This window comes from Ricinus communis, chromosome 2, assembly GCF_019578655.1.
Source record: "Ricinus communis isolate WT05 ecotype wild-type chromosome 2, ASM1957865v1, whole genome shotgun sequence".
Classification (NCBI taxonomy): Eukaryota; Viridiplantae; Streptophyta; class Magnoliopsida; order Malpighiales; family Euphorbiaceae; genus Ricinus; species Ricinus communis.
The window spans coordinates 8,797,463-8,911,815 of record NC_063257.1 but is presented as its reverse complement, the minus strand read 5'-3'; the positions used below and the strand labels follow the sequence as shown (position 1 = coordinate 8,911,815).

The 114,353-nt window shown below is 29.0% G+C and overlaps 10 protein-coding genes and 1 long non-coding RNA gene across 25 annotated transcripts; 5 read left to right on the top strand and 6 right to left on the bottom strand.

The window, feature by feature from the left end:
• Positions 1-16,245: 16,245 nt before the first annotated feature.
• LOC8283190 (protein NRT1/ PTR FAMILY 8.2) lies at positions 16,246-26,292 on the top strand. Of its 4 annotated transcripts, none has more exons than XM_025158285.2 (4): positions 16,246-16,960; positions 17,046-17,212; positions 21,668-22,134; positions 25,135-26,292. In XM_025158285.2, exons 1-4 carry the CDS (start codon positions 16,864-16,866, stop codon positions 25,964-25,966), a joined length of 1,563 nt encoding a protein of 520 aa, XP_025014053.1. In that variant the 5' UTR covers positions 16,246-16,863; the 3' UTR covers positions 25,967-26,292. The 4 variants fall into 4 exon arrangements, with proteins under 4 accessions (XP_025014053.1, XP_002524323.2, XP_048226487.1 ...); XM_002524277.4 differs by having other exon boundaries at positions 16,248-16,960; positions 17,046-17,260; XM_048370530.1 differs by lacking the exon at positions 16,246-16,960 and adding an exon at positions 18,684-18,802 and having other exon boundaries at positions 17,123-17,260.
• Positions 26,293-29,142: 2,850 nt separating this feature from the next.
• LOC8283187 (peroxidase 12) lies at positions 29,143-30,962 on the bottom strand. The gene is made up of 3 exons (XM_002524274.4): positions 30,678-30,962; positions 30,075-30,269; positions 29,143-29,970 (listed from the first exon to the last, which is right to left on the bottom strand). Exons 1-3 carry the CDS (start codon positions 30,921-30,923, stop codon positions 29,350-29,352), a joined length of 1,062 nt encoding a protein of 353 aa, XP_002524320.1. The 5' UTR covers positions 30,924-30,962; the 3' UTR covers positions 29,143-29,349.
• A 4,721-nt stretch (positions 30,963-35,683) lies between these two features.
• LOC8283184 (cyclic pyranopterin monophosphate synthase, mitochondrial) lies at positions 35,684-41,328 on the bottom strand. Of its 10 annotated transcripts, none has more exons than XM_048370861.1 (7): positions 40,902-41,328; positions 39,881-39,953; positions 39,473-39,607; positions 38,642-38,773; positions 37,400-38,422; positions 36,358-37,228; positions 35,684-36,132 (listed from the first exon to the last, which is right to left on the bottom strand). In XM_048370861.1, exons 4-5 carry the CDS (start codon positions 38,741-38,743, stop codon positions 37,718-37,720), a joined length of 807 nt encoding a protein of 268 aa, XP_048226818.1. In that variant the 5' UTR covers positions 38,744-38,773; positions 39,473-39,607; positions 39,881-39,953; positions 40,902-41,328; the 3' UTR covers positions 35,684-36,132; positions 36,358-37,228; positions 37,400-37,717. The 10 variants fall into 10 exon arrangements, with proteins under 10 accessions (XP_048226818.1, XP_048226817.1, XP_015577974.1 ...); XM_048370860.1 differs by lacking the exon at positions 39,473-39,607 and having other exon boundaries at positions 37,400-37,528; positions 37,667-38,422; XM_015722488.3 differs by having other exon boundaries at positions 39,881-41,328.
• Positions 41,329-42,773: 1,445 nt separating this feature from the next.
• Positions 42,774-48,085, bottom strand: LOC8283183 (peroxidase 12). Its single transcript, XM_048370515.1, has 3 exons — positions 47,775-48,085; positions 47,374-47,568; positions 42,774-43,653 (listed from the first exon to the last, which is right to left on the bottom strand). The coding sequence occupies exons 1-3, from the start codon at positions 48,027-48,029 to the stop codon at positions 43,033-43,035; spliced, it is 1,071 nt and encodes a 356-aa protein (XP_048226472.1). The 5' UTR covers positions 48,030-48,085; the 3' UTR covers positions 42,774-43,032.
• A 6,648-nt stretch (positions 48,086-54,733) lies between these two features.
• Positions 54,734-61,663, top strand: LOC8283181 (protein S-acyltransferase 8). The gene is made up of 5 exons (XM_015722489.3): positions 54,734-55,190; positions 57,975-58,160; positions 59,141-59,446; positions 59,588-59,821; positions 60,754-61,663. The coding sequence occupies exons 1-5, from the start codon at positions 55,152-55,154 to the stop codon at positions 61,258-61,260; spliced, it is 1,272 nt and encodes a 423-aa protein (XP_015577975.1). The 5' UTR covers positions 54,734-55,151; the 3' UTR covers positions 61,261-61,663.
• Positions 61,664-61,815: 152 nt separating this feature from the next.
• Positions 61,816-63,274, top strand: LOC8283180 (cell wall / vacuolar inhibitor of fructosidase 2). The gene has a single exon (XM_002524267.2). It carries the CDS (start codon positions 62,515-62,517, stop codon positions 63,061-63,063), a length of 549 nt encoding a protein of 182 aa, XP_002524313.1. The 5' UTR covers positions 61,816-62,514; the 3' UTR covers positions 63,064-63,274.
• A 2,157-nt stretch (positions 63,275-65,431) lies between these two features.
• On the top strand, positions 65,432-66,662 carry LOC8283179. The gene has a single exon (XM_002524266.3). The coding sequence runs from the start codon at positions 65,941-65,943 to the stop codon at positions 66,493-66,495; it is 555 nt and encodes a 184-aa protein (XP_002524312.2). The 5' UTR covers positions 65,432-65,940; the 3' UTR covers positions 66,496-66,662.
• A 13,239-nt stretch (positions 66,663-79,901) lies between these two features.
• On the bottom strand, positions 79,902-82,234 carry LOC8283177 (ethylene-responsive transcription factor ABR1). Its single transcript, XM_002524264.4, has 2 exons — positions 81,556-82,234; positions 79,902-81,049 (listed from the first exon to the last, which is right to left on the bottom strand). The coding sequence occupies exons 1-2, from the start codon at positions 82,082-82,084 to the stop codon at positions 80,232-80,234; spliced, it is 1,347 nt and encodes a 448-aa protein (XP_002524310.1). The 5' UTR covers positions 82,085-82,234; the 3' UTR covers positions 79,902-80,231.
• LOC125369190 lies at positions 82,141-82,601 on the top strand. Its single transcript, XR_007214808.1, has 2 exons — positions 82,141-82,281; positions 82,435-82,601. It is a non-coding gene; the product is annotated as an uncharacterized LOC125369190 (long non-coding RNA).
• Positions 82,602-99,446: 16,845 nt separating this feature from the next.
• Positions 99,447-107,424, bottom strand: LOC8283227 (ribonucleoside-diphosphate reductase large subunit). 3 transcript variants are annotated; one of them, XR_007214862.1, is made up of 18 exons: positions 106,889-107,424; positions 106,617-106,678; positions 106,425-106,512; positions 105,879-106,142; positions 105,510-105,750; positions 105,330-105,406; positions 104,999-105,169; positions 104,809-104,901; positions 104,591-104,740; positions 104,411-104,497; positions 104,027-104,191; positions 103,801-103,920; positions 103,087-103,289; positions 102,865-103,014; positions 102,625-102,782; positions 102,151-102,237; positions 101,753-101,865; positions 99,447-99,846 (listed from the first exon to the last, which is right to left on the bottom strand). XR_007214862.1 is itself a non-coding variant. In XM_025158302.2 (17 exons), exons 1-17 carry the CDS (start codon positions 107,114-107,116, stop codon positions 101,767-101,769), a joined length of 2,436 nt encoding a protein of 811 aa, XP_025014070.2. In that variant the 5' UTR covers positions 107,117-107,423; the 3' UTR covers positions 101,346-101,766. The 3 variants fall into 3 exon arrangements, 2 of the variants coding, with proteins under 2 accessions (XP_025014070.2, XP_025014071.2); XM_025158302.2 differs by lacking the exon at positions 99,447-99,846 and having other exon boundaries at positions 101,346-101,868; positions 102,625-102,772; positions 106,889-107,423; XM_025158303.2 differs by lacking the exon at positions 99,447-99,846 and having other exon boundaries at positions 101,346-101,865; positions 102,625-102,772; positions 106,889-107,422.
• Positions 107,425-111,511: 4,087 nt separating this feature from the next.
• LOC8283176 (protein SLOW WALKER 1) lies at positions 111,512-113,453 on the bottom strand. The gene has a single exon (XM_002524262.3). It carries the CDS (start codon positions 113,313-113,315, stop codon positions 111,738-111,740), a length of 1,578 nt encoding a protein of 525 aa, XP_002524308.1. The 5' UTR covers positions 113,316-113,453; the 3' UTR covers positions 111,512-111,737.
• Positions 113,454-114,353: the final 900 nt, after the last annotated feature.

Sequence of the window (114,353 nt, the reverse complement as noted above, 5' to 3'; positions counted from 1 at the left end):
AAGTTAATATAATAATATATAGGATAAACTTTAAAAATTATTATATGGTTTGACACTTTCATATTCGATGTCAAAAATATTTTATGTATCAAATGAGTAACATGTATTTTATTTTTTAACTGTTTCAAGTACATATATTTTTCTCTCTTTTTATATTATAAATATTAATAAAAATATAAATTTTTAATTGAAATAATACTTTTAAGTAATTTACTCTTACTAAATATTTTATAATTATAATAAATTATTAAAATATATGTATTTTTTGATTTTAATCAAAATTGAAAGACAACTTTTTAAATAAATCTTTTATATATTTATAAATCTTTTAATGCATCACATGTTTCTATTAGTTATTAAATTATGCCATAGTAAAATTTCAATTTAATAACACCTAAAAATATATGAAAATGGATAAAACATAAATATATACCTAATAAAATGGTATTCCTAACAAAAAAATATTTATGTTTCTCAAATTTAAGTGCAAAAGTCATTGAAATCTTGATATAATTTGTGTCAAATGGGCACTTTCCATGTGCATCTCATGGTATAGACAGAGAAAGAATCTCAATCTAAAAATGAATTGAATGATTGTAGTATATATTCACAAAGTTGTCAAACTTAGGCACTTGAAAATCCAAAATCCACTATTTTAGATTTTCTTGTTAGGGGCCATTCAAACATATATAGGCCTATAAAGGTAATACAATTTTCATGCAAAAAGACAATACAAGTAGAATAGAACTAAGTTCACTTCTCTTGGAAAAGATCCTAGCTGTCTTGCTCCATTTGCTGTCACTTAGGCAAACATTATTATGGCACTTGTGGCATGAGAAGCATTCTTTGCCTTTTGCAATTGGCATGCATTTTGACATCAACACCACTAATTGATGGCTTTTTAGTTCTAGGAATTAATACACCTTATATTTCTAAACAAGTCATTAATTGATTACTTTATTTATTTGCAAGAATAAAGGATAAAACAATAATATTCCAATGTCATCTAGAAAAATAAAAAAATTGACCATTTTCCTTGTGCAATTTTGTAGTCTTTCACTAAATCTTCCTTACCATATATTAGGGGTTAGCATTACTAATTTTCTTTTGAATAAACTGACTTCTATAAGTGATATTTAATCATCTAGACTTACAAAGTCACAATTTGATTCATTCACTTTAGAATTTTTAATTAAATTAACTTATTTAATAGCATGATTTTTATTAATAACTAATATATATTCAATTCCATTCATTCATAAAGGCTCATTTTCTTGAAATTTAGACTCTGTTATTTATATGAAATGGATTCTTACTCCCTTCCAAAACCTGGTTTCTTCGGATGTTAAGCACCCTAGTTAATATATTTCTTTTTCTCAAAAAAAAAAAAAAAGAAAAATCATTTATTCATATATCATAAATGAATAATTGAAAAGAAAAAAAAATATTACAAATATATGATATTCAATAATTTGAAAATAATATCTTAAAAAATTAAGTATGAATAATTTCTTCATGGATGAAAAATCAAGATACCTCTATTTTTAAATTTCTTTTTTAACTTAGTCACATAAAATTAATTATGTCAAAACTTAAGGTTCCTTATTATTCTTGAAATTATCTGATATCATATTTATTGAAATTAATTCTTCATTTCTTTTCTAAGTTGATTTTGATGTTGGTGTATACAAAAATCAACTCATATAATGCATACAATTAAGAAATTATAAGGTTAAAGCACATGTTAGTGGAATATCTCGGAAGTTCACTTAATTAATACTCCATTAGTCCAATTTTGAGGCCATTTTTTCTTTTTAGTCCGTACAAAAATATAGTTTACTTTTCCTTTTTAGTTGCTAATTTAATGATTAAATGTGTACAATTTTTTTATTATTATTTAACATTAATATCAACAAGTATAAATAATTTTTATATATTTGACTTTCAAATTATAAATGTACTAAACTTAATGTTTTAAATAATGATATTAATTTTAAAAATACTGAATTTCTTAATCCTTATACAAACTGAAAATGACCTATCAAAATTGGAAAGAGGGTGATAGGTCCAAATTATATATAGTTATAGTTATATATATATATATATATATATATATATATATATATATATATATATATATAATTTGGTGAAAATATGTGTTTATACCTCATTTAAATTTAATTATCTAATTTCAGATAATATTAACTAAAAAAGAGAAAACTATAGAGCAAAATATTCAGAAAGAGCTTAATAACACATAGACTGACTATTTATTGCGCCGGCTGAAAATTACTATTCACCTAAGTGCATTTTAGATTTTTATATTTTTAAGAATTTATATTAGTTATTTATTTATTGATAAGTAGAAAAGATGATAATGTATTGATAGTGTGCATTTTATGCATACTAATTATCATATTTTCTTGGATATTATTGAAGTATTTATGCTTAATTATGGATTTTAAATGTGATTATTGATTTTCATGTTAGGATGCAACATGAAGCTGAAAGGATGATATTTGATGAGTTTTCATAGATTTTGATGCTTTGGAGAATTTTGGATAAAATGGAGAAAAGATGGCAGAAGATCACTTCAGTTAGAGCGTGCCCACGGCATATTCTAGAAATCCGAATTTGTGAAAAGAAGCTTAAAGTGATACTATTTGTCATGTGACTTTTTAATTTGTTTTTGGAAATGTTTATTTACTAAAAACCCCTCACAACTTAAGGTTATTTTAGGAATTCTTAGGGACCAAGTTTTCCTATAAAAAAAAAAATGAAAAGAGACAAAGGGAGTTTTTTTAGGTTTTGGAGAAAAGGGGGCTGCAAACTAGTTTTCTTCCTATCATCCATTGTTTTCCTTCTTTGCTTTATTTTTTCTATAACAATTATGTGTGGCTGAACTCTTTTCTTTTCAACTCAAGGTTAATTAAGGTTTGAATTCATATGGGTTGTGAGATTTAATTGTTCTTCATTATTTTCTCAAATCTATTAATATTCATGTATCTTCTATGTCTATTAGGAATTCTATTTTTGTTGATTGTGTAAAAAAGCCTATTACTCAATTATCAAGATAGTCTATGCCAAATTAAAATATTAAATCCGTAATTGTTTAATTATTCTAATGATTAGTGGTAGAATAACATACCCATGTTATGTGGATACATAATCTAGTCTAAATGAATTCATCTTATGTATTTGTTGACGAGGGTTGGGTTTCTCTAAATTGCATTGTTATTGGTAAATTAAATCTTGAAAGCTTTTCTAGGGTTGTTTATTCAATAAGAGAATTAATCAAATGGCTTCTATTGATTAACGAAAAATTAAGGAGAAATTAGGTTGTTAGAGCTTCTCAAAAACTATAACCAATTTATTAATGGATTTAGAAATTATATTTGCATCAATGATCAATTCAATGAATTAAAACTGAGATTATACCTTGGGTTGGAGTTTTCTCATATTGATTTATCTTCTCAAATTTTATTATTGCTTCTAATTGATTTCTAGTTTAATTTGTTTTGATTCCAAATTTAAAACTCCCTTAATTTTATTTGAATTTTGTTAAAGAAATAAATCTTACCAATCTCTGTAGATTCGACCCTACTTGTCATTATTTACAAGTTATTTTTATTTGAAGAGTAGGAACTTATTTTTGTTGGATTCAACACCCATCAAATTTTGACGCCGTTGCCGGGGATTAGTGTCACTTAATTTGATTTATTTCTTTTATGCTTCGTTCTTCTCATACAGAAAAATTTGAATTTGATCCTGAGATTGAGAAAACTGCAAAAAGAATAAGAAAGGAGACTAAAGAACGTCGTAAGAATTCCAAATCCTCTTCACCTTTTGCACCTCCAGAATTAGAAACAGATTTTGACTTAGTTGATTCTTTAAGTGATTCTGAATTAGAAGAAACCATGGAAAATCAAGGAAGAACTCTAAGGGAATTGGCAGCACCAAATGTAGATCAACAACCGCTTTGCATTCAATATCCCGATTTGGAAGTAGCCTTTGAGCTGAAATCAGGTTTGATACATTTATTACCTACTTTTTGCGGTCTTGAGAATGAAGATCCTTATAAGCACTTAAAAGAATTTCATGTGGTGTGTTCGAGCATGAGACCACAAGGGGTATCCGAAGAACAAATCAAAATGCGTGCATTTCCATTTTCATTAACCGATAGAGCTAAGGATTGGCTATTCTATTTGCCATCTAGTTCTATCACCACATGGACGGATATGGCAAGAGCATTCCTTGACAAGTTCTTTCCCGCCTCAAGAGCCGCAAGTATAAGGAGGGAAATATGTGGAATCAAGCAAAACAATGTAGAGACTCTCCATGAATATTGGGAACGGTTTAAAAAATTGTGCGCGAGTTGCCCTCAATATGGAATTACCGAACAATTTCTCATCCAATACTTTTATGAGAGATTGTTACCCATAGAGAGAGAAATGATAGATGCCGTTAGTAGAGGCGCTATAGTGAACAAAACTCCTCAAGCTGCTAGGGATTTGATCTCCATCATGGCTGCCAACTCTCAATAATTTGGCTTCGGTCAAGACTCAACACCAAGAAGAGTGAATGAGGTAAGTAGCAATTCTATCGAAACTCAATTGTCTAAACTAACCTCTCTTGTTCAACAATTGGCCTTAGGAAATGCACCAAAAGCCAGAGTTTGCAGAATTTGTACCGATCCAAGTCATCCAACCGACATGTGTCCAACACTTCAAGAGGACTCTAATGAGCAAGTCAACATGGTTGGAGGATTTCCAAACATGAAGTATGATCCCTATTCAAACACGTACAATCCAGGATATAGATATCATCCTAACCTTAGCTATAGATCAAGAAATCAAAATTTCCAAAACCCTCATCAAAATTTCTAACAAAGATCGGGAAATTTCAAACAATCACCTCCCGTAAAGCAAGGTATGTCTCTTGAAGATATTGTTAAAGAGCTTGCTAATAATACAAGTATTTTTCAACAGGAAACGAGAGCAAGCATTCAAAATTTAGAGGCTCAAGTAGGGTAATTGGCATCTTCATTGAGCAAATTAGAATCTCAAGGTAAATTGCCATCACAAACAATTGTCAATCCAAGGCACAATGCTAGTGCAATAACCTTGAGAAGCGGAAAAGAATTGAAAGAATTTGATGATGCAAAAAGGCATGGATAAGCCTTAGAAGAGGAGGTTGAGAAAGAAGTGGCGACTTCATCGCAAGAAATCGATCAATCTCAAGTACCCAACAACGAGAAACAAAAAGTATTAGTGACAAAACCTCCTTTTCCTGAAAGATTTGCCAAATCTAAGAAACAAGAAGAGGAAAAAGAGATATTTGAGACATTTCGCAAAATTGAGGTAAATATTCCTTTACTCAATGCAATTAAGCAAGTACCTCGTTATGCTAAATTTCTAAAAGAGTTCTGCACCAATATGAAAAACTTAGAAGGTATGAAAAAGATAAGTGTGGGTGAGAATGTTTCGGCTATTCTTCAAAGAAAGATACCTCCCAAGTGCAAGGATCTAGGTACATTTACTATCCCTTGTAAGATAGGCAGTGTTGAAATTAAGAGGGAGATGTGTGATTTAGGAGCCTCAATAAATGTCATGCCTCTTTCAATTTATGCATCTTTAAAATGTGATAAATTAAAAGAAACGGGTGTTGTTATACAACTTGCAGATAGATCGGTTGTGTATCCTGAGGGTGTCTTAGAGGATGTTTTAGTGCAAGTGAATGAATTGGTATTTCCTGCAGACTTTTATGTACTTGACATGGAAGAAGATAATTCTCCTAACTCAACGTCAATTTTGTTAGGAAGACCATTTCTTAAAACTTTAAAAACAAAAACTGATGTACATGATGGCACACTTAGCATGGAATTTGATAATGAGATCATAGAATTTAATATCTATGATGCCATGAGATATCCTAGTGATGTATCCTTAGTTTTTGTTTTAGATGCGATTGACACTCTAGCGCAGGGAACTTTTGAGTTGGAACATGAAGACAAGTTGCAAGTTTCACTCACCAACAACCTCAATCCAAAAGAACTTCTACGCCTTGAAGCACTTTATGTGATAGATTCGCCTCTATAAGACACCATTTTTGCATTGGATGCACTCAAGTTTGTGAGAAATAATGTTGCTTATATTGATTTATCTTATTCTCATAAAAAGCTTATTCCTTCTATCATATAGGCACCAAAGTTAGAATTGAAAGCTCTACCTAGCCATCTAAAGTATGTGTTTTTAGGAGAAAATGAATCCTTGCCGGTTATCATATCTAATAAACTCACTAGTTTGAAAGATGAGGTGTTGATTCGGGTACTTAGAGAGTACAAAGAAGCAATTAGGTGGACTATAGCTGATATCAAAGGATTGAGCCCCTCTTTGTGCATGCATAGAATACTTTTAGAAGAGGAGAGCAAGCCATCTAGAGAAGCCCAACGCCGATTAAACCCTCCTATAATGGAAGTGGTAAAGAAAGAAATTATGAAACTTCTTGATACAGGTATGATCTACCCAATTTCTGATAGCAAATGGGTAAGTCCAATTCAAGTTGTCCCAAAGAAAACAGGTATAACAGTTGTAGAGAATTCAGACGGTGAGTCAGTTCCAACCCGCATTCAAAATTGGTGGAGAGTTTGTATAGATTATAGAAAATTGAATACTTCAACTCGGAAAGATCATTTTCCTCTCCCATTTATTGATCAAACACTTGAGCGTTTAGCCGGTTGTTCTCACTTTTGTTGTCTTGATGGTCAATCAGGTTTTTACCAAGTTTCGGTGGCACCCGAAGACCAAGAAAAGACAACCTTCACTTGTCCATTTGGGACCTTTGCATATCGACGAATGCCGTTTGGTCTTTGTAATGCACCCGCAACCTTCCAAAGGTGTATGGTTAGTATATTTTCAGATTATGTAGAGAATATCATAGAAGTTTTTATGGATGATTTTACGATCTATGGTAATTCTTTTAATGAATGTTTAGCTAACCTTACTAAAATTCTTAAGCGGTGCATAGAAACAAACCTAATTTTAAATTATGAAAAGTGTCACTTCATGGTTGACCAAGTCTTATTCTAGGTCATGTTGTGTCATCTAGAGGAATTGAAGTTGATAAATCTAAGATAGATGTTATCAAATCCCTGCCTTACCCCGCTAGTGTGTGGGAAGTTCGTTCTTTTCTTGGTCATGCAGGATTCTATCGACGTTTTATCAAGGACTTTTTGAAAGTAGCTCAACCATTGTGTCGCTTACTACAAAAGGATGTTGAGTTTTGTACTCGATGAGTCATGCAAGGAGGCATTTGATAAATTGAAAGATGCGCTAACTTCAGCACCAATTATTCAACCACCAGATTGGACCCTTCCGTTTGAGATCATGTGCGACGCTAGCAACCATGCGGTGGGTGTCGTCCTTGGGAAAAGAGTAGGAAGAGCTCCACATGTCATTTACTACGCCTCAAGATCACTAGACAATGCACAATGCAACTATACAACAATGGAAAAAGAACTTTTAGGCATTGTTTTTGCTTTAGAGAAATTTCGCTCATATTTACTTGGAACTAACGTGATTGTTTACTCTAATCATGCAGCTCTCAAGTATTTGCTTTCCAAGAAGGATGCAAAGCCAAGGCTTATTCGTTGGATACTCTTACTACAAGAGTTCAACTTGAAAATAAAAGACAAGAAAGGAACAGAGAATTTGGTCGCGGATCACCTTAGTCGCTTAATCACAAATGAAGAGCCATTACCTTTGAAGGATAAATTTCTAGATGAGCACCTCTTTTCTATTCATAATTTTATTCCTTGGTTTGCCGATTTAGTTAACTACTTAGTCACTAGAATGCTACCAAATGATTTATCTAGGGCTCAAAAGGATCGAATTAAGAGTGATGCCAAATATTATCTATGGGATGATCCTTACTTGTGAAAATTTTGCTCTGATCAAATTATTAGAAGATGTGTGTCACAACATGAAGTTGCATCCATTCTAACATTTTGTCATTCATATGCATGTAGAGGGCACTTTGGCCCCAAAAGAACGGCTCGTAAGGTGTTAGAATGTGGATTATTTTGGTCCAATTTATTTCATGATTCATACATGTTTTGTAAAGCATGCGAAAATTGTCAAAAGACGGGAAACTTAGGACATAGAGACCAAATGCCCCTTACCTCCATTCTTATTTGTGAAATATTTAATGTTTGGGGCATAGATTTCATAGGCCCTTTTCCTCATTCTAATGGCAATATTTATATACTTCTTGCTGTGGATTATGTTTCAAAGTGGGTAGTGGCAAAAGCTACTCGGACTAATGATTCTAAAGTTGTTGTAGATTTTCTTAAGTCTCAGATTTTCTCAACATTTGGCACACCGAGAGCTTTGATTAGTGACTATGGCACTCATTTTTGCAATAGAGTGGTTGAAGCCTTATTGAAAAAGTACAATGTCACACACTGTACTTCTACAGCCTATCACCCGCAAACAAGTGGGCAAGCGGAAGTCTCCAATAGAGAAATCAAATCGATCCTTGAAAAATTTGTCAATCCTAATAGGAAAGATTGGAGTGCACGACTTGAAGATGCGCTATGGTCATATAGAACGACTTATAAGACCCCTATAGGTATATCCCCTTATCGTCTAATCTTTGGGAAGCCATGTCACCTCCCGGTCGAATTGGAATATAAAGCATATTGGGCTGTCAAGCAATGCAATATGGAGATGGATGAAGCTGGTTCACAAAGAAGATTGCAACTACAAGAGGTAGAAGAAATTCGTCTAGATGCATATAAGAATGCACGAAATTACAAAGAAAAGACAAAGAAATTTCATGATAATATGATTTCTAGAAAGAGCTTTTGTATCGGACAAAAAGTTATTCTCTACAATTCCAGACTCAAATTATTTCCAGGTAAGTTGCGTTCTAGATGGAGTGGTCCTTTTACTGTCACTAATGTTTTTTCTCATGGTGCAGTAGAAATTCAAAGCCAAGACACTGGAAAGATGTTCAAAGATAATGGTCAACGTCTACAACCTTTCTATGAGGAATTTCAACTTGATAATATTGCAGAAATTAACTTGGAGTGTCCAAGTTATACATAGCGTGCAGCCATGTCTGGCCGGAGACATTAAATAAAGGCGTTTTTTGGGAGGCAACCCAAATTTACTTTTTAGTTTGTTTTATTTTCTTGTCCTTTTGCAGTTTTATAGTTAATTTTCGTGCTTCCTTACTAAATTTTTTTTATGAGTTTTGGGGCAGAAAAGAACCATGTTTAGAGCGCGGGCACGCTACATTTCGAGTTAATATAAAGATAACAGAGTGTGCCCATGCTCTAACAGAGAAGATCTTCTGCTCCAAATTCTAAAGAATTGATAATATATATATATATATATATATTAATATAAAAAAATTTAATCACCAATTTTTATTTTTTCTTATCAAAATTTCTTTTACCCTAATATTTTCTGCGTACCACGCCTCCTCACTGACTCGCTAGAAGACCACCGGCCACGCAGAAGCGGCCAGCGTCGCCTAGCCTCGGCCGACCACTCGCATCGCGACGCCGCCTCCCCACCAACGCAGCGCAGTCTCGCCCAGCTCACACAGCTCCTCGCAGTCTCGTCCCAACCAGCCTCACCAGCAGCAGCGTGTTCTTCTCATTTGTCCTCCTTTTTTATAAAAAAAATCAATCCAATGGTTAAGAAAAAGACGGTTCATAAGCCAAAGCTAAAGGCAACTCTACAACAACCGCGCAAGGCCAAACCAAATGCTTCAAGCTCACGAGCACGAATTGGGAAAGGGATGCATATTTTGCCCCCATCCGAAACTGAATTGAAAGGAAATTTGATATTCAGTAAGCAAGTCCACAAAGAAAGGTATAAATTTTTCTTTCAGCAATCTATTCTTCCTTGCAAATATATTGATTGTTTGGCTTTAGAAAAATTGAATATTAAAGAAGATGTGGAGAAATACATTGATAATATTGGATGGCAAACATACTTTTCAATTAATTATCCATGTTATATTGAACTTGTGAGTGAGTTTTACACTACTTTTGAGTTTGACAAAAAAGTTGATATTAATTTGAACACTCCAGGTGTAGTGTATTTTAGGTTGTTGGGTAGGGATTTCAAACTCTCTATCACACAATTTAATCTTGCCTTTGGTTTTATCATGGATGATTATGCTAAAACTGATGAATATGCGAAGTCTGTTTGTGATTTTTTACCTGCATTTGAACCAGTTCCTTTGTATAAGCAAATGTCTATAGGTGTCAGATATAACCCTAGTAAGTCACAAGCTAGTTATCTACATGACCAAGCCTTGAAATATATTCATAGGTTTCTAGCTTTCACTTTTTCAGGAAGACAAGATAATTCTGGCATACTTTCAAAAACTGAGTTCTTTTTCTTGTGGTGCATGCAAAATGGAATTAAAGTGAACCTTGGATATTGGTTGGCTTCTCAATTTGACAATGTTATTGTGAAGAAGCGTCCTATGATTCTAGGTTCTTTGATTACTCAATTGGCTATACACACAAATTTGCTCGATATTGATAATAATTCATTGCATGTTGCTTGTGATATGCACCCTTCGGATATAAAATGCTTAATGAGTATGAGTTTAGTGTGGAAGAAGGAAGGTGTGCCTTGTTTTCAGTCTACAGGTCCTATCGCGAAGAACATTTCAAAGCGAAAACTCCGTCAGGATGAGAATGAGGAGGAGAATTTTATTTCCAACAATGTACCATCTCCTCCTGGATCATCCTCCCAAGGGCGATATACTGAACAACTCCAACGCCTTGAACAACGACAAATAGAAATGGAATTAAACTTGATGGCTTTCTTCAAGCACATGGGTTTTACTCCACCATATCCATCTCACTGCTAAACATTTTCGCTATGCCTAACATACTCAGGGAAGTTTCACCATTCCTATCTTTTATTTCCAATTTGATATGTTAGGCATTATATAAATACATTGGGGACAATGTATGAGATAAGTGTAGGGTGTTTATAGGCTGTTTTTGGGCATTGTACATGCATGTTAATTTTTTTTTTTAGTATTGTTCTATGATTATGACTTATGAATCCATGATTTTAAATTGCTGAGAATTGCTTGATTGAGTTAAAATATAAAAAGAGATTTGCATAAATGATTGAGTTTTTATGTGTTGCATTGTGAGTATTATTTTTATAATTGATTTGAATGAAAAAGTGCATAGAACTTAACACACAATCACTTTTTGTGAGCTTTTGAGCCTAAGAGCATCCATCACAATATGCTCCATATTTTTCTTGATTGTGTGATTGTCATGTGTAGATTGATTTTTTTAGAACTTGCTTTGTTATACATATTAGGTCACATTAATGGATTGAATGCATTAATATGATAAGGGCAATTTGGGATAACCAATTTGAACGTCTAAAAAAACCACCCTGACTTTACCCCTAGCGAACCGATATTGAGCGTTAAACCTTTTCTTTGTTTATTAATTCTCATTTAACCCATTATAGCCTTTTATTTCATTTTACCTCTTTTATAACCTAAGTTGAAGAATTTTGTGAATTTATATGCATGAAACTTTTGGATGATTATTAGGACTTCAAGTTGCAATTATATTGTGCTATTTCTCAAGTTCTGGAAGAAAACTAAATAAAGTCTTCTTCAAAGATAATTCAAAAAAAAAAGCGAGAAAGGAAAGAAAGTAGGAATTTAAAAAAAAAAACGAAAAGAAAAAGCGAAACAAGAAAAAAGGAATAAAAAGGAGTTCATGAGAAATATGTTGTGTGTCAGAATGTAACTTGAATTGAATATTATTATTCCTAAAGGTTAAGTTTCATGTATATATGTTTTTGTAAAAAAAATTTCAACTTATTCATAGTCAAATTCTCTTATTTCCTACCCATTACCTAAGCCTCATTACAACCTTATTAAGACCCTTTGATTTTTGCATTTGATTCATTGTTTAGTGGTGGAGGTTTGATATATAAGCAAGCTGATGGTAAAATTCTTTCTACGCATTGACTTGAGAGTTTATAATTATCCTAAAACACCTTGAGTGCATTGAGAGAAATCCTTGGGAGGGTGTTAAAGTTTTATTGCACTTTGATTTTGAACTTATTAAGGAAATTGATACTCATTTGTGTTTACTTGAAAAGACTCATTTGTGGATTGCATTTAAATGTGATTATTGATTTTCATGTTAGAAGAAACGCTTTGATGCAAAATGAAGCTGAAGGAATGATATTTGATGAGTTTTCATAGAGATTGATTCTTTGGAGAATTTTGGATAAAATGGAGAAAAGATGACAGAAGATCACTTCTGTTAGAGCGTGCCCACGGCATATTCCAGAAATCCGAATTTGTGAAAAGAAGCTTAAAGTGATACTATTTGCCATGTGACTTTTTAATTTTTTTTGGGAATGTTTATTTACTAAAAACCCTTCACAACTTAAGGTTATTTTAGGAATTCTTAAGGACCAAGTTTTTCTATAAAAAGAAAAAGATGAAAAGAGACAAAGTGAGTTTTTTTAGGTTTTGGAGAAAAGGGGGCTGCAAACTAGTTTTCTTCCTATCATCCATTATTTTCCTTCTTTGCTTTGTTTTCTCTACAACAATTATGTGTGGCTGAACTCTTTTCTTTCCAACTCAAGGTTAATTAAGGTTTGAATTCATATGGGTTGTGAGATTTAATTGTTCTTCATTATTTTCTCAAATCTATTAATACTCATGTATCTTTTATGTCTATTAGGAATTCTATTTTTGTTGATTGTGTAAAAAGGCCTATTACTCAATTATCAAGATATTCTATGCCAAATTAGAATATTAAATCCGTAATTGTTTAATTATTCTAATGATTAGTGGTAGAATAACATACCCATGTTATGTGGATACATGATCTAGTCTAAATGAATTCATCTTATGTATTTGTTGGCTAGGGTTGGGTTTCTCTAAATTGCATTGCTATTAGTAAATTAAATCTTGGAAGCTTTTCTAGGGTTGTTTATTCAATAAGAGAATTAATCAAATGGCTTCTATTGATTAACAAAAAACCAAGGAGAAATTAGGTTGTTAGAGCTTTTCAACAACTATAACCAATTTATTAATGGATTTGGAAATTATATTTGCATCAATGATCAATTCAATGAATTAAAACTGAGATTATACCTTGGGTTGGAGTTTTCTCATATTGATTTATCTTCTCAAATTTTATTATTGCTTCTAATTGATTTCTAGTTTAATTTGTTTTGATTCCAAATTTAAAACCCCCATAATTTTATTTGAATTTTGTTAAAGAAATAAATCTTACCAATCTCTGTGGATTCGACCTACTTGTCACTATTTACAAGTTATTTTTATTTGAAGAGTAGGAACTTATTTTTGTTGGATTCAACACCCATCATGTATCTTGAGATAGAGTTATCTTTGATGGAAGACTAGATCTAGATCTATCTGTCTTGAGGCTACTCTCTGTTGTACCTCTTCCATCTTCCATCTCCATCTTTTGTCTCTGCAATTCTTTATAGTTAGCCATTAAGCATTTTAGGGAAGTTTTTTTATCTTTAGTTCTTAGTTACACTTTGAAGATCAAGAGATCCTTGAGAATTGAAGATTGAAGATCAATCATCTCTGTCCTTAAAGAAATCTGGATCTTGAGAGAGCTTTTACTTTTTTATTACTTCGTTTTATGCTTAAATATTTAATCACCATGACACAAAATTAGAGATGTTAGGCTAAATTTTTTTCAAGTATTTATTCAAGTTTTTCTGCTTATGTATGAACTTTGTCATTTTATATTTAATGAAAAAAAATTTAATGCTCTATCTAAACAAATAAAAGAAAAATAACTACTAGAATTTGTTGATTTATCAATCAAAATTACTGAAAAAATTTGTTGATAAATTGGTTAAATTACTGATAAATTACCGGCAAAACTAGGAAAATGTATTTCCCAATTAATTACCAACAATTTTTTCAACAGTTTTCCTATAATATATTTAGCGATAAATATTTATCGTCGACAAACCTAGCGCCATTATAATATAGTGACAATTTTTCTACAATTTACCAACTAAATTTTACCAATATATAATTGTATAGCTAAAAATTTAGTTGATAGCATTAGGTAGCTGATAGCAGAAAGTTGATATCTGATAAATTAAATTGTTTAGTAAAAATTTAGTTGTTGTAATGAGAATATAATTTATTTTAATAATATTATTTTTAATAATATAAATTAATCAAAAATAGCTTATAATAATTAAAAATGTTATAATTAATTCTATTTAATTCAATTATATTTATTATTAAAAAATATTTATAAAAACTAATTTAAAAATAAAGGGTTAAAATTTAAATACCAATAATAGAAAAATTTCTAATTTTAGATATTATAATTATGAATATTATAATTATTTAATGTTTAAATATAATTTTAAAATAATAATTATTTATTATGAATTATAAAAAAACTAATTATATGATATTTTTAAAGTTATTATTAATAATTTTTAATAAAAATAATGTTGTTTAAATAAAAAATAAATTAAATAAATTATCAACTAATAAGAAAAAAACTTAAAATAGAGTTGATTGAATCAACAACTAATTAAGATTAAATGAGTTTCACTTGCTAATTTTTAAATCTTACCAAATAGATATGATGTAGTTGTAGTGAAAAACAACTATCAGTTGTACAAAACTTTTAAATCAAACGTCTTTTTAAATTTATAATTTTCTTTTGAAAGAGAGTGAGTTTTACTTGTTTTTTTAAGAAATTTGGAGGGATTGACCAGAATGCAAAATATTTTGATTAACTTGGCTAAAACTCAATTTTAAGGTAATTTAGACTTACCAGAAAATTCATAGGGCAAATTGCTACTTAAAGTTCCTCGATTTTTGTCGATCTTTTTAGTTTTTATTTTATTTTTGTCCTTCAAAAGCCATTTTTATTTATAAAGTAAAAAAAACTACAACATTTAAAATTAAGGGATTTCGAATTCAAAATCTCAACTTCCATTATTAAGTATATGACCACTGTACGAAAGCATAACTTTTTTTCAAAAGCCATTTCTTTTTACAAAATAAAGAATAAACTATCACATTTAAAGCAAAGAGATTTCGATCTTGATATCTCAATTCCCGTCATTAAGTATTAGATCACCAGACTAAAGCGTCATTTACCAATTGTAACTAATATACACGAAAAGAAAAAAAGAACTTGGAATAACATCAAGACTAATTGATAATCATCAACTTAAATCACATAGGAATTTGATTGTGAATAAATGCAAATAAATAAAATAAAATAAAGCAAAAGTGATTTAAGGCATTGATAGGGTTTGAGAATGGAAGTACACGAGTTAATTGATGGCTTTACTTTTAGAGAGAGAGAGAGTTGAGTGAAATAATTGCATTTGGGCTTTGTTCTTTTAAATTGAAGCTTTTTTGTTTCTTTTATTTTTTTCTATGATTATGATCTAAAGAGGAGTTAGCAAAGGCTAAGAAATGGCTAATAATAGCATGTGTTTTACTAGTGGCTTACTCTCGGATTGTGTAATTGTCATTTTTTTTATTAGAAATAAATGTAAGATGAGTTTAACAAAAAAAATTAATAAAATTATCAATATTTTATTATTATTTATCAGGATAATTACTTTATATTATCAATATTATACTAGTTATTCCTGATATTTAAAAAATATTTTTTTTTATTCTTTTATTTTATAACCCGTCAAAATTTTCATTAAACAACCATTAACTAGGTTTGGTTTTATACTGTTTGCCCCTTGATCTCTAGTATAATATACAAATTTTCCTTATAGTTTATTTATTATATTAAAATTTTCTTGTTTAATTTTTATATAAAAATCAATTTTTGTGTTTATACAAAAATAATTAATTAGTTTTCTTTAATTACTCTAATTCTTAGCATAATCAAATTCTAATAACATTTAAATATTTTTAAAGTACTTATATTAATTAAAATATTAAAAGTTCATAATTTAATTTTAAAATATTAAAATAAAATAGATAATGATTATTATTATTAATTTTATTACAGTAGAGTTATAACTTTGATAAGAAATTTGAAAATTAAATTATATTTGTTTATCAATTTGGATCCTTATTTATATTGACTTTCAAAATGCAATGAAATTTTAGTGCAATATATAAAAATATAGGAGATAAATATTATAAAACCAAACCTAATTAACGATTTTCTAATATAAGTTATAACGGAAGGGATTATTAGTGTAAAATTATAAAACAAAAATATGAAAAAATATATATATTAAATATCAGGAGGTAACTAGTATAATATAATAAAAAAAAAACACACATTGAGCGAATAGTAATTATCCCTTATTTATTAAATTTTGAGATAAATAATAATTTAAAATATTTTTAAGTAACTTTCTTAATAAAATTTTTAATATTTAAAAATATTCTTAATGCAATAAATATTAATAAAAAAAGTTTAACTTAGTTTATATCGATATTTATATTAAACTCATAAATAACTAATATATATTGATTAAGTTTTTTAATAATTAAGTATATATTTATATAGGAAAGTTCTTATATACACATGACAAATAGGAGAATGTGGTGTCACAATAGAGGCCACAGACTCTTTGGTGAAGCCGTCGGGTCAAATTGCCGATTTTGATAGATAGAAGGTACAACATTTCGGATTCCAAAAACTTTACTTTGATGTATCTAAGAACCCTCCATCTCTACTAAAAAAATAAAAAAAATAAAAAAAATGAAAAAAGAAGAATCATCTTAAGCAAACGAGTTCAGAAGAGAAAAAAGAAAAAGAAAAAATCAAATATAATAGTGAGCTCCAGGATGTTTGGCTTCACTTCTATCTCTGCCCTCAGACATGCAGCGATTAAATGGGCAAAATATTACGTCTACTTCACAAAGGCTGCCTTCTTCCTTTTAGGTATATCTTTGCTAATCTTTACTGTGAGCATACAGAATAATCTTCTTCCTTCTTGTCTTGACGGTGTTCAAAAATACAAAATCAGGTCTAGTTTTCGGACACGGATTAGTGAAAAATGCAGTCGTAGATTCTCTGATGATTTATATAGGAGAAGAAAACTGGGGACTTGCTAAATCTGCCGCTGCAGTTAACACTCAAGAAGCGATTGTAGCTATTCTTACTATAGTAAATGCTCACGTCGCTGATGCCTGGGTAGGTCGGTTCAAAATCGTCGTATACACCACAGCTTCTTATATCGCTGTAAGTATTAGATCCATCTTTTCTTTCATTAGCCTTATTTATTTATGTTCACACATTCTTATTTATTTATTCTAAGCCCAACCTTATGAAACATATTTGCTTTGTTTGAAGGTCTCAATGCAAAATGCAGTGCTAATACACAATCAACCATCCTGTTTCTAATCAAAGATACTCTATATAAAAATAATTTCTACTTAATAATTAAAAATTACTGTTTCAATTTGGACCAATTATAAATAAATAAAATTTATATTATAATAAATTATTAACTTTTTTAAGTATGATCTTAAAAGAAATCTTTTATACAGTAATAGTTATATATATAATTTTAAAAACTATATCTTATGCTATATTTTGTCTTACTATAATATTATTTTATCTTATTAATTTTAATTGTATAATATGATAAGATATTAACATATCTTATTTTTAGTTTATATTATGTCAGTTATAACATTAAGTATTAAATTTTTTTTTAAAAATAGTACTCTAATTTTCATAAAATCATAACCTCCAATCCAGATTGACCCGGTAATTGTATGAACAAACTTAGAGATTTTTTGAATATTTGAAATAAAATAAGTTAGAGATGTCAAGGATGATACCTGCATAACTCCTTGGATGCTCAAGTTAGTTTATCTAAGGGCTTAAGTAAAGTGTTCAGAAATGCATTACTTAATTGATTATATATATGCCTATTTATTATTTCCGGAAAGTTACTTATTTATTCTTGTTTTGAAGCTCCTTAGACAGAGAAGAGTGTATCAATATGCATTAATGAAAAATTATTAATACATATCATTACTAGTTAATGACAACTAGGTTAAAAAATGAAAAAAATCGATTTATATATAAAAAATCGATGGTTCGATTAATGGTAGGAATATATATATATTATAATTTTTAACATATATAGTATTAATGTATAATCATTATATTTATTATAATTATCAATTATGTGTAATGTTTATGTTTATTTAGTACTAAATTATATATAATATATTAATTAATAAATTATATTTTTAAAAAAGTTAAAATATAATTATTGTTTTGAATCTTTTTAGGAGATGAAAAAGAAGAAGGTCTGGAACTTAAAATCCATTCTGTGTTGAAATGCCTCTAGCCACTAAGCTACAGGCCTGGTAGCTTTGAAAAATAGTATATTAACTATATAACTATTGTTAATTTATTAAATAATTAAAAAAAGAGATATTATTCTAAAAGTTAGAAATTTTATTAAAAGAATTTAAAATATAATATAATTAAAAACTGAAAAATTCGGTTAACCATATATTTTATACTGATTACCAGTATTAACAGTTTAAATTTAAGATTAATAATTTTATAAGTCAATATATTATTATTAGAATTAGAAAAATAACTAGCAACTATTAAAGTGTGAAATTCTAATATTTTGCTCTAGGATACATAGGGGGCTTATTGACAAACGACAGTGACTGAAGCTGCACGTGATACTGACGATGAGTAAAAATTCAGATAGAAGTAGAAGTAACAATTGTCGGTGCCCTTCAACACAAAATGGTCAGATTCCTCTTCGGAAACTAGAAACTTAATGTTCTCTAGTTGTTGTTTTCTTAAAACAGCACTTCTATTTAGTTTCCTCTTTCAAATCATTTCTTGCAAGCAACACATCATCAACAATATAGACCAAGTGAGCAGTAAAATGAGAATCATGTGTCTTACTAAAAAGACAATGATCATGAAGAGAAAGTAAATCCAATATTTCATATATATATATGTATGTTCTAATGATATTAAAAATCTAAATAATTGTCTTGTTTATAAATTTGGTTCATTTTCTTAATTTTTATTTACATAGTTCGATTTAGCTAATTGATTGTAATTATAGCTAAATTAAAATTTCAGTCAAAATTGGATGCTATCCTCTTAATTCTATATACTAATCTCTTTTTTACTTTACTAATATTGGTTGCTTCTTAAAAAAATATATAAAATCACGACGAAAGTGAGGAAAGAAATGATTTCATCTTTCATTCTTCTTTTTATTCATAATTTTCATTTGTCATTCACTTTTCTATTAATTTATAATCTGATTTTGATAACTCGTGCATGATGTATAAATATATATGACAATGATGTGTAAATTATTGATAATGGCAAGTCACCCTATTTTGACCGAAATTTTAATTTAACTATAATTACAATCAATTAGCTAAATCGAACCATTTAAATCAAAATTAAAAGAATAAACCAAATTCGTAATTACACATAAAGATTTAGATTTTTAGTTTCATCATGCCTATATTTATTATATAAGCTTAATATTTTTTTAATCCTTGCCTTAAACTTTTAATTTCTGATCACATTATTCATCTTAGATAATGTTGTCAATAATATAATATCATATGATTTCTTTTAAAATAAGTATTGATAATAAATCTTGTTAATAATCCTTTATTCTTAAATCTCTGTGCAACTTTTTTATTTTCCTAAATGCTAGTATTCTTGTAGCTCAAAAAAAAATTCTAAAATCCTTTACCAGCTAATAATTAAATTCTGTCATGTAATTAATTTCGAACATATTAAGAAAATAAAAGGATATCGAGACTAAAACTATAATCTTTTTTAATATTACATATTTATGATTTTTTATTAATTAATTCAATAAAATCCTAATAGTGTTAGGACTTTAGTTAAAAGTTTCCTATTACTAAAAGCTTCCCTAGATAAATAAATACTTAATAAAATTCTAATAGAATTAGGACTTTAGCTAAAAGTTGTGTACTACTAAAATTATACTATAAATAAATAGATAGTTAACTCAATGACTATTACTGAGCCCTTTCTATCCATGTCTATTGTAATTAATTTAAATAATCTAATTAATAGAAACATAATAGAGTTAGCAAGGAGTTTTTTAGTCCTATTACTACAATTCTTAATCAATTATTAACTAGTTATTAACTCAATTAATAAAAGGTTACATTAACCGATTTTAATAGAAGAATATATAAGGATATCTTAGTAAATTTATTTTTCCTTCCTCTCTTTACACTTTTATATATGTTATGATACTTGTTGATAGCTAATTACCTAAAAACTTCCACATGAATTGTGATTTGGCTCAATCCTAAACTTACTCAAACCTAAATTAACCAAATGCAAAACCTCACCAAAATAACTCAACCTAAATTAACCAAGAAAACCTAATCCCTAATTGATCATTCTGTCAACTAAAAAATCCCCAAAAGATAGCTCTTTTTCCGTCGACCTCAAGGCCAAAACTAGGAAGGGCATGGCCCCCCAAAATTTTTGATAATTAGATTTTTACCCATAGAGTTTTAGGGATTTTTTAGGAAAATGTATTATTAACCACCCCTCTCCCAGAAAAACTTTTTATATTTTTATCTCAGCCCCTGTATTATTAATTAATTTTTATTTATTCCTTCTTAATTATTATATAAAACTTATAAAATCTTAAATTTTAATTTTACTCACCATACTCTTAATTTTTTTTTTCTTATATCTGTTTCTATATTTTACTTTAGCTTCATATACTTTGGAAAAAAAAAAATTAGCCCCCATTTGGTTGAGTTTTAGTTCTGCCTCTAGTCGAGCTAAAAGAAACTTATTAAAGGTTATTGTAATGGATTGGCATCATAGAGAAGATGAAGAATATGCTTCATTTTTTCTTTCTATTTGTCATCTTGTAGTAGCTAACTTTGAGTATTTTTCTATTCATATTCACCGTTTTGGTTTGCTGACTGATAATATTATATAAATGGTTATGTTGAGTTGCTCTGCGGATAGATCATCTAGAATTGAGTTGAATGCAATTGCAAAACTTAGCCTTAGAAATTTTGTGATTTTTTTAGTTGTTACCAAAGATGCAATTTGGTAAAGAGCTTAGAAACTTAGCTTTTGATATTGATTTACTCAAAATGGGGGTGAATGTGGGTGATAATAGAATTATGCATGTATATATAAAGTACTTAAATGAAGAAGAGAATGTAGGTAACGAGGAAGAGAGTATTATATTGTAAAAGTTTATGAGAATAATAGTGATGGGTGTTTAGTTTTAGTTTAGATTTGAATTAGTTTAGGTTTGAATTAAAACGATTAGGATTAAACTTTAAACACTTGTTACATAATTATCGGACAATTCAAACACGTCAACATTCTAATTATATTCACTATTTTAGTGCCTTTGCCACCTAAATAAAAGTTGAACGATCAAAATAAACTAGAAAATTTAAATAAAAGTTGAGCAATTAAAATAAAATGGATAAAAGATTAGTGACTAAAATAAAATATCATAAGGAATTTAAGTCGCTATTATGGTCTTTATCCCGAATATCACACCTATTTTTCCAAGTATAACACTTGCATGCGCAAGTGTCTGTAACTTTTCTTAATTGCGTATAGGGATTGGTGCTATTATATTTTTTCCAGAAGACAAAACTGCTACTTGTGTCACTGTTGCTCGTAGCATCGGGATTCGCCGGAAGAGAACCTACTTTCAGAGCTTTTTTTGCAGATCAATTCACCGGTCAGGATGAGAGTCAACTTGAGGCCCGTTCATCATTTTGGTGGTATGTGGTAAAGTTCGTAGGGGCTGCAATTTCTGTATTTTTAATAACTCAAAAATCTTGGAGAAGTACCTTTAAGATTTCAGCAATAGTGATGGGAGCAGCTTATTTATGGTTTTTGTTTGGCGCTCGGATGCGCTTGTACAATTGCCACGGGCCAACTACAAGTCCTGTCACTACTCTTTATAAAGTTTTCAAGGCAGCTATTCGTAAACGATGCCATGATTTTCCTGATACGCCTGATGGCTACTACATGAACCAAGGACGTGAAATACCACATTCTCCTTGCCATCCAATTCTAAGGTAACTCTGATTCTCTCTCTAATCTCATATTTATAGCCAGATATATATTAAATCCCAGCTAGCCTAGATTGGCTGGACCTAGGATTTTTATTAATCTAAAATATATATTTAAATATATAATCTACTTCTTCTTTTCTTAAAATCATAATTTTATCACTATTTTATCCGATACAATTGTTATTTTTAATTAAGATTATAATTTTATTCCTAATATATTTATAAATGATATATTCGAATTTTTTATTTAAAAATTTATCTATTATATGGGATAATAACTCCATTGGTACTAAAATTTTAGCCTGTATATCTAATTGGTATCAATATTTTAATTTCTTTTAGTATCAAAATTTTAATTTACATTACAAGAGACATTACTTACTAGAAATTCGTTCAATTCTTAATGACGTGGAGAGCGGAACTCCATGTCAGCATTCCACTCATCATTTACGTTATGTTTGATTTTAGATAAATTGCCTTATTGAAGTATAATTTTTCCGCTTATATCCAAATAGTATCAATTCTACAATTTATTTTTTTTTAGTACCACACTCATTATTTTTATTTCAATCAATGGTACCTGATGGAGACTCGCCTAAAGACGAATCCTTATGCGCGCCAATACTCGATAGCCCATCTAAATCACTAACATACTCAATACTCGATAGGTGAATCATCATTCCATACAACCATAAAACACTACTTAAAACCGAAATCCGATTCCTTATTGTCTTTAGGACCACTTTAGACACGAAAATAACTAACACTTTTTCTTATAAATATTCACTTATAACATCAATGAAAGATTAATGCTACCATAACCCTCAAATATTATTCCTTAAGCCCCTACTTAAAATGAATCACATTATTGTTATCTTATACTCTTGGTAACATCAGTACCCATTAGGATTTGGATAATTTTTTGCTGGTGTGCCAGCCGAAAGTTCATCTAAGTATGACACTACTAGCTAAAATACCAATTTGCCCCTTGAACTTAGAAGCATTGTCCAAGTTATTAGGTAAATTGGCCAGAAAATTAAAATATGAGCTAATGCCCTCTGACTCCAAGTTCAGGGGATAAATTGGCACTTTAACCTGACATTTATTAACATATCAATAAAATATTATTGGAATCCTAATAAGTACCTGTGAGCTCTTCGTAGGGTTTTTAAGTCTGGCCCCAAGTGATTTACGACTCGTCATTGTGTTGTAGAACCGTTCCTCGTACTAAGTTCATTTTGAAATGTCGTTCAATTGAAGGACCTAGACGACCACAATGATTATGTGATTATCCAAAAATTTGAGTTGCCACCTGAAATATCGGGACAAGTAGGAGAGCAAGGATGCAGATTTGTATACCGTACGGAGAGCCTAAGCTTTCTCCTTCTCAAAATCAGAGATTCTAGGTTCAAAAAGTTAAGTACAAATAGGAAAGATTATGAAGCGCCCCTATTCGCCTAGGCATGAGCCTAGCCTAGAGTAAACGAATCTTTGTCTAGCCTAATAACGTTACCTTAATCTAGTCTCTTCTACTCATTTTAAAGCACGTACCTTTTTTATCTTATGTAGCATGCAAGGTGAGCAAAGCAATACTAGCCAAAAGAAGAGATACAATGGCACCTCAACTAGTCCTAGCGTAGTGTACTTTGGTATCTTAGATTTTATCTTCGCATATGAAAGTGACCAAATTAGAGTCCGATTTTATTATCTAAATTTAGGTATCGGATTCATTTTATCTTAACATTTGAGGTGAACACAAGTATAAGGCACCAGAAGCTTACATTGATAAGCTTGATTCATTTTAAGCTGACATAGGAGGTAATCACATACAAAATGCTAGATTGGTTTAAATCCTTTAAATATACGACGTGAAACCTAATGCAATGAAAATAAACATCCATAGAAAATAGGATAGGAGAATAAAGAAAAACCATAAAAGGATTAAGGATAATAGAGTGCTTGAGAAAAATTAATTACAATCCTGGCTTTAAAAGCCTCAAAACTAGTTAATTCTAAAGGAACCACTTAGGGTTCCTAATCCAGGCTATCAAAACATGTCACTGTGAAAAATGAAAGTTAGTAAAGGGATCAAATTCTCATAAATTTGCAATTAAAGGAACAAACTATAAAAGATAAGGAATGCAAAAAAAGTTATAGGTAATATAAACTCAAAATAACACTGGACAACTGAAAACGACATCAAACGACAATGTATCGCCTAAAACGACATAGAAAACTAAATAAACAACATAAAATTAAGCCAAATGCGAGCTCAGCTAAACAATATCAAAAAAATTAACAAAACTGCCTCGTTTTAATAAAATAATGTGTTTTAGGGCCTGAGTAAGTTGGACTAGCACGAGTCAAGAGTGGACTCGCATGAGCTCAACTTACAAAGCTTAAAACAAATAAAAACTTCAACAAATACTCAAGAATCACATATTTAAATCAATACAAAATATACTGTAAATATATAAAATGATGGTTAAAACGAAAATGAGATGAAATTTAGGTTAGGCCCTCAATTGGCTACCTTTTAATCAAAAATAAAAAAATAATAATGGGTAGAAGAAGAAAAGATATGTAATCCAAATCCCTTTTATGTTTTTAATTCTCAAAGCCTTAAGAGATGAAATGGCAAGAGTTTTGTTTGATTTTTTTCTTTCTTTTTTTCTCTCTGTTTTCTTAAAGAAAATATGTATTAATTTCTAATACACAAAATGACTAACCCTTTTTCCTAGAAGAAAAATGGAGTTTTACATGTTCCAACACTAGGCCTTTTACACTTGGACAGCTGGGATTAATTTCCATTTTTTGGACCACCAGATGAGTGCCACCTCATTAATGAGGAGCCTCCCAGACACTTAGCCCACGCGACTCAAGTTGAGCCCGCCCTCAGCTCGCGCGACTTAGGCTGAGATTAGTCATTACAACGTTATTTAATTACACCAATCATTTTCCTTATCATTATAGCACTGTTTCACTGATTATATATAAGTGAAGGTGGATGGACAAAGCAGCTATCCAAACAAATGAAGCAGAAGTCGAAGGTAATTACCTCTGCCGAGCAGCAGAAGTGAAAAATGCAAAGCGCCTGTTGACAATGCTTCCATTGTGGATGACTTTTCTCATATACGGTATGGTACAGGCGGCAGGGAGTACTTTCTTTATTGAACAAAGCAATGGCATGGATGTCTACATTAACGATAACTTTGATTTCCCCATCACTGCTTTCTTTATCTTAGAGTCACTAACAAGAGACTTAACTTCATATCTAGTGAATTTTCTAATCTCAAAGATATGTAGAGTAGAAGGGAAACAACCTGCCCAGCTTGTGAAAATCAATGCTGGGATGTTCTTCTCCATTCTGTGTTGTATTGCTGCTTGGCAAGTTGAAGTTCACAGATTCAAGGTGGTGAAGGAGCATAATCTATTAAATTCAGAAGAAGATGATGATTATAAGATTCCCATGACTATCTTTTCGTTAGTTCCACAGTTCCTCCTGTTAGGAGTGATGACTGGACTTGCAGAAGATGGACTTAGCGAGTTCTATTGTAACCATGTAGATGAATCGATGAAGCAGTTTGATGAACCATTCAATGGCTTGCTGATTGGAGTTGGAAAAGTTTTCACCGTTTTCTTTATTCTAATAAGATCTACAAGTTGGTTTGGCGACACCATAAACCATAGTAGGTTGGATAAATACTTTAGGTGGCTAATGATACTCAGTTGTTGTAATCTATACTTCTGTGTTCTTGTTTCCTATGCATATGTGCGCTTACAAAGCCAACAGCATGATGAGAACATTCAAAATCAGTCGCTGGAACCACCGTAGCTACAAGGCACACAAAAGCAGGGGGGGCAGCAAGAACCACCACCACAGCAAGACGACAGGAAAATTATCAGGAGTGCCAGCAAGCGAAACTAGATTGATGTTCTTGAATAGATCAGTATGATAACATATAATATTCTTACTGGAGACCTTTTTGCTATGCGTTGGAATATTGTTTGGTTGGCATTTCCTTTGAGGGGCCAATATTTGTACACTGTAAACGATGGATGTAATGCATTATTATATAAATAGTGTGATAACGACTAATTCAATCATTATAAAATAAAAATAGAAGTCACTCATGGTTTATAAGAAAGATAAATATTTAATTACCTTTTTACATAATTATTCATATATTATATCATTATATTTATTATTATCCTTTTCATTGTTCTATATATATTAATTTATGAGACCTAAGAATTTTTCGATATGTAAAATTTTTATTTTATTGTGTACTATTTTTGACACATAGAATTCAAGGTTTTTTCTATTAATTTCTTGATTAATAAACTATATTCCTAATTAAACACTCATTCTAATCCTAAAAATTAATATATTATTAATAAGTTAGTTTTTTAATTAAATAATAATTATTTTAAAATATAATATATTAATTTTATTTTAATATTATATTAAATAACAAATTAGTTTTCTAATTAGATAATAATATTTTTAAATATTATATTTACTAATAAACTAATTTTTAATTAAAATAATTTTTAATTTTAAAAAATAGTAATATCAATTATATTGATAGTATTAATTTATATAATATTAGAGTTAATAAATAAATATTTTAAAAATAATTTATTAATAGTATTAATTTAAAGATAATATTAATAAATAAATATTTTATTAATACAATAATATAAATAAAATTCAAAAAATTAAAGACATTAGAATTAGTTAGTTTGCTATTATTTTAAAATTATTATAAATCAATATTAAATATTAAATAATTAATTAAATTATATTTATAAATTTAATTTTATAATCGAAATAATAATAACGGTCATGCAACACATGCATAGACGACCAATTTAACTAAAATTATACATCATATGCAGTTTACAGGACGGTTCCAATTTTAATAAATAATTATATATTTTCATTTTTTGTGACTTCAATCTAATTTCAATTTTTTCCCTTTCAATTGCTACAGTTTCGTGACTTCCTACGGCTTAATAAACCAACAAACTATGACTAAGGGTGATCAAACTAGTACTTAAAATAGAATTTTAATAATTACAATAAAATAAATTAAAATTAAGTAATTAAAATGAGATTAATATATTTATTTAAAATTCATAAAAAAACTCATATCATTTAAAAAAAGACATAAAATATAAAATTAAAAAAATTGATAAAATTAAAAAAATATTTTAATATTATAAAATGTATTGACTTACTAATATGAAATTTATTTAAAAATTATACACATTCAAAAAATCAGAATGCTGCGAAAATGTAAAAAACACATAAGTCGACATAATTATTAACCAATTTTACATTTTGCCGACGTGAAGAAGTGAATCTTGTACATTTTACTCCTTTTTAGGACGTAACCTATTATGTATCTTTTGTGTCATGGCCTAATAGGAATTTTAAGAAAATTATGGCTCTGGATAATGTGATTCAAGGGTATGAAAGATGACGTAGGTGGTTGAACTGAAGTTAAATATCGAAATGATAAAGATAATTAGAATTCCTTTTGATCACTCAATATCAACTTATTTTCATTGCTAAATCTCAATTTGAGTAATAGTTTGATCACATCAGAACCTTGTTGTTTATTAAGTTGAGTATTGATTGAGTAACCATATTGTTATTCAACTTGAAATTCAGTAACTAAAGTTTAAAAAAAAAAAAAAACATTAAGTTTAATTGACTAAAATGTAATAAATTATAAAATTAAACTAATTCGAAATTAAAGAAAAAAGTTAGAGAATAATATAAGTTATAATTCATTAATATTATCAAATATTACTGATTAGATTTTAAAAATAGTTAGTTAATTATTATATGCAATTGATAAATAATATTTTATATTTTTAGTAAATTTTTAGCTAACACATAGTAAAAGATCTTTTTAAGTATTCTTTTATTTGTTTTCTTTCTTAATTATATTTAGGTATATTTGATTTATTTTTTAATTTTATATGATTTTATAAACAATAAAATAGTCATGTCTCGAATTAATTAATTATAAATTTTACATTATAATTTTATATTTGATACTTAGTAAATTAATAGTTTTATTAAGCATTAACTTTTAAAATTTACTTTATTTTACACTAAATATTTATTATTCCATTATTTAAAAATTAAAAATTTTAATTATAGTTAATAGATTTTAATTTTTTATTATGTATTATAAAATATAATATTAAAAATAGTAAATGTTTATATATCATTTTTTTAATATTTATCCTTTTTAGCAATAAAATCACTTTTCAAGTTATGAATATATGTACTATATTATATGAATCTCAAACGTATATTTAATGAACTTATAATTTATTGACGATGAACCTGTTATTATTTAACATGTACTAATTTATTTTTTACACGAGCGGCATATTTAGTATTTATAAGGTCATATTCATTTTAGTCAGGTATATTAAATATAATTTTAGGTTTATTATTTACAAAATGTATATTCATTTATTATTAATATTAAATTTATTAAATATAAATTTTAATTTTATTATTATAAAATATATATTCATATATTATTAATTTCTAGATGCATACAAAGAAGAAAGTCTCTATAATGGGTTTCACCTAAGCATTATTTGAATGGACCGAAAGATTTAAAAGAACAAGAACCCTCTTGCAGATTTATTTCCTGTCGTCTCTAACAGACACAATAAATATTCTCTCGACTACTCTGCTATATTTTTCTTCTAGTACAATGAATCCTCTCAGGCAAATGCACTGAACAGGGGGCGGACCCTGTCAGCTCTAACTCAGGCCCAGTTCTGATTAAATCAAGCAAGCTTGGGAATTTTATATCTAGAACAACGCACGGTCCAGATGATTAGATTTCAATTTGTTGTTTAAATTTGATCACTTATTTAAAAATAAATTTCTTTGTATCTTATATTTATTTCGTATTTTTGGTTTTTCTTTTGTCTGAACTAAGACCATATGCCGTATCAATAAAACAGAAACAATTAGCCAAAGCAATAACATTTTGATATATAGGGCTAAACTTCTGATTAACAATTTGTTATCCAAAACTTATTTAGCAGACCCAACAGGGCCAACTAGTTTATTAGCAAGAAGCAGCATTCACAACATTAAGTTACCTCAAAAACAAGTCCTAAAATACACAGAACCAACATGCCTCAGCGTGTTCCTAGTTAATTAGCAGAACTTGTTTATCTCATCTCAGACGATGAACCCAATTCCTCTTCCGCGACAGACTCAATATATTTCTTCTTGGGATTAATGGCCGAGCAGTTAGCACGAATCTCCCCTTGGTTTCCTGTCAACACATCTAATTGCCCCATCTTGATCATGCCAATTATAAACTTCTCGAAGAACAGAGATTCGTTAATAGCAAAGCTAGTAACAATGCTCCTTGTCCTCTTGTCCGTGTACAAATCTTGATCCGAAGTAAACAGACCTTGACGGTTCATTAGATCAACATAGTACTTGTTGTCGAATTTGTTAGGAGACCTTATGTCCAAGAAGGTAGTGTTGGTGGTGTCTAGTTTGGGACAAGTTAGCTTGAGATTGTTAGCAAAAGTCTTGTCCATTGTAGGATCTTGACTCGGATAGAGACGCTCAGTGAAAGAAGTGCAGTGGCCAATGCCGATTGTGTGGCCACCTGAAAGGGCAACTGCATCGGTAGCATCCAGGCCTTTCCTGTCAAGCTTGGTGAGAATCTCAGTAACTTTGGCTGTTGGTCCTACAAGGTGTTCAAATGTTGCATTAATCTCTGCAAACTTTACACCGTCTCTCCTTCCCAGTGGGATGGCATACTCAGGGCCGCCCGTCTGCAGTTTCACAAGAAACTTGAATATTAGCAAATCATACTTACCCTAGTGCAGGAGTTTTTTCTTGAAAATAATTAACAGGTAACATTATTTTAATTAATCACCAGGACAACGGAGTCACGAGCAGCGATGGCAACAATGTCAGAGCAAGACACGACTCTGCCACACTCCTTGTGAAGACGTGCTCGAAGATCCTCGACGATTTTAAAAGCCTGTTTTCTTAAAGTCAAGTTAGGAAGTTCAGACTTCTCGCTGGGTCCACCTGCTGATCCATCAAGCAGCACCGACGAGTCACATCCCTATAATTCATCATGTATATCCATTAACAATACGGCAACTCACCAAGAATATAAAAGAAAAATTTATTGAGACAGCGACAAAAGCTATAGAAATAAAAATAAAAAGATTACATTTGCTGTTTCTTTTAACATGAATTTACTGTCATTATATGCTTAGCTACAGGTACCGTCAAGATAAAGTAAACAAGTAAAAGGCACAAGATAAATTGAAGCTAGCAATATCAAGAAACTGATATATATAGCATGCATTATGACCAAGAGCTAGAAGCTCATTTAAGTGTGTGTGCAAGTGCATGAGACTTTCTGTTTTGTAAAACACTCTGTAAGTTATAGAAATTATAAGAAATTCAGCAAGCACATGCAGGAACAAGAAAGGTAGAGAAAAGAAAGAAGAATAAGAATAGTTACCAGAACAAAGCAGTCATGGAAGTGGAGGCGAAGCAAGCCAGCAGCTTGGCCAACATCTTTCTTGAAGATTTTCTTGAGCTCACTTCTGATAATAGATTCGGCTTTGGGACAGCTAGTTTTGTAGAATGTCCATGACAGACCATTCTTGATGGGAGGTTTGGTTTGTGCTTCAATGGCAGAAAAGCAAGCAGCTAGTAAGAGACAGGATATCAAAAGGAGAGAAGTGAAAGAGTTAGCACTAGCCATGGTTGGTTCCTTGTGCTGTGAGGCTCTAGTGACAAAGATTAGGGCCTTTATTTATAGCCACATAATCTTTTTATTTTAAGCTCTTTAATTAGTTTTTGAAATTGTCAATTCTAAATTTTGTTAAACTAATGTTCCATTCAGACATGATTAAAAAAAATTGACTTTTGGGGAAAGACTTTTGCCAAGATGGGAAAAAATATCGATATTATACATTATCTAAAAGGCCACTTGTGAAAATATAATCTTAATGGGTAAAGACATTGAAATGAATAATTGTAATAAATGTGAATGTACTAGATAGCCAGGGATAAGCATAATTAAGGATGAGAAACAAAAATAGACAAATGAGAAGGTGACAAGAAAGTGCCACCTTCCCAAATATCTTTGTCAAACTTGGCACCCCAAGAGCAAGTTCATTGTTCCTAATAATGCACAAATTTGAAACCACCCTTATGGTCCTTGTGAAATTTCTTTCCCCTCCTCTCCTTTGATTTTACAGTAACAAAATTTATTAAAGTTAAGTCTGTAAAAGTTCCACAAAGCTATCATGCCTAATAGTTTAAAGAAATTCAAATCTGTATGATATTTGACAATTTCATCTATCTTTTTAATTTTAATAAAAATAACTCAAATTTATTGACAGTTTTAACTAATCTTCAATTTTGGTCAGAATAACATATAAGGTGATAGAGAATTTTGTCTGGGATTAGTTACACCAAACAAATAAATGATATATTAATTAGTTTTAAATAATAAAATATGTATCGATCATTTAATATTAAAATATAAAACATTCATACATATATGTATTTTTCTATTTATTATGGTGCATACGTTAAGTCTATAAGAATTTTTCATTAAATGATATGTAACTATTGAATTTATTCAATTTTGATAAAAATTTGAATATTTAGCAAAATTATTTATATATTTATTATTCAAAATAATTTTATCAAAATTAAGAAGATGGATAAAATTATCAATAGTTGCGTAGGTCTAGAATTTTTAATAAAACATTCAAATTCAATTGACCATATATTCATCCCAAATTAGTCAAAGCTGGCTACATAAGTTATTGTAGATATGTTACGTTTTGCATTTTAAAAATTAAATTTGTAGAATAATTTTTGTGTGATTAACATTTTCCTAAGATATTTTTTTACATATATATATTACTAGTATTATAAATTAGTATATAATATAATATTTATTTAAAATATTTAACTATTTTATAAGTATTTGTTATCGTACGGTAGAAACTCATGTATTATTATATATTTTATAAATTTAATGAATATTTAGACTTCAAATAAATTAATAAAGTATTGACAATCAACACATAACTAATATATCAATAAGATAAAATCAAAAGTATTATATATTTTTTATTTTTTATTTTTAATATTTGCTAAAATTTGTGTTGAGTTATTTAGACTCCATCTTAAGTATATTTATATTAAGAATTTCTTATAGGATTAGAAATACATATAAAATTATAATCGATAGAATTAAGGATTGGATTAAATTAAATATTTATTAATTCTTTTAGAATTAAAAAAAAAGATTGATTACTAGTTAATTCTATTAGAATTGAAAAATTAAAATAATTATATATAGAATTAGAATAAAATTGGTAAAAATATTTTATTCACTCCAAAATTCTCCATCATGATATATATATATATATATATATATATATATATATTATATATATATATATATATATATATATATATATATATATCTTAAAATTCGATTAAAAGAAATACTTAACCATTTTAAAAATAAATCTCATAATAACATATGTTTTCTATTTGAACATTTTATTTTGATTAAAAGAAAATCTTATCAGTTCAATGCTGCAATAAAGGAAACTCAAGTTACATGAGCTCTCTTAATCAAAGGATGGGAGGAAAGAAATGGAAAAGTATAAAAAGGGTGTTATAAAGAATTTGAATGATTGATAAGGAAAGATTTGTTTAAAATTTCCGTACATCATTCATTACTTTGTCTTCATTATATTTATGTGTACTTAACTATCATATATAAGATTTCGCATCTTAGTCCAATACAATCCGAATTTAAACAAATAACTTTGTGTATTATAACATTGATAAAGCAAGATTTAGTTTATTAACTATAAATTTACAGAGGAATCTCTGTAAAACAAAGCAGGGGGACAGCCACAGTCATCCAAATCTTTAATAATCAAGAAATCATTTTTCTAATTTCAACCCCACTTTCCCACATGCAGTAGGTATCACCTTTAGCAACAAAAGGAAAAGAATCAATTTGAGGATTGAATAATTTGAAGCCAACATGTAATTGTTTACATGTTAATTTCCAACTCTTTTCATTGTGCTTTTGGGAATGAAAACATAAATATGCTATGCATTTTTATCTTTTTCTTTTCTACCTTTTGAAAATTCAACAAGAACTTGAGCAGCCCATGTGCTCTTCAACAACACAAAAAGGCAAACATAATACCCATTTTAAAAGATACAGAAAATATCCCATGAAAAGATTCTTGAAAACTTGTACCTTTAGTTAAAGACTTGGGATGTGTTGGCCACGCTCTCCCTTCTCTTTGTAGGCCAATATTTAAACTCTTGAAAGAATTGACTCACAGCATAGGGTGTGGACGAGAGGTCTGCATCCCACTCTTATCGCTTGAGCTAACATAACAATGTACTTATCTTCCTACATTTCAACCATACGAATGTTGGATGGTTGCCTTTATTTATACATAATACGGATTCTCTTTGTTTACAACAAGTTATACGGAATTTGACGAGTTTTAACGCTTTTTTTTACTATTTATAAATTTTTAATCGAATAAACTTTTTATTTATACGATTAAATTGGTAAATGATGACTGTATTCTACTGATAGAATGAGTTAATAATGGTCAATTTGATAATTTACTGAAATTAATGATTTTATTTGTTTTTATCTTAAGTAAAAAGAATTTACTAAACATGATTTTATTTGTTTTTATCTATGGATTTTTTAGTCATTAGCCAACACCAAAAGTCTATCAGAAGTATTTCATGAAATTTTAAAATAAATAAATAAAATGTAGGTTCATATGTGGAAAACTTATAGTAGTTGGCAGTTCTAAATTAGGTGAGTCCATTATTTTAGCTGTTGTCTGTGTCAGCAACTTGTTAAGTTAAAGCCTTTAAAGGCATAAACGGTTTTGTCATGAATATCATTAATGAAGAAGAAACCTTCTTCTCCGATTTCATTAAATACATATTCACAAATTTCATAGCTTCTGCTTTTATTAATACAATGAAGAAAAGGACTCTTGAGTATATATATATATAATTAACATATAGTCAGAGATTAAAAATTATTAAATATTAAAATTTTTGATTTATTTAAGTCCAACTATCTAAAGAAAAAACTAAATTGGTTTTACAAAAACATATTAATTAATAAAGAATATTAATTTATTAAATTTTAAATGTAAAAAAGTTGACTGTATCTCAAAATAATTTTCATTGAAAAGCTTTTAACTTAATATAATGCATATGGGTTTTAACGAGACATTATTTTACATATTTCGTTATATAATTAATGAAACTCTTTTATCTCTAAAAAAAGGGTATAAGATTATATTGAAAGAAAACACATTTCTCATATATTATAATGTTAATTATTAGATTACTCATTTTTAGCACTAAACCTAATTAACCATTATTCTTAATTGAGTCTAGAGTAACCTTATATATATGGACAAGCAAGGTCTTTAATGTGATCAATCATCATGTCATTCAGGAATGGCCTGCACATTCTTGATTAGGTTATCAACTTTGACCATATCTTTTTTCAAATTCATTGATTTATTTCCCTTCTTCTTTTTTAGTTGTCAAAAAAGCAAGGGCCTCTTCTTTCTTTCTTTCTTTCTTTAGATAGATTTATGAAAGAAACTTCTTGGGGACAACAACTTTATGCAATGCAGTCCTTCTGATGGGGGGCTAATTGGATAAAGTGTTTTATTTCTACTTGAACAATTCATTAAGAACCTCTTTAAATATTATAATAATTCTCTTCCCATGTTGCCTGCAATAGCTCAGTGCTCCCAAATTTGATCTTCAATTATTGGAAAAGGACAAAGGGAGTAGACCACTTTAGGCAACAAAAAGAAAAATGCTAAATTGGGGATTTAATTTTACGTATCAGTTGGAATAGGATGGTAAGAAGGAATAGTATTTGAGAGATAATTTCTTTTTTGTTATTCTTGCAATCAATTAAAAAATAGACCCTTCTATTTATTTAAGCTTAAGGAAGCACACATTAGGAATCTATGAAGCATAAATAAATAAAACAAAATAGCATACTTAACAATCGGTTGTGGCTCAAGTTTTTGATGGGTTGCAATTTTTTAATTGTTTAGTGATGAGCCTTACTCAGACATGACTATAATATTGCTGACAATTTATAGATTAAATCATAATTATATTTAAGAACATGCATCATATAATCCAGTTTTCCAAATATATCATAATACTTTGATAGTATTTGGTATATGAATCTTTCAGCTTCTACAATTCTATCCAATGGTTCATGTGTGTGTCCTTTTCTATACTAATGGCTACAAATAATATAACTATTTAAAAAAAAAAAACTGAATCCAACGGTAGTTTTAAATAAGATGAGAATGGTATCATCCTACAAACTTTCTCATGCTCTTTTTTTAGAATATTGGGATACCATAATACCGGTAAGGCCAAAATAACAACTCTAAATACAAATACAAGAAAGAAAAATGAGATAAAACAAAGAACATTTGTTTTTACAGTTAATAAAAATTAACGGATGCCACCACTTAAAATAAAGAAGCCATCGTACTAAGCTTGCTGTCCAACAACCACTAAAAATTTGATTTGATTTTTCAGTTAATCAATTATAACTTGTGTTACCACTGCCTCCGATACAGTCCGGTAATTTTCACTCCCATCAGCTGCCACGACAACAACAGGAATCAAAGTTGTAGCCTGCAATAAACTTACAGTCACCAGCCGCCAACCATCTACGCCATTCTATTCCATTCTCCTCTTCAGGCTTCCTTTCTGATGATGGTGATGACGATGACAACGCTTGCTCATTAGCCATATCTGTGTCTGTCATGTTCTTGATAAGCTAAGACATTGCCACACAGACAGTGCACCTGCCTTTCATCGCCTAGAAAGAATTCATGGACCTAATAACACAAGAAAAAAAAAAAACAAAAACCAAAAGCAATGAGTATGAAAATGGGGACATAATTATTTATGCAATATCTCCTCAAATTCTTTGAGAAAATCGGTTGAATTTGGCTGGATCACTGTTTGCATTACTAGTATAATGCAAAGTAACAAACCTTTTGTACATCTCCAAAGTAACAATTTGCATTACTAGTATAATCACCAGGAGACAGGTGACTTACTTGTTTCAGAGAAGAACAAAAAGTCATCTACGAGAAAAGTCATCCCTAGGAAGAACAAGATCGTCTTCTTCAAATTGCAGCGACAGAGGCGGTGAAGAATTTGATTAGCCACCATTACGAATAACAAGATCATCTTCTCCATCATCTTCAAAGTATAATTCATCATTCCCATCTTCTCCAAGTTTTGATTAGCCATTGTCTTCAGATTGCAACAATCTCTTCTTTTTTCACTAAAAGGTCTCTTTTCTTTCAATCATTTTTTATAACAAGGAAGATAAGGTTCATTTGGAAGAACAAATAGAAAGACCACTAGGCCTTTGGTCTAATGGGAGAGCTCTATGGAGCTCGTGTGGGAGGTAAGAGGGTTCAAACCCCACTTCCCTCCTTTTCCCCATTATCAAAAGAAAGCAAGAGAAATTTTAGGTAAAGGACAAGATGAGGTGTGAGACCCACTTTATTTGCTAGGTCATAGATAATAAACTGTTTATTCGGTTTATCCTCAAGTGCATGGATTGAAGATTTTGATAATTTTGTGCCTTATTGCACTCAAAAATAGTTTAAATGCCAATGAGCGTCTCACAGAAAACATTAGGGGGCAAAAATGCACCTTTTCCTTATATAATTATAGGGAATGAGATTTCTATTACTGGCTATAGCCAATTATTACAAGACATTGTTGTACTTATGCTCCTAGCATTGACCAAATAAAAGTTATGGGGGCAGAATTAAATGCTCAAACCTATTAAGAAACTACTTCGTTATTTTTTGGTCCAAACAAACTACTCTATCAAAACAGAAGCACAAACACGAGCAATAAATGCACTCTTGCATGGTAGAACGCCACTGAAGTGATGATCGATTCCTGCAATTACTAAAACAAGTAATGGAAAACCATCAGTTAAATATCTTCTCATCAGAATCATTAAAATGAAGAAAAACAATCATGTTAAGACTACCACAGAAACCACAAGAAGATGATTTTACAGATCACAATTACAAAATAACAAATATGTAATAATCAAGGGAATCTAAAAATATGTACCATTCAACTGAATGTTGATAAACAATGGCTTGCTACTGTCGAATTGGCTTCTTCTACCACTCTTTCCATGTCAGATTTTCTAATTCGATTCTTCTATAGTCCATTAGGTATAAGATTCATAGAATGTCACTGTTTAACTTAAGTTAGTTTTAAATCAAATTAAGAGAAAAATGAGAACCTTCAAAAATATTTGATTTATTTGATGGCAAATATTTCATTCAACAATTAAACTCGTGAAATTAAGAAAAGGAGAACTTGCAATATAACCTCCACTTCATTTTGCCGCACTTTCATTTTACTCTTCTCTGAAAGAGGCCATTACTCCTTTAGTCCTCCATGCAATACTTGATCAGACTCTTTATCATTTTTGGTCGATGTACGCGTTGGTATGGTTGTGTTTCGATGCCAGTCCCCACTCTTCCCACCGGTTTTACGCTCAAGCCTTACATCTGTTATCTGGATTTCTTTAGAAGCAGCCTTGCACATGTCATACACCGTTAGGCCCGCAATGGAGACGGCAGTCAGTGCTTCCATTTCAACACCCGTTTTCCCGGAAGATGAAGCCTCGCCTTCAACTTCCACACTGTAATTGTCTGGATTCAGCATTAGATCCACACGTACATGACTTAGAATAATATTATGACAAAGTGGGATGAGGCTGCTTGTGTGCTTTGCTCCATTTATGCCAGCTATTTTGGCCACGGTAAGAACATCTCCTTTTGCCATTTGGTTGGCTAAAACCATATCAAAGACCTTCTTTCCCAGTAATACCTTGCAAGTAGCAATAGCAGTTCTCTTACTATTTTCTTTGGGAGACACATCCACCATTTGGGCTTCTCCTGAACTGCTAACATGCGTCAACCCAAATGCATTTTGATTCATAGAATCAGATATAGACTGGGAGTCTTGAGCCAAAACATCGTCACTAGGACTGACTTGTGGTTCTTGTAGCATATGATTGTTATTAAGTGAACCAGAAAACCCACCACCAGAAGGTGTTTCTCCAAATACAGATTCCATTTCCTAGAATAGAACAAGGATCAGAAGCATGTAATAAAAAAAACGAAGTGGATATTTGAATTTTGAATGAGATTTGCTAGTTTCTATTCTAACATATTCAAGAAGTCAGAATTAAGAAAGTTAACTAAAAACAAGTAATAAAGAGGAATTGATCTTGCTTTTGTTATTCATTAAACAAGAAACCGGCTCTTGTTCACGATTCAGATAATGATAGTATCTTACCTTATTCATCTCAGTGATAGCACTGGCAAGATCATGAGTATTTTTAGCAGAAAAGATGCTTCTTGAGTAAGGCAATGTGACTGCAGCTCGTCTAAGAAACATGGCAGAAAAAATCCAAAATGCGCCCTGTGGCTGGGAATTGGGGGGAAAATATTATACTCAAGTTTAAAGTCGTATTAGTGGGAAAAGAAAAGGAAAAGTTGCAAGAAAATGAAAAGATAAAAGCTTCAACGAATATAATCACAAGTGTAGTTGCTGCATTGTTTTTTTTAAACCATTCAGGTAAGGCTTTTACGAAATTGCATCCAATCCAAAGCAGGTGAGTCAAATGAGCTGGAGAGTCTTGCTCGGGCATTTTAACAAATATGTGATGGTCTCTAAGTGAACAACCAAACTTACTGCAAAAAGACTAGCGAGCATGTAAAAGTACAGCAGCAAGCGAAAGGAATAGCTAAGTATTCCTTTTGCACCTTTGAGGACTGGAATGTAGTTTGTGGACTCTGAGGTTTGATGTTAAGATTGCATTGCACCGAAAGAGTAAATCTAACAAATTCTTAAGGGTTTTAAACTTTGGAATTCGCCTAGGTGTTGCAAGTTGATTCAACTCCCTTAAATCTCACCATGATTCTCTAGCCAAACACCAAACTCATATCTATACTCCTTGAAACTATTTAAAGAATCTACTATGATTATACTGTCTCTCGATATAGACCTATCAACTTCAGATCTCAGTACTCTTAAGTTTTTCTCAGCAGGCAATATTGGCCTAACTCTGGTTATGATCAAGATAGGATAAAGCTTCATCAGTGATCCTAGTGGTTAATTAAAAACCTGATTCTTTGAGTGCTTCAGCTAATCAAACTGCAGCTGAGAATTTCCCACTGCAGGGCTGGCCACAGTTCACAACCAAAGACATGGTGTATTGTACCAAGGCACAGAGAACCTCTCTTCCCACGAAATTGCTCACTGGTTTCAAACATGAGGAAACTGCATCAACAAGGATTCTTGAACTCGGCTGAATATTAAGTTTCTATAATATCTATCTCCTACCCATGTATCTATGATTTCAGATTTATCCATCTAAAAGCTTAATCCTTTCAATAAAATAAGATTTGGATTAAAAATGAAACAAATTCGATGCAGCAGCAAATTAAGATGTTTGTTACTGCAAAACTAATGATAAAAGAAGAAGATTAAACAAATTGTGAACTAAAATCCACTTATTCAATAATTACTTACTTGATAGAGCAGCCGCAAGTGATGCATAAGCTTAAGCTTTAATGAGAGAGCAATCGTATTCTGCTAGCTTCTCCTAGGAAAGAGGGAAGATGAGATAAAACAAAGTTTGGAGTTTAACCCAAATTTAACTCATTGTTGAATTCACTTAAGAACCCTTCAGAAAATATAATATTTGTTTATCTTTTAAGTTTTCCAAGTTATGCATCAGGATAAAGCATGCATCGGAAACTATGTCTTATTATAGTTGCTTTTGTTTTCCAAGATTTAAAAAAAAAAAATCAAAAACTAAAAGTAAAATGTTTGCAAAAGGTGTCTCAACTCATAGTCATCAGTTACATGTATTTAGATATTAACAAGGTAGAAACTACACATACAAAACCCAACAGTAAAAATATTAAAATCACATCTCCAACAATCCTTGCTAAAAGGAAGAAGAAAAAGCATCATGAGAACTAATTTTATGCTCACAGCTCAATAACAATTAACAAAGCATTTGCTGAACTGTCTTTTAGAAAGAAAAAAAAAAAAAAACAAAAAGAAGCTCATCACAAAATTGAAAATCGCGCATGATTTCAACAAAAAAACTCCGTTCCTTGATTCAAACTCTCACTAGCCCTTAGCACCCAATAAATCAGACTCTGATTGCTTATCAAATGAAAATAAAAAATCACAAAAAACAAAACTTCTAAAAATAAAGTATTGAGCTTTAAAAGGCCAATCACTTACCAACTCGGAAAAAGGAAAAGAAAAAAGAAAGGAAAATAAATGCACCCATTGGAAAGCAATATAACAAACCCTCGAAATACCTAAAGCAGTGAACCACTAAACACAGGACAAAAATGAACACATTAGAGAACAATGAGGTTAAAAGAAATAGAACTAAAACAAACAAAACCCAAAAAAGACTCCAGAAATCTAAACAATACCCAGATGCTAAAATCCAAACTTTAACTAAGATTCAAAATAAAAACAATCAAAGCAGTTTAAAAAATAAAATAATAATAAAAAAGGCTCCTCTTACATTACTTCCTTTCCACACTTCATAAACGCGCTTAGCCATGAGAACAAGCCACACGCGCCGCTTCACTCCCTGCTATTATCTCTGTTCCAGTTACTACGCAGGCACGGAGTTGAAGATTTCAAACTTGCTGTTCAATTGAATTCAATCTCATTAAAAATAAAAAACCCAAAAACGAAATAAGAGAAAAAACAATAGTATAAATCAGTGGGTTTTGAAAGAGAGTGAGAGAAGAAAAAGGGGGCTTTCGGAGGTGGGTTTTTGGGGATTTTGAATTTGGTGAAAATTATTACACTGACTCAATGAATGAAAGAAGAGAGAGAAAGAGAAACGATCTGAGAGAGATGTCGGTTTTATGAGTTTCTTTTTTTGGAATTTAGGGACTTTGTGTTGTTGTGTGTTGGCTCACTGGGTGTGTGAGAAATGGAGAATGTTTCTCTCTCTCTCATTAATTCTTTTTATATAATTTATTATAAATTAATCTCTTTTTAAATGGCGCTAAAATTCACTAACATTTCTTCTATCTAATTGTATAGCTTTAAAATAATGAAAAACAAATAATTTAAAGAATCATTGAAATGGTAATCAAGGTCTTTTATTATTATATATCTTGAATTTAAATAATTTTATTATATTTTATAAATTTTAAATGATATAATAATAATATTAATAAATAATAATGATAGTAATAATAATTTTAATATTTTTGAATTTAATACTTTCAAATTATTACAAAATTTTACTATAAACGTCAATTATATTTTTAATTGTTACATAAAATAATTAAAAATAAATCTTATTATGTCCTATAAGTATTAAAAAATGGTTGATTTTATATATTTATACGTTTTGTTTGATAGTAAATATACATCTTTAACTTCAATAAAATTTTAAAAATGAGTTATTATTACATTGTTTTCATTTAATGATGATTTCCAAAATAAAATCCACGTAAACCATATAAGTATTATTATTGCATTATTCTCATTTGATAATGAAATAAAATCTCATGTTCAGGCAGAAAAAAAAAAAAGGAATCTGATGTAAATTTTTATAAGTATGTAATCACAATTTTATTTACAAAATGCAAAATATCATAATTTTATTTATTTTAATTTTTTCTTATATAATACCTCGTATAATATTTTATAAAATTATATATTAATTATAAAATAATAAGAGATCATTTAACAAAAAAATTATATCTTATAAAATGAGTAAGAATTGAGACAAATATAGATGGACTGTATAACATTTTTTTTTTAACTTTTATTTACCTAATGTAATATATAACACATTCATTAGTTTATTTTTTAAAAATTTGAAATTAAGAAATAATTTTATAAAAATATTATATACTATATTAAATGAACAATAATTAAAATAGATATTTATGAGATGTTTAATATTTTCTATTTAAAATAAATATCAATATATGTGTTTTGAATTTCCAATATATATTGGTTGAGTAATCCATTAATCTTTTATCATATATGAATATTGCAATTTATTAATTAATATATTCATTTGATTTGGGGAGGTAAAATATATCTATTTCTTAAATCCCCCCAAAAAAAAAACTCATGTTGATATCGATTTCATTTCATTTTAAGCTTTTTGGTTTAGATTTTTTTTTGCCAAAGCCTCCTTTTTAGGCTCTAAATCACAGTAGACGAATAATTTTATGTGTTTTATTATTATTTAGTTATTTATAAAAATAATCTATATCTCTATATCAAAAAAATTACAATTTATGGATTTATATTGATGATTTATCCTATTAATATTTTTTTAATTTCTCCAACATTTTTTCGCCCATGCAAGTAAAAATATTAGAAGTGTTAAGTCTTCTTTTAAACTCCACTCAAAAAAATCTGATGCACAATCCATTCTTTACATGAACGCCTGAGCTGGTACATTAAGATCAACCGAGTTTCTAACCTTATAATAAAAAATATACCGTCCAGAAATAGGTCAATATTATATTAGGACAAGCAACTTTTTCTTGTTTGGTTACTTCAAACAAGTAGTAACACAAACAGGTGAGAAAAACAGGAAATCCCAGCTACAATTCTGATACAGCCCATTCACTCGGGTTTAGTTATTATTTTTCAGCAATTACAGCACAAGTACTTCATCTCAATTCGGACAACGTCTCCAGATCCTCTTCCACCACAGTAACCAAGTATGTATTGTCCGAATTCCTCACCGAACAATTGGCACGAACTTCCCCTTGTGTACCTGTCAACACACTCAACTGCCCCATCTTGATCATTGAAAACACGAACTTTTCAAAGAACAGGGATTGATTAACAGCAAAGCTTTTAACAATGTCCCTTGTCCTTGTGTCCGTGTACAAATCTTGATCCGAGGTAAACAAACCTTGGCGATTCATGAGATCAACATAATACTTGTTGTCAAACCTATCAGGGGATCTAATATCCAACACTGTAGTATTAGTGTAGTTTGATGTAGGGCAAGTTCCCTTGAGGTCACTAGCAAAAGTTTTGTCCATTGTAGGATCTTGGGTTGGATACAATCGGTCTTCGAAAGAGGTACAATGGCTAATACCGATTGTATGGCCGCCGGATAGGGCTACAACGTCGGTGGCATTCAGGTTCTTGGTGGCTAGGGAAGTGAGGAGTGTGCTAGTGTTAGAACTGGGTGCTGGCAGGTTAGCCAAGGTTGCATTTCGCGTTGCGAAGGTTAGTCCATCTCGTCTTCCCAGTGGAATATCATAATCAGGGCCACCTGACTATAACATTACCAGGAAAAAAAAAACATTGCATAGGGAAAAAAAAACAAAAAGAATTAGCAACTATGCAATTTTGAAGAAACATTAGAACATCCTATTATATGCTAGAATTTACATTATATATACAAGAAATTTAACTTGTGGCAAACATAGTTATAAATATCTAATTTTCTTAAAAATAAATAAAATGGAAGAAATCAGAATATTCTAAAATATTTTAAGGAAATTTATATATATATATATATATATATATTGAGAGAGAGAGAGAGAGAGAGAGAGAGAGAAGAGAGAGAGAGGGGGGTGTTTTATACTTTACTAATAATTTATCTGTTTTCACTCGTAAGTAATGCCCAATGAGAGAAAAGTCGTCCATCTTGTGTGTACTTTGCACGAGTGACTATCTTTGCTCACAGTGCAACCATTTTCTTCTTTGTTTTACCTACTTTTATAGTGACCATCACAAGGTCATTCATTAAGGTAACTAACTAGTATGAGGTAGTTTGAAAATGACGTCTCTATAAATAACTGTGAGTGGCTATCAAGAGGGTTATTACTGTATAGGCATGTGTATGTCTCTGGAAAATGATAGCTATTAGCTAATTGACAATAGGATTCATAATTTATCATTTGATGGGGCTAAGTTGAAATATTATTTTCTAAATTTTATGGGATATAATTATAAGGTGCTTAATTTAGAAATTTGATGTATTAGTGAATAACCATATTAAAATGTTTAATAAAAATTTAAAAACTAATAGTTGATAACTGATTTAGTCTCAATCAGCCGTCGATTGTATCAGTTTTATTTTAGAATTTTTTTTTTATCTGATAACTAATTTGATTTTTTAGTTATTTGAATACTATTATTTTTATTAAAATTTACTAATAATAATTTATTTTAAATTGATTTTATATAATTAAGTTTTTATATTTTAAAATAAATAGTTATTAAATTAAAATTATTCTTAATTATTTAAATAATTATAATATTTAAAATTATGATATTTAAAATTAGCAAAATTTAAATTTAAATTTAAATTTTTAAAATAATTTTTATTAATATTTTTAATAATAAATACAATTGAACTAATAAAATTAATTATAAATTTTTTAGTTATTTTTATTAATTTATATCATTAAATATAATATAATAAAATAGAATATATTTAATAATAAATTATATATTTAATAGTCATTTAACAAATAATAATCACTGATAAGTTTATCGGCTATGCAGCTGAATTAAATAAGCCTTAATTCTTCAAAATCTGTTTTTATTTTAATTAAGCTAAATGGTCATGGATAAGAATTCAAATCACACCGACCGACAGAAAAGAAAGTTAGTTGGACTTTGGGTAAGGGCGCCAAGAGGTGTACCCAATTGTCCAGCCAATTGGGTTCTGGTGCTGGTGAAAATCAGCATGCCTGGCAGCCAACTGGTATATTACACTGCTTCTAAATTTTCTTTTCTCTTTTCTAAACAAAATCTGGCTATAAGTATTAATTGTTAGATTGGCATGCAAAAATTATTGAAGAAAGTACAAAATTTGAACTTATATTTTCGCCTTTTGATATAAAAGATGTTGTGTTTTTTTTTGTAATATTTTAGTATTTTGAGAATTAAAATATTAATAATTTAAATTTAAATTCATTAATATTATTAATTAAATAGTTGTTATTCATTTATTGCTAATTGGTTGTGATTTCACCGTTATTCTACTCCTTACTAATTTAACTTTCATCCAATACTAGGCATGTCAAATTTTATAGAGTTTAGAAAGAAAAATAAAAAAAATAATTTCATAATTTAATCTTTACTTTAATTTCAGTAAATTCTAATGAGTTCTAAATGATCTGATAAAATTAGAAAACTCTATATTTTATCATTTATCTGTAGAGAAATTTTTCAGATTCAGTCTACCATATCATTTATAGACTAAATTAATTATATAGTGATATGTGACTTTATTTATGTATATCTATTGAGGTCATTATTTTTGAATAATGGATAATTATAATTTCAAAAATGATCAGATGCCAGACTTTGAATGTTAGGCACAAAGTCTGAAGTGCTCCCATAGTTGACCTAATGCCCGTAAAACTTTCATGATATAATTAACCGTTGTTATTAAGAACGAGCTAATCGGATAAACTATTTTTTAATTTCAGTAAATAGAAGATATTCAAAGATTAGAGATATATTAGAATATTCTAATTAGGCGTGGACGCATCCTAATCATGTAATTTGGTCTTGAATCATATTCTTAATCAATCGATAATTTATTCATTGTGTAATTAGTTCCACCAAATTATAAATTAAATACAGGTTGTTGATCCAAATTATAATTAGAAATGAACTAAAATCCAGTTTTATGGAAAGCTTACGAAGGATGACTTACAATATCTCTACGTCAATTAAGGTAAATTAACATGATGATTAGTATTAGGATGTAAAGGCTTTCTTTTTCTTTCTTTTTTTTTTTAGAGTTATTTTCATTTTGGAATATTAGAAGGAATCACTTTGGGTAAAGTCAATTTTTGTTAAGACAGCAAATTGAAGCTGTCAAAAAGTGGGAAACAGGCAGCAAGACAATAAAGAGCCATATTGCAAAGCCTTCAATTGTCAATGTTCTTGATAATAAAGTCCTAAACGTGACAGACAATCCAAAGACTTGAAGTTCATCTACAAGATTTTTTTTCTTTTTTTTTTTCTAAAAAAAATTATTTAAAAAGTAATTTAATTAGTTTTGAATTTTACCCTAAATTACTAAGTCAAATATCTATTTTATATATATATATATTTAGAATTAATTTAGAACGTATCGGATAAAATTTTCATGACCGGCAAAATATTTCTTTAAAAGTTTTAATACAACTGCATATCCAAAATTTGAACTCAAAACTTTAATCAAATTAGAATATACTCTTACTTGTTAAACTAGAAAAGAATTTTTACCATCAGTTATGCGCTATTGAATTAATATTTATTTATTTATTAATTCATATAAAAGTTTTGTACTGTATACTATTAATATCTACTTGAAGAAAAAGGCATTGCAGTAGCACGCTTGTACCGCAAATATTTTGGGTACAAGTAACTGAGTTAATTAAAAGAAAATGCTAAAGGATCTCCACAAAGTAATATTCTCCTTAAAGATCATAGTCTAGTTATTAAAGTTTGATAATTTTAACTAAAATAACTTTAATTCGTGAGGTGAAACAGAGGTTGAGCACCAACATCAATAATTTCTTTTTTGACATTAGTACCCTCATTGATTTACGCTAGAGATTAGGTATAAACAGACTGATCAGTGCAAGTGAACAATTTAATGCATATATCAATTGGAAAAGGTGTAATAAGTCCTTTCAGTTTTAAAGGGTACACACTTGAATTTAATATACATCTCGGATTTTAAAGATGTAATTAAATTATTTTAAAAATTAAATATTTAATTATATTTTAGTAAATAATTTAAAACTTTATTTGTACCTTTTCCCTATCTAAATCTAATCATCACCGCAGCCCCGAGCCCAATTAGATTAGCAATTCATGGAATGCCTTCTAATTACAGCATATACTGTTATTCCATTCTCTTTTTAGAAGGAAATCATTTTGCAATAAGAAATGGCAAAAAAATTTGTTAAGGAAACTTCTTATATGTCTGCAATGAAATTAAGAAAAAGAAATTAAAATAAAAGGAGATGAGAGAAGTAACTTACCAGGGCAACAGAATCGCGAGCGGCAATAGCGACTATATCAGAACAAGAGACGATACGGCCGCACTCCTCATGCACCCGCTGGCGCAGGTCGTCGATGATCTTAAATGCCTGTTGCCGCAAGCTCAGATTGGGCGGCGCTTCCTGTTCGCTTGGTCCGCTTGCCGATCCATCAAGCAACACTGATCCGTCACATCCCTGTGTGTACGTACGTACGTACAATACAATTAATTAAGTCGTCAGATTATAAGCACAGCCATATATATATATAATGCTTGAATCTCAGAAGAACAATGGAAAGTTTAACGTCTTCATCATCAATTAAAGACAAAAACAAATTAAAGAGGTTAGTCACAATTAGAATATAGTTTAATAGCTAATTAACTGCATGATTAACTAATTACCTGAACAAAGCAGTCATGAAAGTGGAGACGAAGCAAGCCAGCAGCTTGGCCAATGTCATGCTTGAAGACTCGCTCGAGTTGCTTTCTGATGATTGATTCAAGTTTAGGGCAGGTAGACTTGTAAAATGTCCATGAAAGACCGTCTACTATAGGAGGATAGCTGTATGCTTTAGTGGCACCACAAGTGCAGGAAGAAGCTAAGAAAAGGAAAAAGATCGAAAGCAGGGAAGTAAAAGATTTTGCACAACTAGCCATGGCTCGGTTTGTTTTTTGGGTAATTATTTTGTCCAAGAGAATCGAGAATGAGTGTTTATTTATAGCCAAACACTCCTTTTCATTTTCTTCAGTAGTCTTTTAATGCATATTCTTTCTTTTTTCATTCCCCTGGAACATAATGTAAAATAATTAAATAAGAGAAAAAGAATGTTTGAGACGGATAAAAAGATTTTAAATCAATCGTTTGATAATCAAGAAATAGTCTAATCCATCATTTTTAAAAAAAAATATCACCCTCTAATATTTTTAAAATTTTGATAATTTTCAAAATTTATTATTTTAAAAAATAATAGAATATTATATTAAATTTTTATTTTAATATTATTATTCTTAGTAAATTTATATTATCTTAAAAAATCATACATAATTTTAAACAAAAAAATTGAACTATTAATTTCTTGTTCTTATATCTAATTCAAATGATGAAATTCTTAAGATTTATAAATTTTAGAATTTTTCGACTCAAATGAAGTTTAAAAAATTTCACTATTGAATTTATTAAAAATAATATAATAAAGAGAAAAGGAGAGAAAAAAAAAAAGAAAAAAAGACTATCAAGTCTCGTGGAATTTAAGAGCCAACAAGCATAAGACCGTAATTATTAATTATTTTCTTTATATTGCGACTAATCACCGAGAGTAATATATATTTCAAATATTTTATATTTAAAATAAAAAGTAATATAATTTTTAATTTCATAACTAGTTTTATATATTTTTCATCATATAATTCATATATAGCATCAAAAATTATTAAAATCAATTACCCGGTTCGTGTTTTGGAGGTTTTCGTGCGGTGGACACAAGTCTTGCTTTTCATATGAATACCCCCAAAACTATTTAATACCTTTAAATTGACCAACTTTTACAAGTCTTCCATATTACATTTTCACTTTCAGAATTACTTTTTAGGGTGAGAAGTTACTCGGAAAATAGAAGTGTAAAAGGAACATATAAAGGAAGAGACAAGGTCAAAAAGATATAAAGGTAATTAGGACTTATTGTTAACCAATAAAGCCAAGGTTAGGTGCATTTGGAAGCAAAATGACCCTTTTGATTAATTAAACTATGCCATCTATTATTAGGAAAGTTATTTTGTATATACCAAACTAATTAAAATGCAACTACAATTTACTTCAAATAGTGTATATATTTATCTATAAAATTTTAATCTTTTAAACTTCCATCATCCCCTTATTTTGAGGTTATATTCAAAATTCCAAAATCTTCCTAATTTAATATTGGCACCATATTGAAAGAAATCAAATAAAGACACAATCATTTATTATTGTTATTATTATACAAAAATCTATAAAAAGAAAAGAAAAAGAAATTTTTTGAACTTCATAGTGTTAAGAGTCACCCCATAACTCAAATTCATTGAAAAAAATAAACAAATTGTTTGGTTTATGGATTTTGTGCAGCTGATTATTTTTTATTAAAACTTATATTAATATTTTTAGTAAAATTTAAAAATTAGCGATTGAAACTATAGCTGATTTAGAGAGTATTTTGGTTTAGAAAGTGTGTTAGTTTAAAGATTTTGTACATATAATAATTATTTATCACTAAATAACTATATTTAAATATTTAGTAAAGACTTAAGAATCTAAAAACTGATTTAATGCTAATCAATTGTTGATTTTTGGAATTTTTAATTATTACATGATAATTAATTTAATTTTTTTTATTTGGATAATATTATTTTTATTATAATTGATTAATAATAATTTATTTTAAATTAATCTCATATAATTATTTTTTATAATTCATGATAAATATTTATACTTAATAATTAAATAATTGTAATATTTATTATAATATTTGAAACTAAAATTTTTCTATTAGTGAACTTAAATTTTAATCCTTATTTTAAAATTATCTTTAATAATAAATACATTTGAGCTAAATAAATTTAACTATAATATTTTTAATTATTATAAACTGTTTCTATTAATTTATATTACTAAAAATAATATAATAAAATAATATATATTTAAAAATAAATTATACACTCGATAATTATTTAATACAATAAATACTAATGAATTTTTTTATTTAATTTGTCTTTGAGTCACAGCTACTAATTGTAGAACTAAAGAGGCCAAAAATTACGGAGGACCTGGAAAAGTATAAGCTTTGAAACAATGAAATTGGGTGAAATCCAATAATAGTTGGTTGGGTGTTGCTGCCGGTAGAAATGACATAAGCTAGACTATATAGAAATTATTAAAACGGCACCGTCTCCATGATGGATATGTTTTCAACATCGCAACTCTTCAAAATATTTCTAACCTTAGAAAAGAGTTTTTATATTTATTCTTTTAGCAACTTTATAAAAACTTTAAAGAAACGTTTGAAAAGTTATGAAAACCTAGAAATTGTTTAAAAGTTTTGTGCACTTTTTCTTTTTATTATATATTTATTTATTTATTTGAAATTCCTATTTATAGAAGGGAATTGAATTCTTTTCTATTTAAATATGGTAATAAATGGTACTAACAATTGTTACAACCTCATTTTAATAAAAATAATTATATTGATTATTAACTGTACAATAAGAAAATTGGAAAAGAGGATAGGATAGATAAATTTTTAGATAGTATTTATATTAGTTAGTATTTAATAATGAGTGGTTAATAATAAAAAATTAATTAATATATATAATAATATTTAATAAATAATATTAGTATTAATATTTAATTTATTTATCGTGACAAGTGAGTCTAAGTAAGAATTTTTTGAAAAAAATATTAATTGACAATACAATTTATGTTGTGACAAGAAAATAATAAATAATGTGAGTTAACCATCATTTACTTCTAACCAAGGAAATTTATTTTTATTTTTTTAGGCAAACTTCTAACCAAGAATTGGGTCATACAAAAATGTAAAATCTGAGATGCAAAAAGAAAATTAGAAGAAGATAGTGAGAAAGTGGTCGAGTGGGGGATATTAAGGTCATAATAAAGAAGAAAGAAGTTATTAAAGTAAATTTGATTAATTATATTATCGAAACTAATTCCCTCTTTTTAACCCTATAATAACATAAGACACAATTAATTTTTAGACATTAAAAAGACCACTTTAACTCTTTTCAATTTGCGCATTTTGCATTATAATTGTGCTATTTATTTTAAAGAGTATAATTTATATAAAAAATAATATTTTAAAATATAAAAAATAAAATATTTTATTTAAATTTAATATATTTTTATATTTTATTTTGTACATTACTTTTATTTCTATAAATATTAGAATTTTAATTTTTTTATTTTTATTTTTACAGTGTATTTATTAAATATAAAATAAAGAGTAAAATTTCACTCTTTTATATTAGAAAGTCATATTAATTATATATCTTATATCCAAAAAATAAAAAAATAAAAAATATTATTTTAAAATATAATTTATTAAAAATTTGATATATAAAAAATATATTTAATTAGGGAGGTGTAATGCAAGTCAACTTAACATCTATCTTCAATAAAAAGAAAATTTTCGTCCGTTCTGGGCCTTTGTTTGATTCTTTAGCCCAAATACAACGCTTAAAAAGAATAAAAATACAACAAATCAGTCCTTTTCTTTCCCTAAATTTTCATTTAGAACAAAGAAAAGAAAATCAAATCCTAAAGTTTTTTCTCTAGTTTCATTAATTTAAAACTGAAATTAAATCTGGGCTTCCATATTTTCTTCTGGACTTTCTCTAAAAGTAAAAAAAAAAAAATATTTGTTAAAATTTATTAAAAAATTATTTTATTTAAAATACATTGACAAACTAATATGGAATTCATTTAAAAACTCTATATTGTGAAAATATAGTTTAGATATAATTAATTCTACACAAATTTAAATTTATAAATATCTAAATTAATATTACTTCACATAAATTTTAAATTTATCAATAAATTTTAATCAAAGTATAAAAAAAAAAAATTGATTTTATTATTTGGGCTGTCTTTTGACCCCTTGAATAGCTAAGAAACGTTGGAGGCAACAAATTATGCAGTTATTTCATCAAATCAAAGTTAATATTAATCCAATTAGAAAATAGAAAAATATAAGGACATAAAACACACAAAAAACATCCAAATAACAAAGAGAACACAAAAAAGACGTATGGGATTAGCTTTAGATGGTTGGACTGGCAATTTGAGTTATACTCTGGTGTCAAATAAATAAATAAATTATAATCTGACTTATTTATTAATTTGTGTTAAAATGTTTTTATATTTCAATCAAAACTGCTTAATATTAGAAATGTGAATTTATATAATTTATTTAGCCTATTTAAAAATATGCAAATTAAAACTTGACTTATACAATATAACATGTATAAATCTATTTAAATATATTTAATTATATAATACTTAATTTACAGATAAAGAATTTTAGAATCCCATCGAGATAGTTTAGTATTCACACGCGCTTAGTGAGATAATAAATATATATATCTTAATTTGAATAATATTTTAACTTTAATTTATTTCCATTTTTAATTAAAAAAATTCAAGTAGTGTAGAAGATAAAATTTAAATTAAACAGTCTCACAGGGGATTTTAGTTGCTTGAAAGGCCATGGTACTCTTGTTATATGCCATTTTCATTAGATAACAGCAAATAGTGGCCAAGCCATTACTGAGTCTAGTTGGTGTGGAATTGTCCATGATTGAGACTATTGATGTTGAGTTTAGTGCTTCAAAAACCATTACTATAGTGATTACTTGCCAGTGTCATTTCCCAACTATACTTTGAGCCTATGTCACCCCTTGGTACAATTATTTCGAGATGACATTTGAGTCTTCTTCAATTATTATTGATACAAATTATGCCCTATAATTATTATTATATAACTAGACTAAATTTTCAATTAGTAACACGAATAAATTAGCACATTTTTCACCCTTATTAGTAGGACTGCCAAAAAATCTAATCCAATCGTAAAATTATTTACTCCACTTCATTTTCTGATTTTTCATGAGATAGGAATAAATATTTCAAAATTCACCCTCTATATTACAAACTCTTTCCTTTTAGCCATGCTTTGTTGCAAGATTTAATTTTGGCCCGTTTTATAAAAAATATGTATCATGAAATTATTTTTCTAAAACTTTATTGTATTTCCAACTATAATATTTAATTTCATTTAATTTGATAAAAATTTATCACAAAATATCAACGTCTTAACATATAATGATTGCTATGATTAATATCGTATGATTTTAATTTGTATCTTTTCAAAACTAAAAAATTTACTTTTAAAAATTAGTATAAAAATATCAGAAAAACCGCTATTTATAGTTTTTCTAAGCTGTGAAAACTTATTTTTGTTTTGTTTTAAAAAATAAAATAATAAAAAAACACATATTTTATTGTGCATATTTTGTTTCGAAAACTAAACAATAAAAGTTATATACAAAAATTGGTATCAAACAAAACAGGCAAAAAACTTAATACAGGTAAATTTCTTAGTAGGTCAGGTGGACTGTCCATTTCAGCACCGTTAGGATCTTGCCGCATCACCTAAGACAACTAATCGGACTGTGAAGATGAGTTCAGTGGCAAAAAATACTAATAAAAAAAATATAAATGAATAGACTAATAAAAGCATTATATATTACATCACGTACATAAAAGTTAAGACAAACATTAATAGATTATATAGCATTACTCGTTCTAAATATATATAAAAAAAAATACTATACAATCCATCTATATTTGTCTCAATTCTTACCAATTTTACAAAATAAAATTCTGTTATTAAAAAATCTCTTATTATTTTATAATTAATATATAACTTTATAAAAATATTATATAAAGTATTATATAAGCAAAAATTAAAATAAATAAAATTGTGATATTTGCATTTTATAAATAAAATTACCAAGTAATGTGGAGTGAAACATTAAAATTATCATCGTTCAAGTATAACAACAACAAAAAGGATACCAACTTTTGTTAGTAGAGAATTGATTACATATTTGTATAATTTACATCAGAATCTATTGTACCAGAAAATTGATTACATATTTATAAAAAATTTACATAAGATTCCCCTTTTTTTTGCATGAACATGAGATCCTATTTCATTATCAAATGACAATAATGCAATAATAATACTTGTATTGTTTTTACGTGGGATTTTATTTTGGAAATCATCATCAAATGAAAACAATGCAATAATAACTCATAATTATATTATAAAAATAGCAAAAGGATTCCTTTTTTTTCTTATAAATACAAACATAACTCATTTTTAAAATCTTATTGAAATTAAAAGATGTATATTTACTATCAAACAAAACGTATAAATATACAACATCAACGATTTTTGAATATTTATAAGGCATAGTGAGATTTATTTTTAATTATTTTGTGTAACAATTAAAAATATAATTGACGTTTATAATAAAGATTAAAAGTATTAAATTTAAAAATATTAAAATTATATTATTGTCATTATTATTATAATATTATTATTAGTTCATTTAGAATTTATAAAATATTAATAGATTTTATTTAATTCAAGATATATAGACCTAGATTATCATTTCAATGATTCTTGAAAATATTCTTTTTTCATTATTTTAAATCTATACAATTAGATAGAAGAAATGTTAGTGAATTTTAACGCCATTTAAAAAGAGATTAATTTATAATAAATTATATAAACAGAATTAATGAGTAAGAGAGAGAGAGAGAGAGAGAAACATTCTCCATTTCTCACACACCCAATGACCCAACACACAACAACACAAAGTCCCTAAATTCCAAAAAAAAAAAACTTATAAAACCGCCATCTCTCTCAGATCGTTTCTCTTTCTCTCTCTTCTTTCATTCATTGAGTCAGTGTAATAATTTTCACCAAATTCAAAATCCCCAAAAACCCACCTCCGAAAGCCCCCTTTTTCTTTTCTCACTCTCTTTCAAAACCCACTGATTTATACTATCGTTTTTTCTCTTATTTCGTTTTTGGGTGTTTTTATTTTTAATGAGATTGAATTCAAATGAACAGCAAGTTTGAAATCTTCAACTCCGTGCCTGCGTAGTAACTGGAACAGAGATAATAGCAGGGAGTGAAGCGGCGCGTGTGGCTTGTTCTCATGGCTAAGCGCGTTTATGAAGTGTGGAAAGGAAGTAATGTAAGAGGAGCCTTTTTTATTATTATTTTATTTGTTAAACTGCTTTGATTGTTTTTGTTTTGAATCTTAGTTAAAGTTTGGATTTTAGCATCTGGGTATTGTTTAGATTTCTGGAGTCTTTTCTGGGTTTTGTTTGTCTTAGTTCTTTTTCTTTTAGCCTCATTGTTCTCTAATGTGTTCTATTTTGTCCTGTGTTTAGTGGTTCACTGCTTTAGTTATTTCGAGGGTTTGTTATATTGCTTTCTAATGAGTGCATTTATTTTCCTTTTTCTGAGTTGGTAAGTGATTGGCCTTTTAAAGCTCAATACTTTATTTTTAGAAGTTTTGTTTTTTGTGATTTTTTATTTTCATTTGATAAGCAAACAGAGTCTGATTTATTGGGTGCTAAGGGCTAGTGAGAGTTTGAATCAAGGAACGGAGTTTTTTTGTTGAAATTATGCGCGATTTTCAATTTTGTGATGAGCTTCTTTTTGATTTTCTTTTCTTTTTTCCTAAAAGACAGTTCAACAAATGCTTTGTTAATTGTTATTGAATTGTGAGCATAAAATTAGTTCTCATGATGCTTTTTCTTATTGCTTTTAGCAAGGATTGTTGGAGATGTGATTTTAATATTATTACTGTTGGGTTTTGTATGTGTAGTTTCTACCTTGTTAATATCTAAATACATGTAATTTATGACTATGAGTCGAGACACCTTTTGCAAACATTTTACCTTTAGTTTTTGATTTTTTTTTTTTAAACTTGGAAAGAAAAAGCAACTATAATAAGACATAGTTTCCAATACTTATTTTATTAGTACGAATCTTTTTGTGTGCATCAGAAGGCTCTTGGAATGATTGGTTTTTTATTTTCCATGTCAAAGTTTCTTCTGTGTTACTACTGTCTTGTATTACAGTGGTGTTGATGAATAAATGAGTTTGATAGGTGATGTTTTGCTTGAGAAAGCAGTTTGGTTTCTTCTGCTGTAATTTTGACATGCTGAAGTATTGAGGCTTAAGAATGATTTGGTGGAACCATTTATGAGGTATTGTGCTTGGAAATAATTTCAAGCAGGAGAGATGGGATGTTGTTACCAAATAAGGATGAAGGTGTTCCCTGTGCATAAGTCTCCTTGCTTTACAATGTCTGGGTGAGAATTGTCTACTATGTGCTACCTTCCGTCTCTTTTTTACAGGGAGGCTGTAGGATGATTTCGATAAAGATGAATAAGAGCATAGCCATTTAGCATGGTATTGGTACCACTGGGGATAAGTCACTCTTGCATCTTATGTTAAAGTTATTATAACCCAATTAAGCGTGGTAAGAAGTATAAAGGAAAGACAACTATAGCAAGTTGTCTTGCTTCTCATCTTTTAGGAACTTCCAATTTGAGTAATCTTGTTTCGTTAGCGATAGGCTATAGAACTAGTCATTGGACGCAAATGTTATCATGCTTTATGTAGAAAGGGAAAATGAGAAGCTTTATTTATTTATTTTTTTCTTAATTGATCTGGAGCTACATTAGATAGGTACCATGGGGTTTTGAGAAAGAGTATGATTAAGCTACTAAGGTGTGTATTCTAGGATTCAAGGTGGTGTACAGTGTAAATGGTTGAAAAGGTGTAGGAAAATCTTCTAGTAATATCTGTTATTAAACTCTTAAAGCTTTTTCAATCATTCTGGTCTTTTGTTAAGTTTGTGCATGTAGAGCTTTCTATTCTTCTAGCAAATTTTTTTTGCAATTGTCTTCCTGTTAATGTACAAGTATTTAAATTAATTTTTTTTTTCTTTTGTCTTCATTTTAGCTGACAACTTGATCAAACTGTAAGTTGAATTATGTGCCAAGACATGCAAAGTAGATAAGACAACTCTTTTTTTGTTTGGAAAGAGTACTAGCTTTCCTGCATTGAATCACAATTTGCAGCTTGGTAAAAACAAAAGGGATTCTGTTTACTAGATTTTCATGTTTGTATTTGAAGTTCAGTTGAATCTTATAAGTTTTCTGAAATTTATCAAAACCAAGTTGCTACACAACCAAAATAGATATGCTTTCCATGTTAAGGGCAGTGAAGATTCCAAAGCACCTTTCTACAAAGGACAAGAATATTTAGAGTCCTTATGAAATTTCTAGTTTTTTTTTATTTAACTATTAGTTCCACAGCTAAGCTTATAGTTGGGCTAATAAGAATTCAACACACAGTTTAAGTTTTCCTTGTTTCTGTTGGTCATTCAATAACTTGAAATATCCCAAATATCATGAATCTAATGATAGGAAGGCAATAGAGCTTTCTTAATTCTTGTCCTTATTTGATGTCATATAGAAGAGTTTGAGCTGTATATAGATTTGAAATATTCAGAAAGCTCTGGACTGAGCATAGCTTTGAAGTATTTTCCTGTAAATTCTTCTTTTGCTCTTTGTCTCGCGCTATCTGTTTTGTTTGTATATTGTGTTTGGTTATCAAGTTCTTATAAGGAGATAACTGTTTGTCTGGTCAGCAGCTTTGAACAGGATAAACACCCATAGGTTTTAGTAGACAAGGAGATTGGTTGAGGACTTGCATTGTTTGCATTTAATGTTTTAGGACACTGAATCTCATTCTTATCTTTTGTATTGCTCATTTTCTGTAGTTATTGTCAGTTTTGAATAAGACTCTTTAGTTTACTAGTACTATTTCCTGTCACTAGAAGCTTGAATATTTGTACATTTTGTGTACCTTGATTTGTCAAGTCATTAAAATCTGATACATTCGATTATCTATTATGCTGTGAGGTATTCTAGTGCTAATTGTTGGTCATCCTTTGCAGAAGTTCATACTTGGTGGAAGGTTGATCTTTGGACCTGATGCTCGGTCTCTGATTGTCACATTATTGCTGATCATTGTTCCAGTTGTTATCTTCTGTGTATTTGTTGCGAGGCATCTTCTCCATGAATTTTCACCATACAACGCAGGATATGCAATTCTGGTGGTAGCCATTGTCTTTACAATCTATGTAAGTTTGCTTACTACCATGGTGCTTGACAATTGGTTGTTATTGTAGGAGTTATTAGGAACATCTTGTGCTTGAGTACATCCTCTACTTGTGGATAGATGACAGGCTGACAGGGTGCCTCTGTCATTATTAGCCAGTGTCCATCAACTTTAAGGTCCGCACAAATATTTTGACACCGGGCTGATCCTTTATCTGCTGAGGCTTCTTTTGGCCTATAGAATTATACAATTTAAGGAACTGAATTGCATCTCATTCTCGAGCACAAAATCTGGATTTTGGACAAAATAACTTTGATTCCTGAAATCCCACGTGGCACCTGCTAATAATTCAACTTATTGAATTAAAATAATCTGACCTGCAAGTATTTAGAATCCCTTGTAATTTTTTCTTGTGTCTTCACATAACCTGTAAATTTATATTTTTGTCTGTGCAACCGAAAAACTAATTGTTTTACAGCTAACATTCAGCTTTTCTGGTTATATTTATCTATTCTAGAAATTTTAATAGTTTAAATTTCCAGATTCATGTTTCACCTTAAATAAATTGCATGAATATGGGCATTTTGATGTGATACAAGCAATTTATTTTGGATCGGGGAATAGGAAAGCAGTTCCATTTTTTTCAATTTTTTTTCAAGTGTCTACCAAATTTTACCTGCCAAAACTTGATGGTCAAAAGTCATATTTTCTTCCTAGTTTTTGCAAGTGATGAATTTGTCATGGATGGATGTGCTTGCGGCATCTGCCATTGCCTTTTGATAATCTATTTATGAGTGTTAATATTTTGAATAAGGCGTATGTGGAAATATACTTTCTCAGATAAAGGTCTTCGGTTCCTGGCTGTACTTTTAACTGTTAAATTCTCTAGTAGAAGCCGTCATGTAGGCTTATGAGTATGTCTTAGATGATTTGTCTGGTCAAACTTCATTATCTGCATTGGTTATCTTCTGTAGCTTAAATCCCATGATTGTTTCTTGACAGGTGTTGGTTCTTCTTTTTCTCACATCAGCCCGGGACCCTGGTATTATTCCACGTAATTCACATCCGCCAGAGGAAGAGTTCCGCTATGATTCGTCAATGTCGGTTGAGGTTGGGGGACGACAAACACCGAGCCTTCAGTTCCCCCGGACAAAGGAAATTATGGTCAATGGCATTCCTGTTCGAGTGAAGTATTGTGACACATGCATGCTTTATCGACCTCCCCGTTGCTCCCATTGTTCCATTTGTAACAATTGTGTGGAAAGATTTGATCATCATTGCCCTTGGGTGGGCCAATGCATTGGTTTGGTACGCTGTTCGGATGGAATATAACTTAGTTCTGTTACTTTTCATTTGTGCGTTTCCAATTTTCTTTGTTTTGACTATTTGTTGTATTCATCATTCACTGCGGAGCTCATGTTCTAACTCTGTTTGTATTTTTGCATGCAGCGCAACTACCGTTACTTCTTTATGTTTGTTTCTTCATCAACTCTTCTTTGCATCTATGTGTTTTCCATGTCAGCCGTGTATATTAAAGTCTTGATGGATGATTATCAAAGCACTGTCTGGAAGGCAATGAAGGAATCACCTGCATCTGTCATACTAATGGCCTACTGTTTTATATCCCTCTGGTTTGTTGGTGGACTTACCGGCTTCCATTTGTACCTCATAGGCACAAACCAGGTTAGTTTACTTCTCTAATTTTGATTTGCAAGTGGATTCAAATTCAATGACTTTTAGTCAATCAAGATTGTTAGTAATAATGTTCTAGGGTTCTGATCCAAATTCTGTTGTTCTTTTTATGGTCTGTCGCAATTACTTTTGGATAGGAATGACAATGGGGCGGGTTTAGCCTTCCCCATCCCTGTCCTCTTTAAAGCGGGGTCGGGTCGGGTAAAACCCACTATATTATTTTATATATTTTTATTAATTTTTTTAAATATATTTATTTAATATGTTAACTATTATTAAGTATAATTGAAGAAATAAAGTCTAGATCTAAATAATATTTAATATTTTTTTTAAAAATTATATTAAAATTACTTTCATTTTATAAATAAAAATATATATATATATATATATATATATATATATATATATATATATATATATATATATATTTCGGGTATAGTTCGGAGCGGGTTACAGGGTGGAGTGGCTGAAACCCATCCCTGCCCCGTTACTAGTAGCGGGGTGGGTATTCCCTGTCCCGTTTAGGTCGGGTTACGGGTATTATCTACGGGTACAAGGTAAACATCTCTACTTTTGGATTTTGAATACAACAATCTAAGTAATTGAAATGTATTTTTGCAATTTTAAATTGCCATCAGTTTAATGCTCCGTGAATGACAAACCTAGACTCATTGTAGATTGGACCTACACATTCATAGTAGGTCAGTGTGAAGATTATTGAACATATGTCTATTTCTTACTTAATTAGAATGTGTTTTATTTCTAAAATGAGTTTTTGTTTAAGTTACTAACCATATGTATTGTTTGGGAATGATTATGGTTTCATAGTGGCAGTCCGTATGTATCTAGTAGCCGTATTCCCTTTCAGTTAAAATTTTGACATTTATGCCTCGATTAAGTATTTTTTACTTCTTTCAATCCAGACAACCTATGAAAATTTCCGGTACAGGGCTGACAACAGAATTAATGTCTACAATCTGGGTTGTATTCATAATTTTCTCGAGGTATTTTTTACTAAGGTTAAACCCTCAAAGAACAACTTCCGGGCTTTTGTTCAAGAGGAGGTACCGAGACCCCCGTTGCCAAGCACTCGGGAAGTAGAAGCTGAAGATTTAGGTGGGGATCCACGTTCTAAGGTGGAAGATGATCTAGAGATTGGTGAAGATCTTTTGAAAATCTCCCAACGTCGTAATATTGAAGAAATTGATGAGGACATACGCAGCAGAGGGAGTAATGGGCCTCCTCACAATACCTCAGAGGTGGACTCTGTTCTAAGTTCAGATCATCGAGCTCCCACAATTCGGTCTGATACTAGACATTCAAGTTGGGGAAGAAGAAGTGGGAGCTGGGAAATAGCGCCAGAGGTCCTAGCCAACTCTAATGTCACTGAAAGCAGAAACTACAGCACTCCTAAGGAACTGCGCCAATGATGATAGGTTGTTTATTGGCTGATCGAATAGCATGGCGTCTACCGGGGATGATCGCAAATTGTTTGGATGCTCTCTTCCTAGTTTTGAAGGAAGTTGCTTTTGATTAGAGACTTACAATTAATTATCTGATGGGAGCGAAAATCTATTCCCGGGTTTAGGCACGGGGGCTTATGTTATCTTTTTGGTGGGGGTTGCAGTCAATAGGAATGTGTTTGTAATTGTTTGAGAAGATAAGAGGATGCTGTTTTCTATTTTTGTTCTTTCTGGGTCCTCTAAATTCTTAAACATCTGCTACCTTGGATTGAATCTGTAGTGCTGGCTTTATTCTTTGTGTAAATAATTACTCAAAAGACTCTTTAAAATGTTCCCCCCATTTCTGAGTGGTGAACACTCCTTTTCCTCATCTCAGTCCTTTCTGCGGAGTCTGGACATTTTTCTTTTTCTAAAGCAACATCTTCTTAGGTCTTAGACAGTTAAAAGATCATGCGGGAGCCTAACAATTTTGGAGTGGACTGCTATATTTTCCCATTTATGATTTCTCATTGGTTACTGGCTTATATAAAATAGGCATAGTCAGTATGAAAATCTTTTGTACTACTTAGAATAGTAATGAGAGGTTTTTCTTTTTCCTGTAATTGTTTGTGCTTGAGAATTTCTTTTTTATTTGAACAATGTTTGAGAATGTTATTTGATGTCCCTTTTTTGCTTGCACAACAAACTTAAATAATTCCCTTTGCAAATGTTATCCCTTTTGCTAAATCAAGGAGATTTGGAAGGAAATATTATTTAATGAAAGGAAAACACATTAATCAGCAGTAAATATTCTTATATAATGAATATTATTTATCCTAATTAAGATGTTAAATCTCTTCTAATTAGATCTTTTACATATTGCCTTATTAATGTCTATGAACATGAACATATTCCTAAATAAAAATCATATAACCTATGGGAAAAAAAATCATTGGATTCTCTAGAAAAATAAGAAAGAAAGGGAAAAGAATCTTTTTAAACATCTTTAATTAGAAATAAGCACCATGAAGGGAAAATAACATCCTTGAAATTCAACAGAAAAGGAAATTATAACGTAATTGCAATTAATATTTGAGGCAATGAATGTCAAATGTGTTTTTAGAAAAAAGAGAAAGAAAAACCAAGGAGAGTAAGATCATAAAAACTTCCTAGTAAAGAAAAATTCTCCAGGGCTATAAATGGCCCTAAGATCAGAATGGAAATCACTCACAAATCCTAGAAATGGAGTTCTCATATATTCACCAGTTGATATTGTCAGCCATTTTCATGCTCCTAATTTCCCATACAAGTGCAGAGAATGCTCAATCCAAATTAGTAGAAGATATCTGCAGGAGTACTGCAAAATTGCCTTCAGTGAAATTTGAAGATTGTGTTGGTGCTCTTCAGTTGGACCCAAGAACTCCAACAGCAAATCTCACCATTCTTGCTCAGATAAGCATCCAGTTAGGAATCTCAAATGCAACAGAAACCCAAACTTTCGTAAAGAACATGGCCAACAATAGTACTACTCCTGCACCTCTGCGAAAACCTCTGAGGACCTGTTTGTCTTGGTACGAAGCAGTAATTATGTCATTCAAAAGTGCACTGGAAGAGCTGGATGAAGATATGCTTTCTGCTAACTATGATGTCAAGATTGCTGGTGATGATGCTTTAGAATGTGAAGCTGAGTTGACAAGAGATAAGGCTAAAATCCCACCTCTTACTGCTAGGAATTACTACGCCCTGCTATATAGTTCTATTGGATTTGTGATCACAGACCGTCTTCAGTGAATATTATTTGCATCCATTAATAACAGACCCTCATGTTGAACGTTCTCTTTGTGTTCTTGCTTTTAGCAACCCATTGAAAATTGTCTTTTCCTCTTCTTTCCAAGAATGGTGAAGTTAATTTCCATTCTGTAAATAGCACTTTCTTGTCGGAAGGCATATATGTAATAAAAGTGTATGCAAAATTCACATAAATAATTTTGGTTTCATTTTAGTCATTAAATTAAATTTATTTCATTTTAGACATCAAACTTTAATTTTATTTTAATTTAGTTATTTTGCAAATAAAAGATATGTGAAAAAATAACTAATAAAAAAATTAATTAAGAAAGGAAAATATGACATATTAATTTTTTATTTGTAAAAGAACTAAATTGCAACCAAATATTTATATTAGTATCTCCAACAAATGGACTCACAGTTATTATATTAAATAGTTGTTCTTGTCAACCATTTTGATCATCTTCATGCTAGCTTTTAAAATTTTTGCATTCAATAAGTTAATGTTGATAAGAATGTTGCATATGATATCAAATCAAGCAAGGAAAGAAAGCAATTTTCTGTGAATTGATGCCTAGCTACCTGGCTTTTCATATATTGAAGTCATGCAAGTGATTCTTGAATGACATTAGGTCATAGGTATTTTGCTTGTGACTAGGGAGTTCATCTATGTTTATATAAAGTTGGCTCATGCGAAGTGCTGATATCTTTACCAGTTTGCACGCATATTTTGAGATAATAATATAAATACTCGTTAAATTTTGTATTTAATTTAATTTTAATTATAAAAAATTTAATTTATTTTGTTTTAATTATTCAATTTAATCATATTTGCTAGAAGAGACCGTAGTCTATATGTGTTGGTGAATTTCACAAGCCACAAAATTACGAACACAAGTCACAAGTTTTTGTTTCTTAGTTTTTTTTTTTTTCTTCTTTCTAGTCCCACAATATTGATCAAGAGATTAAGCAAGGGATCATACATCATTGAATGGAAAAATAACAAAAATACTTATGTTTTCATGATTTTTATTAAATTTACAATACTTTTTATCTTTTTATTTTTACTCTATTAAAATATCAAAAATATAGTTTTGTTATTTTTTTGATTTCTCTTTAGTTATTTTTGAATAAAACAACTAAAAAACAACCGAAAAACAACCACACTATAAATTTGAAAAAAAAAATAGTACTTTTATAAAAAAGTTACACAATAAATTTTTATTTTTTTTTATTTTAAGATATTCCTGAAAAACTTTAAAAATGTTCATATATAATAGTTAAATGACTGAATGTCTGTGGTAATACCCTTCGTGAATGAGGTTTGATCTCATTTTGTAGGCCTGAGAATGGCTGCGACTTCTATAATTGGAATGAATTCTACTATTTTCCAAAAAAAAAAAAAAAAAAATCTAACTCTCCAACGTAAAGTCTCTAAAATGTAAATCGTAATTGATGATGAATGGGTTTGTATTTTCTCTTCTCAGCTGTTGGAATTAAAATTTTAAGGAACAGTTAGATCATAAGGAAGGTATTTTTCTTAATTCTGTTTTTTTTTTTTTGTAAAATTTTAAATCTCGAAATTAATAGTATATTTTTAATATTCAATTGAAAAGATAAAACCTCTAATACTAATTTATAAAATCATGGAAACATTAAATTAAATAATGTGTTCAAATCTATCAGGCGAACTTCGAAACCAAAAGGTGTTCTGGGTATTGCAAAAAACGCTCTAGATTTTGCTATAAAGGACTCAACACGTACAAGAGATCACATCAATGGCCTGATCAAAGGGGGAAAACCAGCGTTCAGGCCAGCACTGAAAGAGTGTGTTACACATTACAATCTAACGGCAGCATGTTTCAGGAGTGCATTAAGTGAAGCTGAAGAAGGGGAATATGAAACAGCTAATTATGATTCATTGGTTGCTGCTGATAATGAGACAGCATTGGCTAAATCAAAATTCATATTGCTTCTGTTGCTAGAGGAATTCAAATTACTAGGTCATTTAGTTCTCTTGGAAATTCTGCTACTTCTCTTCTCGAATAATGATTTTTTTTTTCTTTACTATGATTTTCTATTGTTGTTAGTCAAAATTGTCTCATGATCCTTTTATCATCAGCGCACAAAAGTACTGCTAAATATAATAATCTTGTAATGAGATTTTGTTTGTTATCAATATTAGCAATTGTCTATCTCTATACCATGTTTATTCTTCTTCTTTTGCTAAAATTAACTTAATTTCAGCTTATATTGGTGCGAGCTTACACCTTTATATCATAGTTATCTACTGTATAGTCCAAATCTATCAGACATATAATCAATCAAAGAGGAATATTTAATTTCATTCATTATTACAAATTAATTTAAATTTAAGTTAAAATAAAATTTAAATTTAATTACCCATCCTAGAATCATGTATCTAACACCTAGATTTAATTCATTTATAGACACTAATAGCCATATATCAAAGCATTGGCTTAGTCAAGAGCCCAAAAAAAGGGGGAAAGTGAGAAAAACGTATTTTAACAAAATTGACTTATTTAGCAATTTACTTGTTTGTCTGAAGTGTTCTTTTCACCATCCAGACACGATGTGTGTTATTTGTTTGAATTGAATGGTTGATGCATGTCAATTCTGAAATCTCTAAGCACCCATTTCATAAAATTGTAATAACAAAGGATCAACAAGAAACAAAAGTTAACTGTTCAAGAAAAAAAAAAAAACAAGAAACAGAAGTTCTAAATTAAGTTTTGATTTCTGCTCCTGTATATATATATATATATATATATATATAACAATTCAAATCCAGTGAATCAAGCCAAGTACATTACAACATTAGCCCTAGAGAAAAGTTCCTGTGATAACTTGGGGCATACAATGGATTTTCAGAGTTGCAATGTTAGGGTTTATGCAGCCAGTTTCCTATGCCTGTTCTTGTATTTTCCTTCTCAAATGGAGGCGACATTCAAGAATCCGGGTGAACTAATCTCGGATATTTGCAAGCAAAGCGGATCAGACAAGAAATTCTGCATCCAAATCCTGAAATCAAATCCCCAGACAGCAACAGCATCAAGTTTAAAAAGCCTGGCAGAAATTGCTCTAGGAATGGCAAGAAAAGAGTCAGTAAGTACAAGTGGTTTCTTTAAATCTCTTTTGGTCAGAGATAGTAATAATCCAGCAGCTAAGGCATCCATTGAAGAATGTGCCAAGTATTTTAGTGAAGCTGTTGGGATGCTTAATCTGGGTGGATTAGAGGGTGGGACTGCAAGTTTGGATGTGCATTATGCTCTTGATAATGCTCAGTATTGTGAAAATGCATTGGCTAATGCTAATGTTCACATTGGATCAATCGGTCCTGCAATCCAGGAATGGAAGAAATCCTACTCAGTTGCATATGCAGCTGTAATTGCTGTTGAAAACTCTCAGAACTGATTGATATGAAATTTTAATTGATTATTGAGTAAGGTTGATGAGCATATATGATTTATTAATTGTGTTATTTACTTTTATAATTGTTATTCTACGGAGACTTTATTATTTAACAACGTAAATTAAGAGAAATGAACATAAACAGCTAACACAATAAGATTTCATGCCTTATTTATTAGTATATATATGTTACATTATTATGTGAAATTACCCCATCATTTTGACTTATGTATAAAACAATAAGAAACAAAACTGAAACAGTCGTTCTTTTCTAAGAGAAAAACAAAATTGAAAACTCAAGAAAGTTAGTACAGTTCCTAAGAAAGATTATTCTTTTCTTTTTGTTTTTATAATAATTGGGGTTTGATCCTTTTGGAAAGTACTCCAGTAATATAAGAAAAAATTCATTATTAAGATCGCTCTAAGAGAAAAATGGTAAGATACTATCATTACGAAATAAAGATAATAGAGTTCTAAAATCTAAATACTTTTGCCGAACAATTAAAAATACTAAAAATTTAAATAAAAACTAGAGGAACCAAAAGAGAACTCAAGTTAATATTTTTAAAAGAGAACTAGAAAAGTAAAACCAACCTAAATGAATAGCAAAGGGATTCTATTCGGGAGAATCAACAAGCATTTCTTAAAAATTACTGTTATAAATTACTATAATTTTCTTTGATTAAATGCATATTTATATGGTTCTTAATGTAATTAGATAAATATCTCAATCTATTTTTTTTGTAACATTTACACAATTTTTAAGATATGGTTTTATTATTTAACACTTTTCACGTATATTACGTATAGGTGTTTTATAAGCAAAATAGAAATCATGTATCTACTATTAGGTTCAATTAAAAGCTAAAGGTGTTTGAAAGATTATAAAAATAAATTTCAGATATTTATTCAATAAAATTCATAATTAAAATATTAAACTGACTAAATAACTAAAATTAAAATATCTAGATATTCATTTTTCTTATTTTTTTTTCCCAGCTTCTTGAAACAGAGATACTCTGATACAGATACACTTGTTAATTACTTAGATAAATTGATATAGATAAATTTAAGTGTATGTCTTTAGAATTATAATTTTATTGTTTAATTGTAATAATTTAATATTTATTCTCATATTATTTTAAAATCATAAATTTTATTGATTTTTCTAATTTTATAATTAAGTGACATTTTTCCTTCCCATATATAGTTTTCTAATTTATTAATATATATGGATATATGACGTGAGGAATAGAGAAACTCTAAGCCCAATTATACTTTGGGTTTAAAACTAGGTAAGGTGGTGCTCGCAGATTGTCGCTGCATTGGCTACGATATCAGGAACTCTGAATCTTTCTATATATTATTAGGGTTAGGGTTTTCTTGTGGGTTTTCTGTATGGGTCTTATTGTATCTTGAACTAGACTTATTATTCTTGGGTCCATAATCTCTTGTAACTTTTTTTTCTCTTTCCTAGTTCCTTTTTTCTTTCTTTTTTTTTCAGATTGAAACATATGTTGAAAAATGATAGGCATTCTTTTTGTTTAACCAAACCAACAGTGAAAAAGATTGAAGGACTATTTGAATTCTCTGGTCAATAACAATAAGCTCTTTAAAAATGGCACAAGCTTCTCAATTGTGTCAAATGTTTTGAATAACAAGTAAAAGATTATCTGTTACTAATCAATTTTGTTTTTGTTTGTTAAGTATGCAAGCTATTTGGACCATTTCAAAGAAATAATTTCAATATTTAACTAAATGCACATCTTGCATAAAGAAAGAAAAACTAAATTTCATCCATTTTTAGTTTTCAATGTTACTCAAAAAACTATCAAGAAAAATTATTACTTTTACAGGTCTTTTTTAGTATAAATAAAGAAAGATATTCAAAATGTGACAATCTGGCCTAAAGAAGTAATCCGATGAGGGCGAGTAGTGGACGCTGGAGCAGAGATACGACGCCTGGATAAGAAGCAGCTTCTGATAGGCTTCTAGAATAGCAGCACTCTAAGGTATGGGGTACATGAATGAATCGAATTGTACATCGAAATGAGACGGAGAATGGTTAATAACATATATGTAAAGAGTTGAAACTAATCACATCAGACGCCTTTTAGTTGTTCTGGTTCGTTATACGAAATAAAAATCATATGTCAGCGTAACTTTTTCTAATTATCATATAGATACTGTTAATCTAACAACTCAAAATTTGGTGAGAATTTGGAGCACAAAACCAGCATGTAATAAACAACTTTATACAACAAATGCCAGCTCTTCTATTCCCTAAAATTTCATGCACATCTCATTGTTTCTAAAATTAGGATTGCTGCTTCTCCTATAAATTAAGCTAGCAACACTAATTTGCCATAACCAAATAGAACAAAAAGAAAAAATTCTATATATCACATAGAACATCAATTTAAACCACTAGGTGTAAAAGCAATGGATTCTAGGAATTTCCTATTCATTTTTGCAACCATTTCCTTGTACCTTTCCCCTAATTTTCCTTGTACAGCAAACGCACAGGCAGAGGCAGCATTAGCAATTTCAATCTCTCCAAACAAATTAGTGACAAATGTATGCCAGCAAACTGATAACTTTGCCTTCTGCATGCAAGTCATGAAATCCAGGCCCCAAATATTGTCAGCAAAAAGTGTGAAAACAGTCGCGGATTTTGCCCTAGCAGTAGCAAGAAAAGAATCGATTATCACCCATAATTTCTTTAGCAGAGTTGCAGGCTCAACCAAGAAAAACCCTGCATCCAAGGCAGCCTTCGTGCAATGTGCAAAATATTTTAACGAAACAGTCTCCATGTTCAACCTGAATGGGCTAGAAAATGGCGAGGCAAGCTTAGATGTTCATTATGCTCTTGATAATGCTAAATATTGTGAAACCGCCTTGGCAGGAGCCAAGGTTCATAATGCATTAATCACTGCCAGAATCCGTTTGTGGAAGAATTATTTTTTAGTGGCGTATACGACTGTGATGATTCTCGAAGATAAAACTCCGTCAGGACGTTAGAAATTTGATTGATTGTTGTGTATTTCTTCACATGGAATCGCTATCTGTTACTGTTTTTAAGTTTTTTTCTTTTTAATGTATCAGAGATTTTTTCTAAAAACAGACATCCAGGTTTAACAATCTGTTACAGTAAAAGATTATTAAAAAGAAAAGTAGGTTTGTTGTTGTAATGCGTGATTAATAGTACTTTGAAAATGTACAAGATTGACAATGCTTGATTTACTTTCTTTAAAAATCAAAAAGCCTGTTGTCAATATGAGACCTTGTTAATTGATGAACATGAATGAGTTCTTTAGGCCCAATAAGCTTCTTTGTTCTGCAATCATAAACAAATTTCTAATACTGAGCTCTGGTGTTTGTTAACAGAGAAAGCTCCCAAAAGTTTGTACCAATTTCAAAATTTGAAACAAGAAGCCCATTAAGAAGTATGAATCCCTTTTCCTTTTTTTTTTTTTTTTTTGTGGTTTAACAAAAGAGGAATGCCCTAATTTATGTCTTTTCGAAAACCGAAACATGGCATCTATATGATACATAATCCACTTAGTGTCCTTTGTGAGTGAGTTTACACTTTAGAGTCGATTTTGGATTTAAATGTAAATCTAAAAATCATTTAGTAAAAACTTTTAAACTGGATTTTGATAGATTTGAACTTTTTTCTTTTGAAATAATAGATTTCAACTTGTTAAATCTCTCTATCTTCAAGAAGTATATATATATATATATATATATATATATTTCTTTGATATAGTTTGATTGTTTTATATTTTTTAATATGTTATTTTTTTTAAAAGAGAAAAGTATATGGCTGTTTAATAAAAAAAATATCTTAAAAGTTTTGAGTTGTAAGGATTCAATTATTTTTACTCTAATATACTATTATTATTATTAAGTTGTATGTATATGATAAAATGAGTTTAAAAATTAATAATTTTTAAGGTCTGTTTGGTTTGGTTAATCAGTGCAGCTAGTTGCTGGTAGCTGATGGCCGATAGCTGATAAATTAAATCGTTTGATAAATTTTTATTAGCGGTTATTGTTAGTATGTTAAATTACCATTGATGGTGTAATTTATCATTAAATATATTTTATTGTATTGTATTAAATTCGATAATGCAAATTAATAATGCAAATTAATAAAAAGAACTTATAATAATTAAAAATATTATAGTTATTTTCTTTAGCTCAATTGTATTTATTTTTAAAAAGACTTATAAAAATTATTTTAAAAGTAGAAATTTAAATTTAAATTCTACTAATAAAAATTCTTAATTTCAAATACTATAATTATAAATATTATAATTATTTAATTATTAAGATTAATTTTAAAATAATTAAATATATAAAAATATAATTATATGAGACCAATTTATAGTAAATTATTATTAATAAATTTTAATAAGAATAATAGTGTACAAATAAATATGATAATGATGACTGATTGGAATAAAGACAACTGAATTTTTACAAAAATCAATACTTCAATAGTGAAATATTTTTTTTATTACAGTTTTAACCAACGTAAACTCTTCTTGTTTGAAAAAATTAAATGCTGAAAATCATCAATAAGAAAATTATAAAATCTTTTTTCGTACTTATTCTTAGTTTTTTTTTTTTTTTTTTTGTAATACAAGCACATGAATTTAACACAATTTCATATTTAGTGAATCTTCGAAAACTGCTATGAATTGAGCCGCAAAGAAAATTTAGAAAAATAATTACCGTAATAAGACAATAATACAGTCTACAAAAGGTAATTATTTATATAAGAAGTGATTATACCTATCATTAATAAGTGTAAAACTATAACGAGTGTCTTCTCCTCCTCCTCCTCCTCCTTCTTCTTCTTCTTCTTCTTCTTCTGAAGAGTTTGTCTAAAATTGGTCCTCTGTAAATAGTTGAAATCTTGGTGCTGATAGAGCACATGTGTGTCTTATATTAGTCAGAAAGAGTTAGTCCATTTGTCTCTGCAACTTAAATTCTTTTCTTTCCCTACCATACCAATGAAAGACATTGAAAATTTTGATATTCTTTGTCCCAAACCTTTGAAGTCCATACGTACGGAATTTCCACATAATCGGTTTCTGTGTCTTGGGGATAATTTTAGAAACGAAAGCTGTAAAAACATCTTTGAAGTGTTTTGATATGTAATTTATCAAATTAGAAAATTATTTTGAAATTTAGAAAGACAAAGCCGCTTTTATTTTTCTTTTTAAAAACATGGAAGAAATAATACAACTGATCTCTAAAATAAAGTTGCAAAATTTAATTTCATTGGTTATATTGTTATCTTAAAAAAAAAAAAGGAAAAAAAAAAATGAAAGCAAAGCCAATGCGGATTGAAAGACTAATCAAATAACCTAACATTCATTAAAAAAGGAAATTCAATGAGACTTAATTAAATAAGAGAATAGTAGAGTTTAATAAATAAATTGGAGTTAGATCCAATCAATATTAAAAATTATTAGAATTAATCACTTAATTGGTTGAATTTTTTATTTTTATAAATATTTGTTATCTTTTATTCTTTTATTATATAAAATCTGTAAAGGAATAAAATAGCAAGCTTTGTTATATAAAAATCTAAATATTAAGTCGACAACATATTCAAATGTGACTTTTCCTCGTTGCATCCGCCAAGAGGACAATCTACCTCAGGGGTTTCACTTCTGAATGAATGAAAAAAATTTATTTAAAACATAAGATTGACATACCATTTTAAAGTTAAGGTTGATGGTTTTCTAGGCTTTAGCTATTTACAAAGGAATCAGTACTATTCACTTAGAAATATCTCTTGTCTTCTTTTCTTTTGAAAAAAAGAAAAAAGACATAATTCCTCTACTTCTCAATATGTTTGTTTGTGTTTCAAAGAAGAAGCATGCACAATATTTATTCAAACCCTTTTTTTTCTTTTCTTTTTTTGGATTCTCTGCACCCTTATGGCAACGAACATGTTCAAAACATTAATCTTGTTCCTCTTTATATTACAGATAAATTTCAAAAGAGACCATGAATGTAGTAAAATACATGGTTTTAATTGTTTAATATGTCAGACGCTTCAGTATATTCCAAAAGAAAAAAGAAAAGCTTTTAATTTCAAAGAAAAAGCTTTTTGGTTCATTCAAATTTCAAATTAATGCATGGTTTAATCGTTTAATATGTCAAATGTTTCGCTATATTCCAAAAGAAACAAACTTTTTGGTACATAATTCTGATAAAATTATGTTACTGCTGGCTGCGTCAGAGTTGAGGAACAAAGTCTATGTTTAAGACCAATTTTTGTGTGCATCAATATATATATAAAATAACATATTTCACCACCATCAATCACTGGTATCAAATAATGATTTTGACCATTGAATAATATAATCATTTACCTGTTTGGCTTATGTTATGTACTACACAGTTCAAGTAAATTGAACTGACTTTGATGCCTGCTAGAAGAAGAAAACCGAATTGGAAAACAGATGGATGCTTCTTGACATTATTTGGATGGGACTGATACTGGATATTCACCAACCTTTTTGAACTTCATAACTATGAGAAATATATTTTGAAACTCACCTCTACTAGTAAGTAGTGTTAAGGGTCTTTTTTTTTTAATTATTATTCAGAATATTCATGTTTGAATTGGGATGCTGTAAATTGTAACGTTCACCTAATAAATATAATTCTAAAAATTCGACCTCATAATTTTTAATTAGAAAATATATTTAAAAAATTCGCCAACACACTACTAGACTAAGACCATATTGGTTGAATTCTTAATTTTTTCTTACATTATGAAACCGATAAAAAGACTATTATTAGGTCAATGGTCCCATAAGTTAACACCAGCAAAGTGTTGTCGAATTGATATTAAGGTGTTCAGATATACAGCTTTGGCTTGATATGAACAGCACCCTCTAAACTAAGTTTATGGATAAACTTAATTTTCTCTACATAATTTGCAGAAGATTCTATGATTTTTTATATTTCTTTACAGTTCTAAAATAGATCAAATTTACCTCAATAATCTAAGGCATCTACAATGGGAATAATGAAAGTTGTAATATGCTTCATTTACACCTGTAAAAAGGTTAAAAGCTGGCATAGTTGGCAGCTTTTTTATATTTTTTGTAATATAATATTTTTATTGCATGTGCAACTGTAACAATTTGTACACATGATGGAACTTCAAGGTTCTTAGGAAGTAAATTTTTTTCCTAAAGTTAGTTAATTATTTTTCAAAGATATATATATATATATAGATTATTAAAATAAATATGTAATTTAATTATGAAAAGTTTATAAACAGCCTTAATGTTTAGCATAATCTGCATTTACATTTCTTATTTTTTCATAATATATACTTTCATCCCTCGTGTCAACTGCCGTCTATTTAAAATATTAGTATTATATAAAATTATTGAAAAAAATTATAAAACTTGTTCATATTTTTATTATTTTTTAAATATAAAATTTTATTTTTTAAAATAAAAAAAGTGTTGTATCTATTCCCTAATTTAAGTAAAAAATATTTTATTTCATTCTGAAATAAATTTCAATTTAATATAGACACACATAATGATAAAAATATCCTTTTAAATTTATTAAAATATGACACATTAATACTTTGACCAATTTAAAATTTATTAAATTAGCAGACTACTACCGAAAAAACTATTAAGATGAAAGGTGTACAAAAAAAAGGATGAAAGTGCATATTTTTTAAAATTAGATAACAAACATACATATTATGTTAAACCTCATAAAGCATTTATAATTACACCTTAATTATGAGTCTACACTGTTATAACAAGCATAATCTACAATGAAATATAAAAAATAATAATAATAAAATAATGAGATAGCATGTCGATTAGATCCTAAAGAATGTAAATCATTGTGAATGGTCTAAGACTTCAACAAATAGGAGCAATTAAATAGGGTTGACCCATAGGATCGCATAATGTTCTAATTTATTATCAAACCCTATGAGAGAAACTAAAAAGAAGACCTAAAACCCAGTTTAGGACCATTCTTTTTTCTTTTCCCCAAGGGTTTGGGACCATTCATTTTCAATAGAGGTAGCTTAGATATACTTCTAGCCATAAGCCCATTACATGTGCAAGAAAGTGCACCTCTTCTTCCTTCATCAAACAATGGTTTGGTTGGAGTCATTTCCATTGGAAAACACCAATTATGGACAGTGTTTTAGTTCCACTAATTCATGAGCTTTTGTCCTAACCGTTGTTTAATGAGTTAAAAAAGAAAAGAAAAGAAAAAAGTAGTATGCCCTATAGTTAACCTACTTTTGTCACCTTCATGTTCATTTCTCTTACCTATAATTAAGCTAGTCACTTTAAATGTCATGTCCTGTTAATACAAGACGTAAAACCAAACCCTAATTCGATATTTATAATATGTTCTTTGATATAAATTTGATAAGAATCTGATGCTTTCTGGATCACAAATAATGATTTGTTTGTAAAAAGATTAACTTGGTTAATAGTGAGAATGCTCTTTATTTTATTGATAAGTTTGAATTTACAGCTAGCAGGAAAATTATATTTAAAATTAAAAAGCATTAAAATATATATATATATATATATATATATATATATATATATATATAATTGTTGTCCTTTTCATTATAAACTTTAACTTGGATCATACTTATATAATGTTTATTTCTTATATAAATTCTCTAGTTTTAGTTTTAATTAGATAAATTGCTTGCAGTGCAATTTTTTTTCCAATATTTGGAAATCGATAATAATACTAAAAATTTTCATGATGTTAAAATTTAGATTGGGTGAAAATATTATAAGCTTAATTTAATATTTTATTTCTTGAATTAACTTACGAAATATCTGACTATTTTTTAATTAATGTTCATATATTTTAATTTTTAATTTAATTTAATATATGTCTAAATTTTAATTTTTAATAATATTTTAATATTTTCGTATAACATATATAGACATATTGAATAAAAATATATGTTAAAATAATAAATTCATATTTTTATTAAATTATATTAAAATTTAAGAATTAAATTAATTAAATGATTAAATTATAAAAATATAAATATATATTTACTCAATATTATATCTTAGATATTATACTATATCTTTTTACGATATTTTTATTAATTTTTTATTTAATTTCTATTATCATATTCAAATATCTTTTAAATAGATATTATACACTAATTTTATGGAGTGGATATGAGATTTAAAATCAATAGTTGGTTTTATTTAGAAAAGAAAAAGAAGAGATTCATATTAGAATAAAAGTTAGAGACTTTTTATTAAAATATCATTGTGTTGTTTTACTATTTTAAATCTATTTTCAATTATAAGTAATTAATTGATATTAATTTAAATAATTTATTAATTTTATTTATTATCTTATTAATTCTATTCTTAATTATTTATAATAATTGAATTTATACGAATAAATTTCATATTATTAAATACCATCAATTAAATTTTAAAAATGAATAATAAATCTAAATAAATAAAAATAATGTGTCTATATATATATATATTATTTATATAATATAAAACATATATATATATAATTAATTTATTCAATTTTAAATATATTAATAGATTATCAAATTAAAATAATTTTATTTTTTATAAATTTATTTAGTACCGTATTACATTGGAATGACTAAAATCTAAATTCATCCAAATAATTGAATTGTGTCTCTCTCGTTCACCCAAAATAGTTAGGTGAACCACCACTCCCTAAAACATTAGTACATTACAACTTCTCTTCTTTTTTTTTTAACTCAAATAATTAAACTACATTTCCCCCAACTCTAAGAATTAAAAATAACATCAGGAGATTTACACGTGTCGCTATGTCAGCTTTGTCTGTTAGTTACCGTACCCTCAATAGGTCACCAGGCTGTACACGTCCACTCCCCTCTCTTGCACGCATTCCCACGTAGCTTATCGCCTTTTCCATTTATTACGTCACTTCCTATGCTAATTGTTACACACGTAGCAAATGAATAAATAATTGCATTTTTGCCTTTTCTGGCAGTCGTTACTCTTTTATCTCTCACGTGTACGTCCACGTGCACTTTGAGATAATTTTTAATTTAACCACCGCCATTCGACGAAAGTGACATATTTAAATTTAGTATAAAAATTATAATTTAGTATATAAAACTAAAAATTATTAATATTTAAATATATAAAATTAGTAATTTATATAAAAATTAAATAATTATAAAAATTGTACATGAGTCTGTTAATATTTAATAATCAAATATTTAAATTTTAAAAATTATAAATTAATGTATAAATTTAATAAATATTTATAATTAAATGTATATAATAGGTCAAAAATTATAAATTTATAATTTTAAAATATATATTATCAGCTTAGAAAATTAGAAAAAATACAATATAAAAAAGTCATTAAAAATATCAATTTTTAATTAATTAATACACTATTCTTACTACTATTATTATTATATTATTTCTATATTTCTATTAATTTTTCTAAAACAAATTTACTCAACTTTGAGCGATACTTTATCTTTTTCAACTCATTACTATAAATATTTAAAGTAAAATTGAACATTGAGGATGATAACCTTAATTATAATATTAATTATTAATATATCTTTTTATAATACATGTATAGTATTTATTTAGATATATTTTTTAAATTTTATAAATTTTAATATATATATATATATATATATATATATATATAATGAATGGTTTCACACTTAAATATTAATAATTTTTAATTTTACACACTAAAATATAATTTTCAAGCAATTAAACACTTTATTATTAAATTTTAATAAATTGACGTACCATTTTAAAATAAACTGTTATAAATACCATGTAACATATTGTTGATATATATAAAATACATTAAATTATAAATATTTACTAGTTACATATACTTAACTCAAATATTGAAAAGTTAAAATACTATTTTTTTAATTATCTTTTTAATTCACATAAAAAATAAAAAAAATGCTAAATAACCGACTTTTAGTTTATATTAATAATGTGGCATATAAAATTACTTTATAATATAAAATAGTATTCTCAAAAGTGAATATAAATTAAAATGGACTACTTCGTATTAATGTAATAAAAAAGAAATTTTCTTTTAATTCTTTGAATCAGTTTGTGTCAACTAAAATTATGTCATTTTCTACTATTTGTATAATACAACGTTTTATATCAATTTCATGTATTATTATATAAAAATCACAAAAACTCTAGTCAAGAAAACAAAAAAATAATTTTTAAATTATACAATTATAATTCGATACTATATAAATTATCTTATAAACGTTGGTCATAAATAAAATAAAATAGAAAAAATTAAATACAAGGCAAATTTCCTTTTGTATACATATGATTAGAGGGAAGGAAAAGAACATGTAAAATATGTCAAAAGGGTGGGTCTTATTTCGGTGATCCTAAACGAAAAGGAACCTTCGCAATGTATTGGGACCTCAGACAATGAATTGAAGAGTTTTGCCGGCATGAAGTGAACAGGATAATGCCATTTTCTTTTGGGCGGTACCAGCGACAAACAAAGCAATCTGAACAGCAATTTGTAGCACGTTTTTTTAGTGTTTTAAAGAATCAGCATTGTTTCCGGCACACCGATATCTATGTGACACCTGTTTTCCCGACGTGGCACAGCAATTCATCATTTTTTTTTCTTTTTAGTTGGGATCTATGTTCTTTTCTTTTTTCTATTAGTATTGTGATAGTTTGCAAAGAAAATGTGTTGTAATAGAAATAAGAAATATAAAAGACAAAACCTGCAACTAATAATTCAGCACAACTAATTTGAATTTTTAATTTAAAAAAAAAAAAGGGTCATAGCAAGGGAAAGGACTCACAGAAGATAGATTATTAAGGAGTTAAGCTTTCTTATAAGTAATAGAAACATTATTTTTAATAATTGAGGATGAAAAGAAAAGATATAACATGCACCAATTAATTAAATAATCAAAGGAAAGGAGGAAAAAATCAATAATGTCAATGTTCAAAGATTAGGGACCTTTTTTAAATTTTAATTTACTCTTCTCAAGAAAGAGAAAATAATAGAAGTCCCATTTCGGCTCATTTGAGAGCCCTAATCTTGAAAGGGATGGGTTGGCAAAAATGTATAAATAAAGAAAAAAAAAGAATTAAGCAATTGAACACGTTTTTCTTGAGATGTTAAAATAAGGGTTTAGATTGATTTTGTTTTAATTTGATAAGTCCATTGATTTTTTTGCCTCAATTAATTTGATAATGAATGTGTCAAATTCTATTAACATTCTTTTGAATTTGTATGCTTTCTAAAGCTCCATGAATTCCCCTTTTGTTTAGAAGAATTTTCTAGAACTTGGAATTCGTCGGTTCTTGAATTTTACCCACTTAAAAGTCTTCCATAATTAATGAATTGTTAAAAACAATCAACGAATTGTTATATACATTTTTGTTATAATGCTTGATTTTTGTATTTTGACTATTATTTTTGTATTTTAGTTATTGTTATAATTAATATACTTTACCTAGTCTCCTTTCTTTTTTTTTTTGCTTTATTTTGTCCATTATAAAGTTTAGTCTAATTTTATTTTATTAATTATTAGTTTAGTAAATTAGATAAAAGAAATTATTTATTAATAAAAATTAACTTGTAATTAGTTTTTATATTTTATATTTAAAATGATAATTCTATTATTATTATGTAGGAAGTAGAAAGTTCTTTAAAACAATCTTTGACTGATCCCTTTAAACTCCTTCCAATTATAGATAGTATCAGAAAATTCAAGCACCTTAGGAGGTGTATTCTTACATGCAACTCCACCCTCCTTCAAATTCATCAGTGATGAAGTGAGTGTTAATTGTAATCCCAATTGCCCTTAGATTAGACTTGTAAATAATTAGCAGCCACAAATGAATATGATAAAATGGGGAGAAACCACTAATCAAAAGATTAGATAAAAAAGCTTATTAGTTCATAAACACAAAACATGATTATCCATTCAATGAGATTATTAAATTAAAGACACTTAATTTCAATTAAATATCTGACTATAAAGCATGGGAGTGATAGATTTGTCGAATTTTGTAGATACATATAGACTGCATTTATTTGAGATGTATTGTGTATCATCACAATAAAAAATTGATATGTATAAATTTTATCTGTAAATTAAAAATTTATACGATCTTTAATTATTTAAAGTTAATAAATATATAAAATAAAATAGTAATTATATATATATATATATATATATATATATATAAATTGGCAAGATTTTCCAATATTTTCTAGTTTAACATTGAAAATTAAAATTAAACCCAAGATTATACCACAAGAAAATAAAACTAGCATCAAAATTGTAATAAACTGCAAGCAAACTCCAACTGGCATTCATGATTTTACCACATTCATTTGCTTAATAATAAAAATTAATGGAACATCAAATCTCTGAGAAGAAACAATTTGCCTACAAAATCCAAAATGTTTTTTCCTCTAAACTTCGTATCATGATTTGCTTCTTTTCCTTTATAACATCAATATTAAAAAAAAAAAAAAAAAAAAACCCAGCAAAACAAATAGCCCAATGCTACATGCAAATACAAAGAGAGAAATGTTAAAAGAAAACTAACAATAGGACAAGTATTCAAGATTTTGCAAAAATAGAAAAACAAAAAAAAGAAGTGTGTAAAATATATCAAAGATTATTAATTAGTAGAGGAAGGATAGTGAGTAGAATCTGACCGCGGCGGGACTGAAATATCAGAACCACTAGGCTGATTCTGATTTTGTGGGGGTGTTCGAAAATAACCCAATTGTTGACCTGCCAAAAGCAGAGGAAATGAAGCAGAGGACCCTGCTGATAAGGACGATGATGAGGATGATGACAATGTTGATAACCCAGAAGAAGATGCTCCAAATGAAAGAGCCGAAGATGGCAATGAAAGATTTGATTGTAAAGATGCCAATTGCTGGTTATAAAACATTTGTTCCAGTAAACTGGAAGGTTGTTGAACGCCATGAAAGTCTCCACTGCTCTGTAGTAACTGAGAGTATTCCCAGTAATCTCTCAAGGGATTATCGGTTTGCAGATGGAATAATGATTGCTGCTGCTGCTGCTGTTGCGATGGTGGTTGTGGCGGAGGTGGGCGAGACATGGGGATTTGAGAAACGGGAATGGTGGTTTGTATTGGAGGTGGCAATATTCTAACGTTTTCGGGAAAGTTAAGTTTAGCTCTGTTCCCTCTGAATCTTAAAGCAGCTTCATCGTATGCTCGTGCAGCTGCTTCTGCTGTGTCGAATGTACCAAGCCAAACTCTTGCTGCTTTATGTGGATCACGTATTTCTGCTGCCCATTTGCCCCACGGTCTTTGCCTTACTCCTCTGTATCTTCTTCTCCGCTCGCTGCTGCCCCCTCCTATTTCTTCGTACGACACTGTTTCAGTTGATGATGTAGAGGGCGGTGGGGCGGTGGTTGTGGTCGTGGGGATTATTATTGAAGGTGTTGTGGCTTCTTCCTCTGTTACTGTAAATGGTTTAAAGAAAAGAACTGATTACATACATAGAAATGAGAAAGTATTTTCCATTTGCTTTAAAGCTAAGAGGTAGTAGATGCCAAAATTATAATGGTGCACTAGCACTGTTCTATTGCTTCTTTCAAGATTCAATGAAAAATTTATGATGCGATGAAAGTTGAAAAAATTCAGGCTATTGGTTTTCATGGAAGATGACAAGAATACATGCAATAATGTAAATAAACCTTCATATTATACATTAAAATGGGTATTTTGCTTTGAGAAAATTAAAAATATGCAAGGGTGGAAATGGATAAGTATGTAAGAGATATTTATGTGCTAGAATAATCCTATAGTTGATGTAACAAAAATATGGGGTTTGTAAGGGATTAGTGAGGCATGGATTTGTGCAAAGGAATAAAATAAGAGTTAAAGAGATAAGAATGGGGCAGAGCTATTTTTTATTTTTTAAAAGAACAAAATCGAAGTGGATAGAGAAGTTATGATGGAAGCATACCAGTTGCACCAGAAGAAGATGAATCACCTTGCGAACTTCTGAAATCACCATACCCTCTATAAACCCTAGGTAAAGACTCGACCAATTGTGCTCCTGCAACTTCTTCTTCGCGCCCTCTTTTTTGTCCAACCCAAAAACCCGAACCAGAAGATGAATAAGCAGCTGATAGAGACGGAGGAGAAGAAGAAGAAGTAGAAGAAGAAGCAAGTCCATAACTAGTTGATGGTATTACACCCTCTAAACCGACATATCCCCAATCACCGCCGCCACTACTAGCAGTAGCAGCAGCTCCTTGTCCTGAAACGACATGAGTAAGGGCTGATACCATGGCCGACATCTCTCTTGTGCTTCCATATCCGGGAAACATTTGTGTTGGCTGCTGCTGCTGTCCCTGATTCAACAGAAATGATTGTTGATTACTATTAGTACCATCAGCCTCATCGCCGCTATCTGTAGTAGCTACAGCAGGGTACCTGATGTACTCGTCTGACCTTCCTCGGTTCGCCACCTTCAAGTTGAGCAAGCACATGTAAAAACAATATATGGTGATACCGCAGAGAGGTCTCAAAAAAACAACCCAAGTCGTTTTCTCTTTTCTTGTTTTTAATTTTCTAATTTCCCTTTTTTTCCTTGTTTCTGGAGTACCCTTTTGGAAGTTTTAAAGAAAGGCGAGGGCTTTATATATGGAGATAGGGAATTCAAACTTGATCAGCCGCCATTGAAACAGTTCAGACTCTTTCTCTTTTATCTCTCTTGCAAGAACAGAAAAACTAAAACACCTTCATGATAAATATCATAATACAGTACCTCAGTTTCTTTTCTTTTTTTTTTTTGAGAAAAAAAGGGTAATTTTAATTTTTATTTATTTTTATATTACAGGTATGACAAGATTATCGAGTTGATAAGAACAAGCTAATAGCTTAACAGAGGCATGTCGGTGATTTTTAGATTAGAAACAGAGAATCCAGTTTGGAATTTTCTTTCTTTTTGTTCTTTATATGCAAACCAAGGCAGAGCAGCTTAACTAAAAACCTTTTTTTTTTTAATTTTATCTTAGGGGGATGAATTAAATAATAATTTATAGTATATATGTAAATATGGTTAGCCCAAAATTAGTAAAATGGGCCATAAGGTATTATAAGAGTAAATGTTGATTATGTATGAAATATATATATACTTAGCCAAGTAGAGATTGGAGGTTGTTAAAATGACAGTTTAAGTTTTGACTTTTGGTTTCATTTTTCTAGAGTGTGAACAAAACCCATTACTTAGGTAAAGTAATAGGATATTGGGTTATGGACAATTTCTTCACTTCTAATATTAGCTCAATTGGGTAGCTTAAAGAAGAAATGATGGTGGAGTCTGCATTAAAAGAAAAAGAAATAGGCCCATTTTCTTTCATGTTCTCAATCTTCTTCTAGTGAACTTCAATGAGAAATTTCTGGTGAAAAAAAGGCAATGAGGGAGGTTGAATTGGTCTAAAACAAAGGGCTTTTGTTTACTATTCAATTCAAAAGTTAAATATCCAATTTTGGCTTATTCTTTTACTTAATTGTGATGCAAGTAATTAGTATATAATAGTCTTGAAAGCATAAACTTAATATAATATACAAAAACCAGGTTATATATTTATGTACTTATTAATAAAGAGAGTCAAGATTTTTGGGCTTTCAGGTGGAGCAAGCAAGAGGTTGTTACATTATGATTATTAATTGGACAATGATAGATAATCACTTAGTATATACATAGTTATAAATTAATTATTTCACCGTGAATCATCATCATCACCTCAATTTTTTAGTTATTACAACACCATTTCATAATAATTTATTATAATAATTATTAATTAGGTGGATTTTTAGTTATTTATTTATTTAGTTCTCCTTTGTTAAAGCCATTATATGAATGTTATTTAAATCTCTTTTATTATAATATTCATTATTATTATTATATCCAAAAAGATGAATAACTTGACAAAAGATAAGAATGCATAAATTCAATTTATATTATTATTAAGTTAAATTAAAATAGTATAACTCTCATCAAAGTATTAAAATGTGAATAAAATTTAAATTATTCAAATTTAGAATATTCAAGATTTATATATGAATAAAATTTGTAATTAAAAGAAATACTAAAGAGTTATATCAATTAAAAAATATTAATTTTGTAGAAAATATTTACTAGAATCTAATAATAATTTAATTTTAGATGAATATGGTACTTAATAATAAGTACAAGACTGAATTAAAATTTTTTTTAGTCAATTAAGTTTTTTGACCGGTTGACTAATAGAGAAAATCAATAAAAAAAATTGATAATTAATGAAAACAAGCATTACGAGGTACTATTTTATTTTTAAAAATGTAGAATTGAGCTTGTAAATTTTGAAAAATTGTAAGAGTATAATAGCAATAGTTCCTATATATATATATAAAATATAACTACTCGTTAGAGCTTAAAAGCTTTATATTTTAAATAATAAATAAGTTTAAATATTTTATATTTTGCAACTATTTTATAAATTTATTTTAGAAGAAAAATCTCTATGTACAAATCACTCGTTCAATGCACTATTATGGAAGGAAAAAGACTAATTAGAGGGATTATTTGAGGTAAAACAAAGGAAAATGAATATTAATGGGGGTGAGCTAAGGAGGGTAAGTTCGGTAGAACAAACAAAATGTTTCAGCTTTTAACGCAACCCCAGTTGGCAATTTGGCTAAGTCTGGTTTCGAAGTGGCACAGGTTCAACCTCAAATTGATTTCAAATTTCCCTTTTTTCTATGATTCGGTGCAAATTGTCCTTTTTTTTATTCAAGCCATTAAGGTTGATGTGGCAATTAGAATTAGAAAGGACCCAACTGGTCATCTTTTAATGGAAAAATAATAAAATATTTACATTTTTATTAAATTTATATTTTATAATAAAAAAATATTAAAACAAAAAAAACTAATTTTTTAGAAAAATATAATTTTATGTTTTTCTGATTATTTTTTAAAACAATCACCACATGAATTTTCTAGATAAATAAAAATAATATCTTTAAAAAAGTATAAATAAAAATAATATTTTTTTATTACCTTCTCTAAAAGACCAGCGAATGAGTTTAGAAAATAAAATAAAATAAAGTGGTGGTGGTGAAGTTCATGTCAACTTGGACCATGGTCAACTCGTCTTAAGAACACACGTGGACATTTCTGTAGGTACAGCTGCAAGGGATGGTGATGTGTTTGTTTAGGGTAGGCCCTTGTTAGTGACCTACAAAGGACCCTTCCCCCTGCCCTTTCAAACGTCTAGAATGCTTAAGAGGAATTGCTTTTTTTCTTTTCCTCTTTTACTCGTCTATTCTATTTAATAAAATGATATATAAATATTTTCGATAATTGATTACTTGTGTTCTTTTATTTCGAATGCTCTTGCTCTTCAATTAAACAACTATAATTTAGTTACTCAATCTTCTTTCAGAATTTCTTAAATATAAATTATTGATTTAGTGTCCAATATGTCATATTATTCCTAATAAAAAAATATAGAGACTTATTATATTTTTAAAATTTTGAGATTATACTATTACCTAAAATATATTTATCTATTGGTTAGTTATATTTGTCGATTAATTATGCATTTAATTTTTTTATTTATCAAAAATTAATTAAATAAGTCATAAATTGCATAATCTGATAATTATTTTTTTTATTTAATATAAAAATATTAAATTCATATCAAGTAATTTTTAGGACACTTAAATGCTATATTTTTTTCGGTTCTTCATAATATTATATGTTGAAGATTTCATTTTTATGTATGGAATGTTATTGATGTGTAATTCATATATATAAAAAAAATCTAATCGTCTGTTAAATATAGGCCTAATACAAGACTTTGCATTGAGTATGTCGTGATCAAGATATCCTTATAACTATTATATTTTTAGGGTTTATGTAATTGTAAGAATTGAAAATATTAAGATTGATTTGACCTATTTTGGCAAAAGAAACTCTAAAACAAATAAAACTAATTCGTTTTTTAATTTAATAATAAAATAAACTGTTTTAAAAGTAAAAAAAAAATTGAAGTTTATAAATCTTACTAATTTTAAAAATCAAAATAATATTAACAAAAATTATTTGCAATACTACGGAGAAAAGGGCATTCTAAAAGAATAAATATTAACATAAATGTCAAATAAATACGAAGGTATTTTAGTCTGACCACTATACGGACAAAGTCTTTAACTACTTCTTGGAACTATTTAGACAATATACATGTGCACCACTTTCTTGTCTAATTCAATCAAATATAATAATGAATCGGTCTTTTATTACCATAATATTCTTTTCTTCTAAAATTAATATAAGTCATATTTAATGCTTCTTTCTTCTTCTTCTTCTTCTTCTTCTTATTATTATTATTATTATTATTATTAAAGTTTCATGGGGAAGACAAAGTTGAACAATTCCATTAACTTAAAAGCTAAAACCCAATACAAATGGTAATGACACTTCTTTTAACATTAGAAAACAATAATTTGGATAACATTGATGCATGCGTATTCAAAAGGATGTGTTTTAAGCTTTTAATAATTAAAGACCCAAATTAGTTTAATATAAACTTAGGTCAAAATTTGAATCATGTTTCATATTTTATAATATTTTTTAAAACCAAAATATTTTCTCCTTATCCACTTTAAAAATGTGATACAAGTACCAAAAATTTCACATTTTATTGAGTTAGTTAGATCTCATATGTGGGTGCAATCGGGTAAGCCAATTATTAATTTAGATAAATTTTGCAACTCTTTAATATTAATAAGAATAATTATGATAAATCTAGATTTTTATTAACAATATTCTGATTTTAACTTTTCCGTCTCATATATTTTTCTTTATATCCGTGTCAAATCTTCTAGTCTTAATATCTACTTTTAGGATTTGTCTCGATTAATAAAATAATATCGGAGAATACGAAAAAGATTGTTAATATATTTCTTATTAATATTTTTTTATCTATGTCTTTTAAAAAAAAAAATTAAAAATCTCTTTATAATCTTCAATATTCGCTAACCTATCATAAAAGTAACCAATTAATTTTACATGTATGATTAAATATATGTTATATAATTGGCATTATATTTTAGAACATATAATTTATTTGGTGGATTGCAAAGAAGGTCTTTCAGATTCTATTAATTTGACGATTTCATACATCAATTGCATGAAGAGAAAGCAATAATTCGTGAAAGTTATGCTTACATGGAATTTGACCAGCCAAAAAATTAAATTAAATTGTTTATAAAACTCTTTCAATTCCCCTCTAGGGTTGGCTCTTCTAAATAAACATTATATTATACACTATGAGATTTAGGGTTACTCCTTTAACTATCTCCATCTTCTATGGGAATTTTGATGTGGAGGCTTCAGCCTCCATTTTGGAATCTCAGATCGAAACCATTGACATTAAGGCATCCTTTTAAAAACTTTCAAATTACAGGAAAAAGGAAAAGGAAAAAAAAAAAGATGAAAAATATATTGCTAGTTAGATTATATTCTGCATGCTAAAATTATCAACTTTTCTCCCTCTGATTTTGGTTTTTCTAATTAAATTCTTAAATCTTTTACGACAATGAATACAAAACTAATTTAACTTATTTTATAAATGTATTTAGTTTCCAAAAGAATATTGAAATAAAATAAACAATGGAAGATTGGGTTTTTCTTTTCTTTTCATTTAAAATATTTTTCAATAAGTAATTCATTTAAAATTTTAAAACGTGTTTTCTATATATATATAAAATATGTCCAAAACATCTACAGATGCTGAAATTAAATAAAAATAAAATTTGGTGACTCAATTATATAAAGTTCATAGTTCCAATTATGCATTTAGCCCTCTATGTATTAAAATGTTTTAAAGGAGGAATTCTTACCATTTTAATCTCAAATATTTTAATCGTAAAATGAATTAGTAATATACATATTGAGGTCAAAGCCAATTATATAAGCTTCTTCACATGGGATCAAGGCATTATTTATTACTCCAAAATTTTGTGTCATTTCTACAAAACCCCACCAAGACTTTCTTTTTTGACAGATAACCCCTCCTTGGCTGGTCCCTGATTTATCCCAAGAAAATTGAAAATTGGCTCAATTTGACACACTCAATATCATTTACCTTTCTTTTCTCTAAAAAGTAATCATTTACAAAGATTTAAAAATAAACAAAAATTAATGAAACTGGAATTAATAATGGGTAATGTTTCTTTTTTGGGAAATTTATAATTAATTTATTCGTACAGTTTGCGTCACGGTTTGTGAACTTTTTAGTATTTGCTCTACTTATTCTATGTCGGCTGGTTTTTTAAAATACTAAAGGGTTCGGACAAAAGGTTCTTATGCAGCACACACGTGGAGGGGTCGCTTTTGTTGGAAAGTACACTTGTCACATGCTTTGAAATTCCCACATGATTTTAATTGCTCAAACGTGCCACGTCAGCTGCATTTTTTACATACTTTTTAAGTTTGATTATATATAAATATAACTTGATTATAATATTAAATTAATATCTCTCTATCCATTTGCATCGTTTATCATTTACCAAAATTAGTCGGGATTTTATTATTTTTACGATGAGAATTATTAAGAATTAGTGCAAATTCAATGGGCGAACCCAATAAAACAAAACTGAAACATCTAAGATAAGTGTCAAAGTCTGAATTTGATTAATCCATAATCTGAATCAAAATTAAAAATTAATATAAAATAATAATAATAATAATAATAAATTAAGAGATACAATGGGAAAAGCATTTTATATATATATATATATATAATATAAAGTTTCTGTGGTTGTAGGGTTGGTGGTTTGAATGGACAAAAAGAGGGCAGGTTCAAAGTTCATATTTCTTAAAAAGACAATAAACAATTAAGCCAAGAAATAGTATAAGATGCGACTTTCTTTAGATATACCCAAAACGTGGATACATGCCAATCCCACAAAGGATATATATGAAATAATTATAGAAAAAGTTGAATTTTATTTTGTTTTTTAAAAAGTTTTCTTGGTGTTAGGAGTTTTTCTCAAGAAAATCAAATAATTTGGTGCATAAATAGTTGGGATTCCACTGTCTATTGCATGGATATGCAATTCTTTTACCTCAAGTGGGGTTTAATTAGATCTTGTTTGACATCAAATTCTTCATTGAAACTTTTGTATCAATTTCCATACTCCATTGAGCATTAGAGAAAATATTTGTATTACCTCAGTTAAGAGACTGATAGAATTTGAATTCTAACAATTTGATCCTCATTTCTAAAATAGTTTTGTTTTACTATTGAATAAGGACACCGGTTCTTAAAAATTCAAATTCTATGATTTCTTCGTTAATTCGACTCGGGAATTTAGAATTATTTGAAAATGAAAAGAAAAGGAAAAAGCCAAGTGATTTATTAATGTAGGGTAAGATATCTTTGAACAGGATTTGCCATTTTGACCTAATGTTTCGATAATGACTTAACTGTGCAGAAAACGAAACTTGAACTTGACAATGATTTCTATTATATCGAATACCTGTTGATCAATATATCTCAATATTTATTAAAATTATCATTTTTTAAATGAATAAAGATATTGGAATCATTTTTAAAAAATATAATATTTTTAAATTTAAACTGTAATACGAGATAAAAATAAAACTTTATTCAACGACATTATATAAATAATAGAAAAAGACGTGTTCGAAATACTAAAACGAGTTATTGTATTAAAACATTTTTCATGGCGAAACACAATGCCATGAAAAATTTAAGGAAAATATATAAAACTCATCATTCTATAAAATGATTCCATCTCAACAAGGGCAATAGAATATCAAAGATTTTGTACTTAAGAATGGTGATGTGCAAACAAGCAAGATTCTACAGAAGGTCGCATAAGGAAACAAGAAAAGAAAAAAGGAAAAAAAAGGGAATTTGGCAATTACTTTTATAAGAGTGACATTCCCCTTTTGCAATTTCTGTTAATTAAGAATGATTGAAGAAGTAATTATGTGAATCATGCTTAACTCATGGATAATGACGATGATTATTAACTATCCAGATGCATGCACTTCCTCTGTGATTTTAAGTACTTACTTAGATACCCAATTTAATCATGTCTTTGTTTTACTTTTACTTTTTGTGCTCTTGGGCTGTAATGATTCCTTTGCTTTGCTTTGATGGTTAAAAAGAACGGATATCAATTACAGGATTCCCCCATAACTGATGAAAAGCAAATAAATTCCCTTTTGAAATATATTTCTAATTTTTCATCGTACACTCAGTGGCTATACAAACATTGATGATCTTAACTCTTATACATATAGTTGGATTTTAGACCCCATAACTACAATCCACTTTTTAACATTCATTTAATCATTGTTTAGTTCAGTTATTTAATTTTAATTTGCTAATAAATAATTAACGTATGAATCTAAAAATATGTTCAGTTTAACTAAAATCTCAAATTCGAGTTTTAGAAATACAATCCACTTTTTAACATTCATTTCAAACTATGATTGATTAATAAAATATTAAAGGGAGAAGAAATGCGTATTCAGAACCTTAAATCTTGTTTTGTGATGAAAAGAAAATTAATGTAAATTATTCTGTGCATGTCAATCAATGAACTATTCTGTCCTTGTTTAAGTCCACACTTGCGGACCAAATGAAATTAATGTGTGCAGTGTAGGAATGCTAAAGCCATTTATTTTCAATGCTTATTGACCTGACCTCACCCTTCCTAAAACAGCAACTAAATTCCAACTTCTTTTTGGCTCTTCAATTTACTTTAGATCCCAAGAGAATTATTGCAGAATCACAGTCAGTTTTTCAATCACACTTCCACACATTACCAAAAAGAACTGGGACCTCAAATAGCACCCACTCAAGCATGATCTTGGAACCAAAGCTTCCTGAAAAAAAATGATTTGCTAGCATTTGAAAACACATGTACATGTTTTTCATCAATTGAGATGCAAAAAACAACAGATGACGACTTGTTTAAATTTCATTTAATTACTAATAAATAATTCCACTCAATTGTATTATAATATGCTAATTTATAATTATAAAATCTCATTTCTTATCGGAAAATTATTTGATTGGTTGGATTAATAATTTCTTGTGTTAGAAAAATAAGCACTTGATTACAAGTAATCACTTTTGAAATGGTTATGCTCGATCAATCTTTTATTAAATAATTTTTAAAAAGTTATTTTATCATTTATAAGGGTCCTATCTAATACGCTCAAAGAAAATCTATTCAATTGATTGAAATGCATAAAGCCGAGCCGCAAAATGAGGTAAGAATGAACCTCAGGCGGTTAAATCACAATGAAGATGTAATTAGAAAAAGCAAGAATTGATTAACATTGATCAAATGATTGATGAAAAATCTAATAAGCATAGCACAACTCACTTTAATTTAATTTCTCAAAAAGCAGACTGAAAATAGAAATAAAACAGATAATAGTGAAGTTTCAATGACCCACAAAAATTACAGCCTCCCTGTGGTAAGAATCCAGTTATAGTGATGGATGATGCTATTAGGGTTTTATTTATTTTTTCTTTTCTTCTTTTTGGCTGCTTTGTGTTCGAGTTCAATGCATCATATGTTATATATATAACCGACCTAACAATAACTTCCTGAAAAAGAAGACAATAATTTTGTACAATATTGTCCATAATGTTAGTACTATTGGAGGTTCTGAAATAATTGGCCATGGACCAACCCCATTAATTGGAATATACTTTTTAGGTAAATATTTGACAATATGTGCAGTACTTAATGCCTAAACTATAGTAGAAATAATGTCTCTAAATTCAGAAACTTTAGTAGAGAAATCAAATTTCTGAAGTTATTTTTCTTTGTTTATTTTTAAATAGCTATATATTTATTTTGTGTCATTCTTAGGTAGTACAATTTGAATCCCAATCTATGGAAAATTAATTATTGGAGGGTAATTTTTCCCTTTCTTTTTGTTGTGTTTTTTAAAAGCAGATTGCTGGTATTGTAATTATATTGTCATCTTAAATTATATTTGTTGGCTGTTCGATCAATAGTAGAAATGCGATTTACCAAGTAATGTCCCTTTTAATGGTAATTATACCTGCAGTTATTTACTTTTACACTTTAATTTTATCAGTAATTTTGAATTTATTTTTATAATAAAGATCAAATAAATTGAAATAGAAACTGAAATAGAATGATTTAAATAAAATAGATTAAATTACATTAAAATTCTAATCAAGCCTCATCTTATTGATACTCATCTATGTTAGTGGCTGCGGAGGTGCCCAAAGCCGGTCAACTTGTTTTACTAACGAGAGGTAAATATCTAATCCACATTTTTATTCTTCTTTATTTACTTGATTTGAAAAATATGTAATTATTTGTTTAAAATTTAATAATATTTGAATTTTCATATTTTTTAAAATATAAATTATTTCTTTGAATATCAATTAAAAATAACTGGTTATGAATCTTCAAAACAAATGGTAATTTGTTGATCCTGTCACACATGCTTAATTTAGTTTTTTTCTAAATTTATAAACTTTTTAACTTAAATTTTTATATATTTTACTCAAATCGATCCTATTTTAAAAAAAATTCATAAAAAAAAATAATTATATAATACGGCAAACATCACATAAGTGATGTAAAAATGTTATAAAAATGGTGGATTAATAGTTTTTTTTTTCTATTGATAATAGTCAATTGGGTTCGGTCAATATCTATTTTCACTAATTATTTAACCAGAATTTCATCTCCAGCAAAAGAAGTAGCTACTTGGGAGGCTACTGATTTCCTTCTCACTTTCATAAATTAAAATTTTTAGAAAGAACCCATCAGAATCATTGACACCTAACCTAAATTAGGGCAAAGGGGGAAGGAGTGTGTAGAAGAAAATATTAGGTTTAAAATATAAAATATGTGTAAAAAAGTTTCAAAAGGAAAGATGCAAAAATTAGAAAATGATAAACTTGGAAAGCCATGAAACATGAATTACGAGAGACACATGCTTAATGCATTGAGAGCCCAAAATACATATACCCCTATTAAACCATTGAACCCATCAAAGATCCTGACCAGACAAGACAGCAGAAACAAAATTAAATATATCAATTCATTTTCATAATTCTTTTGTCAATCTTCTGTTTCTGATAACTACAAATCCCTGCACCATTTTCGGCATATCAAGACAAAACCCATGTTTCAGTACAGATTTCATTTTATTTCATTCCTTTTCTTTTTCTTATTTAATAATATAATGTATCGAATAAAATTTTTACGGATATGAAAAAATAAAATTTTAAACATGTTGAACTAATTTTTATTCAATTCAGTTTAATGATTTTTTTTAAAAAATTTGATTTATTTTTTAAGTTTTTTAACAATCAAAATTATATCATTCTGGTTCGATTTTATATAAAAAAAATTAATTTAATCTAAATAACTGATTTTTTATTAAAATCTATTTTTTATTTTAATATGAAATTTAATTTTTAAAATAATTTTAAACTTAATTTAATTTTTTCAGCTCAGTTACTGTGATTTGCATCCTATATTTAATTCAATCTTCATATATAATTCAGTTTAATTATTTTAATTTATTTAATATTTGATTTATTTTAAAATTAGTTCATTTTATTCGGTAAAGTTGATTTAGTTTGGTATTGAACCGAATTGATCGAATGCTCACCCTTACTAGCGAGTAAATTTTTTTTAAATCTTGATAGAAATATATATATTTAAAACTCAAATTTAAAATCTTAATTAAGCTAGAACATACTTTTATTATTTTATTTATACGTTATCAAATTATTTTCTTTTTCATTCTTCGTTTATTCAAAAGTTATTCATTGACCCGATTGCCCTTTAGAGTATTCTTTTTCTCCTTATCCCAACTTAACTTCCAGTAAAGCACCAATGCCATAAAATGAAGATACCAATTCTTAATATACGTGTCAACTTAGGTTACCTGTTGCCTTTTGATCTCTATATTTGATAATATTCTCATATTCTTATTTTCTTTTTCTTTTATAAAAACTCAGTTTACTTCTTGGATCACGCAATAGAAAATTTGCATTCTTTCACCATAAAAAAATATATTTTCGCCAATATTAATAGAATAATAAATACGCATTAAACCTAAACCTGAACCTATTATTCTTGTTTCAATTTTTGTAATAAAAAATGCCCACTAAGCATATCTTAATTTTCACATATTCTCTCCACTTTGGTTGTAATAGTAAGAATTCAAATTTGAAAGTACTCAAATGTCTTCATTTTGGTCATAATTCATCTTTTCAGAGCGACTTAAGTTGAACCTACTGCACTAAAAGAAAAACTTTTCCAAGAGTATGTTAATAAAAATAATGTCCACGAGAAATGCCACATGTGCCCTAGATATAGTTAGGGATAAATGCACGTAACACTGCTGTGTTTCTCCAAACCTAGTTTTTCTCGAATACTTGTTTCAAAATTGTCGGCTTCCCGTCTCCTTCGATAATTCCATGTTAAAAGAAACTAATAACATGCTGGAAATCTTGAAATTGTTTTGAATTGTTATTAAGAACACTTTAAAAATCTCTTCAGTTTGGTCTCTGATGGACCCATAATTGTCTACGAATAAATCCTACAAATAGTACTTGAAAGAATAGGAAAACCATAAATTAATGGTGTAAAAGTTTCATACAGCGCCAGTCAATTTTGTTATAAACATTCCTAGTTGTTACACAATGACTATTCTTAATCGCTAGTGTGATAGCATCTTTAATTTAGGTCTAGAAATTATATAGTTTTTTGATATATTTTCTTATATTAGTCTCAGTGTCTGGATCGATTATGCAATATAAATTTTGTGATTGTCCTCTTCATTTTGCAATATATAGTTCATATTATTAATTTATTTTGATATTTATTTTCTTTTAATAATTTTTTTCGATATATTTATAACATATCAGCATAGCTGTAATCTTCTATTCTGAAACTTATTAAAAAATAAAAATAGCAAAAAAATTATTTATGCATGCGATATCAGGAATTATTAAAAAATAATTAAAATAAATAATTTTTTAATGTAACCCTTTGAGGTTTTTTTTTTTAAATTGTTTTTTCGTTGTTTGCATCCACTTTATGTAGTCTTTCTTAATTAATTCTTAGATGTACTTTATTGACAGAATTGTTGCTAATTTATACAGTCTTTTTATTTTCTTCTTTATACTACTAGAGAAAATTAAAGATGGACATAACTTTTTGACAGAATATTAATTAAATGATTTTGGTATTTTCCCCTCCCTTTTTCTAAATTAAATACTGACACACCTCGAGAAATTAAGGATCATTGAATGTTGAATGAGGTTCCCCGTCACAAGAAATTTCCATTTATTGATATACAATGCATAGTTTGCATCAGCAGAATTTAATCTTTTACTCAATTATGATCTCTTTTTATTTGTCTTTTTCATTTTCTTCCTCCCTATCTTTCTTTCTCCCAGTTTCCACTCTCCCAAACAAAGGACAAAAGCAGTATGAGATTTTTTTTTTGTTTTCTTGTTTCTTTAACATAGCTGTTCTTTGTCTAAATTGTGTTTGCAAGTGATATGTTGTATTATAATACATACATTATCATGCCTAACTTCTTTAAATTCTTCTTTTATAATTCACTGTCTTGTTTAATAATATTCTATTTTTCTAAGCTTTGACATACTCATATTGTTACCAAATTTTTATCGGTTCCACATTGGTAGTAAACATTAAATAATCAAATACCGGAACAAACTAAAGGAAACAAGGAAACAAGAATCTTTTGATTTGAATATATATATGTCTTCTTCTCTTTATATAGCTTGAATAAGCACGTGGAGTTAATTAATCTTTTCTTTCTTTCGTTTTTCCAATTTAAAAGCATTTGGATTTCAGTATTTCTTAATTAGAAAATGGTTTCATATAATAAACTACGATTGCAAATGTATATTGTTAATGAAACAATAATTATTAGCGTAATTGAATCCCACACTACACAGCGGATCTCATACTTACCTAATATCCTATACGAAATCTTTAATTAGAGACAGAATTCCCATTCCAACAAGTGATTATTTCGCTAAACCCTCTGCTGTTATGGGTTAAGAGCTAATTAATAACATGCAATGTAATTTACAAAACAACATCAGTTAGCTAACCCTGAGTACATAAAATGGGTTTTTCTCAATTTAACTAACTGGAAACCCCCTTGTAAATATCTTAATTCTAATCATATTTAGAGGAAATTAAACAAAAAAGCAAGAAAGAAGAAACATCATCAGACAGGTATGTCCATAAAGGGTTTTGCTTGTTGGGTAGGTGTTTGGCATGGCCTAATACAGTAGTACTGCAGAAATTCAAATAAATGGGATGTGGGCATGCATTAATGTGATCATAGATTTGCTTTGCCATTGTCATTGTCATTACCTATTGTAATAATCTAGTTCTAAAATATTAGCTAAATTCTAGTATGCAAGTGACACAAAAAAAAAAAAATAATAATTATTACTCTAAACTTTGGCGTGGCACATATATATGCCTTCTGCTTGAGTATGAGATTTCAATGGTAACCTTTTGCTTTTAGAAAATAAGAAATTAAAGCATTAATAAAGGCTGAAATTCCGTAATTATAACCTGAAAAAAAAAAAAAAACAGAAGATCATGCGCATGGAGAGTGACAAATAAATTACTCTGTTTTGGACACATTGCTTCTTCTTCTTTTTTTCTTTTGATTTTGATTGATTTATTTATTTATTCAAAATCTTTCATGTGGAATGATATTCCGGGTCAAATTTTTGGACGTTAGACTGATTATATTACTCATATTTCATAAAATAAAATTCTCTAAATTCGAATCTGTAAATTCACAAGAAAATAATAGTTTCTTGCAATCTCGACTTAATATCTAAATCCTGGTTAATTAAATGCGTTGATTACTAATAAAACTAATTTATTTCAGGTGTTTTCCATATGGTATTTGAGAAGTGTAATGGCTTTAGATAAATTTTTCATTTCAATACCATTACTAAATTAACACTTACAACAGTGATATTTGGCCCAAAAAAAACATATGGTACTGATATTTTCACTGAATTAACACTTGGTGATATTGATATTGAAAATATAATTTAAAAGTATCAAAATACAATACTTGAAAAGAATTATTGAACAAAAGAAAGAAATTTAACATATATGGGTTCTTATTAAATATAAATTTCATTTCATTTCAAATCCTGCATATTTTTTTTAAAAGAAAAAAGTTGTGTGAAACGGACACATAATCTTTTTCCTTTCCCTGGAAAAGAAATGAAATGTGAAATTAGTATTTGATGAGAGGAAACTGGATTATTTGTAAGCTATGCCATGCTTGCCAAGAAATTTGCTTTCCAGAATTCCCTTTCCTTTTTTCTTTTTCCCTTTTGTAAATTAGACCATGATTTCAGATTACAAAAAGTAACACGTGTGTGCACGAGGGGGAATACATTCTATCATATAATACTTAAACATGGGTTAGGGTTAGGGTTTGGGTTTGGGTTTGGGTCCATGAACTTAACTACTACTCTTCAGTCAATAATTACATAAGCAATTTAGTGGGTTCTTTTTCTTTCTTTTCTTTTAATTTATACATAAATAAAAGATAATATATAGTATCAACTAGAATTATTTCTTTTTTCCAATTTTCAAAAGAATGTGGCTGATGATGTCCAATGTTCACATCACGTGGATCTTTTTGTGAACCCATTCACTGGGTTTGTAAAGTCCATAGTTATATACTGTCCGTACTATGGATTATCTTAGCTAAATGCGGCTAATTGTGCTTATTATTAAGACCTTGAATAATTAGTGTTTCCACTATCATTCAATTGACACTTGAGGCTTAATTTAATTGATAAAAATGTTTATTTTTGCAAGTGAGAGATCTTTAAGTTTTCAATAAGTTTTTTTACACTGAATAAATTTTTTATTTTGATAACGAGTCTAAATAGATAGACTATCCAAACGACCGATTGATCCTCTCATCGCTCTACCAAACAGACTCTTAACTTACTCTGTAGCAAATGTGGACAAAACTCAGCGTGACACGAAGGAGGAGAGGCAATTAGTGTTAATGAATGGCCCTATCTGATCAATTACTTTCAATCACCTTGTCTTTTTTTCTCTTTTTCTTTTTTCAACAATTTTAACAATATAAGAAGTTGTGTAGGAAGTTGGACAAGATATGTAGCTCAGTTAAATGATTAGGATCCCACCACCACCACTTTAGTTTCCAAATAAATTGGGTCTTAAAAAGCTGCTTGATGTGCAGAGAGCTATGGCCTGAAGTTCCCAAGAGTGATTATGAGTGCTTGGAAGAATAATAAGCAAACCACTTTGGAAAAAACATTCTGGTTTTCAGATTCATTTGCTATCAATTTCCTTTGAAAATTTTGAATTTTTATAGCTGAGCCACAATTTTGGTGGGTTCAGACAGCATTTTTTTCTTTTCTTTTTAATTGTTTTATCAAGCAGAGTATTATGATGGAGTGAGTTTTTTTTACACTCACTCTTTTTGTCATTATTGTAGCCTAATATATTCATACTTTCTAAAACAAATTAGGATGCAGTCGTGCATGGTTCTAATTGACTGAAACAAAGTACTTGCCTGCTATCTTTTCAAAAATCGATTGGCTTCACATTCAAATAAGAAAAAAGAAAGAAAAGAAAAAAGGCATTACAATTGACAAAAAGAAATTGAAGCAAAAATTAAAAATCTAAAATACATACCAAACTTGGAATTGAACGCATATTGATTTTGACCAAGAAGCCTAAATTATCATATTTCATTTTATAATTAATTGGAAGATTAGTGTAAAGATTATTATATTTCATTTTATAATTAATTGGAAGATTAGTGTAAAGATTATCATATTTCATTTTATTATTAACACCTTTTTTATATGTTCTTTCTCTAGTAAATTTGAGCATTTTCTTTGTGTTACTTTTATTTAATATTGCGGTGAAATATTTTATACTTTTAAAATTATCATTTTTTTTTTCCATATACCATGGATATCGGTATATAATTGAGTTTGAACTTATTATAAAATATTTATTTAAAATACTAAACCACATAATGCTTACGTGGCTTATCACTAACATCTACACAAATCTAAATATTGCAATTTGGTTGCAGCTCCTAATCATTCCAAATAGTACCAATATGATGACACATGCTTCCATTTGTAGAAAATAAAGTTAATCAATGCCAAGCCAAGAATAATTAATTTCTTGAGTTCAAAGGCTCCATTTTTCTGGTCTAAATTCAGTGCATTTGGACCAACCACATCTTTTTTTAAAAATAAAATACAATAAAAGATCTTTTTTTTTCTTAGAAATTAATTATTAGAGAGGGATAAGAGCAAAATAGGACATCTCCATCAAGGAAAAAAACAAAAGAAGCAAAAATATGGTTCACATGTTTGCTAATGCAATATATATATATCTATAAAAATCATGGTTCACTTTATTGAATAAGTTTCCAGGGAGTGAGCAATTGGTGCATATAGTTTTAATAAGTTTGTATTTTCAGTCATTTTCCACTCCACTGTGAATTCACAGTGGCATTTCCAATTGATTTTGTGAACTGTGGATGGTGATATATATTTTTGTGTACAAGTGGAAAACCTAGAGTTTGCTGCTCTACCTACGTAATAGAAAAACTAACAAAGAACTAAGACAAAAGGTATAAGTTATCACTTAGAAAAGCACATGTGGAAAGTAAGACTTCAAAGATCTTTAATGGCTTGAGATACAGAACATCACCTCAAGAAAGGTACTAGAAGATAAACCCTTTGAAGTAAAGAATATGACTTGGAAAGTTATGGATCATACATGTGTTTTTCTTTTCAGGTCAAAAAGATTGCTACCTTATCTAATTTGGCCCAGAAAGATATTCCTTTCTGACCCTTGACAATTTCAGAACAATGTATTGCTTTAGCTTATGAAAAATGCATAGCTTAAAGCAAGTGGCATAGTAGCATCAGAATTTTCACCAGTCAATGATAATCATAAATCAAGAGAAAAAGAACCCATAACATATGAATTAGCTTGCCGAGTGAAGAAAGCATTAAGGTATTGTCCCAAGTCACAATCTTACCTAAAGCTTCCAGGTAGTGAGGAGTTAGATTTACTTCCGGGTAAAGTTGCCTGATTCTGAAGAGTCCATGAATCAAACTTCAGTCGCCTACAATGTAAGAATTTGTCATCAGGCCAAAGAACATTCCACAACTACCACAAAGCAAAAAAACTAGAGCCATGAAACTGTACAAGCAAGCATCCGTTTCAACTCGTGATAAATCAAATCTCTTCAAATGATTCTCATATCATTGTCCAAATCATTTCTGACAATGAAAGAATGACCCTACAGAAGATATATATATATATATATATATATATATATCAGAAAGTGATTAGCTTAGCTATATTGTTTTTTTGACGAATGGCGGCGCCTGTGCTATCTATTCACACTACTTGCTATCACCATCAAAGTCATTCCCCACATTCTGATATCATTCTAGTAGATATAATAATAGCATTATCCAATCATTAGAATAACCAAGAACGTGCTTCAATACAGTAATGAACCAGATATGAGCATGCTACCTAGATAAAGCCAAAACAGAATGATGCAAATTCCTTCAAACTAGTAACAATTAGACAAGTTGCCTAGAGACTGTACAGAAATATACTCGCTCCTCTTTAGTATGAAGCTGTTCTATCATTAACTTTTAAATAACACTCTGCTCAGCATTATAATTCAAATTAAAAGAAGGAAAAGAATATGTACTTTGTCTTGATCTGGGATATAACAGAATTGTTTATGCAATAATGCAAATCAACATCAAATGATACGGAACACTATTTAGAGTACGAACAATCAAACATCGTTTTCCTCGAATGATCTGTCAAATTTGGTTCTCGAATGATCTGTCAAATTTGGTGGGCATCGAGTATTCATAAACTAATTCCTATAGGGTACAAAAAGTTGTGGACGGGCAATAAAGATGATACACTAATTTGTTCATATTAACATGTAAGAATGATAAGTAAACTGCAGCTCATTTTAGTCACAAATTGCAAACTATAGAAAGCTTATGCAAAATGAGCAAAACCATGGAAAGAAAAAGTTCAATGAAAATAGAAAATGACATACAGAAAAGACAGGCTGAGTAATTATAATATGATATAAGTTCAGTCACTCCCACAATGTACATGAGAAAGAGTTAAGCATCGATCCTTAATAAACCGCTAGGAAACAAGAAAAGAAAGCATATCAAGCACCAAAACCCTCACCACCCTTCCCCTCATACAAGGCCCACTGATATATGTAACCCAAAATTGCAGTACCACTTAGAAGTCCAAGGACAAATCAGAAAGGATCTGAGGGCAGAGGCCAGGAGCTAGATATATTTTGATACCGTGGCAGCTAACCTTTCATTTCTAAATCTAAAATTGTTTAGAAACAGGCCAGTAATTCATATCAAGCACCAAGCGCCTCAGCTACAACTAAGTTCTGCCATCCCCTTCACAGGAGATCTCAGCTCTCTAGTCTCCAAGAAAATCCAGCAATGATTACACTTAATTTAAAACAAATGTTATCTAGGAATGCTTGTTTGGCCCAACTAAATTGAAGTGACTGAAGCTTATCAATTAGTATCATCACAATTATCAAGTCCATGAACATAACAACATCACATAACCTTTATAGACAGGCATAATAAAAAAAGTTTTCAGGCCCAGCCTTGCATAACATTATGTACAAAATCATTGTAAAACAAACCATTTTACACAGAAGACAACGTCATTTTCTGAAATACAAAAGGAACAGAATATATAAACTAGCATCTGCATACAAACTTTTTCATGTAGTTTCTATAACCCTACACCGTAGTGATGGCCATGTACCTTCACACAAAATGGTACTAGCAAGTTCGCAACACCCAGATTTACATGAGCACATATGAAGATGCCTATACACTCTACAAGAGTTAGTTTCATGATAAATCAGGTGTGCACTTACAGAACATTGCCTATAGACAGTTTAAAGCACCTCAATTCCAACTTGCAGGCAATTGATGCCAAAATACAACCTCGCATTTGGACTTTAGCTGCCACAAGCCATGCACTCTTCTCTATTCCTCAAAGAGCAAACCATTTGTGCCATATCAGTATCAACGTAGTCATTCGTGCTATTAACATTTTCCTGCTTCGCCACAAAAAGGATAAAGTTTTAACATAAAAATGAATGCAGCCTCATGATATGTTTTCTAAAAGAAAAAACCTATCATTCTGCTGTAGGCAATAATTTATTGTTGGAATTTTGCAGCCATTGTGTCAAAAGCAACTACATACATAGCAAGCTATTATTGGAAAATACTGGTGTAGCTCTATTCTCAAAATTGATCTATCAAAACCTTCAAAATTAAGAACTTAACATGGAATATTTATATGACTGGCTTCACGTTATAATATGAAGAAGTTTCATTACATGTTTGAGAACAGATGTATCAACAGTGAACTTGATTGCATCAGCTGCAGCACGTGTTCTCAGATAGTACATCCCTGTTTTCAGGCCCTGCTCCAGAAAAAGAAATGAAACAATGAATATATGAACAAAACTATTGCGACGTATAAGATATTTTAGGAACATTCTTAGGACGAAATATAGAAGTAATTTTTTAAGAATTTTAGTTTTTAGAAAATAAATGTCTTCCAATGACGAGCTGCAGATATGCCACCTTAGACAATAATATATGATGATGATGCAATTAATTTTAGAATTAAAAAGGGTAAACAGTAAACTCTACTTCTCTAAGCATTATTTCCAGTTAATGCATGGAGAAACAAGCCAACACCCTGAATTTTATAGCAAAATAGTAAAATTAGCATCAAACCATTATTAGCTATACATAGTGTGAAACCAGTGAAACTAGCATTTCAAGGATGATATACAAATTCATACCTTGGACCAAGCATAGAAATGCAATGAAGTTAGTTTCCCTAGATCAGGTTGATCCATGTGAATATTTAGACTCTGACTCTGGTCTATGTAGCATCCCCGAGCAACAGCCATATCAACCAATGTCTTTTGCTTGATTTCCCACACAGTCCTGACATTTTCTTTAATTAATTCCACCTTAGCATAACAAGAAGTAATCAGAAATTAGATTAAGATACAAGTAGAAAGAGAAGATATCCATACTTGTAGATAGCTTTCAGCTGCTCAGGAATCTCAGGAACTTTGGCAACAGAGCCATTCTCATAAATTATCTTGTTTTTAAGAGCATGGGACCAAAGACCAATCTCTGTCAAATCATGAAGGAGGTGTTTGTTCACCACAACAAATTCACCACTGCAAAAGAGACGAGTTAGAAGGCAGCAGATACATTCTCTGATGGCATCAATTTGATAAAGAATCACAAACCTTAAAACTCGGCGGCTATAAATATTTGATGTATAAGGCTCAAAGCACTCATTGTTACCAAGTATCTGACTTGTTGAAGCAGTGGGCATAGGAGCTACAAGAAGGGAATTTCTTACCCCGTTCTTCGAGATCATTTCCCTAAGGACATTCCAATCCCATCTGTCAGATGGGATCACACCCCACATATCCATCTGAAGAATCCCCTAAAAGGAAAAGAAGAAACATCGCTAAAGAGCTAGAATGCAATTTATTCATGTTTTGCATTTAAATATTTTCTTTGCAGGCATGGAGCATATAATGTGCATCAAATAAAATTTAACTGGAAAACTTGAAAAAGGTTAATGTATCGTATAAACAAAATATGATAAAAGGAGGAAAATAACTAAAAAGTGACACCATTTCTCCATAGCAATTTTCAAGTATTATTAATACGAGATCAATGCTAGACCATGTCCACTGTACTAAATACATAAAATTAGTACTCAGAATATCATTTAATGAACAGATTGGGCCATTCAATCAAACATTAAGCCTCAACCTCATTGCCTAAAAATTTCACAGGCTGCTATTTGTTTGATTTATGTCAAAAGGATGCACCAGATAGAGAGTAGTGGCACATCATGTAAGTGCAACAATATGAAGCCATCAAATGCCCTCTTTAGCATATGCCGATGATATAATTACTTGAAAATTGAAAAGTCCATATATTCATACCTTGCTCACGGGGCTCCCTTTATATGTTTCATAAGGGCCATCTATAGCAGCCAGCTCAGAAGACGATTTCAGTGCATGGTAGTAAATGGTCTCAAATATGTCTTTGTTCAGTTGCTGGGCCTGTAAAAAAAGTTTAAAAAAAGAAATCAAAAGAAAAGCCAAGCATTCAGTCCGCCCAAGCTAACAAGTCAAAGCTACATAACGTCCCACAAAAGTGAGTTAATACCTCCAGTGAGTCAAAAGGCATGCCAAGCAGAATAAAAGTATCAGCGAGACCTTGAACTCCAATACCCATTGGCCTGTGTCGTAAATTTGATCTCCTTGCAGTATCAACTGGGTAGTAATTAATATCGATGATCTTGTTTAAATTTGCAGTAATTGTCACAGTAATCTATCAGAGCAACAAAATTTACATCAGTTCACGTTTTCAAAGATGGATAACAGATTTAATTCCATGTGTAAAAGAAAATCTAGCCAACTAGATAGGTAGCCACAGTCCTACGCATGTTTTCAATTATAACTTTTATTGAAGACAACAAACTTGCTTGCCACTCCAAGCAAAAAACAAAAACGTATAATTAATCTCTATGAGTTCTCAACTATGACATACCTCCGCTAGTTTTGCAAAATCAAAATATCGAGTCTTTGAATCTCTACTTCCCACCAATTTAGATGAGTGTGACTCAATGGGCACCCCCTAAAACAAACAAGTAAAGATTGATGAACAATATTATTCAAAGTAAATGAAGGTAAGATGTATCAGCTAACAATGAGATTGTACAAATCCTACCCTTTCCCTGACAAATCGTGGTAGAGCAATGGATGCCAAATTGCAAACTGCAGTTTCGGTTGGACTTGTGAACTCAATAACCTCAGTACACAGGTTTGAGGACTTTATAGTGCCCAGATTCTGCTGGTTGCTCTTCCTATTACAAGAATCCTGAAGAGACATCCTTTTTAAGATATCACTCAAAAGATAAGAGCCAATGAAAAATGTTCCTGAAGTACCTTGAAAAGCATATAAGGGGTTCCTGTTTCAATCTGCGAATTTAAAATCTCAAACCAGAGTTTCCTAGCAGGTATAACTTTCTTTGCCCTATCCTGTAACCATAAAATACATCATCTAATGGTTACTCTGGCGCAGATTAATACTTAACCGTTGGTTGCGGCAATCAAGATTAAAGGAAAAATTTCCTACCCCGTCTTCATAAAAAGTGTATAATTTCTCAAATTCTTCACCCCAACAATCAGCCAAACCAGGAGCTTCATTAGGGCAAAACAAAGACCAGCTGCCATCACCTCGGACTCTTTCCATAAAGAGATCAGGAATCCAAAGAGCATAGAACAAATCTCTAGCTCGACGTTCTTCCTGCATTAAAGCAAAAGGATAGTAGAATATACAAGAAAATCTTAGAATTTCTAAAAAGTAGAAAGAAAACCAAAAGAATCTCAAATTTCCTGGCTTAACCTCACAACCCTTTACTGATTTGAAAAATAATGAAATTCATCAATCCACATTTCACAAGTACCTTTCCATGGTTTTTCCTGAGATCTAAAAACTCAAAGATATCTGCATGCCAGGGCTCCAAATATATGGCAAAAGCACCTAGAGGAAAAAAGAATTAGCCATGATTAATAGGTATAATTACATGATTGGGCATGTGTGTGAATCATAGGCATTACAAGTAGTATCATAATTGTGATCGCACCCTTCCTCTTTCCTCCCCCTTGATCAACGTAGCGAGCAGTGTCATTAAACACTCGAAGCATGGGAACAATACCATTTGATTCCCCATTTGTCCCGCAAATAAAACTGCCTGTAGCACGAACGTTATGCACAGAAAGACCAATTCCTCCAGCAACCTTGCTAATAACAGCACACTCCTTCAAAGTGTCAAATATGCCCTCGATGCTATCATCTTTCATGCACCCAAGAAAGCAGCTACTCAACTGCCATGCCAACAAAATAAGGACGGGAGAAAGAGAAAGAAGTGAAGGATAAGATCACATGAGTAATATTCAGAAGATGAGCATCACAACTTCAAAACATTTAGAAAAGTGATCCAACATAAACATACTTGGGGCTGGGGTGTTCCTGCATTGAAAAGAGTAGGGGTAGCATGTGTGAACCATCGTTGAGCCATCAAGTGATATGTTTTAACAGCAGATTCAACGTCATCTTTGTGGATACCAATAGCAACCCTCATCAACATGTGTTGTGGTCTTTCTACAATCTTCCCATCAATCTTCAAAAGGTAGGACCTCTCAAGAGTTTTGAAGCCAAAGTAATCATAGTCAAAATCTCTGTCATAAATGATCTCACTATCCAGACGAGTAGCATTCTGTAGCAAGAAGATACAAATCAGTAAATCCATTCTTCGAAATCAAACAAAGACTTTCTGTCTAAACATCATTCCTCAATCCATATTAACTAGAGTTACAGAGCCATACACCGATAATAGAAGCATTACCACAAGATATATGGTATTCAAAAACAAGATTAAGCCTATGTATTTATCAAGAGAGCCAGGTGATGATTCAAAAATTAGCTCACTGCCAAATGTATCAATATTCAAAAAAATATTTTTTATGAAACATTAAAAAAAATTAATGAGAGAGATTACCTTCATGATTATTTCATAAACATCATCTGCAATAAGAGAAGCCTTCTGCCCTGACCTCTTATTAATATGACTATACATTAATTTGATCCTACATAACCCATTCAAGCAAATAACACTTCAGTCTCCTAAACACAACCCACTAAAATTAAGAAAAAGAGCCCCAGAATAATTCAATCAAACTGAAATACTAACGTCTCTGAGAATGACTTCTTTGTATTTTTGTGCAAATTCGAAACAGCAACTCTCGCAGCCAACTGCACCACATAACATACATTATCAATCAAAGTTGAAATCAACCCAGATATCAAGACCACAAACAGACTCAAAATTGACATAAACACAGGTATCGGAACCACATAAACTGACTCGCCAGAGCACAACACCACATTATATAAAAGCCAATGAAGCCCCAGATACAAAACATTCAAAATTGATATAAAACCAACCACGTAAAATCAACTCACAATAGCATAATCAGGGTGATTAGTAGTCATAGCAGCCGCTGTCTCAGCGGCTAACTCATCAAGTTGAGTAGTGGTGACACCTTTATAGAACCCCGAGCAAACTTTTTGAGCCACAAGAACAGGGTCACAGTACTCACTATTTAACCCATAACTCAGTTTCTTCAATCGAGCAGTGATTTTGTCGAAATGAACGGTTTCTTGATGCCCATCACGTTTTATCACATACATGATTGTATAATATTTGAAGAGAAAAAAGTTTGATTTTAACTGGAAAGGTGATCGAGAAATTCTATCGAACAGGTTGTAGGAGCTGCTAAGGATTGTGCTTGTTTATATAGAGAAATGAAAGGGAGAAAGATTGCAAGAGAAGCTAGAGCCAATTTTAAAGGATTTGAAATTGAATTGAATTTGAAGAGTTAGTTTTGTTTGATTTATTTATTTTAGTCAAGTTCTTCTGCACTTTCGCCGATGTTTTAATTTTCCCGCCAGTTTGATACGTGGACATGAACGAGACGGTGGCGCGGTGGCTTGAAGATACACTTGAATTTACTAAAGAACTTCTTGGTAAATTCTTATCCGATTGTTGTTATAAACTCAGATTATTAACAATATTATTGTTAGATTAATATTTGATACTTTTAAAATTATTATTAACTTTAACACAAATTATTTATTATCTAAAATTAAATAGTCGAGATTTAGTTATATCCACTCGACATCAAATACAATTTATAATTATGAGAAAGTTATCACTTAATAAATATCTAAATATTAATTTTTTTGACTTAAGACTTGTTTAGTTCAGCTGATCAATGCAGCTATACCAGCTCCAAGCTCGTAGCTGATAGCTGATAAATTAAAATTTTAATAAAATTTTATTAGTGATTGATGTTAGTATATTAAATGACCCTTGAATGTATAATTTATCAGTATTTTATTTTATTATAGTATATTTTATGATACAAATTAATAAAAATAATTTATAAAAATTTAAAAAATTATAATTCATTTTTAGCTCAATTGTATTTATTATTAAAAATATTTATAAAAATTATCTTAAAAATAGAAATTTAAATTTAAATTAATAAAAATTTTATAATTTTATATATTATAGTTATTTATCTATTAAGAATAATTTTAAAATAATAATTATTTAATTTAAATATTTAAATTTAATTATATAAAATCAATTTAAAATAAGTTATTGTCAATAAGTTTTAATAAGGATAATAGTGTCCAGAATAAATAAAACAATCAAATCAGCTATCAGCGAATAAGAAAAAGCTTTAAAATAGAGCTGATATAATCAACAGCAGACTATGATTAAATCAACTATCAGTTGTTGTTTTTTAAATCTTTACCAAACACTTTAATATAGTTGTTCAGTGAGAAATAACTATTAACTGCATCAAACTTCTAAATTAAATACTCTCTTAATACTTAATATTATTAGTGAATTAATAAAAATTAAAGACAAGATAAATAAATATATTATCATATTATACAAATAAAGTTGATGAGACAAAACAATATTATAGTAAGATAAAACATAACATAACATCTATTTTTTAAAATTTTATATATAAATATTACTATTTTGATGAATATTTTCTTAAGACGGAACTTAAATAGTTTATAACTTATTCCATGAGAGACTTTATTTCTTTTTATAAAAAGTTCAAATTAAGACCGTAATTCAGATTTAAATATTAATCGATAATATTCACTTTTTTAGAAAAATTCTATTGCAAATGTTGACAAATGCAAATAGTTTTATAGCTAAAATAATAGGTAAGATTCCAAAGATATCCAAAATAGGAATATTATTATCGGCTTTTTTTTTATTTTCGAGAAAAATATCGTTATCGTTAATGGCGCCATAGCGTCGCCAAATAGTGATCTGGAGTAGCCTAAGGTGACGCAATAAGCTAAAAGAATGGCGCAAAAAAAGAAAGAGTGTTGAAACTTACGATGCTAGCTAATGACCTTAGAATGTCGACGCTATTAACGATGCGAGACTAAAAGTATGGAAAATGCAATTTATTTATCAAAATTCAGCATATTTTGCGATGGTCTATAAATGTCGCCAAATAGAATCTTTGACTACAAAAACTACCATCAGCTTTAGCCATTTTTTTCTACCTCGCAGCAGTCATTTGCCTCACCTATTAATTACCTTTCAGGGTATGAAAGCACTGACATTTCCACAAACTTGACATATATATATTAAAATTTTTTATTTTTTTATTTCTTTCGTCGGCAAAAACACCATTAGAATACATTTAAGACCTTATGCTTTCTAGCTTTTCTGCTTAGATGTTACTTCCTCCGGAGGCTCTTAAGAGAAATAAGCATATTTCTTTTAAGACGTAATTAGTAACCTTAGGATTTCATATTAAAAGTTAAAGTAGGACAATTAGGTTAAAGTTTACATGTAATATTTGTAAAATTAATATGGGTATTTTAATCATTTCAAAAAAAAATATTTTTATATTTGTTCTGGACATATTTTATGTAAATTTTGTTCATAAAAATCATTTTGATTTTGATAATACATAGTCTCTTTTATTTCCTTAATTCTTTTTTCCTAAAAAAATTCGATATATTGACATTCTTATAAATGCATTTGATTGTTGTTTAATTTTTTTAAGATCTATAATATGTAACGTTTTAGAATAGCCAACTATATTTTCTGAGTATATAAAATTTATAAATTAAATATATAAATATTTCTATAGGAAAATATTTGTTCTAGAATGAATTCTTTGTACAAGTTATTAAGAATAATTAGACAACTAAAACATAAATATACCAATATGTTTCCAAATTGAAACTTGAACCGCTAATACTACTAGGAATGAAGTCATGTTAAATCAAAACGGCACCGGTTACTTCTCAAATTTTATTTTATCCTCCACAAACTCTTTAAAAAAAAAAAATGATAGCTTGTGTTTCAGAATTTTGGGAACTTTAAATAAGAAGCATACATGTGGGTATGTGTAAATTAAATAATTCTTCTTTTTCTTACATTACAATGGTTATACTTTTTTATTTTTGTTTTCTTCCAAATAATGACTTCTTTTTCTTAAAGTGTGTCTATGTACATGTTTATTGTTTGCTATTTATTATTTTATTCTCAATATTAATTTTTTTTTTTTTTAAAAAACTACAATATCAACATATAAGGCATAATTAAGCAAATAAAATAAAGGTTGATAAAAAACTCTTGTTCTTCTTCTTCTTCTTCTTTTTTCCTCTCAAAATGGATATAAACAAAATGATGTATGCAAGTTATCTTAATAGAATATTAAATATTCAAATTTAGAAACTTTTTAAAATATCTTAAAATTAATATATAAAAAAATATATTTTTTAATTATTTTTTATTTTTTTGTTATTTTGAATAAAATAATCGATAATAATTGAAAATAACCATACTATAAATTTTAAAAAAATACTAAAAAAATATTTTTAATAGTTTAACATAATAAAATTGAACAAATAGAAAAATATCATAAATTTTGATAAAAAAAATAAAAAATGGATATTTATATTTTTTCTAAAATTTAATTGAATGAGGGCTTATCCGTTAGACGTTTTAATCAAAGATGAACTCGTTGTAAATTAGTTAATAATAATAAATATCAATTTGTGCCTATTAATTGTAAAAAAGCATAGGTTTTTTTTTTTATAGCTACAGAGTGAAATCATAATTTTTTTCTGTTTCTATAATACTAATTAATTTGTTAGTGAAATTTAAAGAATTTCTCTTGTATTTCACTATTATTTAAGCTCAAATATTAGATTATAAACAGTGAAGTCTCGTTGACTTAATAGTCAATATTAAAAAGTAGCCGTTTCAAAAAATTTAAAGTTTTATATATTTAGCAAAAAAAAAAAAAACAGACATAAAGGTTATATATGACTGTAAGGCTAAGCATTAGGGTCATTTTGTACCTTTTCCCTAATAACTAAAAAGGTAAATTACAATCAATTTGCTTATTTTTATGTATCTTATTATTTTCCTAGTTTCGATTGATTTTTATGTATCTTATTATTTTCCTAGTTTCGGTTGAGGTAAAAGTTGTTACCAAATTTAAAAATTAACTAACGATTTACTCGTGCATTGTTCGACTGTTCAATTATCAAATTAAGTTGATAGATACAATTTAATAAATTTTTTAATATTTAATATTAATTTATAAAATTTTAAAATTATAGCAAACTTACTAATTTTAAATGTCTTTAGTTTCAATTATAGTAAAAATTGTTACCAAATTTAAAAATTAATTATTGATATTCTTAGACTATTAATGAAGTGCTAAAAATATAAAGTTAAAACAAATACAAATCCTTAAAAACTTAAAATTAAATATTTAAAATTTCTTACTTTAATTAGATAATATTGAGTTTGATATACTTGATATGAAAATTTAAAACTAAATTGAATTTCTTAATGAATTTAGTCATTTGACTAGTTTTTCTAACATAAAAACTATAGAAGACTATATAGTCGACGGATGTAAGATTTAAAGCCTAACCAATTCAATAATTAAAGAGCAATTGTGACCTGAAATCGGACACTCCATAGTAATAAATCTTAATTATAAAGATGCGTAGAAATAGCAAAGACTAGATATATAGGTGAGTTTGTGTCAGTTTTTAATCAATCTCGGCGAATTACAAGAGAAAACTTGGTCTTTCATGATTAAATACTATCAAAATTGACACATTGAAAAAAAAAAAAAAAACCTCCAAAATTAACACATAAATTACTTCCAGCAAGGTACAAATTGCAAGAAGTTTCTTTGTCGTATGAGCAGCAAAGAGTACCTTAAAGACAGAAAAGCTATCTTCTCCCAGCAATCCTCAATAGTGGAGAAATAATTCCTTGAATCTCCTGAAGTGCGTGGTGTATTCTGATCTCTTCTTCGACTGAACGCTTCAGATTTCTAATATGACCCTTCAATGCATCAGAAGCTTTAATATCATCAGCCCTCATATCAAGCACTTTTCTCGTTAACCCCATTAACAGACCGGAATGTCTTGGCATAGTTGAGTACTTATGCAAGAAACCCAACAACAATCCAAGCTCTTCTTCATCCAGATTTGACACACACTTGATCAATTTCCTCCTAGCCACCAACTCCTCCATCACAGCCACCACATATTCTGGATTCTTCCCACTCAGAACTGAAACAAAAGCTTCTTTGTGCCTAAATTTTTTCAACAACTTATCATGCTCAGCCAATTTCACCTTCTTGGGTCTCAATATCAAATAATCACCTTCATTTGGCTTCTCTCCTTGACTCCTATGAAAGTACCTAAAATTAGTAGGCCTCAAAACCCGTCTCTGCGGCTCCCCAATACTCCCTAAACCCATAAAATCCCCAAACCCTCTTCCACCCTGTTCCTCATTTTCCTTCACCTTCCTTCTCCCACCAAATATAATCCCATTCGAAGTTCCAATTGCCCTAGACATACAATCAGGTGAAACCCCAATTGACATAAGGGGAGCAGGAAACCTCATTGAATGGGTAATTTTCATTTTAGCATAATCAAAAACCTTCATATACCCATCTAAACCAACACTCATAATTCTATACTGCATTCCCTCATCTTCCATTATCTTCCCTACACAGACAGACATAACCGTCTTATTATGACTCTCAACAGAATGAACCATCTTTCCTCCACCAATCAAATCCCAAATCTTTACACTATTACCTCCAGCAGTAACAAGCATTCCACCAGAAGGCAAAAACATGACATCCTCAATAGGCTTGCCATGATTCATTTCAAGAACTGATCTTTTACTCTCAACTCTAACATCCCATAATTTAACACAATGATCATAAGACCCAGTAACAAAAACCTCGCCGTCAATTGGAGAACAATCACCACACCTAACATAATCTTTATGACCCAACAAATCAAGAACCACAGTTTCACTAGCAACATCCCAATATTTAACAATAGCATCATCACCACCAGACACTAAATGAAGCTTATCAAGAAATGGGTATTTAACAAACCTAACAGGACGGGCATGTGACTTAAGACGACGAAGTGGGTTCCGGCTTTTGACATCGAAGACCTGAACGAGCCCAGAAAGATCGGAGGCGGCAATGAGGGAGCCATCGGAGCGGAAAGAGCAGGAGGAAACGACGTCGGAGAAGGATGAGATGGAGGATGTGGGAGCGAATGTTTGAGAGGAGAAAAGAGTGAGAGAAGCGGAATTTGCGGCGGCGAAGAGGTGAGAAGAGGGAATTGGAGAGTAGGCAATTGAAGGTATTGAAGAGATCAAGTTAGGGATTTGAGTGGATTTGAAGGAAGACCAGTATTTGGATTCTGGAGATTTTGAAGGAGTTCTCGATTTGGGTTTTAGTTTTGGTTTTATTGGGAAGATTGAGTTTTGGTTTTCCATTGAAGGTGCTGAAGTGAAGGAAAGCTCTGCCCGTTGTATTGTGTTTTTAGGGTTTTTAGGGTTTATTAACTGCCAAAGAAATAGAGGATTCTGAACTTATTATTAGGCCGAAGGGCCGAGTTAGCCCCTTACGTTATTCACTTTGTCTATAAAATAGTTTATTTTATATAATTTACTATAATAAATTAAAAAAGTCACAATCCGTTTAATTCAGCTGATGATAAGCAAGTGGCTGATATCTGGTAGTTGATCAGCTGGTGGCTGATAACTGGTAATTAGTAGTTGATGGTTGATAAATTAAACCGTTTGATATAATCTTATTAGCGATTATTGTTAGTATGTTAAATGACCATTGAAAATATATTTTATCGTTATATTATATTATATTTTAATAATATAAATTAATAAAAATAATTTATAATAATTAAAAAATTTATAGTTATTTGTTAGCTTAATTATATTTATTATTAAAAATATTTATAAAATTTATTTTAAATGTAAAAATCTAAATTTTAAATTCTATTGATAAAAATTTCTAATTTCGGATAGCATAATTTTAAATATTATAATTATTTAACTATTAAGAATAATTTTAAAATAATAATTATCTATTTTAAAATATATAAATTTAATTATATGAAATCAATTTAAAATAAGTTATTGTTAATAAGGATAATTATGTCTAAATAAATAAAAAATCAAATATGCAAATTATAATTCTAAAATAAAAAATTAAAACTTATATTTTTATAATAATATGTATATTAATAAGTTTTTAATCAACAAGTATAACTAAGCAAGCGAAAAAAAACTACTTTTTTGCGTGGAAGTAGTATTATTTATCATAATAATGGCAATTAGAACCCATAGTTAATTTTTGACAACGCATAGGCTACAATTACATAATTATATTACAAAATTGTAATAAAATTAAGTAAAAATTTAAATAAACTAACTGTCATACGGTTTTATGTATTTTCACCATAGAAAAAATATAGTTTGCCTTTTGTCATTTTGATGTTCTATAAATATGACCGT

Excerpts from the sequence above, each read along its gene's own strand:
- LOC8283179 (XM_002524266.3), top strand. The coding sequence starts at position 65,941 with ATGGATTTTCAGAGTTGCAATGTTAGGGTTTATGCAGCCAGTTTCCTA.
- LOC8283183 (XM_048370515.1), bottom strand. The coding sequence starts at position 48,029 with ATGGCTAGTTGTGCAAAATCTTTTACTTCCCTGCTTTCGATCTTTTTC. Across the intron at positions 47,569-47,774 it reads TTCATGACTGCTTTGTTCAG|GGATGTGACGGATCAGTGTT; the intron begins GTAATTAGTTAA and ends ACGTACACACAG. Across the intron at positions 43,654-47,373 it reads CTCGCGATTCTGTTGCCCTG|TCAGGTGGCCCTGATTATGA; the intron begins GTAAGTTACTTC and ends GTAATGTTATAG.
- LOC8283187 (XM_002524274.4), bottom strand. The coding sequence starts at position 30,923 with ATGGCTAGTGCTAACTCTTTCACTTCTCTCCTTTTGATATCCTGTCTC. Across the intron at positions 30,270-30,677 it reads TCCATGACTGCTTTGTTCTG|GGATGTGACTCGTCGGTGCT; the intron begins GTAACTATTCTT and ends GATGAATTATAG. Across the intron at positions 29,971-30,074 it reads CTCGTGACTCCGTTGTCCTG|ACGGGCGGCCCTGAGTATGC; the intron begins GTGATTAATTAA and ends GTGAAACTGCAG.
- LOC8283176 (XM_002524262.3), bottom strand. The coding sequence starts at position 113,315 with ATGGAAAACCAAAACTCAATCTTCCCAATAAAACCAAAACTAAAACCC.
- LOC8283181 (XM_015722489.3), top strand. The coding sequence starts at position 55,152 with ATGGCTAAGCGCGTTTATGAAGTGTGGAAAGGAAGTAAT. Across the intron at positions 55,191-57,974 it reads AAGTGTGGAAAGGAAGTAAT|AAGTTCATACTTGGTGGAAG; the intron begins GTAAGAGGAGCC and ends CATCCTTTGCAG. Across the intron at positions 58,161-59,140 it reads CCATTGTCTTTACAATCTAT|GTGTTGGTTCTTCTTTTTCT; the intron begins GTAAGTTTGCTT and ends GTTTCTTGACAG.
- LOC8283190 (XM_002524277.4), top strand. The coding sequence starts at position 16,864 with ATGTTTGGCTTCACTTCTATCTCTGCCCTCAGACATGCAGCGATTAAA. Across the intron at positions 16,961-17,045 it reads GGCTGCCTTCTTCCTTTTAG|GTCTAGTTTTCGGACACGGA; the intron begins GTATATCTTTGC and ends ATACAAAATCAG. Across the intron at positions 17,261-21,667 it reads CCACAGCTTCTTATATCGCT|GGATTGGTGCTATTATATTT; the intron begins GTAAGTATTAGA and ends AATTGCGTATAG.
- LOC8283177 (XM_002524264.4), bottom strand. The coding sequence starts at position 82,084 with ATGTGCTTGCTCAACTTGAAGGTGGCGAACCGAGGAAGGTCAGACGAG. Across the intron at positions 81,050-81,555 it reads ATCTTCTTCTGGTGCAACTG|TAACAGAGGAAGAAGCCACA; the intron begins GTATGCTTCCAT and ends AACCATTTACAG.
- LOC8283180 (XM_002524267.2), top strand. The coding sequence starts at position 62,515 with ATGGAGTTCTCATATATTCACCAGTTGATATTGTCAGCCATTTTCATG.
- LOC8283227 (XM_025158302.2), bottom strand. The coding sequence starts at position 107,116 with ATGTATGTGATAAAACGTGATGGGCATCAAGAAACCGTTCATTTCGAC. Across the intron at positions 105,170-105,329 it reads TCAGGAAAAACCATGGAAAG|GAAGAACGTCGAGCTAGAGA; the intron begins GTACTTGTGAAA and ends GCTTTAATGCAG. Across the intron at positions 102,773-102,864 it reads CAGCTGAAAGCTATCTACAA|GACTGTGTGGGAAATCAAGC; the intron begins GTATGGATATCT and ends AGAAAATGTCAG.
- LOC8283184 (XM_015722486.3), bottom strand. The coding sequence starts at position 39,907 with ATGCATCACTTGCGGCTGCTCTATCAA. Across the intron at positions 38,774-39,880 it reads ACTTGCGGCTGCTCTATCAA|CCACAGGGCGCATTTTGGAT; the intron begins GTAAGTAATTAT and ends CCCAATTCCCAG. Across the intron at positions 38,423-38,641 it reads CTATCACTGAGATGAATAAG|GAAATGGAATCTGTATTTGG; the intron begins GTAAGATACTAT and ends GTTCTATTCTAG.